The sequence below is a fragment of the Mustela nivalis genome (assembly GCF_964662115.1).
Source record: "Mustela nivalis genome assembly, chromosome: 17".
Classification (NCBI taxonomy): domain Eukaryota; kingdom Metazoa; phylum Chordata; class Mammalia; order Carnivora; family Mustelidae; genus Mustela; species Mustela nivalis.
The window spans coordinates 37,707,306-37,838,158 of record NC_139036.1 but is presented as its reverse complement, the minus strand read 5'-3'; the positions used below and the strand labels follow the sequence as shown (position 1 = coordinate 37,838,158).

The following is a 130,853-nucleotide window of genomic DNA, read 5'->3' as shown; positions in this document are numbered from 1 at the left end:
GGGGCGGGGGGAGTTGGGGGTCAGTCACCTCTTAAGGGAGGCGCCCCCCCACACTCCCACAGGACAACCCTCTCCCTTGACTCTCCTCCCCCCACTCACCTGAGAACGGCGGCGACAGCTGCTGGTCCCCGTCCCCCTGCGCTCGCTTCATACTGTCCGCAACATCCGGGACCTGCGGGACCGCCGATACACAAATACACACACACTCGGAACGCGCACACTCACACACACACACACACCGACACACACCGGCCGGGGCGTCATGGCGTCAGCACGTAGACGCAGCGAGCGCGTACCCGCCGGGCCCCACCCCGCGCGGCCTCCGCCCCTCTTCTCCCCTCCCTGAGTTCTCCTGCCCCTCCTCCCTCTTCCTCAAGACTCTGCCTACCTCCCTTACTGCGCGTGCGTCCCGCCGGCTCCACTGGACCGGGGGATTTGAGGGGAAGGAGGGGCTTGACTAGAAAGAGGCGGGAACACCGAGGGGGTTGCACGCCCGGCGCGGCAGGCTATGTGGAGGTGCGAGGACCAAAAGAGGCATACCAAGGGTGGGGGTCGGGGGGGGGAGTGGGGGGGGGGGTTAGAGGAGTCGGGGTGGGCAGCGTAACAATAAGGGCATTGAACAATAGCAGTTTATATTTGCAAGAAGTGTATGGATTACTGACACCTTTAAGTCGCATTCCCTCACTTTTTCTGAAAGCTTTGTGTCAGTAAACTATTTTTTGGATTTCATGATAATTCTAAAGACTTTTAAGTCACCTAGATTTTGGCATTTGAAAACAAAACCAAGGACCATCCTCTTGGGGGAAGGCGGGCATGTGGGTGGCTTAACTAAAAGGGACTTTATTCAGTGACAACTTGTTGTCTTGGACACCCAGGTCCCCAGCTGGCCTCACATCCCGGCTCCCAAGGGCCATCAGTGACTCCTGGGTTGAGTAAAAGAAAAAAAGCCTCCAGCATCTTGGCCCTTGGAGGGAAAAAAAAAAAAAAAAAAAAAAAAAAAGTCATCCCCATGTTAGAATGATAATATGTCAGTGGTGGGATATTTGTGTTTTTTTTAAAGATTTTATTTATTTATTTGACAGACAGAGATCACAAGTAGGCAGAGAGGCAGGCAGGGGGAGGGAGAGGCAGGCAGGGGGAAGAGGAAGTAGGCTCCCCACTGAGCAGAGAGCCCCATGCAGGGCTCTATCCCAGGACCCTGGGATCATGACCTGAGCCGAAGGCAAAGGCTTTCACCCACTGAGCCACCCAGGGGGTCCCAATGGGATACTTATTATTGCTATGATCCTTTCCTTTAGCTTAAACTTTCAAAAATTGTTCCTACAGAGTCAAGCCAAATAATCCAGAGTAGGTTTTGTCTCTTTTCCACACTGAGATAGTATCACTACACAGATACACGCACTCAAATGTCGGAGGCATTGGACCCAAAAGAGCAGCCAGGTGAACCTGCAGGTCATAGGGTGATGAAGGGTGGGTCCTGCCTTGGGAACAGCTTCCGGAAGCTTTGCTGTCATGGGACTGTCTCCAGGAGACTGTGCTCACTTGTCTCCTGCCACATGCGTCCTGGCGCCAGGTGGCTGGTGAATTTGTTCATTAGGGAAGGCTGAGAGCCCATGAGCAAAGCCACAGGGGTTTGGAAAGAAACCCCTGACGGAGCCAGGCTGCCTTCTACTTTCAAGTACACGGGCATGCCCTACAATCCCACAATTTAGAATGTCCTAGGAAAGCCCTCCATGCTCCTAGAGCTTGTTCCAACCGTATTTCAGACAACATAATCAAGAAATGGAGATCCTAACTTCCACCATGATGTGAGTGCTGGGCCTACCTTGATTAAAACAAAAAGAGCTTTCGTCACCTAGTAGGCTGATGCTTGAAACTTTCCAGTGAGGTTCCGCTCATCCTCATCCTCAGTAAACATGCATTCCTTTAGCTGAAGCCAGCAAGGTTTTCGGTTCTTATGAAAATTCAGAGTGCCCCGTGGGTAACCAGGTAACCCAGTTCAAGTAATTGACTCCTGGTGTCACTGAGGCTGTTCAGTTCCTGTTCTCTTCACTTCAGAGTTCACAGGTTGGCAAGGAAGAAAGAAAAAGGGTACCCCTTGGAGGGAGGAGCGTAGAGGAGGGGAAGGGGTGCAGAAAAAGGAAACTGGAGGCAGGAACAGCATAGTTTAGCCACCTTACTCTTGGGGCTAATCAATCTGGTGTAGTCAGATTCTGCCTGGCACCCGGGAAGGGACTCCTCGGGGCTAGTGAGTCTGTGCTAGCAGCTTGTCCATGCCAGCCCTGAACCTCCAGAGATCTGGAAGGACATGAGTACTACCCCATCTGTAGCCTGGTGAAATGAGGCTCCCGTTCTGCTGTGGGGACCATCCCGCCCACCCGAGATGTGATCCACCATCCTCTGTACAAAGGGCTTTGATTTGGTGTGGATCTGATTAAATGCCTGTAGATGTCCTTGGAAACACTGTGTGGAAGAATTTTAAACAGCTTCTCCTTTTTAATATGCACTTCCTCTTCGGTTTTAATTATTTTGTTCCTACATTTTCCCTTTCAATTTACTAAAATCTAGAAATGTAATTAGAGCAGAGGCTGGGCTCAGAGAAAGCTGCCAGGATTTCTACAGCATGATTAAATATACGAGGCATCCCTTTAGTGTGGGACTGAAAAATAGGATTCTCATTATTATCTTCCTCTTATCCAGGAAAGCATCAGCGCCACGTACAGATACAGATTTATTGAAAACGAAGCACTAATTAAAAACTCACCCAGCCTCTTCGCAAGGTTTGGGGGGGAAAGTGTGGTTACTTCATTATTTCCTCCATTTACTGTTTTGTTGTTGTAACTGCCGACAAGCAAGAAGGCCCCCACCCTTCAAAATAAAATTCTTTCTTTCTCTTGAGGGACTTAATGAGGGTTTTATCTATGCAACAACAATCAAGCTTACAATGGCACCAATTCAATTCACTGCTCCTGTGGTGGTAGGAAACGTGCCGAACTGCGTTTTCTTAATTCCAAAACACAAATGACAAAGTATTCATTGGCCAGTGTGAGCCAGGTCTGGGCAAGGGCTCCGTCTCAAAAGACCGCAGGACATCTGGTCTTTATGCTGCCAATGAAGATCTTCGACTCCACTGTACAGTCCAGTAAGCAAAGGCGTGATTTCCCTTGAAGCTGTAGGGGAGGTGGAGGCAGGCAGGGCTGAACAGAAGAGGAGTCCAGGCTCCCATCCAGTTGTAAGCACTGTAGCAAGATACAGTCCTCTCCTCTCTCTCAGTTGGCCAGGCAATGAACCCCAGCCCCAGGCCTGCCATGGTGGAGCCCTGCAGGGACATCAGAGATGTGTATGCAGGAAGGAATATTCTCAGTGGGGAGACCTGGTCCAGTGCTCTGGAGGTTCTCAGTCTAAAAGAACAGAGACAGGTGACATACTCTGGGACACAATTGTAAAACCATACGCAAGGAAGCATGCCAACAAGATCACATTGACGAGGTGGTACTGAGGCCACAAAGGGGTTAATGGAAAATTGGCAGTGGAGAACTATCGATCGATTGATTAAATTTCATAGCAAGGTAGCTATGACTTAATTAATGAATTCCAGCTTCTTCGTCAGGAGACCCAAGTTCAACATGAACACTTATTATAATATAAACTTGGACAAAACCTCTGCGAGCCTCAGTTTTCCCACCTGAACAATGGAGAAATTAATGTCCACCCGGTCATATTGTTGTGTGGGTCAACTGAGATGATATTTGAACGCAGCAGAGTCCCTGGCACAGAGGAGAACCCTCTTATTTAGGGTGTGTTACTGAATGTGGGTTTAGGGATAAGTGTTCATAGAGCTGCTAGTCTCCAAGCCCTGCCTTCATCTGTACACCATGCTCCCTCCTTTTCTCAAATTCGTTCAAGTTCTTTGGGAAGAAGGAAATCAAAGGAACTGCACAAGCTTCTCAGCCAGAACATAGCCACTTGCTAGCTGGGATCCATGAACAAGACTTGGAGTTTGTTTCCTCACAGATGGGTCAGGCTCTCTGGTCACGAGAACCACACCCGCTTCTAGCTCTCTCAACCCAAACTGGAATTTACTGAAGAAATACCTCTGGCCTCCAGAACTAACAGGACCTCAAGAATCAGATTCTGAAATCTGGCTGAAAATCAAAGGTTCATGGAGAAAGACCAGCCTTCTTCAGCAGGACACTGTGGCCGGGAGGTCCCACGGCTGGCCACTGCCACAGAGTGCCACCGCTGGACACGTGGCTTCTACTGCTACAGAGGCAAAAGATGTCTAAACTTCTTCCATCTTTGTGCCTCGTGCTGCAAACCCCAAACGCAGGCAGCAGCACCCAGTTGACCTGTCTTGGTCAACGTCCTGGGCCCTGACTGCCATGCTGCTACAGTACCCATGGTGAAATGTTTAGCACTCCTTCTTCCTGATGTTATCCACAGCAGAGGGCTTGCAGAGCAGATGCCCGAGACCAGTTCTCCCATCTTATCTGCGACGTGGGGGCATCCATCGTAGGGTAATAAGTGGCATCAAATGACATGTTTGTTCACAAGGGCTTGGCATTTGAAAGGCATTAGGATACTTTGCTTCCTTCTTTAATAACACGAAAGGATTATAATGGTGTGGTTATCTGAGGATCTGACCCATGTGCTTGCAGATCAATTGAAGTTCTGAGTTTGTTTTTAACCAGGAAAAATGGCTGGCAAACATGATGTCTGAGGAGTGGAGCACCAGGCAAAGAAGCAGCTGTGGGAAAGAGCAGAGAGGAAATGGCAACTTTGAGTCCTAACGTTCCTCTCTGATTTTTGCCTTGGACTGGCAAACCAGTTGTCTCGTGCATCTTTAACTGGGTCTAAAAGTACCTTGAAGTCATTGCTTCCAAATAAGTTTTAGAGGGCCGATAGTCATTTTCAGCAAAGAATGTATTGGATGGAGATTATCTAGAATGGACATTCTCCATAAGAATGGAGATTATATACCGTTATGAATTATTTTCAGTGGGGTTTTTTTGGTCCTATTCTGAATTGGATTGATCTACCACCTGTTGGCATTTGCCCTAAAATAACATATACCTAAATGTAGATCGTTAGGTTAGCAAAAACACATTTTTTTCCTCTGCCTCAACTCAAGTAGAAATTACTTTAGATTTTATAATTTTAGATTATTCTTGCCATGGCTCTCCTTTATCAAGGTGAATTGATTTCAACTGGAAGTTTACTCTATGTTAGAATCCTATTTTTTAAAAAAAGAATTTAATCTAAAATTCAATTATAGAAGGTCTGTGCCACAATGAACAGTCAACTAGCACTTACTGAATGCTCCCTGGGTACAGAGCTTTAGCAAGGTAACTACAGGAGAAGTTGAAAGAATAGAAATACTTCCCTCATTCAGATAGAGTTTTCAGTTTAGAATTTAAAGAACTCCCAAACTGGAAGGAACCATAAAGATTCGTCAACCCAGTGGTTTTCTAATGGCCCTTGCTTCTCAAGCTCTGAGCTTCTGAAGATTTGCTACAGGGGCTCCAACGAAAGGGGTAGAGGGATCAGTGAGGCTGGGAAAGGTCAAGTCAAGCCAGCCTGGTTCTCTTTCCACTCAGTGAAGCCAGGAATCAGGCATCATCCTTCAACTCCTTTTTCCCCCTGACACCTCACATCTGATCCATCAGAAGTTCCCAGAAGCTCTCATTTCAAAGTATCCCTTGAATCCATCCACTTCTTTTGATTTCCCAGTTCCATTTAAGTCCTAGCCACCATGCTCTTTTGCCTGAAACACAGTGAGGGGATTCTAAATAGTGTCCCTAGTATTTGGCTAGTCTCTCCATCCATTCTTCACTCAGCAACCTGGACAACCTAATTAAAACTTAAGTCAGATTATGCTGCACCCCTGCTCAAAACCTTTGAATGCTCATGGCACCAAGAATAAAATCCAAACTTTGTAACCCCTGCCTACAGGAGTCTTGGGTTCAACCACATCTCATGTTCCTTTTTCCTTGTCTTCAGCCATGCCAGGCGTGTGTCAATTCTTAGAACCAGTAAAGCCCATCAAGACCGTTCCCTCCATGGATGTTTTCAGTTACTGTTCCCTCTGCATGGAACACTTCCACCCTGACTTCTCACATGGCTCCTTCTTTCAGGTCTCAGTTTAATTTCACATCCACAGAAAGCCTCCTCTGACCACCTATGCTATCCCAGACAAGGACCTTCCATTATCTTCGATCATGGTACTCTGTTTACTTCTCTCACATTACTAACAACAATTTTTAATTTTTTGAGTCTTTACTGGTTTATTATCGGTCTCGCTTAATCAAGGTCAGTTCCATAGCAGTCTGTTCCACTCTCCAGAACGTCCCAGCATTGGGCACCGTGCGGACACGTGGACAGCTGGCACTTCATACACACTGAACAAATGAAGGAGGGAACAAATGAATGGCAGAGAGCCCTGGTCTTGTCTGGAATGTGAGGGAAGACTGGATTAGATGTTGGAAGCCTACCTAGAAGGTCGATGTGGAGAAGGAGAATGAGGAAGGAAAACACCCCAGAGCTGTGGAGATCCTCAGGCCAGGGGGAGAGTGGAGACTGCAAAACTCAAGGGAAATGAGTAGCTAGAGACAAAGAGCAAGGGGGGAAAGGGGGGTGCTGTGGGAGGTGGGGCAGAAGGGTTAGGCAGAGGGGGGCCTGGGTGGCTCAGTGGGTTAAAGCCTCTGCCTTCGGCTCAGGTCATGAGAGCCCACATCGGGCTCTCTGCTCAGCGGGGAGCCTGCTTTCCTCTCTCTCTGCCTGCCTCTTTGCCTACTTGTGATCTCTGTCTGTCAAATAAATAAATAAAATCTTAAAAAAGAAGAAGAAGAAGAAGAAGAGGAGAAGGAGAAGGAGAAGGAGAAGAAGGAGAAGAAGGAGAAGAAGAAGGAGAAGAAGGAGGAGAAGAAGGAGAAGAAGGAGGAGAAGAAGGAGAAGAAGGAGGAGAAGAAGGAGAAGAAGGAGGAGAAGAAGGAGAAGAAGGAGGAGAAGAAGGAGAAGAAGGAGGAGAAGAAGGAGAAGAAGGAGGAGAAGAAGGAGAAGAAGGAGGAGAAGAAGGAGAAGAAGGAGGAGAAGAAGGAGAAGAAGGAGGAGAAGAAGGAGAAGAAGGAGGAGAAGAAGGAGAAGAAGGAGGAGAAGAAGGAGAAGAAGGAGGAGAAGAAGGAGAAGAAGGAGGAGAAGAAGGAGAAGAAGGAGGAGAAGAAGGAGAAGAAGGAGGAGAAGAAGGAGAAGAAGGAGGAGAAGAAGGAGAAGAAGGAGGAGAAGAAGGAGAAGAAGGAGGAGAAGAAGGAGAAGAAGGAGGAGAAGAAGGAGGAGAAGGAGGAGAAGAAGGAGGAGAAGGAGGAGAAGAAGGAGGAGAAGGAGGAGGAGAAGGAGGAGAAGGAGGAGAAGAAGGAGAAGAAGGAGGAGAAGAAGGAGAAGAAGGAGAAGAAGAAGAAGAAGAAGAAGAAGAAGAAGAAGAAGAAGAAGAAGAAGAAGAAGAAGAAGAAGAAGAAGAAGAAGAAGAAGAAGAAGAAGAAGAAGAAGAAGAAGAAGAAGAAGAAGAAGAAGAAGAAGAAGAAGAAGAAGAAGAAGAAGAAGAAGAAGAAGAAGAAGAAGAAGAAGAAGAAGAAGAAGAAGAAGAAGAAGAAGAAGAAGAAGAAGAAGAAGAAGAAGAAGAAGAAGAAGAAGAAGAAGAAGAAGAAGAAGAAGAAGAAGAAGAAGAAGAAGAAGAAGAAGAAGAAGAAGAAGAAGAAGAAGAAGAAGAAGAAGAAGAAGAAGAAGAAGAAGAAGAAGGAGAAGAAGGAGAAGAAGGAGTTAGGCAGAGCCAGCAAGCCTATTTCCTCTAGGACCCAAACCCAGACCCAAACCCCAGGGCCCAGAAGATGGAGTTCCTGAAGGGATGTCAGGGCACTCTTGGCAGGAGAAGGATGACCCTTTGTCCTGGTTTTCCTTCTGCTTCTCCAGCTGCTCTTTCTCAGTCTCCTTTGGGGCTCTGCTTTTGGCCATCCTTTTTATATCCATTTTCCTTGGATTCTATTCGTTTCCTCTCCTCCTCACACTGCCCTCACTTGCCTCAAGATCGACCATTCACTTTCATGGCTCCATGACCACCCATCTGCTAAAGAATATTCCAAATCCATCTTGAGCCAGATCTTTCTTGAGCCTCCCACTTGACATACCCAACCAGCCTGGTTCACACTCATGATAGCCTCAGATGGAGGCTATCACCCAGGCACCTCAGAGCAGATCTAAAACGTGCTTCTCTATGTCACCCAGGCACCTCAGAGCAGATCTAAAACGTGCTTCTCTTCCAGGCTTCTCCGTCCCACCAAGCAGCTGAGTCTGGAAACTGGGAACAACCCCCAATTCCTCCAGCCCACTTCAGACACACCTCCATGTTCTGACAATTCCGTCCCTCAATTATGGCCCGGCTCCGCCTCCTTCCTTCCATCTTCATGGACACTTCCCCAATTCTTCCCTGAATGATGGCCACCTCCTCACTGGGCTCCCAGCTTCTGGTCTTCCCCTTCCAGTTCATTCTCTGCTCTGCAGCCAGAGTCAGCTTCCTTAAATGCCAATCCAATGAACTTACATCTTTGTGGGCAACACTTCCATGGGTATCCATGACCCTCAGGATTAAGTCCAAACTCCTTAATAGGGCGAAAGGCTCTTTACCAGGGACCATGCCTTTGTCTCCAGGGGGCTCCCCTACCCTCCCACCCTGCTTAGCAACACCGATTACCATCACACACAAAGCTACTTTCAATTCCCGAGAGTAAACCAAGTTCTCTCTTTTTGCTCGGGCTATTACTTCTTACTAGAATAGTCTTCCCCACACCTTTCCCTGGCCACCTTCGCCTGGCCAATTCTCTGATGCTTCTCCAGGCTTTGATTTTATCCATCTGTTCCTCCAGGCAACTGTGCAAGTAAGACCCCCCCCAACCCAGAGCTGGGGCTCCCCGCTGTTCCCCTCCCTGCACTTTCCCCCTAAGTCAAACTCATCCAGGCCCCATCTGTGTCCCTCATTAGGTGGAAAGCTCCATGGGGGTGGGATTTCTTTTTCTTTTCCTCTATCTCATTTCTAGCACCAAGCTGTGTTTCTAGCACGTAGTAGGTATTCAGGTAAAAGCTTGTGGGAAGCATAAACAGAAGAATGAGTGATATAAACATTCCTCTAAGGACCTTGGTTCCTGAGGTTTCAGGCACAAGAAGCCTCCAGCATCTTCCTCTTCCTGTCTCCACTGTTTGGCCACAGGCCGGTCAGCAGGCTGGTTTAGGCACTCTGAGCACCCACTCAGAGGCTCTTTGACTCACACCCTCTGCTTGGGAGCCCAGCCTTCCCTTAAAAGGCCACCATATCGGAAAGTGCCTGTGATGGCATTTATGAGCTCTATTTTTAATCTATGTTGGAAAAGTCTCAAAGTTAATTCCCAAGCCAAAGACATTAAACTCAGGAACGTGGATGAGCAAGGAAGCATCTATGTGACGCCTTTGAGTCACGGCTTCGTTTTCTGTGGCAAAGGCCTCCTGTCTTCCCTGTCGATGGGCCCTTGCTTTTAAGGGCTGGCTAAACGACTCTAACGAATGTGGATCCCACATTCGTTAAAACTAGATCCTGCAGCCCTTAATGCTCTGGGAAATGGTGTTCTCTTCCCGAAGATTCTCTTCTGGGGCCCTTGGAGTAGAAGGCAGAACGGATTGCCAAACGTCTCCCAGTTCATTCCAAGCAGTTTTCCACCCCCATCCCCAAATGGAAATGAATCGTGGGTGACAGCATTGCCAGCAGCAGGGCGGCTGGAGGAGAGGGCTCCCCACGAGCCTGGCCAGAGAGATAATTGGATAGAGGCTACAGAATGAGGAAAGTAACCCAGCAGGGCTGGCGAGCAAGTAGAGGGTCTGTGCCAGGGAAAGGATTTGCCATCAGAACCGCAGGGAGAGAGAGAGAGAGAGAGAAAGAGAGAGAGAAGGTAAGAATATGGACAGAGGAAAATGACAGCAAAGGATCCAGAGAGGGAGGACAGGGAAGAGGGAAGCAGAGGCGGAAGGGGTCAGGTAGTTCATGAAAAAGGTCAGGAGAGAGGGTGCATGAATCTCCCTTTAACCCAAGTAAGGTAGTCTGGGGAAGAGGATGTTGGAGAGTCAGAAAGATGGTCAGCCACACTGCCTTGACCCCCACAGGAGATTAGAAATGAGAGCCAGGGGAACATATCAAAGGTTGTTCTTATTCCCAAATGCAAAGTACTGAATTAACCACCATCCCTCCCTCCTGAAACATGGAAAAGCTAGATTTCATTAAAGGGTGCTAGAACCTAGAGGAGTCTGGCTACTGTTGAGTCCCCTTCCCCTTTCCCTTAGCAAAAACCTAAACGATCCAGGGTCCGTGCCCCCCATCCTCCCTTTCCTGGATGCTGAAACACAGCCCAGGAGCACAGCCCCCCTCTGTGCCTCTGGCTTCTCTGGGACAGGGACCAGACTTAAAGTTTGGAGTCTGGGCTGAGTCAGCACCGCCTGTGGGAGACATTGCTTCCTGGAAGTCTTGCTTCAAAGCTTCTGGCTGACCAAGTGCTGGTAGGGAACAAGAAGTGCCCTGCCTGGGAGCTAGAGGTGGCTCTGACTTTCAAGAGACCTCTCACCAGAAAGTCGTGGGGCAGAAATTTCCCTGGTCCAGCTTCCAGAGTGAATCCTATGTACTTCAGCCTGCCCCGACACACTCGCCACTCTCGGATTCAGAAAATAGCATTTTCCAGACCTCACAAGAGCTTTCATGGCCAATATGGAGGCTCTGATTCCCGAATGATCTAGTCACTTCTCCTGAAAATTAGACAAAATGTACTTTCTAAGCCTCAGATGTCTATCTTCCAAAGGTACGTTTTTATTCATCAGGGCAGTAAGAATGCATATGAGATGCTCTGTGTGGGCACAAGGCAGACTCCTCTCTTGATGAAAAAAAAAAAAAAAAAAAAAAAAGGACAGCATGCCATTCGTGGAAATCAGCAGACTGCTCCAGGGGTCAAACTCCTGCTCTGTTTCTGAGGGGCTGTGACGGGGAGTCTAAGTTTCCCCCCACCCCCACCGTCCTTCTCTTTAACTCGCATGTTTTGACTCCCCAATGCCAGGCAAAGGGTCATTTTGATTATCTCGCTCTGCTCAAGCGAGCCCCCCGCAACTGCTTGCTATGCAGTGGGCGCTCTAGCGGGGAGGCGGTGGGTGGCAGCAGCTGCCAGACACCTTCCCCTGAGGATGTATCAGTTGGTACCAAAAGCCTATATAAGCTCTTTCTGATCTCTGTGCCAGCGACTACAGGTCCTGGAAGGAAGCCAGGAGTCCACCACGAGCCCTGCCTTCTCCTCCCTCCCATCCTCTAAGAATGGGGAGGGAGGGCTTGGGAGCCCACCAAGAAAGGAGCTGATGGTTCTTAGACACATTTTCCAGCTGTCACACCTGCTAGCATGGGAACACACTCACACACACAGGCAGTCTCGGCAATAAACTGTCTCAGGCTTCCTTGGTCCATCTGTCCCATGCCCAGAGCAAAAGTAACGAGAACTTCCATCAACAACCTGTTGTTCGCCCATTTGTGTCTCTCCTACCTCCCTCCCTTAGGTCCTTCCACGAACATTGATTGATGTGTAACACCTACCGCGAGCCAGTCACTGTGTTAGGGGAGAAAGACACAAGGACTTGGTCCCCAGGGGAGGAAAAATATCCATAAATATTAATCAGGGGCAAGGCAGTAACATAGTGTTGCCATAGGGTAGGGGGTGAACCAGTGTGGCCCTGGGCCAAATCGACCCTATCTGCGTGTTTAGTTTAGGGGGCAAAGAATTTTAAAAACTGGGAGAGTTCACGTAAAAATCGGTATTTCCTTTTTTTTTTCTTTTTTTGAAATGACAGATTTGGCAACAATCGGGAAGAAGTGGTGAGCCACTGTCCCCTTTGGACAGAACAGAGTCTCAGTTAGTCAAAGCCACACCCCTCCACCTCTGCACCCCAGCCCTTCCCTATTAACTCCAACTGGCAGGCTTCATTCGTTCAGGCTTCCTGAAACAATTGTGCACAGGTGTTAGAATTCGGGACCCTTAAAATAAAAAGCAAAGCTGTCGGAGGACCAGAGGAGGCAACCATCAACTCTGCTGGAAGGGGTCAGATTGGTTAACCCCAGAACCAATTTAATTTTTTAAAGACTTTATTTACTTATTTTCTACTGAGCCACCCAGGCGCCCCACCCCAGAACCAATTTTAAGTGTCATGTTGATTTGATAACTTGCTGATTGTTCTTCCCCTCCCCACCCCCATCTATGGTGCACAAGGGAGGGGCCGTAGTTGGCCGCCTCGTGCACAGTATCTCCGCGCGACGCTGAGTGCCTGGTACCCGGCTTGTCTCGGAACATGCTGGTGCGACGTGTTGAATGAATGGAGACGCTGGAAGCACCAGGTGGGAAAGGGAATTCCAAGCAGAGGGAACTGTGGGCACAAAGGCATGGCAGTAAATAGTGTACAGGGAAACTGCAAATAGTTCGCGGTGAATGGGGATGCTGGAAGTGTGAGGTGGGTGGGATCACGGAGGGTAGAAGCAGCAGGAGTTGAAGCAGGGAAAAACAGAGTCTAGTGGGATCCCGAAGCCCTTTTCATGCCGCGCTCTGATGGTAACCATGGACCCTTCGAAGAGATTTAAGGAGTGAAGTAACAGGAGCAGATCTTGTTTCAGAGATAAGTCTGGCAAGGTGTGAGGTGGGGAGAAGGGAGCTCGGGAGGGAAGGCAGGAGCAGCAAATAGAATTCCATTCAATGCCCCACTTTCTCTTTCCCCCGGAAGCGCCATTGGGGATCTATTTTAAGAAAATGGTGCCCCCTGCCGACGAGGTCTAGGCTTGCACCTCCCCGGGGCCAAAAGGGGAATTCTACGGTTGGCCCTGAGCAAAAAAGTACCTGCAGGCTCTCCGCGCAGGATGGCAAGGGGTGATGTATCTGAGAGGAAAAGAAAGGCCAGCGAGAACATGTGTAATAATGACTAATGCCACAGGCTTGTCAGATAAATACGCAACACTGGCTAAACTTGAATTTCAGATACACAACACATGTAAGAATGCCTCAAATATTGCACACATAATTTGTGATATAAGAATTTAAGTATGTCAGGGGCACCTGAGTGGCTCAGTGGGTTAAAACCTCTACCTTCAGCTCAGGTCATGATCCCAGGGTCCTGGGATCGAGCCCCACATCGGACTCTCTGCTCAGCAGGGAGCCTGCTTCCCTTCCTCTCTCTCTCTCTCTCTCTGCCTGCCTCTCTGCCTACTTGTGATCTCCGTCTGTCAAATAAATAAATAATGTTTCTTTAAAAAAGAATATAAGTATGTCACAAGTATTAGATGAGACATACTTATACTTAAAAAAAAAAGTGTGGTTAATCTGCAATTCACACTTAGCTGGGCATCCTGTGTTTCTATTTGCTGAATGGGATAGTCCCAGATAAAGTGTGTGGAGGGGCCCGGAAAAAAACAGAAATGACCTTGAATGGATCACTCTATCTCTGCAACCTCACCCCCACCCCTCCTCTAAGCACAGCTGGGGATGGTGCTTTCTCACATTTTGTAGTGGTGCCCAGTTACACCACTGTATTTGGGAAATGGCTTTGGATTAAATGAGCCCCAGGATGATGGTGGATACTGTGTATGAACCCCTTTGAGAATCTGGAGAGCTGTGGACTCTTCACAGAAAAATGAAACCAACCAGCTTAACATATGTATTAGCGCTTATACCATTATGCACACACAGACACTTTTATTTTTTCATGCACAGACACTTTTTCTTAAAATTTCAGGGAGTTCCAAGCCTTCACATAAGAGTGACACATTCCTTCTAGGGCTGTGGTCTCGATGTGGCAGTTCTAGACCCTGAGTAGGAGGAAATGGTGTCCAGTCAGAACCTAAACGGAAACGTGGTGGTTCTGCTAGCTCTGGCCACCCACATACCAAGACACAGAAGTGGGCAGCAAGAAACATTCAGTCCCTCCCCTTCGTAAATGCCATGAACCTCTTTCCTCTTCCGCTTCTCCCAGAAAGAACAGAGAATCAGGCCTATTTGGACAGAAAACCCACCAGCCCTTGTGGACTCGTGCCTCAGCCAAGCGAAAGGCACTGGATGAAATCACTCCCTAGTCCAAGACCCTCTTTGTTCCCCTTCCCACCCTTTTTGCCATGGCAGGCATAGGCTGCTGGTTCTAAGGACTACGTGCGTCAGAAATTGCCTTTAATCAGTAGGTGAAAACCTTCCAGAGTTAATTCTGAGCTCTGAGCTGGGTGATCAAAGCCATGGCCGGAACATTTTGGGAGCAGATATTGGAGCAGGGTGTTCCAACTCTCCAAGTTTCCCTTCTACAGCAGTTACTGGAAAGTTCTCTGATCCCCACAGCCTGCTCTCCTCCTAACACTATAGAGGAAGGCAGAAGAGGCCCAGGTCAGGGGGATGTTGTTTTCAGACTCTCCGAATGCTCTAAATGATGTAAAATCGTTGTGGGCTGCTTCCATCTTTGTCAGCATGTTTGTGTGACGTTCCAGGGTCAGTGGACTGCATTGTGGAGTACAGCCCCCAAAATGACCACGTTGTATTGTGTGAAAAATCATAAAGATATATCCTACAATGTATTATCATAGAAGAGTATTTTATGTTGAACATTTTCTGTAACTAAAAAATTATTTCATCTACACCATCATGATTTCCAACTATAATTTCTTTGGAAGAAGGGTCCTTATCTTAGAGCGCTTCCTAAAATTTTTAGAGTTAAATGGCTTGTTTTAAGCCATATTGGTGATAGATTTGTTTTAATATCCTTACTTAAAAAAAAAAAAAAAAGTAGAAAACCAACCCCCCCCCCATATTATTTGGAAATTCTACTGGACCGGGAAATCCAAACGACTGGGAACCAGTGGCTTAGCTCTCTGACCTCGGACATGTGGGAAGTGCAGACTCACTTTCGGGCCCTGCCTTCCCACAGCCATGGGACTTCTGGCTGATGTACTCCAGCGGGTTTTGGGTTCCCTATCCCAAATGTGGGGAGACTTGTCCTGGCCTAAGCTCTCCCCAGGAGGGTTGCTGGGACAAATTCTCGGGAACTAAAGAGCTCTGGGAAAGGAGTTCAATAAATATGTGAGATTGTGGCTCCTGAAGACAGCTGGTGTGCTTTCAGTGGGAAGAGTTGAATGATCCCGCAGAGACCCAGGATAATTTCTCTGCCGCGGCATCTGGAGAAAGTGACCAGCACCACCACTCATAAAATGTGCAAACTGTTCCACTGACAAGCGGGATCAGACAGCACAGGCAATAGGCCTCCTGAGGAGCTCTGCCTCTCCCCCTCTGAGGGCACAGGTCCAAGATGCCACTAGGACTCAGGGAACCTCGCGTTCTAGTTCATCTCGTAAGCACATACCCAGGGACCTACCGCAGGTCAGCCAGCCTTCCCTAACCTGTTTTTCCATTTCTCTAAAGAACAGAGGGGCTTGCTTGGTCCTCTTCACAAGGGTGTCACAGGGCTGTGGAAAAACACATCATCTGTTCTTAAATGCCTCGTCTGAAAGATGGTCCACAGGGAATGTTTAATTTCTGTCCCTTTAAAAACAACACTCTTTCTTTCTTTTAATGTTTAATTCTGTAAGAGCTCCCCCCCCGCCCTGTTTTCACCCCAAATCACATTGGTGGGTCACTGCCCTCACATGAGATGGACAGACCACTTTTCTATACGCCTGAGCACCAAAAACTGAGGAGACTAACCTTAAGGTTTGACCAAAATAGGCATCAGGTATAGTACACCCCAAACTAAAAGTACAGTGTTTGGGGAACTGGTGCACTGGCTCCCCACCGCCCCCCGGCTTCTACACATAGCTGAGAATTAACTACAGATGAAAAGTCTTTTGATCTTGACAAACCTGAGGCATCGGGCCGCCCAGGGTTAGCGATCAACACCACTTTTGTTGGAACTTGCCTGGTATTTCACATTTATCAGCCCTTATGCCCCAACAGAGCGCTGCTGACTCTGGGCAAACCTGGCACACTGGGCTCCCGAGATCCTGTAGGTAAGCACGTCACCAAGCGCAGCGACAGCTCACGCCATGTCTTCACCTGCTCCCCTTTGGGCTGAACGACAGCCTTAGGGCACAGCCACTGCTCCCACTTGACCTGACTGAAGGCAGGAGCAAGCGAAGAGGCCAGGCAGTTGAAAACCCCATTTCCCACTTGGCTCTGCTTCCACCACCTTTCATCTTCCCACACGCTGCAGCTCAAGCCTCGCCTTGCCCAGACACTTGGTTGTTAGCTCTGCGTGTCTGAGATGCAATGGTTTACTTACCCATCTCTCTACCAGACTGTGAACCTCCCCAGAGGGTAAGCCCTGGTCCTACTCAGCTTTGAACTCCTAACAAGTTCACGGTGCGCAGCACACAGGAGTGATGGGTTAAGATGGGTGCTGAGTAGATAGACCAGCAGCGGGCTCTTGGCACATGGTAGGTGGGACGGACTTGCTCTAGTAGCAGGTGTAAGCCGCACTGGGCTGTGGAAGATTGTCTTGCTCTTTGTGCCTAGCATGAAGCGTCTGTGAGACAGCTAGTTGGGAAGGGCAGAGACTGGAGGTGGAAGGGATTGGTCCGATGGTCAGGACAGCAGGCCCTTAGGTCCCTGGCACTGGCCACACGCTCTGACCACCCATCCAAGCCGCAGAAGACAGCTTGGAAGAACTAATGATCCAGAAGGGAAGGGGCTAATTGATGCAATCTTTGGGATGTAAAAAATTCCCAAAAAAACAGAGAGGGGAAAGGGGGTGGAGAAGGAAGGAAGTTCAGCCAGATGTACTTTAAACCTCTTCTCTCAAGGAGCTCAGAATGAGAGGGGGCCTTTGGGGGCAGAGCTGCAGAGACACCGGCGCCCCTAGAGAGCGACAGGAGCTCAAGTGAGGCTGGCTTGAAAGGCTGGGGAAGGGTGGCAAGGCAGCCGCTCAGGAAGGAGGCTGGGCTCCCAGCTGGAGAGCCACGGGGCTGGGGCTGCGGAACAGATGGAGAGAAAGTTGCAGCTGGTGGAAATGCACTTTCATGTGTAAAGTTTGGTCCGTGGAGGATTGTGATTTCCAGCTCTGAAGGCGGCCGTGGGCAGGTGGCTCCGCTCCATGCTCCGCCTTCTCCCCCCATTGCCACCCAGGAAACTTGATGGGGGCTCTGTGCCAGCACCCTGCCACCAAGCTTTCCGCCAGCATCCCTTTCAACAGGCAGAAGTTGGCATGGGGACACGCTGGCAGGGCCACGACAGCAGAGGACTGCAACGCTTTAGCAGCCGAAAGGAACAGGGGAATAGGATTAATCCAGCCTCCCCAGGAGGAGACCAGGTGGACTGAGAACAGATTCGGGAGACAGGATGGAGGGAATCGACCTTCCCAAGCTGTTCATGATATATACATCGGCTCTCCACTCCTGGTGGAGCACAGACCACACCGGGTCTGCACTCCAGGCTTGAGCTCTGGCTGAAGAGGAGGCCGTGGGGAAATGTGAAGCACAGCAGACTCTAAGGCTCTGGGCTCATTTCCACCCCCGCCCCCAACCTCAAGGGAGGTTTCCTGAGGAAAAACTGTATCGGGAGTTCTTAAGGAAATATTTGCCCACCAGAGCTTGAACAGATAAAATGATTTTGACATTCTCTGGCTCTAACAGCCAGCCACCTGTCCTGGCAGATTCAGACCCTCACCTGCGGGAACAGAGGCCACAAGGCCAACTGCAAATCTATTCAAGGTCCTCCCTGCAACGCTTGGGCTCCCGGGGGAGTGAGCCACCCAGCCAGGTTTCCTGCACCTGAGTGGGAGTTTGGGCAAAGAGCACCAGCCTCTGCCTCTTCCTCCCCCTCCTCCCCTCGAGTTAGGCTGTGCTCCAGGTCGTCCAGAACAGAAACTGCCAACTCTGTCTTATTAAAATCCAAGTGCTTTTTACAGAATATGTGATTTTGCTTCCTTTTCTTAAAAAACAAAACAAAACAAAAAACCCCACAAAAACCAAAAGCAGACTGGAACCCAGTCCTTTATCCTTATTGTGTCCATTTGCCCAAGAGATGTCCGTATTTGAGATAATAACTTAAATACTCTCGAAGTGGAGGTAGTCTCTCTCTTCCTAGTGGGATGTCTTCTTGGCTCCTTTCCCAAACTTGGCATCAAGACCAAGACCTATGAAAAGGGAGAAGATGGGCTTAGCTTTATGACGAGAAATGAAACCTACCAATGATTTTGACAGTAGCACTGGGGGAGGGGAATGTCAGCTTGGTTCTCCAAAATTAGGGCCTTAAATAAAACTAACTCCAAACACTGGTTTTATAGAACTCCCTCAGAGAAAAAGTAAGGCATCAAATGAAAAAAATCCCCAAAATATAATTACATATGTATTTATATATATATATGTGTGTGTGTGTGTGTGTGTATGTATATATAGTTATATATATAATAAAATACAATAAAACTTAAAGAAAAAATGTCAGTACTTCTTAGCTAGTTCTTTCATCTCATCCATAGCAACACAGATTGGTAGGGAATAAGTACAACAATTTTATCTGCTCAGTGTCTGAGGAAACCCAAGTTGCTGGAGGAAGATCACTAAAATGAAATGCTCATTAGGAAGGGTGGATTATGGAAAAAAAAAAAAAAGGAAGGGTGGATTAGGAGCAATGCTTGCCTTTTTTTTTTTTTTTTTTTTTGCTTCCTCTCCTTTTTAAAAAACATCTTCTCTAAAATAACTAAATCAGGGATGCCTGGGTGGCTCAGTGGGTTAAAGCCTCTGCCTTCAACTCAGGTCATGATTCCAGAGTCCTGGGATCAAGCCCCGAATGGGCTCTCTGCTCGGCAGGGAGCCTGCTTCCTCCTCTCTCTCTCTGCCTACTTGTGATCTCTATCAAATAAATAAATAAAACATTTTAAAATAATAATAATAATAAATAAAATAAAATGAAAGAAATCAATTTCATAAATACATAATTCAGGAAAAAAAATATCTAAAGTTCTGTCGCAGGGCACCTGGGTGGCTCAGTGGGTTAAGCACCCAACTCTTGATTTTGATTCAGGTCATGATCTCAGGGACCTGAGATTGAACCCCAAGTTGGGCTCCATACTGAGCGAGGAGGCTCCTTGGGATTCTCTCTCCCTCTGCTCCTCCCTGCTCCCTCTCGCTCCCCACCCCCCGCAAAAAAAACTTAATTAAAACAAAAAAGGAAAAAGCAAGCTCTGTGACTGCCGTTCCATGTGCCCAGAGATGTGAGCTCCGCAGGGAACTTACCCAAGAACACGAGTATGGTGCCCACCCACTGCAGGGGGCTGATAGGGTTGGCAAAGAGGATCACAGAGGCCAAGATGGTGAAGAACTTTCGAGTTGTGGTGATGATGGAGCAGGTCAGAGGGCCAAAATACACAACTGTCATGAAGATGAAGCTCTAGAAAGACCGAGAAAATGGGGTCAGGCCGGCTCTTGGGGCTCTGCCCCAAGGTCAAAATCTGTGGCAGTACATCAGGGCTAGTCTTGCCGCCATCTTCCCGGGTTGGTCTTTCTCAGGGAACCCAGGCTACCTGGTCTTGAGGTACTCACCTGACCTAGAGCACTGGTCAGGCCAAAGAGCAGGATGTTATAGATGATGGTAGGGTATCTTTCGGCAAAGCTCAAGAACTCCCAGAGCTCCCCAGTGAACAGGATTCCTGGGGAGAAATGGTAAAGGATGAACGGAGCATGAAGCCTGTGTTGACACCCGTGTCTGTACAGCCTGGGAAAGGACCCCACAGAATGAGGTATGGACAAATGCAGGGACTGAGTTCACACTAGGTATCCTGCTCCTAGTTTCCCGACGAGAGAAACTAACCGAAGACTCTTCCCAGAAACGCTTGTGAGTCGATTAGCTACTTCTGCCAAAATCACTGGAAGCAGAGATCCTCAGGCATTGGGAAGACACTGACCCACGCATCCCCAGCTCAAGGCAGCCCCAAGTGCTGGCCACTTCCAGCCATCAGCAGCCTCCTCCATTAACCCCACTGTGCTGTACAAAAAATACTTCCTACACGTGCCCAGATTTGAAAAGAGGTTAGGAAGCACTGATTTAAAAGCACATGCAATCGTATTCAAAGTACAGTCCGTATACGCCAAGTACCGGTATCTCAACTCTCGCGGAAGGCGAGTTCCCGAGGCACCCCTGTGACCTGCTACCACATGTCCTCCCAGGGAAAATGTCACAGGTCTGCCTATGACAGTGCCAGTCAGGAGTAGGAAGCAGAGCCTGCCGGGAATGTTTCTCCAGGAAGGTTTTTCCAGGGGCTTGGACAGAAGGGTATCTTAGGGCCAAGACAGTCCTTTAGCCTGGGCAAAGTTTGCTACCGGTGTCTGAGCTAGGGATCCGCTGGAGGGTGACAGTCTGCCCTCTGGTGATGTGTGGAAAGAACAGCAGAGCTGCTCCTTACCGGCTCCCAGCAGCAATGTCGACCAAAGGTTGATATTCAGCATCATGTGGTTGGAGCCTGTTTGGTAATGAGCTCGCATGTGGTCCTGGGAAACGCCCGTCAGTCCATCCAGGGTCAGAGATAATAACTGGAAAAGAGAGGGTGCACCCTGCAGTGAGAAGGCCACCGGGGCCCCTCCCCAACCCAGGACACAGGACTCTCACTATTCTGAGACTCCTCACAAAGCTACTGTCTTAAGACAGAGTCCTCAGAACAAACTGCTACCATTCAGTCAGGAGAGACCGTGCTGGCTGCCCACTGCCCCACCCAGGCACTACAACTATCTGAGCCACAGAGTAAATATATCAGAGTGGGATGGGAGGCAGTGCCACGAAGCTTGGAACATGTGCTGAGCCACGTATTTTTCCCGGGAGAGTAGAGAACAGACACCTGGTACCGGCCTGGTAGCCTCCTGGCCTGGAGGAGTGCTCTGGACTAGATTCTCTGCGTCTACTGCCAGGGATTAGAAGCGTGGGCAAAGCGAGCCACTACTTCTGCCACTTCACAGCTGTGTGACCATGGCAAGTGACTTAACTTCTGTGTCTTCATACGGAAAATGGAACTAATAACTACATATACTATAAGGTTACTGTTGTAAAAATTAACCAACTAGGGGTGCCTTGGGTGGCTCAGTCGTTAAGCGTCTGCCTTCGGCTCAGGTCATGATCCTGGGGTCCTGGGATCGAGCCCTGCATAGGGCTCCTTGTTCTGCAGGAAGCCTGCTTCTCCCCCTCCCACTTACCCCTGCTTGTGCTCCCTCTCCCACTGTGTCTCTCTCTGCCAAATAAATAAATAAAATCTTTTAAAATAAAAAAATGAACTAATAGGTAAACCACTGGGAACAATGCCCAATACACAGCAAGCAAGAGCCACTCCAGTGTTATTTTTAAACTCTGGCTTCCAGGTTTCTCAGAAAGCAACAGTGAGAAACATGCCATTCCTTCCCTATTTGCTCTCAGGTCTCTCTGGCCTCACACCAGCACTTAAATGCAGGCCTCAGAGTTACCCCTCAGGAGAGCTGAGATGTTGTTCAAGATTTCAGTCTTCCCGCTGTGGCCTTAGCAGAGCCGGGGGCCATGCAGCAAGAGACAAAGACCCGAAATGGGGGGCAAGGAGCATCGCAATCTCTCTCTTGACACATAACCAGCCTTCTGGATGCCCAGGTGGGATGCTTCTTGGTTGTGATTACTGGAAAAGGCTGCCTTTCCCACCAGGATCACATACCAGAAGCAGCTCTCCGTAGCCAACTGTGTGTTCTTCCATCCCAACTACTTTCTTGGGTTTGTACATGAAAAGGGCCACTCCAGCCACAATTAGCAACACACACAGGTACTTGGCCATTGGGTACTTCTTCTTCAAGAGGGTAACTCCAAGGAGCATGACTACAGGGAAGAAACAGTGGAAAATTCAGATACCCACAGGCACTGATGAGCCCAACACTGTCCTCTTAGGAGAAGCCTGTGAGAAAAGAATGTCTGAGAAGGAAGGCCTACAGAAGCTATGAGGAAGGTGCAAGACTGGCACCTGGATAGACAGGGTTGAGCAATGGGGAGAACAAAGGGCAGAAGGCAGGGAAAAGGCAGAGAACAAAGGTGAACGGTCCAAGAAGAAACAAGGGAAAGGGTGGGGACAGTGGATGAGTGAGAGGTTGAAAGAAAGAAACTGATGATCAAAATGGGACCTAACTCTAATGACAATGTAAGCACACAGGACACCAAAATGACTGGCATGTGAAGCAGACTTGGTCAGCCTCTAGCTTCCAGCCCATGTATACCCAATACCACCAGAAGTGATACAGAGGACAGGATGGCAGGGGGAAGGGATGGAGGGCTGGCTTTGGAGATAGCTGTGATGGGATGACAATCGGAAGGGACACACAACTCTAGCAGACGAACAGAGAGCCTACTAGAGGAAGAATGATGATGGTAGATAGAGGGTGACCATCTGCTTCTGCTTACCTGGGATTGGCTTGCAGGATTTACCAAGGACCTGAAATGAAATTCAGCAAATAGTACGTGAGCCTCTGGGATATGCCAGGCACTGTGCTAGGCACTCTGTTAAGAAAAGTCACATGGGGTCTGCACCAGAAACCACAGCCTATCATGGCCAACCCACCACCACTAGACCTCAGATCTGTGGTTCTTTGGCCTCTGAAACTCTCCCAACACAATCTCTTTCATTTAAGTCACAGACCTGAGCGAAGAATTCTTAGTTCTTTTCAAACAACTTCTGAGCCAACCCTCATCACACCCTGAGGTTTCACCTGAGTCGGATAGTTGACAAACTGCAGTGCCGAGTTGCTGGAGACCATGGCACCCAGATAGGAGACAGAACAGGCGGCATAGAGCCAGCTCCGAGTGCGATCCACCCTGGCAGTGTCAAAAAACTGGATCACTGGGAAGAGACAAAAAACGTGTAAGAGAAACCTGGTGGGCCCGGAATGGGCCACTGAGCCAAAGCTGAAGCCAAGTGAAAGGAAATGTATCAAATAAGACGAGAAGCACAAATTATTTCTGTCTTCTTAGACTGGGAAATCTCTGAAGGTTATTCAACTCTCCAATCTCACCTATACCTAACACAAGACCACATGCAGAGCAGGAATGGGAGCTCATTCAGTTCAAGGGACGAGTTAGCTCTGCTGAAGCCCCTAGGGAACAAAGAGCAGCTCAAACCATGTTTGAAGCAGACACATAAAGGAAAATCAAAGAGAAAGAAAGAAAAAAAAATTAACTGTTCTCAACGGGGATCCAGCACACAGAATACCCATTCTCTGCACATTTCTGACTCAGAAGTTGGGTCTAATTTAAGGAAATAGGATTTCACCCCATTCCAAAGCCATTAGTTCTGAAGACTGAACAGAGAGACTTTGAAAGCACTGAAGAAGGTGAGAGTGTTGGAAGTTAAACCTTAAAGGTAGATAGGGATCACTAGATTACTAGAGAGGTACTCACAGATCTTGGCAAACACAGCATTGATCACACATTGAATGAAGACCAAAGTTAAGGCAAAAGTGAACGTCTCCTGCTTGGCTCCCTCCCCATACTTTCCTCTTGTTCTAAGAATGAAATTATGAGGGGGAAAAAAAAAAGAATTAGTGTATTTCACTCAGTGTCATCTAGTATGTCTAGAGTTACTGAAAGCTTTAAAATGATCTTGCTTCTCTGGATGTAAGGTTCACTGGCCTCATTCACAAAAGGGGCTGATTTTATTGGATCTAGAAGCCAGACATCCCAGCCTGCTGATCCGGTAGCCTAGGGAAAGAATATCCGTAAAGGATGGAGTTAGAGGAAACGTGGAAAATTGGACAGTAAAACGAGGTACCCCAAGCAGCAGATGAGGGGATGTGGGCAACACAAGCAAGGCCGAGGGCAAAAGAACCAGCTGTCTGCAAACATCTGGAAGTAGCAAAGAGGAGCTAGTAAGCAAGGAAACCTGTGTGGGAGGTAGACTTCTCAGCCTGTAAAACCCAAGCCCTTAGAACCAATAGGGAGAAAAACAAAGAAGAAAAATAACCAGGTCCCGAGAATCCGGAGACCAAAATCCGAGCAGGCTCAGCCGCAGCTGCAAAGTCGTCGGGGGGGGCTAGGAGGGCGGGCAAGAGGGAACACCCGGGTCAGGGGCCAGAGGCCCGCAAACCGGGCCACGGGGGCGGGGGGTGGGGTAGGCAAGTCTGCGCTCCCGCCCCGGGGATCTGCTCACATCTTTTCCTGCAGGATCCCATAGTAGAAATAGCAGACAAAGACGCCAAGGAAGCAGAGCGGCAGGCGCAGCCGGTCGGGCAGCAGGGAGCTGCTGGCGGCCATGAGACGCCCGGACGACCCGACCGGAGACCCGCTCACAGCCGGCAGCGGCAGCGGCGGCGGCGGCGGCGACAGCTCCAGCCGGACATCGCCGACCGGCGACAGGGGCCTCATAGGAGCTGCATGCGACCGCCGCTCAGTAGGCCCCGGCAGCCACCGCCAGAGCTGCCAGCTCAGAGCCTCCGAGAAGGAAAAGCTTCGAGACCCAAAAAACGTTCCCAAGGAAAGGACACCCTCCCTGGGACCTTGCCTTCGTTCCTGATGGCCGAAAGAGCCACTGTCCCGACATTAGTGCCGAGCCCTTGGGCTCTTCCGATCAGGCAACTCCGAGGACAACTGCGACTCGGAGCGAGGCGGGATGGCCTAGGAGCTATGCGGGCGAGGAGTGACAACGTATGTGGATGTGGAGGTCACCAATTGGTTGCGCTGTGCGAAGACAGACAGGTGAGCTGGAAGGAGGCCGGCCCGGCTAATCCGAGTCTCCTCGCTTGTCGGCAGTAAGGCTTCCGCTGGGTCCTAACGCCAGGGAGTCTAGTGGAACCTCAGCGCCCCCTAGCAGCTGCCCCGCGTCGGCGCCTCACCTTCTGCAAGAAGAGCATTCAAGGGCGGTGTTTGTTTGAGGGCGGTCCTCCTTCTCAGGGCCCTCACTAGGCTTCAAAGGGTTCACTTTGCCTGTCGCAGACAGTTTTCCCAGCCCGGAAACTTGGGATAGACAATTAGTAGCACCCTCCCTTGTCGCCTCTCGACTGTTCTGAGGATTAAATGAGCTGAGGTTTGTGAAAGTGTTCAAAAACTGTAAAGCGTGGGGCGCCTGGGTGGCTCAGTGGGTTAAGCCGCTGCCTTCGGCTCAGGTCATGATCTCAGGGTCCTGGGATCGAGTCCCACATCGGGCTCTCTGCTCAGAAGCAGGGAGCCTGCTTCCTCCTCTCTCTCTCTCTGCCTGCCTCTCTGCCTACTTGTGATCTCTCTCTGTCAAATAAATAAATAAAATCTAAAAAAAAACCACCAAAACTGTAAAGCGTGCTATGCAAGTTTAAGACATTATTAGTCATTACACGTTCTCAACTCTGATCCCACTTCCTCACATCCTAGAGGTGGACATGGATGCTTTACCGAAGCGGATTCCCTCCGGTTACACCTCACCAACAGTAGAACAAACCCTCATGCTGCCCTCCAGATTTTCCCGTTCGTGACCTCCTTTTGGAACCTCTCCCTCATCCAAGGGTTGGGCCTCCACCTGAGGGCCCCAAGAGCTAGGGCAAGACCCCAGGACGTTCCACTACAACCTCCAAGACCCACTTAGTCAGTGGACTCTGGGCTGCTATCTGGGTAGAGGCTCCTTCTCCCCTTCTGACAGCCCACTTCTTTGGCACAGCCTCAGGCAAAGGAAGGAAACTCCGGGCAGCACCACACCCATCACTCCGGGCCTGACTCACCAAGGCTTTGGGGGTAGGCCAAACGTCTTTCAGGGGGATGGGTAAGAAATAGAAAACAGGGTCTATCCTCAATACCCCATCTCAGTGGGGATAGGGCCCCCACATTTGTTCTCTCGCCCAGTGGATTATTCCACGGAATCAGCCTGTGATGCCAAGGCACCATACTGTAGCTGTAGCTGGGGGGAGAAACCTGGGTTCCAGACCCAGCTCTGCTGCTTCCCCAGCTGGGACTTCCAACAATTCTCTTAGCCTCTGAGTCTTTCCTCATCTGAAATTAATGGGAAAATAGTAACAAGTGGGAGAGCACTGTGGTTAGAAGCATGGGCACTGGACTCAAGTGTTCTGCTTCCCCATCTCAGCGCCCCCACTTTATATCTGCCTCTTGGGGGTAAAGTTATACAGTCTTTCTGTCCTCTCATCAGTCCAGTGGGATCTATCAATTTCTCTCATTGGGTTGCTGTGATATTTTGGTAACATTTTATGTCAAGCACTAATGCGGTATCTGATGCTTATTGAGCCAGTGAATGGTCTTCTGACATAGATTCGACTGTAGTTATTATGCCTGACCTTGGGGTAGTCCAACTTTTCACCCATACGGTGGGGATAATATGTCGTGAAAATGTCTGTAAATCATAATGCGCTATCAGAATGTCGGGATGGTTATTCTGAGTTCTCCCCAGAGCCTCTGAGCTCTTACAAGTGCAGCACTATAAAGCAGAGAGGCCGCAAATCCCTCTGTGTTCTGGGTCCTCATGAGATGGAATGACTACTCCAGAAGGGCTAAAGCTTCCCTAAAACTGGGCCAAGAGATTCAACCTGATGACCATTCCCTGGTCCTGATACCCTTGCCGGTGCAAGGAGCACCCACAATGTCAAACTTGGTCACCGTTGCTTCCTCTCTGAAACCCACTCTCCCTAGGGAGCGTTCACAGACTCATCCGAGAATTAGTGACATCCCCCACTGACTCCTTCACCCCACCAACACCATGCTCTTCATTTTGGACAGCCTTTCCGTGGACCTATTGCTTAGATGTCCATCTAAAGAATCCCAGCCCTGGTGACCTGAGGACAGGGACTCTGTGCATCCATGTAATACCCACATCCGCGTAAGGCCTACATCCACGTAACGCCCACATGCATACAACACCCACATCCACATCATCCCGTGCTAAGTAAAGACCACTCTTGAAGACAAGGATGCTCAATATAACACATTCAATCTCCATCCCATTCCCCTCCCCTAAAAATGTTTATCAGAACCTCAAGCTGCTGGGAATATTTATTTATTTGGTCTATTAACACAAAGATCTGCAAAAAAAAACCAACTTCTAAACACAGGATAAGAAAACTTGAACATTAACATTCTTCAATTTCGTGTAAGCTCTGCAGTACGGAAAATATACAAACTTCAAACAGCTGCAAAAATAGTGTCTTTGGGAGAAAATAGAGTTTCTACATCAATACAAGAAAAATAGGCATTTTTCTAAACCACCCCAGTCCCGGGGCAGGTGGGGGGATGTGTGGAGTTGCCGCTTGCCACCGGGAGGAACGCCAGCTCTCCCTCTCTGCCACCACCCACCTGGGGCTGGGCAAGCCGGGCTGCCGCTGAGGACAATCTTAGGGTGAAAGCGAGATGAAAATGCCACTTGGGAAAAACGCTTGGTTCCCCCCTCTGCCAGCAGCTGGATTGGTCAAGTGTTTTGGCCCCTTTAGGGCTACTTTGGTCAGCTCCTCCAGTGAGAGGGAGGCAAAGGGATGGGGGCTGAGAGGATGGGGCTGTCTCTTTAGATATCCTCTTCCACGTCTGTGGAGGAGAGGGAAGGAAATCTGTGGGGCTCCCTCTCCTTCCATCATGGTCAGCTTGCTCCATGACAAGGTCAAGGGCCCCACAGACAGTCCTTTGGACTCACACCCCAGGGTGGGGTGACACAAGACCTTCAGGTGAATTTTCCACCAAGTGAGAGAGGCGGCAGGAACACAGGTGTGACTTGTGAGCTGCCCAGCTGCTAGTGGAGAAGGCAGGTCCCCTCACATTCGGAGGGGCCAGTGTCCCTCAGGAGGACGACGCGGGGCTTTGACACGATCAATGAAAGTGCTTGAAGGCCGCGAGGGAAGGGCTCCCTCATCCCCCACCTCAGGGGAGCGAGTGAGGGGCCTGCCACCAAGGCACTGGTCTCCATGGCAAAGTGGTGGGGTTGGGGCCCTCAGACCACCAGGGAACTCTGGAAAAGCACGGGCTCTTCTGACGGCGGGGTGCGCTGCCACGGCTCGAACGGCAGCGAGGCGGCTTTGGGGGCCTCTGGATCCTTCCGAGGTGGTGGCCTGGGGCTGGCAGGGGGCAGGGGGGACCCCGGGCCTGAGGGGCAGTTACGGAAAATGAAGCCCATGCTGGGGAAGAGGGGCTTCATCAAGCTGACGGGGCAGAAGGCCGAGCCGGTCGGGTTGAAATGGACTTTGTTCTTGTCAGGACAGGAAGTCAGGAAGGCCAGGTCAGGGCCTGGGGACCTGGAGATTGGAGAGAGAAACACACACACACAGGGAGAGAAACAGCCAGTGAGAAGGGATGGGAGGTGCCATGGCGTCAGGGGAGCAGGGGAGCTGGGTGTCTGTTCAAGCAGGGTGCTTACTCAAAGTTACTCAAAGAACTCCAGGCCATGGAGCAACAACCAGTCTTTAGGCTCAGTAGTCCATTTATGAGAAATATGGCTGAACAACAGAAAATCTGGGCGCCTGGGTGGCTCAGTGGGTTAGGCCACTGCCTTCGGCTCAGGTCATGATCTCAGGGTCCTGGGATCGAGCCCCGCATCGGGCTCTCTGCTCAGCGGGGAGCCTGCTTCCCTCTCACTCTCTCTGCCTGCCTCTTTGCCTACCTGTGATCTCTGTCAAATAAATAAATCTTTAAAAAACAAAAACAAAACAACAGGAAATCTACTTCAGCTAGAAACAGGAGGGACTGAAGCTAGATGGGAAGGAGAACTTCCCGATGAGGTGATTTTAGAAGAGGAGACCATGGGATCTTTTAATTTGAGAGGTTTCATCACTACAGTGTTCTGAGGGCAGACTGCTTGTCTAAAAGCAGAGACACAGGCAAAATGATTTCCCAAGACACTGCATAGCCTGAAGCAGGGTCTCTCAGCATCAGCACTATTGACATTTTGAGCCTGTCATTGTGGGGAGCTGCCCTGGACACTATAGGATGCTTAACAGTGACCCTGGCACCTCCCCACTAGAAGCCGGGAGCACCTGTGCCTCTCTTAAGGTGTGACAACCCAAAATATTCCCTGACATTGCCAAATGTCTCCTAGGGGGGTGGGAGTGGGGAATGTGTCCTATTGAAATCTACTGACCTAAGGAATCTCATTCTTGAACACATTTGAAAAGTGTGATTTTCCAAAACCCTTGCTCAGACACAAGGATAACAACCTGGGTGAGAAGGCGGGTGGACCTTCGCAGGAGGTCTGGGCTCTAACTCAACAGGTTGTCTTGACCCACCCTCCCAACCCCACTCCTCTGATCATGTGGAAGAAACGGAAGGATAAAAGGAGGGAAGTCAGGGAGTTCTGGAGTAATGAATGCCTATGATAAGACGAGGAGCATCTGGCCGTACTTTAAGGGGGAAGCAGCTGAGAAGCCGCTGGTTGTGAGGGCTCCTAGGAAGGCCAAGGTGTGGTGCGATGGTGAAGCTCTGTTACCAGGAGATCCCTCAATCGCCTTCCTCTTCACGTATTATGCACTTAGCGTATAGCATAGTAAACTGATGACTGTTCTAACTGCAGAATTCTAGTAATTCCAAACCCAGGAAATAGAGGGAGACAGCAGAAGGGCAGGGGTGAGCCCAGGGCAAGAGTTGGAAGAAAAAGGTGAAGATCCCTGTGCTGGGGGTCTCTGGGAAGGCCTGGGGTCCCAGCGGAGTCCACAGCGGCCAGGTCTCCGCTGACCAAGAAGGGTTTACAAGAATCCCACCTTACGGACAGTGAGGAATGGGCAGGAGAGGTTAATGCTCTCAGTGTGTGCACGCCCACGTGGGGAAGGTGCCCCAGGAGGCCAAGCCCCACTCGAAGGACATGAGGGTAAATGGTTTGACCCTGAATAGCTTGACTCCCCTCCTGGGAAATCCAGACCATCTTACAGGATCAGCAGCTAAGAAAAGGAAAATGTGACAGAAGAACTGTGAAACACAAGAACTTTCCCAATGGGCAAGCTGATACACGAGAGAGGCCCCACTGAGCTGAGAATCTCTCTCCCAGGGTCTCTTGGAAAGCAATCTATAGGTCACCACCTCTTTTTTTGTTTGTTTTTGTTTTTGTTTTTGAGATCATGACCTGAGACAAAATCAAGAGTCAGATGCTTAACCGACTGAGCCACCCAGGGCCCCAAGAGTCACCATCTCTCTCAAAGGATTAACGCAGGGGCAGGAAGCCGGAGGAGATGGCCTGAAGACCCGTGTTGGCAGTCATGAGTGTAGAAGAGTCAGGGAAGGCACCAGCCTCATTTCCACAAGTAATCCCAGACTGTGGCTCCTCAAGTGTAACGTGGACTGGGGAGAGACACACAAGCCCAGTCTGCTTAAGGGGCAAGAGCTGGTCTTTTCCTCCACACCACTCCTGAGGACCCAGGGTTCTTGGACAGCGAAGCTGGGAGCAAATGGCCTGGGGGGCCATGCTTTCTAACTCCCACTCTGCCTTCGAGCTGTACCCTCTGTCGCTACCACACACTGTCCTCTCCCACACCTGTGATACGACTGGAGCTCTCAAGGCTCCAACTGTGTCCTAGCGACATCTCAGCTCACATGGCCAGGACCAAGTCTTCTTGACTGAGAATCTGTCCCGCTGACTGTGAAGCTGACTGGGGAGGGGAAGGAAATGAGCTCTTTGGGGTGCCTGCTATGGGGGACCGGGTAGGCGTCTGGAAAGGTTCAGCCCTTGATCCTCTCTGCTGATGGGAAGGCACTGTGGTAAAGTCAGTCAACATCAGAATGACTTCTGAATTGCCCCACCTGGCTTGGGAATATTCCACAGTCCTTCCTTGTAAGGACTGGAAATTTCTGTCTGGGAGTTCATGACATTTGAACTACTACAGCCCCAGGGTGAAGACTGGGAAGCAGGGAGGAAGCTGTTCAGACCCCCCCGCCACCACTCCACTGGGAGCAAGACACTTCCCCTCTTTGCCTGAAAAGAACTACTAGTATGTTCTCTCTCTTTCCGACTACCATCTAGCAAACTCCCACCTTCCCCAGGGATGGGGGGATAAAAAAAGAAAAGAAAAAAACAAAGGGTTTGGGTTTCAGATCTCTTTCCTTTCCAGCTCCCCTAGCACTTGTGGCTGGCATGTGGGCAGGGAGCAGGTTTCCATAGAGATCATGATTAAGCAAAGATTGAAGGGCTCCGAGTAGGTAATGTCAACAAGTTTGGTCGCGGAAAAAGTGCGATCCCGAGCATCTGAAGTTGACCATGGCCCCAGGCCGAGAGAGAGTCCAAGGCGGAAGAAGGGCCTGTCAGAGAGGACAGCGCAGGGGTGTCACCCCCATCCCGACCCCACCCTGTCCTGTCCACAGTGCAAGGTCCACAGGAGGTACTCACACGGCCTCTTCGAACACACGCACTCTCTCGCAGCCTTCCGGGGGCTCCCGTTTGAAGACGTAGCTATGATTGGGCCGAGGGGAGGCGGCAAAGGCAAGGACCGGAGACGGGCTGCTGTCTTCAAGGCAGGCTGGGCGGCCCGGAGAGGAGGCTGCAAAAGGAGTGAAGCTGAGGTCAGTGGAGCTGAAGGAAAGGAGGCTCTTTGCCTTCCTGGGCTCAGGCTTCAGTGTAAAGGGGTGAGACTAGGACATGGGGGGGTTGGCAGAGTTATGCTAATAATCCACATTGTCTGACCATGCTTTACCTGAAGACAGCTTTGAGGCAGCTTATGAAAGTCTATACCTCGTTATGCAGGATAAAAAATTATCGTTGAGGGGTGCCTGGGTGGCTGTCAGTTGGGCAACCGACTCTTGATTTCAGCTCAGGTCATGATCTCAGGGTCGTGAGATCGAGCCCCACGTCAGGCTCCATGTTGAATGGGAAGGTGCCTGGGATTCTCTCCCTCTGCCCCTCTGCCTCTGTGCTCTCTCTAATATATAAATAAATAAATCTTTTTTTAAAAAATATAGTTGTTTTGATGGAAAAATCAGGCCTAACAGCAATTCTGTATTCCCACGAGGCAGACTACAATTGGGACTCCAAGTCGTCATTAAAGGAATCCTAACTTCTGTCTCCCTGCTTTCTTTCAAGACCACACCGCCCTGCTACAACATATCACAGCTTCGTCCTCTCCACAGTGTTGTGAAGCTATCCCTTCCTCCAGGAAGAGCTCTTGTACAGTCTTTACTCAACCCCACTCATGGGATAAAATCCCTCTCCCTTTCCACTCAGTGAACATACTTGGTCTAGGCTGCCAATATTGACTTTATCTGTATTTATCTGTCATTTATTCCTTATTACTCTATGCTCTGTTTACCTCTGTGTAGTGTGAGACATGCCCTTGACCTGCCTACCTCACAAGCTGTGAGGATCCAGTTCAAGGAGGCAGGCCACACTGCTATAGGAGAGGAGGGTCATTATCGTGGGGAGGAAGGGCTTGGGTCTTTCCTCCCAGGAAGGAGCCAGAGCACAGGACAAAGTAGAGATTTGGAGTTGGAAAGGGTGGGTTTCAATCCGGGTCAAGTAGTGTGACCCCGGGGTGAGAGACCACATTTGCTCATTGTCTATCTTTCCCAACTGCCTTGAGACCTGTTGCTAGTAATGGGCACAGTGGACCAGCCAAACAGACCCACAGGCTTTCCACTCCGCATGCTAACTTTAGCCAAAACAGGAGGATGAGAGGTGCTGCTGCCTGGGTCCCACTGAGACTAGAAGTGCAGGTGCAGAGACTTTATATAAATTATAAATCAGAATCTGTGGAAAGCACCGTTTCTATGGCTAGTATGGCACACAGAATAAAGACGACCCATGAATATATTCTATTTGGTTAGTAAGGAGGATTCCCAGGCTTGAAATTGATTAGAGGGGGAAAGCAGAGGGAGGGCCCCCTGGACCTCAGGCAGGACCTGCCCAGCACCCCCTCTGCTTACCTTTGTCATGAGGGATGGATGCCTGCTCCTCGACTGTACCCCGGTGTTCCTCGCGGCTGGCCGGGCCCGAAGGCTGGGGGGATGCCAGGGGCATGGAGGGAGAGCTGGCAAGGTTGCCAGGCTCCAGAAGGAGGAGGGGGTAGTCACAGCTGCCACTCTGGGGGGGAGCTGGGGCGCGGTGCCCATCAGGGATATCAAGGATCTGCCAGGGAAAAGGGTGGAGAAGTACTCTCAGGCCCCTCTCTTCGGGGCCAGCAGAGCACCAATGTCCCTTAAGCTCCTCCCCTCGCTGTTCTGGCCACTATCCCTAACGCACAGCGACACTGGGACATGGCTTTCTCAAGTCACTGATTCAAGGGAAAGCCCCTCTTTATTTCTCCCCTGGCCCTTGCAACCCAATCTAGAATCACATGCTTATTTGTACAGTCTCATCAAGGTGACGCCATCAGCAGGCTGTAAGTCTTGAGGGTGGGGACATTCTCCAAGAACACAAAGATGAAGAACATGTGAGAAGCATGCTAAGGGGTGAACCACCAGGCCGCTGACCACGCGAGCCCCTGCAGGACAGGCACAAATGTCATTATCACGTAGGAAATACCCCCTCCTTGCTTCCTGGTATTAGTACTAGTACTAACTAACCCTAGTACCTAGTACTAGGTACTAGTATTAGTACTAACCATCCCTGGTACTAGTGCCCACAGCTCACCGAACTGTGTGCAGGTGTCTGGGTGGGTATCAAATCCTACACGGACATCGATTAAAAACCAACCAGCACGTAACTCATAAACTGAGGAGTGTGCCCCTTGGAATTATATTAATACTGCCCAACTGGCACTGTACAGTTGTACTGTGTCAGTATAAGAACGTGCCTGAGATGGCAGAAAACGCAGCACATGATTTGCCTGGAGTGGGGTGGGGTGGGGGAGGCTGCCCAGGGGTACCTGGACATGGATGAATGCTGAACATGGAGGGAGAGGTGAGAGACACAGGCAACTGGGGCATGGGCGGGGGACAGTGATGGTGACAGGGATGAGAAGGCGGGGAGCAGGGTTGGTAAGCTGAAGAGCACTGCCAAGACCCTTCCTCCTGGCTGTGGAGTCTCCCCTCCACTTGAGGCCGGCTCCCTCTCTTCCCACCCAGCACCACAAGCCTACCTCCGCTCCACTGCCTGGCTCTGCTGTCCTGCTGGCCAAGTCTATTCTAATCTAATGAACTCGATTTGTGTTCCTTGTGCAGGCTGGTATTTGCACTGTGTTCCCAACACGGCCACGGCCCGGAGGCCCCCAGAGAGCTGGAATCCTGCCGGCCTGCACCCACCCTCAGCAGGCCGCTGGCTGTCCCGCATTGAGGGTGCGCCCCACTCACCCGCAGCAGCTCCTCTTCACCCTGTTCCTTCACAAACACCTCCTCCAGCTCTTGATTGAGCCCTTCCAGGCTCCGGTGCAGGCAGGGGCTGAGTCGCAGGACAGGTGATCCTGAGGGGAAGCTGGGAGGGGATGCCTGAGGAAGAGGCAGACAGTGATCACAGACCACCCCCGCCCCCGGCCCTGACTGGGGAGGGTAAGGTCATGTCTACACAGCAGAACCAAGTGGGTCAAGAAGGATCTGGGGACAGGGCCGACTGCATTAGGAAAACTCAGGGGGGTTTTCTTCAGAAGTTAGTGCGTTGAGAGGTCTAGAGTGTGCTTCTAGAGTGTGCAGGCTCACCACTGGGTCAATGGTAAGGGGGCGTGGGGGTGGAGGGGAGAGCCATTGGCCCTCCCGGGTTCACTCAGTGAGCCCGAGTTGGCGCGTAAACCACCTAAGCACCGGGTGGCCACAGGGCAGGCAGTGTGACAGGCTCAATCAGCGACCATAAGACCTGTGAGGACCTGCCCACACGGGGCGATGACAAGGGGCGCAGGCCCAGGAAGGGGGCGGACATATACATACCCTCAGGGCTCCCCGCACGGCATGGTCCCCTGGCAGGGGGGAGCCCCGGTCCTTTTCCTTCCCGCTTCGGCTTAGCTTTGTCCTCTGCAGCTGGTGCTTCAACTTAGAAATCTGTCAGCCCAGAGATAGGAGGGGGGAGAGGAAAGTGAAGCAAAGCTAAAGGGCACGGAGGTCCCTCCTCCCTGGTGCGGCTGCTGCCCAAGGCCCATCAAAATGCCTAAGAGGAAGATGGAAAACTTCCCAGGAAAGCTCGGTGAGTTCAGAACCGATGATACGCTCATCGAGCAAGCCAGAGACCTTATGAACGAGGTATTTGCGGTTCCTGAATTTCATGTATTCCACGGATCAGTTGGAAAAATGAATCAGATGGATCAGTTTCCAAAAAATTCAAAATACGCAATGCCGAAACCATTTTTGTCTTTCACGGATTCCAAAGGCCTGGAATACCACGCTATTAATAGAAATGGGAAATGATGATTTTGAATTCACTCTTCAAAGTCCATTTACAGCTATCTCAGAGGCCCTGGGACCAGGAAGGTTGGAAGGATTTCCCCTCATTTTAAAGGAGACTGCACCGAGCAAGGAGCCCATGCTCAACAGGGAATCTCAGATTTTGTCCTAACTTCCATATCTTGTAACAATTACGCATTATTAGAAATGGTTTGGATTATTATCCCTGTCACATGTGTAATTCTCCACTCGCCCTCAGCTGGCGAAGGCTCAGGAAATGCAGATCTTTTTAAATATGGACCTAAATTGGGGCGCCTGGGTGGCTCAGACATTAAGCGTCTGTCTGCCTTTGGCTCAGGTCATGGGGGATCTAACCCCACATCGGGATTCCTGCTCGGCGGGAAGCCTGCTTCTCCCTCTCCCACTCCCCCTGCTTGTGTTCCCTCTCTTGCTGTGTCTCTGTCAAATAAATAAAATCTTTTAAAAAACCTGTCAAATAAAAATCTTTTTAAAAAATTTATAATAAAATAAATAAATACGGGCCCAAATTAAATAGGATCCAGAGAAGAGATCTGCCATACAAGTTATGACCACTGCCAAGAAGAAGTGGTTTTAGATCTCCTCTCAGGCACCATTCACACCGTGACCACGCTTAGTGTAAACACCTTGCTTACTGATCATTCCAAACTTCACATAGTCTGTATTTCCCACTAGCTTTTAACTTGTAGAGCATTCCCTTCACATTTTCTCTCTGGTCTTGCAACCAAGAGTGGCTGGAGGGGACTCCCAGAGGGTCGGCCCTCAGGCGCTGCCAGCTGGTGTGGCAGGTGGAAGTGGTTTGCAGCCCAGGATCCCCGTCTGTGCTGCTCTCTACGGCCTCAGTGACGGGCATCCTCCTGAGAGAGGGGGAGGGCCAGCGAAAAGTGGGAACACACAACTATTTTTCTCTTTTTCTAAAAATAAGGCTGGGGGCACCTGTGTGGCTCAGTGGGTTAAAGCCTCCGCCTTTGGCTCAGGTCATGAACCCAGGGTCCTGGGATTGAGCCCACCGCACTGGGCTCTCTGCTCAGCAGGGAGCCTGCTTCCTGCCCCCTCTCTGCCTTCCTCTGCCTACTTGTGATCTCTGTCCGTCAAATAAATAAATAAAATCTTAAAAAAAAAAAAAGGCTGGATGGGATGCCTGGGTGGCTCGATTGGTTAAGTATCTGCCTTTAGCTGAGGTCATAATCCCAAGGTCTTGGGAGCAAGCCCCGTGTTGGGCTCCCTGCTCAGTGGGGAGCCTGCTTCTCCCTCTGCCTGCCCCCACCCCGATTGTGCTGTCAAATAAATAAATAAAATCTAAAAAAAAAATAAAAAATTAAGGCTGGATGCATAGTTAAGTAGGTGGTGAGGTTGGAGGCTTCCAGTTCCCGGAAACTCACTCCCTGTCTTCCTCCAGCCTTGGAATGGGATTATCCAGATACAACCCCCAAGCACACGGAGAACAGTGGCAGCTCCCACCCTGCGCCTGGCTGCTGGAGGGCACCTGTAGTCCCTAGCAAAGCTCCTGCTGGTGGAAAGGTATGGACTCCTAAGCTGGGCCATGACACTGACAGGTTAGGAAAAGGCAAGTGAGACCGAAGATCTGAGGCTACTTTGGAGCAGACGCATCTACAACGCTGGGCCTAGGCAGGAGGCAGCTACAATGGGCACCGAGTCAAAGGAGTCAGTTACCTCTTTTCGGTGGTCTGTGCTGCCCCAGGATGCTGAGCGCTTGTGTGTACAGGAGCTGGCCCGCTCTCCTTCCAGCTCTTGCCAGCACAGGGGCGTCTGCAGGGAGAGAAACCCCATGAGACAGAGCGGCTTCTCAGGCTCCAGGGAAGCAGCCACTTCCTGGTCAGAAGTGGTGGCTCTCTGAAGGCTTCTCTGTTGTCTAGTCATCAGCCTTCCCAAACACTGCCGGCCTCTTTTATTCTTTGAGGCTTCTCCACCTGCACTGTCCCTCTCCCAGTCGACGTCCTCCAGGAAGCCCTCCCTGATAAGCCAACAAGGCCAAACTGCTTTTACTCTTGTGACCTTTACACATGGATTTTGGCCGCAGCTATTCCAGGTGCTCCCCAAGGGACAAGTCCTGCCCTCCCTATCCCAACCAGCCCCAGAAGAACACAGGCTCAGGGAACCACCGGCATCCTCATTCTTGGACCCTTTATGGGTCTGGCACAGGTCTGGGATCCTGGGAGCATTATGCAAAACAAGTTATTAGACGGGACTCCAGTAAGCAACCATTACTTGGTAAAAGAGGAAAAATGTCAGTAGGGGTCCCCAATCCTCCATCTTCAACCAAAGCAGGAGGCTTCCGTGTAGCACAGTGTCTCCAGCTGGCTTCATGATTTTTCCCTCCACATGGACTGAATGCTGGGGGCCCCAAAGTCCTCCTGAATAGTCATGGGAGGGGGCATTCTCAGCAAGGAGGAAGCCAGAATTCTGAACTCAGCCCTGACCCTGACCCTTCCTGGCTTTATCACAGCTCCTTCTCCTGGGCCCTGTGCTGCCCTTTGTGGGAAAAGACCTCTCAGTCGGCCATATCCCCCTCCCTGGCTGCATAGGAAGGCCAAGGGCACAAGATTGAGGCAGACCGGGTCGCCCCATTTCCTGGGCCCCAACCTGAGGGAGGAAGTGTTGGCTCAAGAAGGAAGCAAAGGAGGACTAGATCACTTCCCACCACCAACACCCCCTGCTTCCATTCCAAGGGAGGGGCCCAAGGGGGAATGTTCCAGGGGAACCAGCTCTAAGTTCTCTGCACGAGCTGCCAAACCATGAGGGCCTGGGAACCATCTCTTCCAGCAGATCTGCTGACCTCCCCCAAGAGGTTGTTGCAAACAGAAAAAGGGGGAGGATAAGAGCTGGGGAAAAAAAACCCAACCACTCACCACCCAACAGCTGTGAAGAAGAGCCGGGGAGGGGGTGGGGGGCAGACTGCCCTGTGCGACAGCTGGACAGAGGGGCAACAGGGAGCTGAGTCTCCCTGGCTCTTCCTTCTCCCAGCTGCTGACCAGGGCCTTTCCTGTGCGACACAGCCAGGGTAAGATGGCTACCCCACCCTCTTTCCCTGACCGCGCCACAAGGAAGACCAGCCGGGGCTCCAGAGTCCACAGCCCCCTCCTTCAGGAAGAGGGCAGGCAGCACATCCTTCAGGCCACAGCCCAGACCCTGGAGGCAGAGCTAGCTGTGATAGCATTCGGCATCCAAGCAGCTAGCTGGTCGACTTCCCAATGCTTGCTTCTCCCCGAACTGGGGTGCCAGTACACAGAGCCTCAGGAGAGCTGCTGCGCAGACTGCAAACGAGGAGGTCCCCCTCTCCCACAGTCTCCTCGGCCCGGCAGACACACAAACGCACCTCCCCGCCCTGGGATTCAAAGCCAGCCCTACAGATCGTTAGCTCTACTCATCCAAGCTGAGCTCGCATACAGGTCACAGAGGTGGGATGGCGATGGTTGATGATGCCCATTTCCCTTCCATCGGGGCTCACAACAGCCCCACCCATTAACATCTCCTACAGGTTCTTCAACTGTCTTCTTCCCTCAGAGAGGTGTGGGGGGGTGGAAGGAGACAAGTGGGTTGACAGTGGAGTCTAGAAAGGATGTGAAAATTCACGCCAAACAGGGATCATGTCTCTCGGACCATCTTACCTCACCTCTCTCTGCTCAGCCACATCTTCTAGCAACCAGGGCCACCCCTGTGTAAACCATGCTACAAGGTCACTGCTTTGCCGCAACACCTGGCTACGTCCTGGTCACAGATGTCGCTGCCTTACCTTCCATCCCATGGGCCCTCACCCTCGCTGTCTGTACCCAGGCAAACCTAGTTCTGCCTCCTTTCTCCCCTTACCCTGGACTTCTAAGCCTGCCCTCTCTAAGAGGGCCTGCCCTATCAAGTCTTCCTGGCCTGCCTCTTGGGGAGCCCATCTAACTTGTGTATCTCTTACTGACTACTCCTCTGCTCGTCTCCTCTGTACAGACAACTCAGAGTACACATCACCCACACACTGAACCTACAGTTACTGAACACACACCGCATGTCAGGTACTGCTCCAGGTGCTGGCAACACAGCCATGTGCAAAACAACAAAAATCCTTGTTCCCTTTGAGTTTATGTTCTAGCTGGGGACACAGTGATACGTACTAAGAGAAAAACACAGCAATGAAAGGAGATAGGAATGCTAGACAGGGGAACATGATTTTAAATGTCAGGGACATCCTCAATTAAAAAGTAACATCTGAAGGAAAAAGTGAAGGGGATGTGGGAGTGAGCCAGGCAGATATCTGAGGTACAAGAGATCCAGATGGCAGAAACAGCCAGTGCAAAGGCCCTAAGGCAGGAGTGAGCATGGTTTGTTTGAGAATGATAAGGAGGCAAGGCCAGTGTCACTGGAGCAGTGTGAGCAAGAGGCAAAGCAGGAAAAGGTGAGGTCAGTTGGTGTGACAGCCTGAAAAATGGCCCTACAAAGATACCAGATCCTGATTCCTGGAATCTATGTGTGTTACCTTATATGGTAAAGTTTTTACAAATGTGATTAAGTTATGGATCTTGAGATGCTAAGATTACCCTGGTTTATCCACACAACCTGGGTCATTACAAGTGTCCTTATAAGAGAGACAGAGAGGGCAATCAGACACACACGGAGGAAGATAAGGTGATGTGACCACAAAGACAGATTCCAGAGTGATGTGGCCACAAGCCAAAGACCGCTGGCAGCCACAGAAGCCGGAAGATGCAAGGAATGGCTCTCCCAGCAGCCAGCCCTGCCAACGCCTTGATCTTGGCCCAGTGAAACAGAATTCTAACTTCTGGCCTGTGGATGTGTGAGAGAATCAAGTTTTGTTGTTTTAAGCCACGGAGTTTGAGATCATTTGTCACACCAGCTCTGGGAACCTAAGACAGCAGGTCATCCTGTGCTTGAAGCCATGGGCATCTGAGCATCTGTAAAGCAAGCCCATGCACGAGTGTGGGCTTTGGCCCCTCCGACTGAATGGGGTGTGTCAAGAGTGGGACCCACACCCTGCTCCCTAGTTCCAGTGCATCTGGGCAGATGGGCGGCTTCACCTCTGGGTCTTCACGGCAGAGGTCTAAGCCAAGGTCTTCCTGGAGCACAGAAAAGACACAGCTAAGGAAGCCTACCTTTCGAAGAGTCCCCCTTTTATTGCACAATAAGGGTCAAGCCATGCAGCAGGACGGCTTCCAGATGACCCTCTGGAAGTGGAGCTTCAGCTCAGCAGGCCAAAGCATCATGTTCATCAAGGGGATTCAGGCACTGGAACAGATTTATTTTAACACCCTGGCCCACGGGGAGTAGCCGAGAGAAAAGCAGGACCACGTACTAGCCATAAGCAACATCACCAAACTGTACAGGACGCTGATCAGATTATGCCAGCCTGGATAGGGGTCAAAGCCAGGAAGCCTTGCCTGGGCATCTCAGCTGCCAGAGGATTAACTGGGGGTGGGCATGGAGGGCAGCTTTCCAAAGAACAGCCTGACAGAACAAGTAGGCAGGGGCGGGAGGGAGCCAAAACCCTCCGAATTGGAACCCGGTTCTCTGACGCCAACCCAACTCACTTTCCACCTGGACTTCCAGGCAAGAGTCCTGGCCATGCAGTTTCCAGGAACCCTGGCAGAGCCTGGCAAGCCCTGGGAACATAGCTCTGCATACCTGTGCAGGGACCAAGAACAGCGTGGTGCCTGGCCTGGTACAGATGCTCAGTGACTACGTGCGGAACATGACAGTCAGAAGGGACTCAGCCCCCGGGGGACTCTGGCGAAACACAGGCAGGAAAAGGCTCTCTGAGGGTGGTCCACCGGCCCAGGCCAGGAACTCCGGCTGGAGGTGGCCAAAGCCACTGGCCTCGGCCCTCCAGTGACTATGGAACCCTTGGATTTTTCAGCACGGACCCATTTTCAAATATTCTGTGCTGCTGTCAAGCCATCTGCTGAACAACTGGTCTTGCTTGCCAGTTTGGAAACCAGGCACCATGCCCAGGCCCCACACCCAGGGCTGGGATGAGCAGCATGGGGGGCCGAGCAGAGCGGGAACCCAGGGTCCCGTGTGTCTGCAGGATGAGACCAGCGGGGGAACTGTGCTCAAACAGTCATTCCAGCTGTGGTGAGACCACTTCCTCCCTGCAGAAGAGCACACAGAGACACGAGGGCTTTGCACGGCAAGAAGGGAGGTGGAGACAGCACCCAGCCCTGGCCCAGCCACTAGCTGGGCCGGCCCAGAGCACTTGGTGGCCGGCTTGGGTTTGTCAGCTAACCTGGGGACACGGTGGTCCAGAGAGGGGAAAACATCTTCATACTGGCCTGAAGAAAACTGAAGAAAGTCCTCTAACACACGAAGAACCTCCTCCTGATGATGGTGACTCCATCCAGGAGCCTTGCCAGTCCTCCCTGACTGGCCGCTCTGTGCCCTGCTCCCACCGTACCCAAGCCCTTCCTTGGGCTCACCCAGCTTGTCTCTGGGAGACCTGGGCAGCTCTCTCCCATGGCTCTTCCGAGCTCAGAACATGCAGAGCTTCACAGAACACCCTATTCCACCAAATAAGACTCATCCCCCTCTCTTCCTCCCCTGACCTAAATAATCTGAGTAACCATCTTGTGAGAAAAATTTGAGAATGCAGCATGCTTGGCTATCCAAATGACAGGTGCTCTATGTCTCCTGCCTAGGTCAGAAACTTGCTTGGAACGCGGAGCATTCTTGTTTCCTCTAGAACGTTCAGCCTAACAATGGCTACTGCCTTCACTACAAGGCATGTCCCCAGGAACACCAGGGCTGACGTGGTTTCCAAACACACACACTCTAGCTGCTGGCTCTGGGGTGGGGGGTAGGGGGCAAACTGTGTCTGCCAGACACAACAGGAGTCCTAACATTGGTGTGTCTGGAAGAGAAGGGGCAAAAGGCAGGGGTAGGGCTCAGAGGAAGGAGGGAAGGGTGCCGGCCTCAATTTATTATTTTTTTTAACAACATAAAAGCTTTCAAGGACTTTGGTAAATCCTGCCTCCTTACTTTCCCTCTACCTTTGTCCATGCTCCCTTGTAGCTCCCCAATAAAACCTCTCCCTTATCTCTAGTCTGTTCTGGGGATATGCCCGTTCTGCAGAGAGAAGGAACACCAATCACTTAGGGAGAGGGCAGGAGAGCCTCAGGGCTTCCCGGTATAATGTCAGTGTTGAAGGAGGTAGCCCGTGCCAGGCTGGGGTAGAGTGGGGGCCTCAAGCAAAAATGTGACTGGAGCCCCAAGTCTAGAAACCGAAAATTCCCAGAAGGCCAGGACTGAAAGATGGGCAGGATTGCATACTTTGGTTTGGATGCCTACGTTGATCAGAATTCTCCCACGTCTTGACTCCGGCCACAATATTGACAGGTTGCTAAGAGTTCCTCGAGGGCTGGAGCCCATCCCGGGAAAAGAGGAAAGCTGCACAGCCTGGCCTTGCCAGACCCACGGAGGCGCATCGCTGACCTCTGTCTCGCCGTGGCAAGAAGCCCAGACTTGTTATATAAAAGATCTGGCCTGCAGCTGGAGCCCGAGCAAAAACACACAGCCTAGAGCCCAGGCCTCTAAATCCCGTCAAGGAACATCTGAGACCAACCCTCCCTTGAGTTGACAAAGAGAACAGTCTCCAAGGAGTGGGGTAGAGGCTTCCTAGAAGGTCGGTAGCCGGAAGTGACAGGGGCAGGGAGAGGTGTGAAGCCCGCACCTGACAAAGGGGCATGTCACACTTGAGCTTGCACACTGGAAGGAGCCTCAGGTCCTGTCCTCCTAGAATCCCTGCTTGATTAGATACCTTCTTTGAATTAAACCCTCCTCTCCGAAGAGAAGGGAGTGTGTACTCCAGGCCTGTGAGGGCAAAGCAGAAGGTGTCTTACTCAGCCTTTCCCAAGGATACAGGGCACAGCAATGCCTGTGGCTCCAAGGAGGCAGGCCCCTGCTGTCCACCACTGGAGCATGTCCTCCCTTCACATTCTGTCCGTAGATCGAAAGAGAGCCACTGATCTCAGCTGCGGCCAATTCCTTCTGGTTCAAGGTGGGGCATTCCCATGAGAATTTCTCTCCTCTAAACCATGCCAAACATTTGGCCTCATCTCATCTCTTGGCTGTCTGTTCACTGGCCTTCATGGAACTGGCATCCAGTCTCACAGAGGCCAAATCTTGTTCTCATTTCCTTATCCTTCATTCCAACATGCCGAGAACAGTACTGGGCATTCAGACGTTCACTAGCAACCTTTGAAAGTGGAGCTTACTAAAAAAAATAATAAATAAAAGCAAGGGACCAACGGGATGTGCACAGAAGAGGCAGGGGGATGTGAGGGAACGAAACACTTTCACACTTGTCTGTCACCCCACCTGCGAGCAAGCCGAGCGGGTACACACTCCCGGCTTGCAAAGGAAGAGCTGACTTGCCCAGGACCCCCCAGGATGCAGGCCTGCTTCTGAGGCCCCACGCTACCCACCCTGTTTCCTCTTTCCTGAGAACAAGTCGTTTGTTCTGAAGTCAAAGAGCAATGGGTTTATGTATCAAAAGGGAAAAGATTGGACTCAACTGCTAAGAATGGTGAAGTCCTGAATCAGATTAAGAAGTATCTTTGTATGGGGTGCCTGGGTAGCTCAGTCAGTTAGCTCAGAGTCCAACTCTTGATTCTGCTCAGGTCGTGATCTCAGGGTCATGAGATCCAGCCCCGAGCTGGGCTCTGGGCTCAGCGGGAGTCTGCTTGGAATTCTCTCTCTCCCTCTGCTCCTCCCCAACCCTGCGTGTGCATTCCCCCCCCTCAAATAAATAAATAAATCTTTAAAAAAAAAAAAGAAAAGAAAGAAATATCTTTGTATAATTTTACATAGGAGATGACCCCTTGCTCAGGTGAACACTATCTTATTTGAAAACTGGCCAAGGGGCCAGGTGACCCGCGGAGTTTCCTTTGAAGTTCAGGATTCTTAGTGAAAAGACCACCAGGAAGAAAAATACTGACAGAGGACCTGGGCTCCAAAGGACTCAGACGGTCCCACTGGACTCCAATGGGCTGCTGGCTAGGGCTGGAGTCTTCACAATCTGAGAGCTTTCCACTCCTACTGCTCCAGGGAGATCTATCCCAGCTCAAGACACTTTCTGGCCCCCTCTCCCAGTTGTCTGGGGAATGTAAACTCGGTTGAATGTTGGCCTGCTTAATTTTAGAAAGGTAAATCTCATTTTTGAAAACCTAGAAGAGATTCCAAAGTCAACTCTTACTGACCCACACACAAATACTCAAAGCCAGACTGGGAAACCCAGACTGACTTCTCTCTTGCACCAGCCAGGTGGGATGCAAGCTCATTTTCATGGTAGGTTTACAGACAAAACTGAGCTGGTAAGTATCAGATGCTGAGAAGCCACATGGTGAAGACAGACGGCCAAAACCCAGGACAGATCATGTCAGTGACTGAGAGTTGGTAAGCAGACCAAAGGCCTCCTGAGCCAGCCCCCACCCCCCATCCCTATCCCCTTAGGAGAACGCGTCATTACCTGGGTGGCCTTGTCATTGGTACAGCAGGTGAAGGCCCCATCGGCATCTCGTGGCCACTGGCCCAGAAGGTAGGAGCTGAGGATGGTGTCCAGGGAGAATGTACGCCGGACCTGGGGCGGCTGAGGCCTACACACTGACTTTTCTGGGGCCACGGAGCATGGGACGCTGGCTGGAAGAAAGCACAGCCCGCACACCTTGACGTCAGCATGGAGGAAGGAGACAAGTAACCAATCCTGTCTCCTAGGAAAGCCTCACCTGACGGCCATGTCTTCACTTGTATCCACCTCCATCCTAAAAGATTATTTGAAGAGACCTATAAAAGCAAATACAGTCTGACCAGAGGTATCCTGACTTAACAGCTGGTCTTTATCACTGGAAACGATTTACATCATTTTACTTCAGACAAGGGGTGATTTTATTATACATGTCTTCTTTCTCCTGTTCCTAAAGGACCAGGAGCCCTGAACTCCTAAGTCTCTAAGTACCCGAGGGCAAGACTGTTTCCCATCATTAATGAGGGAACTCTAAGGGGCCCCCAAAACAAGCTTTTATCCTCTGCCCTGCCTCTCTCCGGCACCCACTGCAGGGCTCCTGAGGACTGCACAAATTCAACCCAATTAACTGAAGGACTCTTCACATTTCCTTCATGACTGGTTAGCTCAGGGAACCTAGGTGACTAAGACAAAGAGAACAATAGAACTCCTTTCAACCATCAGGGATGGAGGAATCTAGCTTAGGAAAATCATTCTTTTGGTTCCCTCCTCTGTCTCCCCTCTTCTGGCTAAATTGGACAAAAATAAAGCAATTATAAATCCATCCATTTAAATTTTACCTTGGTTAAAGCTTTTTGGGAGATGGTAAAAACTGAGGCTGCTGATAAAATCTAAGGGTTCCAGAATCATCTGTTAAGTTTCAATCAGCTGGGTTGACCCTGCTTTCCACAGCCACACTCAGAAAATTCTATCTTGGGGTGCCTGGGGGGCTCAGATGGTTAAGCGTGTGTCTGCCTTTGGCTCAGTCATGATTTCCAGGTCCTGAGATCAAGCCCCACGTTGGCAGGGGTGGGGGAGGGGTCCCAGCTCAGCTGGAAGTCTGCTTCTCCCTCTCCCCCTGCTTGAGCTCTCTCTGTCTCTGTATCTCTCTCAAATGAATAAATTTTTTTTAAAAACCTTAAAAAAAATTCTACTATCTTAAGATCTGTAAAGGCTCTTTCCTTTCAACAGAGCAAAACGTTTTCACATCTGTAGCAATCCCTTGATAGTTCGTGTGTGCATTAAGCAGAGCAAAAGGAACTAGGGATCGTAGGTATAAATAAACTTGAAGAGCTTTATATTAAAAACACACCAACAGGTTGGCAGTTCCTCAAAAAGTTAAACATCAAATTACCATATGATCCAGTGATTGCACTTCTAGGTAAACATACAAAAGAACTGAAAGCAGGGTCTTGGTCACTCATGTTCATAGCAGCGCCATTCTCGACAATCAAGAAGTAGAAGCTACCCGATGTTCATCAATGGGTGAATGGCTAAACCAACTGTGGGGTATACATGCGATGGGCCATTAGTCTCCAAGGGGGATGAAATTCGGACTCATTCTACAATACGACGAAGCTTCAAAACATTATACTAAGTGAAATAAGACAGACACAAAAGGACAAATACTGTATGATTCCACTTCTAGAAGGCAAACTCATAGGGGCAGAAAGTAGAATAGTGGTTACCAGGGACTTAGGGGGTGAAGGGAATGTGGAGTATTCATGGGCACAGAGTTTCTGCTTGGCATGATGATAATGTTCTGGAAATGGATGGTAGGGAGGTTTGCACAATATTGTGAACGTACTTAATGCCACTGAATAATGAACTTGAAGTGGTTAAATGGTAAAATTTATGTTAAGCATTTACCATGATAGAGAAGTAGATGCTAACCACACTGTATATTCTCTAAACCTGTTTACCTACTTATACACATTTTGACATAGTTGAAATCAACATGAAATATACATTACGTTCTGCTTTGTTCTACCCATTTCATATACCCACTTCCAAGTATCAACAATCTACTTATTTGCCATTTCCATAACATCCCACTAGGTTGGTATACAGTTGCCTGCTTAACCACTCCCACATTATTATCCCATATTTGAAGGGTCTTCCTGCCCACAATCTGGACATCACAAATGTTACCACCTGGATAACTTTCAGACTGTTTTTATCTAATTCCTGGCATATTTCTGAGACCTCTCCTTGAGCTATCATATGTATTCATTTAAAACAGAAGAAAATGGGGCACCTGGGTGGCTCAGTGGGTTAAAGCCTCTGCCTTCGGCTCAGGTCATGATCCCAGGGTCCTGGGATCAAGCCCCACATCGGGCTCTCTGCTCGGCAGGGAGCCTGCTTCCTCCTCTCTCTCTGCCTGCCTCTCTGCCTACTTGTGATCTCTCTCTGTCAAATAAATAAATAAAGTCTTAAAAAAAAGAAGAAGAAGAAAATGACACACTGCAATAGCAGTAAGTGTGAACTACAGAAAAGTCAGGAAATACACAAACAAAAAGAAAAACCTCGACTCTCAATACCCAGAGATAAGCCCCACAATGCTATGAGATACACCTTTGTCCGCCAGACTGCTGTGTGTGTGCTTTAAAATAAAAAATGGGATCATGCCGTACATATGATTTTGCAATATGTTTTCACCTTATACTACATAAACACTTTTCCAAATAGTATATACTGGCCTGCAAGATACCCTTTTAAAAGATCTTTAACATTTCTGTTAAAACTCTTCAAAAGTTCATTTTCGTTTTCGAAGACAGTAGCCAAAGGCCTTATGTCCTGGTCCCACTTACCTTTCCTGCACATTTCACTCCTCCTCAGGGTCTCTGTGTCCTGGACAAGCTGTAAAATGCACCATTTCCCACCATGTCCTATGCCTTCCTTCCTCTGACGTTTTGCACAGGTGCCCAGAGTCGGTATCTGCCCCATGTGCCCAGGCCAGCCTAATTTTCTCCACCTCCACAAAGCCTGCTGCATTCCCTGGAAGAATTTTCTGATTTCCCTTAGCACTTTGTACTCTTTTAGTACCTAGAATCCTCTCTCTTGGATTATGGATATTTTAACTCCTAGATAATAAACAACCTGTGGCCAAGGACTGTCTCTAATTTATCTTTGTACCCCACACAGTGCTGAGAACACAGGGCTAGTGATTGGCAGATGCCTAAGTTTTCATATAAAATTAAAAAACCATTAATACAAGGGAATCTACTCTAATCAGATCAGAGATTCGAAGTCTGTCTGCCTGGCGCATCCATGCTCAACCCCCTCCCCATGAGTAAAGCCCCCAAGGCTGCTTGTCTCTTTTTTTCTCTGGCTCAGGAAGGTCTGGCCTCTCTCTTCTCCTCCCTGGGCCTTATCACCCAGTCAGTCAGTGACAGGCATGCTGGCTTCAAGTCCCAACTTCACGTCCCCCATTTGCAGTCAGCCACTCTTTCTCCCATCCTAGGTTTAAGATTAAAAGGTGGCAATCCAGGGGCGCCTGGATGGCTCAGTGGGTTAAAGTTTCTGCCTTCAGCTCAGGTCATGATCCCAGGGGTCCTGGGATTGAGCCCCACATCGGGCTTTCTGCTGCTCGGCAGGGAGCCTGCTTCCCTTCCTCTCTCTCTTCCTGCCTCTCTGCCTACTTGTGATCTCTGTCTGTCAAATAAATAAAATCTTTAAAAATATATAAATAAATAAATGAATGAATGAATGAATAAAAGGTGGCAATCCAGATGTTTTGGGGAGGTTTTGATGCATGCTAGTCAAACACAACACCGCTGCCCCGTGGGCCTCCAAAACTGTCTTAGGAGAGCCTAGGGAATGAAGTGGGCGGCAGACCCTGAAAGTGAGTTTATGGGATCACATGACAGAGCCGTAGAGAGGCAGGTGGCAAGCCGATGAGGAAGAGGCTGGCATAAAGGCCAGAACGTGGTGATCCTGACAGCTGCTTCGTCGCTGTGCAAATGAGGGCCAGGACTCCTAGGCAGGGAAAACAGTGAGGAGGGAATCTCTGGGAACAGCCTCACCCAGTCTTCCCCCAGAAACTGCTGCAAAAGCCTCCTGGAGATTTTTCTTTCACGGAGACCACGAGGGCTCTCTGGTATCTACAGAGAACTTTTAAATTTCACCCCATCTGCAAAGTCCTTTCTGGGTCTTTACTCTCCCATCAGCCCCAAACGGGGCGGGGCGGGGTGTAAGGGAACCGAGGCCCAGAGTGGGCCAGTCTCATACTGGACTCGGTTGCCCATGAGGTCTGAGGCAGTCCTACACCTAAACCAAGTCTCCTTCCTCCTCAATCACCCCATTTGGGCTCCTGGCCCTTCGGCATCAGAAACACTCTCTGAGGTTGCAGGGGACACCTGCCTAGACACCTGCCAGAAGACACCTGCACCTTTTTGGGGAAGGGAGTCTTTTGATGGCAGGCATTATCCAGGTGTCTGTACTGACTTTCTGTTTTTCAGGTTGGTTGGGTTTTTCTTTTTCTTTTTTTTTTTTTTTTTGAAGTTTTTGAAACCTTGGCATTCTACGATCTCCCAGGGATAATTTAAAGTACACCCATTTGATAACTGTTCACATTACCCCTCATAATCCACCCTACTCATGAGCTACAGTAGGAACCCAAGCTTAAGGGTGTCAATCAGAGATGGGACCATACTCTCAGTACCCCTGGGGTAAGGCAGGACCCAGAATCCAAGAATATGTGGTGAGAATCCAACCACCCACTCTGGTCAACTCTACATGCTTTCTGGCTACCTTTGACCAAAGTGATTCACAAAGACTCTGAGGGGGTCATGGGTCCTGACTTGCTCTTCCATATACCAACACCCCCACCCACACACAAACACATGAACAAACACACACAAAAAAGGAAGAAAACAACATGGGGGTGGGAAATAGGAATGGAGAGAAACTGAGGACCCCAATCCAGGACCAGTGACCCCTGCTGCCCTTCTCTCTGCCAGACCTGCAAGGACCTCACTGCATCCAAGTCAAACCTGGAGGTCTTGCCTGTTTGTTTTCCTTCAAGGAGGCAGCTGGGCCTCAGCCTTATTTCTAGGGTGACCACATCCTACCACTGGCATAGCTCCTACCAGTCACAAGGTGACAGAATCACCTTCTGTCTGAAGACACCTCAGCAAGTCCCCACTTCCCCTCCCCAGCCCCCAATTCTTGGCAGTCCTGACACCTCTGAAGAGAGTTAAAATGCCATGTTTCCTTCATGCCCAGAAAATGAGAGGGGCACTTTTTGAAAAATTCAATTTTGATAGGAAACAAAAACTCACCACTTACTTCAGAAACCTCATCCTAAGTGGTTTGGCGAGCACCTGCTGATGTGGGCGCTGAAACCGATGAAGGGCTAAACCCATGTGTCAAGTTCCCCCCAAGTACAACACAAACCAAAGCTAGAATCTGACAGTGACGGGTCTTGTGCCATCCTCCAAGGGGCGACAGTGGAGTGTGAGCAGTGTGGTCCCCAAGAGGTCAGATGTGAGGGACCCACTTCTTACAGATTTTATTTATTTATTGGACAGACAGAGATCACAAGTAGGCAGAGAGGCAGGCAGAGAGACAGGAGGAAGCAGGCTCCCTACTGATCAGAGAGCCTGATGTAGGGCTCGATCCCAGGACCCTGGGATCATGACCTGAGCCAAAGGCAGAGCCCTTAACCCACTGAGCCACCCAGACACTTCGAGGGACCCACTTCTGACCAAGGCTCCAAAAGGACCCACTTCTGACCTTCCTCCTTATGGGACTGCAGCCACCACCACCCAACCTCCCAGGGCCTGCTCTCCCATCTAGCAAGTGGGAGCTCATGCCCAGTCTAGGGCACTTCCTAGCGATGCTCTCAAGAACAGAGGGTGAGAGGCAAAGCTGCTTGAAGTCTTCGCTAGAAAGCTTATGTCGAACCAGTTAACATCACTTAAACCCTCCCTCCTCCATAATTCTTTAGGATACAAAGTCAGGTAAAGGAACCTAGAAAAGGATTCAGCCCAGAAAAGATGCATAGAATGAATTCCAGCCACACTGTCCCTTGGGACACATGGACGGAGTGGCGCCTACCCCAGCATGGACACCGCCTTGAGGAACTGGTGGAGAGGCTGTCTGTGTGTGCCCATGCTGCCCACGGGGGCCCTAACTCTGTGGGGAATGTCCCCAAAGAAAACTCACAAGTGAGCGTAGTTCAAACAGGAGCTCGTGGGCTTCTCCCTCATGGAATATACCAGAAAGATCTGAGGACTGGGTTCTGCCCCACCGTTGTTGTGATTATGGTCAACGAAGAAGCGTTGAGAAGTCACAACGGCTGTTTGTGGTTGGAAGCTGAACTGGTTTCATTTCTGGAAAGTACCCCTCTCTCGGATTTGGGAAACGGGGGTGGGGGGGGAAGAGAACCATCGGCTCCCCTGTCTGAGCAGGGACGCCCAGATCGTGCCAGGCCATGACAAAGCAGCAGGCTGCAGGGGCCCCGGCTGGGTGCCTGCGGGAGGGTGGAGTGTCCTGTTTACGGCGCGGTGGGGTTTTATCGGCCCATCGCATGCAGCCGCCTCCACAGCCCAACCACCTGGCGAAGCACCCTGGCACTGGGCCAGGCCATTTCACCAGGCAGTGGAGCAGCGGCGGATGCTGGGGTTCTTGGGCAAAAGCAAATGGAAAAAACAAAACAAAACAGCACACACCAGAGATAAGATGCCTTGGGTGCTATCTTCCAGAGCCACCCGCTTCTGTTTCCCAACTGCTGCATGCGTAAGGCTGAGGGGACAGGGGCTCTGAATGCAGACAGCCAGCGGTCAGGTGTCTGTGCTTTGGGGGAGGAGTCCACGGGCACAAAGCAAAGAGCAGACCAGACACTGGACCGAAAGCGGCCAAGAGGGGCCCAGCGCACCACCAGGGACCAACCGATTCCAACGGCGGGACTCTGAGTGCCCACACCGAGCCCGTCTACAACCACTGCTGACACCAGAGGAGGAACACCAGAAGCGGCCAGCGAAGGTGAAGTGCTCGAGGCCGCTGCAATCCCTAGGATCCAGGCTACCAGACACAAAGCCTGGGGACCCCCCCCCCAGCAAATGACACTTCAGAAGGACCAGCAAACTCTCTCTGCACCTCCCTCCTGTCCCTGGCTCAGGCCGGGACCACGCCAGCAAGCCCAGGAACTGGAGGAGGAGGATAACAGCACTCAGAAGAAGGGCAGGAGGGGGTCAGGGGAAGGCAGCAGACGAGGCAGGAAGTGAGGCTTCTGGGGCTGCCTTTCTCAGCTTGGCCAGAGACAGAGCGTAGGGTGAAGGTTTGGCAGCTCACAGGGAGAAAGCGGCCTCTGGCCAAAGGGTCCCAGCTGGGGGGCGATGTCACTCCCATTACCACCTCTGAAGCAAAACAGAAACCTGGGAAATGAGACGAGGCTACTCTCCCCCACCCAAAATACCCAAGAAGGACAGCCAATGAGCTCATACGCGTGGCCCAAACACAACAGTTAACTGGTCTAACAAAGGAGGTACGAGTCACTTTCTCCCGCTGTGGGGGCTCTGAAGCACTATTAGCACCAGCCTTCCACCTCTCCTCTTAGAGATAGCTCGAGGTACCAGAAGCTGTACCTATGCTGGAGGAAATAAGAAAATGCAGATGAGCAAGAAGTGAAAAATAAAAACAGGGCCTGTCCCCTGGCCTGAGATCGCCGCCTGTCCACATCCTTCCTGGTCTCTCCCCATGCACACATGTACATGTGTCTTTTTAATAAAATGAGATCCTATTATATGTATTTTTCTGCCATCTGCTTATTTCCATCACAGATCTTCCTTTGGAAAAGAGGAGTAGGCAGGGGCAGGGCAGCCTAGGAAGCGGAGGCCGGGCACAAGGCTGGCCAACAAGGGAGCAGGCCCTGCCCTGTCCATCCCCCACCAACCCCAGCTATGATACAGTACTACTTCTGCTGGGGGCCCAGGAGGGAGGGGGTATATGTCAATCTGGAGAGGAACAAAGTAAACGAGGGCATCAGAATTTCTAAACATTCCCCCAGTTAACAGATTGGCAGTAAGTAGGGGAAGTTCCTTCCAGCAGCTTGACAGAGATTCTTTTTCCATTTCAGTCGTGTGTTGGGATTAAACACTGCGGGCAATCTTCTGAGCGATGTGTGATCCAGAGCCACTGAACCACTTAACTCAGGGACATGTGGGTTCGGGGGGGAAGTTGTGGTCAAACTGAAATCCCCACTTATGACGGTACAAGAGTAAGAAGCCCTCCTTGGAAAGCCCAAGGAGACCCCATCCATCCCAGCTGGGAAAATTACACCTGGGGCTCCGAGCACTCTCAACACCAAGCAGAGCGCTCACTTCAGCCACAGCAGGGAGAAGCAGCTACAGAAACGAGAGTTAAAAAGAAAGAAGGAAACAAGAGGGACATCGCATTTCCCTGACCAAGGAGGCTTCTCTAAAGAGAGAAGAGTGATGATAGTTGTATACGCATGGAAAACGAACTCAGCCGGGCCCTGAATTAATGACTAATTCCACGGTTAAGGGTGCAGCTCATGCGAAAGCCTTTCTGGGCTCTGTGTCTGACTTCCTAGCACGCAGGCACATCTATGGGAAGCCGAAGAGAAGGGCCAGTAGAAACCCATCTAGAGAGGTCACTGTGCAGAAAGAAAGAAAGAACACACAGTCTGTATCAACAGGGAGGGAAAAGGGCGATCCCAAGTGTGTGCGCACGTGCATGGATAAGGAACAGACAGCATTTCTGTAGACGGTTGTTCAATTCTCAAGAAGCTGCAGTTAGAAGAGAAGGAAGTGGTATGAACTCTTCACCTTTTATCTGAATTCTCTGAAGAGTTCTGTAGGATTTCAACATATTTAAAACAAAACAAAATACTAGCAGTTAGTGATTGGAGCAGGCTTTCCTTTGGGAGCCGTTCCTTGGCCTCTGCAAGAAGAACAGAAATAGCACATAGCCTGGCCCTCTTCATCTTAAAAAAAAAAAAAAAGTCCCCACTGATGGTTATTTGGGAGTGACCAATCTCTAAACTCAGAGGACAGGCATAAACCCTTGAGGATCTCCACTTCTCAAAACAGTCTGATTCCTATCAAGGCAAGAAGAAATCAAGACATCCTACTAGCCCTCAGGTAGTCTTGGAAGATAAGTAAGATAAGTGAGGGAGAGGCAGAAACAGAGATCAAGGAGGTTCATTAATAAACCCCGTGAGAGGGGCGCCTGGGTGGCTCAGTGGGTTAAGCCTCTGCCTTCAAGCTCAGGTCATGATCTCAGGGTCCTGGGATCGAGCCCTGCATTGGGTTCTCTGTTCAGCGGGGAGCCTGCTTCCCCCCCTGTCTCTCTGCCTGCCTCTCTGCCCACTTGTGATCTCTGTCAAATAAATAAATGAAATCTTAAAAAAATAAAAATAAAAAAATAAACCCCGTGAGAAGACAGCTGTGATTGAAACTTGCAGATTCCTACTCTAACAGCATGCACCCTATACACTCGTGAACTCATCTATGGAAGAGAAGGGAGAGCTTCCAAGGGGTCACAGGTGGGGGCCTGTGAAACAGATCTTTCTTCCTCAGAAGACTTGTGACAATCGGATCCCCACCCCTGTGTTCCACTGTCAGACTCAACTGTCATGACCCCTTGGCTGGCTGCTTTGGTTCAGGGACTAGTCCATGGGCTGGAAGGGTTCTAGTCCTTTCCCTTGCTAGGAACCAGGGTGATCATACCTGCCTCTCAGGAATCCTGTTTTACCCACTGGGCATCTTGGGTGAGTCAAGGGGGAGAAGACAATTAAAAAAACAAGAGATTCCTCTTCTAGTGAGGAGAGCGGAAACTGCATGAAAGAAAGAAAAGGAGAACAGAATTACAGCTAACTCCCAAATAGTCAAAAAATTTCTGCTTTGTGAACCAACTTATTTTTAGCTCCATCCAGCCTGCCTTCCCCTGACCTGAAGGAGACTGCCAGATAGAAATAGTTGTAAGCAACTATTTCTTAATTTAGTATCAATACCAAGTCATACAAAACACCTAGTCTTTGACAGAATTTGATGGAACCCATTTTGTTGCCTCCCCCCCAACCTATGATTTCCATAAAATAAAAAAATTTTTATTCCTCTTTTGAACTTCTCATGTCCATACGCATGTCCATTAGTGCTAATTCAGAACCAGCCTTACTGCAACTCTCAAAGTAATCTCTTAGCCAGGAAGAGCCACCAGTGGGTGCCAAGCCACTGGGAGAAACACTACAGGGAACAAAATGTTTAAATAAACGCCAAAGTATCAAAAGCCACTTATCAAAAGAAGAATGTATTTTTACAGTGGGAAATCTGCTGGTGGTCACCACCTCATATGATCAAGGTTAGCCATTACTCTTAAGGGATACTCTGACCTAATATACCTCCTCAAGTGATATAAAGTACCCAACTTCACCCATGAAATGTTCTTGCCAGGAGTGTTTTACCAGAACCAAATCAGGCCCCACACCTAACTTTCTAGTTACAGGAAATACAGGGGATAGAGGAACAAGCTAAATGCCACCATGAAAAAAACAGCCAGAAAAATCCAGAATGTGGGAGAGTTAGAAGGCAGAACTGGTTCATGCTTTTCAAAGTCCTTGAAAACCAAAAACCAAAAACACGAGTGGAAGGGGAATTCTTTTTTTTTTTTTTAAAGATTTTATTTATTTATTTGTCAGAGAGAGAGCGAGCGAGAGCAAGCACAGGCAGACAGAGTGGAAGGCAGAGTCAGAGGGAGAAGCAGGCTCCCTGCGGAGCAAGGAGCCCGATGTGGGACTCGATCCCAGGACACTGGGATCATGACCTGAGCCGAAGGCAGCTGCTTAACCAACTGAGCCACCCAGGCGTCCCTGGAAGGGGAATTCTTGATAAACTTTTTAAAAAGACATAACCGGGGCATCTGGGTGGCTCAACTGGTGAAGCGGTTACCTTCAGCTCAGGTCATGATCTAAGGGTCCTGGGATCCAGCCCCATGTGGGGCTCTCTGCTCGGCAGGGAACCTGTTTCCCCCTCTTCTTCTGCATGCAGCTCCCCCTGCTTGTGCTCTCTCACTCTCTCAAATAAGTAAAATCTTTAAAAAATAAATAAATAAAAATAAAAAGATATAACCAAACGAGAGTCTTTACTGGATTCTGGCTCAAAGGCAAAAACAAGGGGCACCTGACCGGCTCAATCAGTAGAGCATGCGACTCCTGATCTTGGGGTTGTATGCTCCAGCCCCACGTCGGATGTTGAGATTGCTTAAAAAAAAAAAAAAAAAACCTTAAAAAATAAACAACAAACAAACAAACAAAAGAGCAATCTGAGGGGCAATTTGAAAATGGACTGGATACTAGATGATACGGGATTACAGATAATTCCGTTAGGGTAATAATGTTATCATGATTATGTAGAAGAATGCCCTTACTCTCAGCGGATACCATTGTGGCTAAGGGCAAAAAGTGTCATGACATGTGCAATTTATTTTCAAACAATTCAAAACAAATAAACAAAACACACATACAGATGCATATGTAAGTCTAGACACACACATATGTAATCCCCAGAAGGAGAGAAAAGAGATTTGACAAATGCAGCAAAAAGTGATCAGTGAGTCTAGGTGAAAGATAAATGGGTATGCACCGTGCTTATAACTTTTCTGTAGGTTTGAATTTCTTCCAAAATAAAGTTGTGAGGGAGGGAAAAAAAAAAAAGGAACCGGCTTAATTTGGAAGGACGGAAATTCAGTTCACTCCTCAGCAGGATTTAAACCTTTTAGCGTTTCAATCTTGGCAGGTTGTAGTCATAGAATTTGTAGTCAAATTCAACTGAGTACTGCTCTGGACTTCTAATTTGGGGAAAGGGAAGGTAGGCAGGAAGAAACGAAACCCTGAATGAAGCTTAATCTGAGGCCAGGAATTGAAAGATGTAAATCAGGACAAGGTAGAATAAAGATACCGAACGAAGGAGGCGATGATAAATTAAGAAAGATAAATTAAGAAAGGTGACAAGATCCCGGTAGCAAGACCAAGACCACAAGACTGTGGGCAGAATGAAAGGGCTCTTGCAGGTCCAAAAGCACAGCTGAACTGGACAAGAGCTTGGCTCTGCCTGGCAAAGTTAGCACTGGGCATTCATTGGCCACAGGAATAGAGAAAGCAGTGAGATCTCATGGAAGATGGGTAAACATGGCTGACAGGAACGTAGGTAGGTAAGTCGCAGGGAACGAGGTGAAGGACTTAGAATTTATCAGTCTTCTGTATGGATGAAAAAATGAAGGGAAGATAAGAGACTTCAGTTAGGAGAGAATTCAGCTAGATGAAAGGAAGACCTTCTTGCTGATCCGAGTCAGATGAGGAAGGCGACTACGTAGAGTCTGCCCTGAACAGCTCTGGGGAGCGAAAATGACAAGCCCCCCCAGATGGCTCAGTAGTCCCCCCGGGAAGGCAGGGAAGTACAGCAGAGGCGTCTGAGTCTCCTCTAGTTCTTAGAATTCCCCAAGTCTCATTATAGGGTAAACAAGAGATGGCCAATTCTGCTTAATGGAAAGCTCAGGGCTATTATCTGGGGTGAGATAAGTTCAGTCGGAAGATGGGGGAGCCACAAATTCAAAAGGATATCTGCCTTACCTAGGCTGATCAGACAGCTGTGCCGTAGGCTCCCAGACCAAGCAGGAGGGTATAAACAGCACTCAATTTACCTGTGGCTAGCCACAGGCAGAAGGCTGATCACATGATTGGGCAAGCAGACATCAGAGCTTAGAGGGTGGGTTGGCTCACTGGCTACACCTCACTAGGTTGGAACCTGTCAGGCTCTCTGCTCTGAACACTGACTCAGGTTCATCTTGCTTGGGGCTGAGGGCTGGGGAGAGGAGTTCCATAAGAAGCAGTTGCTCAATTATTCAGGACCAGGAAGTTATAGTCACAGCATCTGCTTTGCCTTCAGGGTCTAAAATCCTATTAGGGTCACTCTGACCAGCCCTGGCCACCTTACAAAGCTGTGCGGACCATGCTGCCCCACTTGCATTAAGCCTTCTCTGGTTACCTCCATCTCCTTCCGCAGGTTCTACTGTGTCCCGGGCTGCAATGGGGAGAGACATCCAAGTCCGCTCCATCCCACCTGGCCTCCGACATCCCGTACCTGACCCAGCCTGACCTCAAATCCCAGGCAAATTCCTGAGCCGTCACCCCACCACTGGAAAAACCCCAAAGCATGCCAGGCAACATTCCGGGGCAGCCCCTTCGTGGCAGCCTTGGTCTTGCCAGTTGTTCCGATCTCTTAAGGTTATGCAGTGCCTCCAGGGTAAACCTCTTCTGAAAAGTACAATCAGATGGTCCCCCTCCAGAAACAGCCTAGAAAGACATGACATTGGGAAGGTTTTTCCTACCATCAGTGTACACCCAAGACCACGGAGGACTTCAGAGCAGAAGGACGCTGGTCAGGTCACCTCTCTCCATGTGCTTGCAGAGGCAGAGGCGGGCAGGACAACACCCATCACTAGAGGGTAAGTTACACTCCCTCCACAAAGTACATGAAGGGCTTTGTGTCTGCTCTTAATCAAGGGCTTAACAGTACCAGTCTCTTCTTTCTAAGTCAGGCAAAGAAAAGGCTGAGGCTCCTGAAACAAAGGAGAATTCGATCCAGGCAAACAGTGAGGGATGTTCATCACCAAGACATCCATCCTACCTATACGTCTAAGAACCAGAACGCAAAGCCGTCCCATCTTAAGATGGCTCTGTGGGGCACCTGGGTGGCTCAGTGGGTTAAAGCCTCTGCCTTTCAACTCAGGTCGTGATCCCAGGGGCTTAGAGATCAAGCCCCGCATGGGGCTCTCTGCTTGGCGGGGAGCTTGCTTCCCTTCCTCTCTCTCTGCCTGCCCCGCTGCCTACCTGTGATCTGTGTGTGTCAAATAAATAAATAAAATCTTAAAAAAAAAAAAAGATGGCTCTGGCCATCTGCACACCTCCATGCTGCACACGAGTCATCAGGAATCAGGCAGGCAGCCTTTCCTCATCCTGCTGCACCCTATTCAGCCCCTAGATACATCCACCCAGAACTTATGCTGGGGCAGAACAGAACCAGGAAGAATCAGGGAATAGAGGCGACAGCCTGAAACAGGATAACTGCCTAAAGACAAGTGATCTCAGTATAGGGGTAATAATACAGTAAATGCTCACGGGTCTCTTTCACGTAACTGGCTGGAGCCCATGGGGAAAAAAATCCTTTGAAGCCAACTTAACCACAGCCTCATGGCTCTAGGAAGGCACTGCAGATAAAGGACACTTGCTAAAACTAAGATTCCCAAAACTGTTTTATTAAGAAGCGGAGTCAGACTCTCACTCAACCCTAATTCTGGAAGCTGGAGGGAAGTATCAGTAAGCGAAACTGTCAGGAACGATTTAAGTGCCTTCCAGCACAGAAAGTTGGAGGCCATGTGGTTTGGTGTTAGAGAAAAGGGGCCAGGAAACAAGCAGCCGTGTTTGAACCTCTCCTTCCGCCGCCAGCATAGCAGGACCATCAGATCCCTCCCTGGGACCTGTGGTTAGCAGTTTTCCCTGACAGCGAGTCCTCCCTCTGTGGATGAAGCTGTAACTCCCAACCCCTTGGTAAGATCTGCCACAAGAAACCACATAAACGTCCTCCCTCGGGCTCCTGTACCTCCACAGACGGGATGGGTGCACGGTCGAGAAAGCTCTCCGGCCCGGGGTCCACACTCTGGCCTTGCTCTCCATGCCAAACCCGACTGCTTTTAACCCATCCATCTCGGACATAAAAGCTCAAACTAGAAGAACTCTGTGGTTCTGGCATAAGAGGGTTCTCATCTCGTGCTGTTGCAGAAGCGAAGAGAGTCAAGTGAACAGCAGAGTAAGAGTGTTTCTTAGGATAATGAAGCAGCTGTCCCCAGAAGGTACCGGGACATCCTGTGTGCGCTTGGCACACTTTGGCAGACTGGGGCACGCCTGCTGACCCCCTCCTGGGGGAGCACAGGCCATGCACAGGGCGTGCGCACACCGCAGCAGGTACCCAATTGTTCCTGGCACTGGACGCCCCCCACCCCCAGGTCCAGCTCAGGGAGTCCGGGCAAGCAGCAGTCTAGTCTCCTGAGGGGTGTCCTGCCACAGTGGTCAGTACCTGGGCCCACATCCCACCTCGGCCCCGGGGTGCTACATGAACTCGGTCACTTGACTTCTCTGGGCTTCAGTTTTGTTGTCTATTACATGGGGAGAATAAGAGATGTTATAAGAGGAAGAGAAGAGAACTCACACTCTCAAGAACTCCTGGCACCATCGAATTAGTCTAGCATGTACTTAAAAGTTTTTATTTGGAAGTAATTTCCAACTTCCAGATACGAGAACAAGAGCGGTACATGGGACACTCATAATAACCTTTACCCAGATTCACCGTCATGCAAACATTTGTCCCACCTGCTTTGTCACTGGCTTTCTTTCTCTTACATGCACTTTTTCACACACATGCTCACACTCAGCACCTACATGCTCACTCACGTTCAAGACTCACACTCACACACACTCACATTCAGATAAACACACGCTCTTACATCCTTTGTTGGGTTTTGTGTGGTGTTCCATTGGAAAACAAGGATGTACCAGACGGTGGGAGGTTTGAGATGAAATGCAAACAGAGGGGGGAACCTTGCTACTTGGTGATGGCTCCAATGCTCCTCTCCCTCCTCCCTGCCACCAAGGCAGATGGCTAGTGCTGGGGGCCCTGACTTAGGGATGGACATCACATGGACAGGGACCAGAGAAAGTACTTGATACAGAAGAAGTTAGTTCCTCTTCTCTTTAAACAACAAAAGCCACAAAACAAAACAAAACAAAACCAACAAAGCATTGATATGAACCATGGAAATAGCTTTATTATACAGAATTGTTTTTTTATAACGTTCGTTATAATGGGATTTTACCTGATGAAGTGGAGTGGTCACAGGCAAAGAAAGGATGTGCCTAAGCCTATGGTTACCAGGACATTCAAGAATTCTATACAGAGCCTGATTTTCTAAGAAAGGCAAGTGGGTAAGAGCTGCCTGGAATCCTCTCAGGAGGACTAGGTAATCTCTGTGAAGCAGGCCAAGCAATTCCCCATGATACCAAGTCCCTAGATGGAGCCTTCTCTCGAGTTCAAGTTCCCGCTAGTCCCCTCTACTGGGCACACGCTTGTCTCATAAAGGCATTACCACAGTGATTCTACTTCCACTTAACCTAAAGCTAGGAAAGGGGACATACTCAAAACAGAGCGTGGCAGGGAGGGTGGGGGTGGTTTGCACTACAGGTTCCCTACATGGAAGACTAAGCTGTCATCAAGATGACATGCCACCTGAACCTACCCCCGTCAGAGGAATGCACCACCCACATTTATACCCAGATGCTCTTTGGGGTTCCACATAGAAGAGAGACACCCCTTCCTATAAGCTCCATCTTGGCGTTATCTTCCTGACATGGCCCCGATCCCAGTAACCATGACCATGACTCCCCTCTTAAAAGCAGGAAAACCCTGCCTGCCTCCTTGGGTCTATCTGTCCCTGAGGTTAGCTTCTTGTTCCACCTGGAAACTGCGGATCTCAAATCTGGTGGGAGGTACTCAAGGGCCGCCACCGTGTCACACATTTAATGTAACAACCGTCACCTTCCAATTAGCCACACCAAGAGAACAGTCACTTAAAGGGCGCTGAGGAACGACAGACTTCGCTGCTGCCCATGTGCCTTTCCAATTTTCTTTTGGTCAACTGAACAGATGATTTTTTGCTCCTGGGATCCAGGCATGTGAGCAGAAGGGAAACACGGGCTGGGCATGTGCTGGGCCGGCACACAGATGATGCCAGCTCAGGAGCCCATTCACAACAGACTCGCCCCGCATGTGTGGGAAGAGCTCTGGGATTGGGAGCAAAAGGGCTCTAGAGTCATATGGTCTTGGGCAAGTCACTTCCTTCCTAGGCCTCATGTAACTTCTCTGCAAAAACAAGTCCATGCCACCTGCAGCTGCATGTCAGGAGGATAAATGAGAAACATTCCAGAGTTCCCACCAGGAGCCACAAAGAGCTAAATGAATGGAACACACTGTTAAAACGAAAGCTATCTATATGCTCAACTTCCCTGAAAAGTACAATTTGTTGTCATTCCCAAGCTTTTTCTTTCCACTGAAGCAGCTGTTTTTGCCTTTTCCCGTGAACGCACAGCTACCGAGGACTGTGGTCCCAGTAACAGAGAGCCCAGGCGCTACTCTGGGTGGTCAGGAGCGCACGTACCACTCAGACGGGACTCACACTGCCATCTTCCCAATCGCTGCCCCGGACCAAGTAATCCTGCGACAGCTCTCTGGCTGCATCCCCCTGGGCTCGCCAAATGGCATCCAGCCCCCACCCTCAGCCCTGGCACGTCCTATCTGATGGGTATGAGTTACAAAGACAATCCCTAAATGGAGGCCACGCCAGCTTGCAGGTGTGGGGCAGGGAGCGCACGTGTTATCAGCCGTGGTTCTCTCAAAGCGATGTGGGCGATCAAACAGATCAAACACACACCGAGCACAGAAAACTCGTTAAAGGGAAGGTAGTGTGTGGGGCAGGGAAGAGGAGAAGGGAGGGCAAGGTAAGAGAAGTGCTCTTTCCGTCTTCTCAATTGCAGTTTTACTCTGTTCCAGCTGGGCAGGTTCAGAAAACCACCTGACTAAGCTACCAGGTCCGTGGTTGGCAACCCAAACAACAGGACAACGTGAGCCCCATGGATGGTAGTGTATGTGTTCAGGGGGTGGGGAATGCTAATAAGCATCTCTTTCCAGCATTTCCCAACTTGCTGGGGGGGAGCGGGGGAGGCTGGGGGGGGGGCAGGTATGGGGAAAGAAGGTGAAACAGGATAGTGCCTGGCTTGGGAAAGGGGGCTTCCAGCCTGATCACACCTCTGGAGAAAGCCTGAAGCCTCCCCTAAGGCCCATAGACAGTTCTGTTCCCTAGCCTAGAAAAATCACTTACGCAGATTTCATTTTTCTGCTTCCCTTTCCTATACATTAGCCCTACTAGGAATTTGTTGTAAATCTACCTGGAGTGAAAGGAAACCCAGTATTCGTCTTGCTTTCCTTGGCCTGTCACCCATATCCACTTCTAAGCCTAAAGCCAGGGAGTCTGGCTTTTTTTTTTTTAAATAAAATCCTAACAAAATCCTAGGTGTTGGCTGTTTCCATGGATCAACCTGGTAACCAACTGCCCAAGCTCACCCCTCTGGCTTTAAGTGCGAGGGGAAGGGAACCTACAGGCCTAGCAATGACATCCATGGAAATGCCACATCTTTGCCACCAGCTGGGCTTCAGGCCCAATGACCAGGATGAATAGGAGACCAGTGATTTAAAGAGAGAGAGAACACTAACACTTCGGTGGGGGTGGGGGAAGGTTGCCTTGGAAGTAGCTGCAGAGAGGGGTATTATAAAGGGGGCACAGTGTGTGGGGACCAGAAGTGGGAAAAACCATCTCAAGGGAGACTGGGGGAAGTGTGGCTCGCTCTCCCCACCCCTGCTGCCTTTCCAGCAACTCAATCCAACAAGTATTTATTGAGCACGACACTCCCCATCTGCCCTGGCCCTCCCTCTGCAAAAACACTCAAATCTGTTCAAGCTGCAGCGTGAGTTCCATTGCACTTGAACTTGAAACATGAGGTGCCTACCTTTTAAAAAGGCAGGCACACAGTTTGCAGCACGGGCTGAAGAGACTAAAGAGTGCTGAAAAAGTGAAGAAACATGGTTGACTAGACAGGGCCACACCAATATGCCACTTTTGAAAGGGAAGGGAAGGGAATTAGTCAAAATTTCATTTAACCTTAGGGAGAAAAACACACTGGCCAATTAAAGAAAAAAAAAAAAAAGCTTACTGGAAATATCCCGGTTAATTCTCCAATTAACCCTACCTAACACAAGAATAATAAATATCCCTTTATTCTATGCCTCCTCCAGCTTGAATTAAATTTTATCCACTTGTGGATGTGTTAGTCATTTGCTTTTGGAGTCCTATGTTTATCCTCCTTTCTCTGTTAAGGAGGTGAGACCTCAGTGCTCCCCTGCATGTTTTCATTGAGGATCAGATGACAGGGGATTCAGGTAACAGAGCTAGGGAGGGACTAAACCTATGCATATTGGCATAGTTCTCTCCACCTCGAAAAGCCACACTCATTCCTAAGATGGGGAGCTCAGGGTCTGAGAAGAGGCATCCCAGACTTACAGCTCTGCCCCGCCAAATCAAATATTCTAAGAAGCCACATCCAGGCGGCCTCTGAGAAAACTCTACCATCCTTGATCACAGGCCTACTGCTTCAGAGCAACCAAAGCCCTAAGATGAATCTTCCCAGGCCTTCTCCAACCTCCACCCATTAAGGAGCTGGAAGCAGAAACTGCTTGTGCACAGGCACTGCTGAGCCCAAGGCTCTCCATCCATCCCCAACATCAGCCAGCTGGGGCGCACAAGCAGGGCATATGGGAGATGTCCAGAGCCCCAACTTCAATTCCAGGTTCCCCAAGGGCTGGTGCTAATAGATTCCCTATTATGAAATACTTCGATAGCCTTCTTTTAAGTTCATTAAAGCCACCCTTGGCTGGCTGTGGTTTTCTGACACAGTAGAAGTCCACTGAGGCTTATTTGGGCCTGAGGATAAACATTTAAATGGCTCTCAGCTGAGCATGCAACTTTGTAGTGACCCTGAGGAAAATGCGCGGAGGAGGAGAGCCAAGTGCCGGGAAGAGTCTTCCAAACCAGGAGGTTTGGTGAGGACCCTGAGCTGGAGGCCGGAGTGTGGGCAGCCAGCTGTAGAGAAACTCCCTCCATCCAGCTGTTCCCAAGAACAACGGCCCCTTCACAAGCTCCACACCGCTGGAGAGGAACTGGTGCACAGATAATTTAGAACTTCAAATAGAATCCAAAACTCTTTTCTCTCTGAGAGATCAGGATTTGTTTTTGACCTAACAATGTGAATAGATTCGGCTGGTGTTTGGTTAATTCATAACCCTGCAAAGCAAATAGTGCAGCCCTCTATGAAGACTCAACTCGGCCCTCAGCCGGGGCGCGGCGGGGATGAGGACGGGGTTTCTCACTCATCTTTCGTGTTTCCACTCTTCCCAGCCCCTCTTCTATCCCCTTAGAAGTGGGATTAAAACTTACTAACCCAGGGGGCGCCGGGGTGCCTCAGTTGGTTAAGCCACTGCCTTCGGCTCAGGTCGTGATCCTGGAATCCTGGGATCGAGTCCCATATGGGGCTTCCCCTGCTGAGCAGGGGAGGCTGCTTCTCCCTCTCCCTCTGCCTGCCTCTCCCCTAAACTTGTGCTCTCTCTCTCCCTAATTTAAAAAAAAAAAAAAATCTTAAAAAAAAAAACTTACTAACCCAAAACTTACTAACCCAGCAAGAGACTGTCCATTCCCACTTAGCGAACGTGCTGGTGGGCACCCATCTCCATCCTGAACTGGAAAGGAAACACAAGGTTTCCCCTTCCAGCCCCTTCAAAGGGCTCCAAACTGCCTACAGAGTGAGGGTAAGCCCAGGCAAGACTGGAGCTTGGTGTCACATAGCACTGATAAATGCGATAGTGTCAGTGAGGTTTCAAAACCAGACCTGCCTCCAGAACGTGTCACACCCTAAAGTGTGAATCCTTACGGCACAAAGGCTCTATGTGAGAGATATAAAAATCCAGAGGAGAATGCTTGATTTCTTTTCTTTCTTTCTTTCTTTTTTTTTTTTTAAAGTAATCTCTACTCCCAACGTGGGGCTCGAACTCACAACCTGGAGAATCAGTCGCACGTTCTACTGACTGAGCCAGCCAGGCGCCCCTGAGGACACTTGTTTTCTAACAGTTCCATGAAAATCGAGGGATACACTGAGTAATACAGAACTGGTAAGTCCTTATGCTGTACAACTGAAATTAACATAATACTGTAATTTAAAAAAGAACAAGATCAAAGAACAGTGTGGCGTGGGTGCCACATTCAGTATAAATTAGCCAAAAACTATGAGTAAAGTGTTCTCTGCCAATAAGCCCACCAACCACTTTGGCAACACTCACATGGCCACCATAACTGAAGTTTTGTAATCCTGCCCCAAATCTTCTGGAGATCCATCTATATTTGGAATCAGAGAGAATGATGTCCTCTTACCACCACACCCACTTTTGTTCTCACCCCTCCTCCACTGACCTCAAATGGTTTAAAATATGCCAGCTCTCTGTTACATGAGTGGAGAGCTTCCCATCTCTACAATCCTTTGCTATCCGAAACACCGAAGAACACACAGACTCATGCTCTTTTAGATATCAACGGGATAAAGCAGTTAGGCACTCTGGAACTCAAAAGGATGCCGTCCCTGGTGATAACCTTTAAGACAGATTTCAGCAGTACCTCCTGGGGACCACGTGTGTCTGGGGCAAGCGAAGCTGTCAAAAACCAGCTAGCAACATCAGGCTAAGCAATGTCCAGTGCTTCCCAGTCCACAGGCTGCCTCAATCACAGAGCATTCAAGGACGGTAGTAGCTCTTAAAGGCTTTTAAATGCATTCCCAGACTTCATCATAGCAAGATGGGTCCTTGGCATTGAGAAGTTGGACTACTTCTAGCTCCAGAGTCCAAGAGGACCATGACTTGAGGAGGGCTTTTTCTCAAAGTCCCTAATAAGGGCCCTCCTTTATGTGGTTCCAGACCTATCTAAACACCCACCCCCCAAGGACTAAGTTTTCAAAGCATTGCAAGGAAAGGAGTTTAATAATTACCAATAGCACTGCTAATAGCAATGCTGCCTTATATTCACTGAATTGGCCATCCTGGAGAACCGAATGCGTGTTTGAAATAAACCCATCCTACATCCCTGTGGGGAAGCCAGTATTTTAAGACTACTGCCGGCTGTCAGTGATCTGTTTGGAAAAATAAAAGGTAGTGAGAAAAATCCCAGAGAGGACATAAACCTAAAGCCATTTCCAACTGATCTGAAATGTGTTTGCTGCAGTTGTGGATGGTTTGGGAAGGGTTATGAGGGGAGAGGGTGCACATTTGCCTAACAGTCAAGCTTTTATGTAAATCCAAATTAGTTTATGTCTACTGAACACATGCCACCTGACATTGGGGGGGTGGGACGCAGGCAGGGAGGCAGCCTCCATTCACATGTGCTGATCCTCCACAAAGACTGAGAACTGACTGGAAGCTGATGACCCCCCCCTTCTCTTTTCACCTAAAACAGAAGTGGGGATACAGGCTTGTTACTTTTCTTTATCCCCTTAGAATATTCTGAGAAGGTGTACGCCACACGCACTGAAACTCATCTCTATATAGGAATAATGGGAAGGAACACTGTTTAAGACAAGGTAAGGCCAACTTTTCCTGTTAAGTGCCATGGTAGTCAATATTTTAAGCTTAATGGCCTTCTGGTCTCTTTCACAACCACTCAACTCTGTCACTGTCGTGCAAAAGCAGCCACAGACCATACTAAATTAAAGGACATGGCTGTGTTTCAACAGATCTTTATTTACAGGGTGCCTGGGTGGCTCAGTCGGTTTAGTGTCTGCCTTTGGCTCAGGTGATAATCCCAGGGTCCTGGGATAGGGCCCAGCATCAGGCTCTCTGCTCAGCAGGGAGCCTGCTTCCTCCTCTCCCTCTGCCTGCAGCTCCCCCTGCTTGTGTGCTCTGTCAAATAAATAAACAAAAATCTTTTTCAAAATTAAAAAAAATCTTAATTAAAAAAGCAGGCAGAGGCCTAGATTTGGCCTGCAGGCCATAATTTCCAACCCTGGGTCTAAGAAGGTTCTGGTGTGTAGAGGAGGTACAGAGGCAACATGGGGCTCCCCCAGGACCCAGCTGACCCCTGGGAGGCTGGTCCACTAGGGAGGAATTTGTAAAGCTCAATTAAACATTATCTTCTTTCTAGAGATATGGAGACAGAGACACTAGACAGGATAGCAAAAACCAGAACCCAGAACAATTTTCCCAGTCCCGTTTTGTCCATCAGTAATCCTAGAAAAACATAAAAGTTAGCAGCCTCCAACAGACATAAGACACAAACAAGAATTTAATTAAAGGGGGAACTGCCGTAATAAATGTATCCTGGGTTGCTACTCCCCACGGGGGGAATCTTATCTTTCTTAGACTTGACCTTCATTCTTCTAGCTGTTCTCTTTTGCCTTCCACACCCCTAGCCCAGGCTCAGAAAAATGAAGCCATTCCTCACTTTATAAAGACATCCTGCATGGATGAATGGCCACAGAAGGTAAATCCTGTTCTTTCCATCATCACTCTGTTTTTACAAGATCTAACATATCTTGTCAGGAACGTAACAGGGCATGTGGTACAGGTAAGTGCACGGCCCAGGGCACTTCGGCACTTTAGGATGGGAAAGAAACAGTGACAACACCTAACTGTCCCTGAAACCCAGTCCCAGCTCACATGCCTCTTTAAACAGTTGGGGTCTGGAGCCCTGATTAGAAAAGCTCATTTTAAAAGATGAGGGAATACAAGTGCAAGAGGAGGCCTTGAAATTCTGAAACCTGCAGTACTGGTTTCAGACCAATATGGGTTTGCTCTTTGAAGCCTGAAAGGCAATGGGTTTTGGCCAACAATGCTCTCTCACGTTGGCGGGGTGGAGAGAAGATGTAAGCAGCAGTGAACACGGATGACATCTTCTAGGTGCCTCGGTGCTTTATAACTGTTAACTCAGGATATAGTTATGATTCACATTCTAACAGATGAGGAAACAGAGACACACAAGTTAAGAAACTTCTTCCACGCCACACACCTAGTAAATGGCAGAGCCTGGAATTGAAATTCAGGAATCCTGGTCCCCAACGCCGGGAGGATTCTCTTAAGGGTTTATGAACGTAACCCGTTTCCTCCTATTAAGTACGCCCCTGACCTAGAGGAAACCACTTCTGCCACTTCTCAAGTGCAAGGAATGGAAACAATCTGAACACACAAGGAGTAAAGTTAACGCGCAGAAGACCCGATGTGCTCCCAAATCAAAGGCCAGGTACATTCCCTTAATGTGTGCTCAGGAGGAAGTCCACAGGCTCTGACCACTCTTTCCTTCTATCTTTCCTCTCCTGCCTCACTGAAAATCTATAGATAATCTACAGATAATAGATAATATACACCAGGTAAGTGCCTCATTAAGTCCTCTTGGATACTAAAAGGTGGAGGGATCACCCCTTGGCCCAATTCATACACAAGAGACCACTCAACCTGCCCTGAATCATCCAACAAGTTAGGTAGAACTCTAGCTTCTATGGTTTTTACTAGGATCTTCAGGACCCTGTCCCTATAAAAAGGAAGAGGCCATGTAAAGAACTCAGTTAGCCAAACCTACACTCTTCTCCATTCCACAGCATCCACCATTGTTTGTGCCTTTCATGTCGGTTCTATAGCAGATATAAAATAACTGCCCTTAAAATATGACTGCTAAGGGTACCTGGGTGGCTCAGTGGGTTCAAGCCTCTGCCTTTAGCTCAGGTCATGATCCCAGGGTCCTGGGATCGAGCCCCACATCGGGCTCTCTACTCAGCGGGGAGCCTGCTTCCTCCTCTCTCTCTGCCTGCTTGTGATCTCTGTCTGTCAAATAAATAAATAAAATTGTTAAAAATATATATATATGACTGCAAATAGATTTCCAGCTATCGCATAGGCAGGCTTTCTGTTGATTTCTACTAAAAGTGACTAAGGTTCTAGTGCTTGCTGTTACTACAAACTTCCCTGGACTCCAAGGAAATCCAAACAAAACCAACAGGTTTGTAATCTTGTGGTTTGCTTTATAGCTCATGATAGGCATAAGTCTGGGCATTGCTCTGCTCTCCACCACCAGAGTCTAGGCATACTTTGACTAATTGGTCACCACCTTGCTACCAGATTTGACCAAGTTTCTGCATTCCAATATGCAAGGTTAACATTTACAGTGAGGTCCAGATAGAGTTGGCCTTTCTACTTCAGAGACCCTCTTAACCCCATTCCTACCTAGAAAAGCACTGTAGCAGCTATACTTTCAGGAGGGAGTGAAGCCTAGTAATTACAAAAAGCTCAAGAAATTCTGGTGTGGAAAATGTCATTAACCATTAGAAGGTGGGGACCATGACTTTTGTACATTTGGTAGGCTCTGAGGCTTTGGAAGTGTGCAATGATCTTTTTCACATCTGGTGTGAATCAAATGCACGCCTCACTTTCAACTTACTGCCAACCTCCTCATGCAAGTAGGTTCCTTTTCCCATTCCTCACTGCCTGCCTTTGCGGGGGATCCATCGCAGCTTTGAGTGTGAAAGCAAGGTTAATCTTGCTCCTCCCTCGTTTCCCCACACCCAGCACGGCAAGCTGCTATTAAGAAGCCATTTCAGGGCTGTTCAGAAAAGTGGGGTTATTTGCCACAGTGTACTTGACTGTAGCCCTCACCCCACTGCCACGTTGGCTGGCAATGCCGAGGACTAAATAGCCCGGGTGGGGTAGGAGAGAAAGGCCGGGGGCAAACTGCCCAGGCCCTACACACACACACACACACACACACACACACACACACACGCACACGATGGCTGGAATGAAACAGCCATATTAAGCAGGTCAATGATCTGGGAACATACAACTTCTGGGCCAGCCAAGAGGAATGTAGGGAATCGGAGCAGAGCGTTTGTACCGTAGTAAAAGCCGTTAAACTAACTTATTCCAACGGCTCGGATGAAATCAGCTCCGGAAGGTGACAATATAGGGAAGTGCACGTGAAGCGGGTAGTGAGGGGGATGAACTCCAGAGCCGTAGAGCGGGATGTCGGGGCCAAACTCAAGTTGGAGAAGTAACACATGGCTCCACGGGGCTCTCCTCCATGCCCCTCCCCCTCTCCATGCAGACTTCCAGCGCCCACCAGCTCCTCGCTCCACAGCCAGCCGGCACAGGGCGCCCCCATCACGCGCCACTCACTCCTTCCTCACACCTCGCTGCCACCCCAGCATCTTCCACTCACCCCCACACGACACCTCTGCCTACTTTTCGGTTACGCCCCCAAAGCCAGCCTCCGTCTGCCATGTCCCTCCCCTCGGCTCCTGGCCCCCGACTCCCTGCACACTCTGTCCCAGCAGTAGACCCTGCGTTCACCGCTCCTGGCTCTCGCTCCCTCCGCCCTCGCAGATTCTGCGCGACCCCCTTTTTTCTTCCTTCGCTCCCATCCACTTTCCCCTCACGCTTCTCCCCGAACCCCTCCCCCCATCACGCGCCCCCCCTCCCCCAACGGCTCCTCCCCCCGGTACCCGCTCCAGGCCCGGCTCACCTGCGCGGCCACCCCCGTCCCGGCGCTGGTGCGGCTGCTGCAGCTGGAACGGGACCGTGGCCCTGAGCGGCTGCAACCCAGCCCGGGGGGAGCCGGCGGGGGCTGGGGGAGAGCAGCCCCGCCGGAGCCCCCCGGCCCCTCCGCGCCCCGGCCCCCAAGGACCTCCGCCTCTGCCGCCCGCTGCGGCCCCCGCCATCGCCCACCCGACAGCCTGCCTGCCCCGGCCCCACAGCGAGCCCCACACAGCCCCCCAACCCCCGCTGCTGCCGCTTATCTGCTCTGCAGGGCGGAGACCAGCCCCCTCAGCCCAGAACTCTCATTGGCCTACAGAGTCCAAGACCCCGCCCCCCAACCAATCCCTAGCTTGTTCTTCCCATTCCGGAGAATGACTGGCCGATATACCTAGTGATCCAACCCAAGACCCCACCCTCATCCCGCCCCCTCCCGCTTTCCTCAGTCCGAGGGGGCGCTGATTGGTCCGTCCGGAAGAGGGCTGGTTCTCCGGTGCCGCCAATGAGAAGACGCAGAAAAGGGGAGCGTCACACCCAGTCCCAGGTAGTATGCAAATACACTATCACGTGACGTCAGGCTAAGCGGGGGTGGGGCCGGCTGGAAGATGGAATCAAGCACTAGTGAAATCATCATGGGGAGTAGAGAAGAGTGTCAAACTTTGAGCAGTTGAGCCGGGCAAGCACCGAGAAAGCGGTAACTTCAAAAAGCATTACTTTTGATTTAACCTAAAAATATTAGCTGTGAGTCCTCATAGGCTCTCAGTGCTGCTCGCAAGCTCCAAAGTAAGATTCTACAAATTAATGCAAAGTTTGCATATATTTGCATGCGATTTGCATTATATTCATGCACTTAATGGCCACCGTGCCTCATGTGACACCCACATTTGTCTTTCTCCACGTTTCCAAGTCCTTAGCTGGTGTGGGTCCAACTCCCCCCGCCCCCAAAAAACACCCAGCGCTAGCCTGTAAATTATATTGAGACTGAAAAGGAGCAGGGAATTTCCCTTCAGAGCCGTCCGTTCCAAGTCTAGCTCAGCGGAGTGTTAGGAACAAAATGACTGAGAAACGTGCCCAAATTTGTACAGTGACTCCATTAACAAATCCTGGTCTTCCCAGTTCAGTGCTCTCTGACCTACAATGAGATGGTCCCCAAAGAGAATGCATGCAGTTGAAAAAATCACATGCTCTAATATATATGAGGACATTTGGGAAGGAAAACAACATTTTAGTTACTATTAAAAACTATTACTCTTCAAAAGAAAAAAAAGTATTACTCTTGGTATTTATTAACCATTTTGTTCTATATAAGGAAAAAGCAAAAGGCAATCAACCCTGGATCCTCTGCCATAAGGGACCATACAAATAATTGGATAATTCCCTCCAGATTTATATTTAGCTATGAATTCTATTTTTGGTCTTGCTACAGATTTATCTTTCTATTTCTGTTTTTGCCCACTTTAATGTTAAAATGAAGGTATTCCCTGAAGCCATCCTAACTAATCAGAAAAAGGAGGTAATCTGGGAGCATCCTGCAAGGCAAGGAGAGGTCACTCTGTGATTACCTATTGAAAACACTTAATACCCAAAGCAGAAATTCAAGCATTGGCTGAATATTAAAATCACCCTACATACGCACAACAAATGTGAGGCAATGGAACATCCTAAAGTATGATTTTCTTTGCGAACAAAGAGTGTATGTGCTCTAGCAGATTCAAAGGGTTTACGTCAAGATCTGACGTTTGAGGGGCGCCTGAGTGGCTCAGTGGGTTAAGCCTCTGCCTTAGGCTCAGGTCATGATCCCAGGGTCCTGGCATAGAGCCCTGCATTGGGTTCTCTGCTCAGCAGGGAGTCGGCTTCCTCCTCTCTCTCTGACTGCCTCTCTGCCTATTTGTGATCTCTCTCTGTCAAATAAATAAGTAAAATCTTAAAAAAAAAAATCTGGCATTTGAAATCTTTTTATTGTCTGGGAAATGCTGTATTCCTTTTCCATGAAGAGGATGACTTTAATACTGGCAGATAGGGATCAACTAAAACTGATGGATGATAAAGAGTAAAAGTCTTTATAAACTTAATTCAGTTCTTAAAAAAAAATCTTGCTATGGACATTGGGGAGGGTATGAGCTATGGGGAGTGCTATGAAGTGTGTAAACCAGGCGATTCACAGACCTTTACCCCTGGGGCTAATAAAACATTATATGTTAATTTTTAAAATAAAATAAATAAATAATAGAGCATTAAAAAAAATCTGGCAATTTATAATGTACTTCAAGTCCAATCAGTTCAAAGTCTTCAGATACTTCATATACTTTCGTATACCTTTTTCTTTTTTTTAAACTCTTATGACAATCTGGAAGAAGAAAATTGTAGCCTTTTATTACAGAGCAAGTAGGAAAACCGAGGCCCAAAAAAGTGAGTCCTTTTGATTTCTAGCTCAAAAGGATCAAAAGATCTCTATCAGATTTTATTGGACCACCCTGACCCATCTCTCCATGAATAAAATAAGCAATGGTAGCAGCTATAACATTCCCTGGTTTGTTTGTTTGTTTCTTTTTTTTTTTTTCAAAGATTTTATTTATTTGACAGAGATCACAAGCAGGAAGAGAGGCAGGCAGAGAGAGAGGAAGGGAAGCAGGCTCCCTGCTGAGCAGAGAGATGCAGAACTCAATCCCAGGAACCTGGGATCATGACCTGAGCCTAAGGCAGAGGCTTAACGCTTTGAGCCACCCAGGCGCCCCAACTGGCTTCTTTCTTTACACCAGGTATGTTCTCTCATTTAATGCTCATGACCACACCTATGAGATGGTATGGTCTTCAATGAGACTTCTTCAATGAGGTTTCAGAAAGAAATAACATGCCCAAGGTTATTCAGGCAGTCAGGCACCAGACCAGAACTCCTATTTTTGTAAAACTCTGTTATGAACACAGATGGATTACTATTTGTATTTTACATAGTCTCCAAAGATGCAAATTTGCCTGAGACGTTAAAATGAACATTTGCCTAGTACTTTACAACTTTCATATACATCATCTAATTTTCACAATGGATATGTAAAGTAAAAAAAAAAAAAATGCAGACATTATTATCCCTGTTTTATAGAAGGCTAACTCACAGATGTTAGGTGACTTCCTCCAAATCATCCACTCAGTAAATGGCAGACCCAGGATTTATATCCGAGGTCTTTTGACTCCAAATTGAAGTACTTTCCCAACCAATGCTCAACTTCTAGACCATTGGCCTACCTAAGAGCCAAAGGATGGCTAGTTGATCTCTTGAAATCTGTTCTTTCCTGAGATCCATTTTAGGACCCCTCAACATGTAAATTCTCAGGCACTCTTAGGAGATGATGGGTAATTTTTATTGGTTAAGCCATACAGTGTGTGTTAGAGGGCAAAACCCTGAATGATGAATCTTGAAATGCTTTGGGCAGGTGGCATCCTTTGTCTCTGCAAAAATCACCTCCATTAACCTCACAGAGTGGTTCTAAAGATAATATGGCACAGTAGTAGGCAGATGCATTCTTCTGTTGGAGAGAAGGCTAACGTGGATAGTCTCAAGGACATGGTGTTTAAATTTTGTTCTAAAGCCAAAACACCAGGAATTGAGGACCAGGACAGTGGAAGAAGAACCAGTGGAGATGGCACAGCTGAAGAATTGGATCTTCTGAGTCCAGAGAGTCATGGTCCTTCCAGATAAGTTGTTGGCAGGAGACACTCAAGTTGACCTAGCCGGAGTGAGAAGGCAAGCTTACATAGGAGATCCCCGTCTCCTCCTTACACAAGTATCATGCCCAAGCAGCTGTCTCTTATTCCCTTCTCTATCACCGATAGCTTCTCCTGCCATGAGCTTGATGGTGGGGATAAAGACCTCATCTGAAGATAAACCCTTGTCTTTTTCCTCCACTGAAGGAAAACCATGGCTTTGAGGAGGCTGTGTGCTGCTAAGGGAGATGCCTTGCCTTACAAAGCATCTTGTAGCTTGCAAAACAAACAAACAAACAAAACAACCCTTTGTTATCTTCCCCCTGTCATCCTTATCAATATGATAGTTATTAATTCACTCAGTACAAATTTATTCAAATGATCACTAGGTACTGGACACAGAGCTGGGCACTAAGGAATGACAATAATGTTCAGAAACATGGTCCCTATGCTGAAAGTCACAACCCAGCAGGCCTTGAAGCCTGTATGCAGAAATGGTACCCAGCTAGATGCTATCTGATTGAGACCTGACCTGGTTCCTGCCTTCAGAGAGTTTGGGTCAGAGGCAGGCACTCAAAAACAGCAAAAGTGGAGGACTACATACACGAAGTATGGCCATAACTTGCAGGAGTCTCAGAGAGTACCACGACCAAAGACTGGAGGGAATTCTAGCAGATCAGAGGATCAGCAAGGAGGTCTTATCCTGCTGTCTATTGAATTAAGAGAAGGCTGGGGTCCTCATAAGCAAGAGAAGGTTTCTAGTTCTGATGGTGCTGTCTGGCCCTATTTCCAGGGCACCCTGACCCTCACCCTATTCATCTGTGCCACAATTACAAACAAGCATGGGAATTCCAGACCACCATTTTTACCCTCCAAAACCTGACACTTCATAGCAATTGTTCAGAAAATAGAGAGCTCTTGATATTCCTGGGTACCTGGCGGACTGTCTCTGCACTTTCAGGTAAATGTCCAAGTGCTTACGTCTTTGGGCCTCAGGTTTCCAAATAATAAAACAGAACATAAGATGACGCAGACACACTGTGTCTCTTTCCGACCTACCTCCTTTCCTCAGCCTCTGTCTGAAATGTCAGGCCCGGCTCCTCAGGGAATGAGATCCTGAGGAAATGGGGTCAGAACTGAAGGAGCAGAGCAGCCGGAGAGGGATGGGGAAGGAGGGTTGAGGGAATGAATGAGGTTATGGGAACAGAGTAGGGAGGGGTCCCAGCCCTCAACACTTCTCCCACTGTGGTGGCCTCTCTCTCCCTCTCTCCCTTCCCTCTTACTCCCAAGGTAACTCGTTGGCCTGGATTTCGACCTTGGGGGCTGCCTCTGACACATATCATCCCCTGCTGTGGCCCACCACTTCCTGTCTTCTGGCTTACTTATCTCAAGTGCTCATTTTCTGTCTTTCAGACTGAATGACATTCACTCCTTCACTCTTCCTCTCAGTGGGAATCAAACTTTCCTGCTAAATGGCAAGCTATTTAAAATGAACTTTCCTAATCCTTAACCATATAGGATATGGTAGAAGTTCTAAAACAGGTAAAGGGTAAATGCAGGGTCAGAGACGTCAAAATTTTGGAATACTGGTCCTAGTGACACTCCATGAAAAATACAAAGTAGATTTTTTTCTTTTCCTTTTTTTTTTTTTTAAGAATTGAGGGCACGCCTGGGTGGCTCAGTCATTGAAGCATCTGCCTTCGGCTTGTGTCATGATCTTGGGGTCCTGGGATTGAACTTTGCATTAGGCTCTCTGCTCCATGGAGAGTCTGCTTCTCTCTCTCCCTCTGCCCCTCCACCTACTCATGCTCTCTCTCTCTTTCTCTTTCTCTCAAATACATGAATAAAATCTAAAAAAAAAAAAAAAGAAGAAGAAGAAGAAGAATTATTGAGAGAGATGTTAGGGACTCTTCCTGATCAGTCCTCTGATTTTACAGATGGAGAAATGGATGCCCAAACAAGAGAAGGGCTGGTCAGAGGGCACTCAGGATATCAGACACAGGGTCAGAGACCAGGGCTCCTGCATGCTGTTCAATGTTGTCTCAAAACAAAATTTAGGTGGAATACTATTCAGCAGCGAAAAGGAACAATTATTGCAATATGCGGTAGTATACACAGACCTCAGACACAGGATGGTAAGTGAAAGAAGCCAGATGCAAGAGACCATGTATTATAGGATTCCACTTATATGAAATGTCCAGAAAAGGCAAATTTATAGAGACAGAAAGGAGATCAGGACTTGCCTAGGGCTGGGATGGGGAACAAGGATTACCTGAACCGGCACAGTGAAACTTTTGGGGAGGACAGAAAGGACCCACAACTGGAATGTGGTGATGGTTGCACAAATCTAGAAACTTACTAAAGGAAATCCCATGGTTATAAATATATAATAAGTCAATTCTGTGGTATGTAATTTATACCTCAATCAAGCTGTTTCCTAAAAAAGAGGAGCTAGATATGTGTATGAATGAGGGATCTCGGATGTGCGGCAAGCCCTGCTCATCTTTTAAGGGAATGTCTCGGGAAACAAACAGAGCTACTCTCATTATTTCCCTTTTAAAAGATCACTGTGAGGGGTACCCGGGTTGCTCAGTCATTAAGCATCTGCCTTCGGCTCAGGCCAGGGTCATGGGATCAAGCCCCACATCGAGCCCCACATTGGGCTCCCTGCTCGGGGGGAAGCCTGCTTCTCCCTCTCCCACTCCCCTTACTGTGTTCACTCTCTTGCTATGTCTCTGTCAAATAAATAAATAAAATCTTTAAAAAAAATGAAAAATAAATAAAAGGTCACTGTGAAAGACATAAGATTTGGCTTTTTGGCCTATGGAACACTCAGGCTGGCATTTTTCATTTGTTACACATGTCCTCCTCTCTAACCTAGAGAAGTTTCCTAAGGAGAACAGGTGTGTCTTGGTCATCACTCTCATTACTCAGCAAGCGCTGGCCTGACATGCACGCAGGGTCTCACAAAAATGAACTTGGCTTCTGCCAGGTCATCTGATCACAGGTGCCTTGGAAAACCATTTGGTATCTAGAGCCGTGCCTTCCTAGGAACAGTTTGCGCCACCGCCCCCACCCCCACCGCCAGGCCTTCTCAGAGATCAGAGTCTTTGAAGAAGACAGGTTGGGGGGGGTGCCTGGGTGGCTCAGTGGGTAAAAGCCTCTGCCTTTGGCTCAGGTTGTGATCCCAGGGTAGGATCAGCAGGGAGCCTGCTTCCCTTCCTCTCTCTCTGCCTGCCTCTCTGCCTACCTGTGATCTCTGTCTGTCAAATAAATAAATAAAATCTTAAAAAAAAAAAAAAAAGGTTTGGTTATGCATACTTCCAGGAGACTGCAGAGTCTCAGCTCCCTTTATTTTTTTTAAAGATTTGTATTTTGGGGAGGGGGCACCTGGGGGGCTCAGTCAGTTGAGCATCCGACCTTCAGTTTTGGCTCAGGTCATGATCTCAAGGTTGTGAGATCGAGCCCCACATCAGGCTCCACGCTCAGCATAGAGTCTGCTGAAGATTCTCCCTCTCCCTCTGCTCCTCCCTTTCTCTAAAATAAATATATCTTTATAGATTTGTGTTTTTATAAGTCATCTCTATACCCACTGTGAGGCTCAAACTCACAACTCGGAGATCAAAAGTTACACACTCCACCCACCGAGCTGGCCAGGCGCCCCTCAGCCCCCTTGACTTCTCTCTTCCCTTCCCATTTACCTTAAATTGGCCTCAAAAATCTGGGAGCAAATAAACTACATCACCATAAACATTCTCTGTCTGATTCCACATCCAATCCCTCTCCCTTTGCCTCCCACCATGCGCCGAATCAGGCATCAAGTATCACGAGATCCAACTAAAAAAGACTGTAAATGTAACAGAAGGAAGAAGTTGATTAGAAAGTTGGTTTGCAGTCTGATTTCCTTTAGATCCAGGGCACAGGCTCCAGAGCTTATTTTCAGAGCTCAAAATATTATCTCTAAAGGGTTTTTGTAACAGATAAGTATGAATTATCACCAGACGGTTTTTTTTCACTTTTATTCTCTGGTATATGAGGTTTTTCACTTTTATTCTCTGGTATATGAGGTTTGCCCTTGACCCTACCCGCCTCCTGGCAATACTGTCTTCTTCACCATCTGCTTTAACCTCCAGGTAGACCTCACTTCCTCCAAACATTCCTCAGCCAACCTGGTCAGGCGCTAATGATTCCCTCAGCACTTAGGTAATTGACTTAGGCATTCAACTTGCTGCCTATTATTTTGTCTGAGCTTATGGGTAGCTTTCTTACGTCTGCTAAGTCATTTCATATATATTTGTCCCTTCTCCCCAGTTCGGAGGAAGGGGGACCATTTGCTGCCATATTTTTTGTAAATTTATTCATTCAAGGTTGTGGAGGGGGAGAGGGAGAGAACCCGAAGCGGACTCCACAGAGCAGAGAACCCAACACAGGGCTTGATCCACAACCAACTGGGAGATCATGACTTGAGCCAAAACCAAGAGTCAGATGCTTAAATGACTGAGCTAGCCAGGTGCCCCCGCTCTTGTATTTCGTGTCAGCCCCTAATGTGAGCACTGCTCTGGGCAGTGGTGAGTCAGTATTGGTTATTTAAGACTTATTGAATGTTCTTGAATGTTCAAGAACTCCTGAATATTCCTGATCACTCTTGGAAGTTGGGGTTAAAAGTCCTGCTGACCGAAAGGAGGGAAGGAAGTCTCCAGGTTTTCTGAGGACTCATGTTTATCATCTGGGGTTCCTCTTTAAGTTAAGGAGTAAAGAAGTTATAGAATTAGGTACAAGGCCCTAGAAGAGTTCTGTGCAAGGGAGGGGATCAGACTCTTAAAGTTTCATTAAGCTTCATGGTAAGCTTTGTTTCTGATTGGAAGAATGAAGTCTGGTTATATCCCTTCCAACTCTTGAGCCCTGACTAAATGAGGTGCCTATTCCTGGTTTTTCTATGGATATCCTATACCCAACACATGCATTCCACAAGATGGCTCTGGCTCAACAAAATGGCTTTGGCAGCCAAGTCTGTCTATCTCATGAGAAAGTCCCAAAGGGCTGGGTTGACGCTCTTCCCATTTAGTAATTTCATGACACTTAGAACCGTTCACCTTTCAGAGCAGGTGGTTTCTCCTGCTTGCATCATGGAGGGTATGAGCTTGTGCTCAATCCTAGAAGCCCCCAACGGCTCAGACTTGAGGAGTTGTGTTCCTGTACAGTGGAAGGGCCTGGAATGTTCCAATACATTCCACCAGTGGCCTTTGTGACCCCTGCTTCCAATCAACTTGGGCAAAGGCCTGGTAGTCTACAAAGTAGCCTGTATTCTGCTGGGGTAGGGAGCAGTTGGGCCTTGCTTCTTCCATGCCACTCTGATAATATCACACAAGTTGGCACTTTCCTTGGAAGTCCCACCCAGAAGCTCTATCCAATTCTTTGACCTCCTGGGTGTTTGCCCAGAATATCAAGCAAGGGTTTAGAAACTGCCCTGTCAACTTCTTGGCCCTATACACTCAACTCTGAATTCTTCCCAAGGCAGATTGGAAATTCTGGGATCCCTGAACCAGCGATGGGCCTGCATTCCTCAAAATGCCCCAGAAGTCTGTACCACCTGTGCAGACATTAACATCAGCCCCCCAGGAAGGAAGTAATATAATCAGGATGCCAAAGGCCATGTACCCCTGCTACATAGCATTAGAAGAAAACATCCACTTACTGGATGCTTACTATAGGCTATGCAATTTGCACACACAGTCTCATTTAATACTCATAGTTTATACCTTATACAGAAGGTATAATTACCCCATTTCACGGGTGAGAAAATCGAGGCTCAGAGAGGTTAGGAAATGGGTTTAAGGTTATATGGCTAGAAGTGACAGGTCCACCTGCTTTCAAAGACTGTGCGTATAACCACTATGGGGCAGGGGTTCACCACCCCTTACCCAGAGGTCGAAGGTTGGAGTAGGGAATACAGGCCAGACCAGTCACGCCACCCATCAGACCACCCACTCCCCTGCCTTCCTGCCACTTCCCCAGCCCTAAACTTACTAGAATTCTGACTTTGTTTATATTGCAGGAAGCAGTGCTCAGAAATGATGGAGGTAAGTCTAGCAGGTTCCAGCTGTTTCTGGTGTGGGAGTTGAACACTTTTTGGAACTTTTCCTTGGCAAAAGCATGTCTTTCCTTCAGTGGACTAGCTTAGTATCAAATCCATTTGCTTCCTCCAAGCTTCCTAGCTTGGGGGAAGAAAGAGAGATGGGGAAGCTGGGGGATTTCCATTAGGAGAAAGGAGAGAAAATAAAAGGAGGTGGAAGCATTAGTTAGTGCTGCTCTCTAAGCAGGGCCACCAGAGTTCTGGAGCCAAGACTCAAGAAATTTCTGCAGTATGGCAGGTAAAGTGAGAAAGCTCTTTGTGGGGGTCAAAAGAGAGGCAACAAGAGGAGGCCCTAGGGAACACTAGGCAGAGAAGGGTGGTAAGAAGGCAAGAGCTGATCCAGGACCGAAAGTGTGTTTTAATTCTGAAACCACCGTGATCACAAAAGGAAGGGCCTTACCCCTTGACTCTATCTCCCCCACTTCTGGGGCGGGGCAGTCAAATAAGGTGCTCTCCGAGGCCAGAAAACACCGGCCGCACTGCTGGTCCAGCCTGTCTGAGCATGTTGGGGACCAGTACCCGACTTGTAGTGTTTGGCAGATAAATAATGAGCACCCCTGCCTGTTGCCCATTCTCTCTTCTCTCTGCTTAGTTTGCTGCAAACTTCTGCCTGGCAGGGAGCTCCAGAAAGGGGTGGGGTAAAAAGGGTCCTCCAGACAGTATTTAATACTCTGTGATTTATAAGCTGCTGGAAGGGGAGGGCTGGGGGAGCTGAGAGGGGAAGCCCCTGGGACTAGTTTCCATGACGCATCAGTACACCACGGACAAGAGTCAAAGTATTTTCTTGATTCCTGTGCCTTCAGTTTCCAGAGACAGCCCACACCCCTCCTGGGGCCCAAGGCTTGGGTACCATCTAGGCTGAGACCCATGGAACTGGCTAGAATGAAACTAATGGATCCACACCCAAATCTGCAGACTCTTCTGTAAGCCTTGCACTGCCGGGGGAAGAAGAAATCTGTGAGGTCGAGCAGCTCAATAGCTGTTTGTGGAGGATTCCCTTTTTTCATGTACAAGAATTCTTTTGAACCCTCCATGGTTCCAAGAAAAACTATTTGAAACGTCCCTGCTTCAGGGGCCAGGGGGTTAAGTGCCAGGGATGGAAGGCTAAAAGCCAGAGATGCTGGTTGCAGGGATTCTTGGAATCGGGGCTAATGGCCTTCCTGCTGTGGGCTTGGGAATGCCAGGCCCAGGCTTTGGTTGCCCTGAGAGATGCAGCCATTTTTACTCCTGACTGAAGTGCACCACCTTCTGGGACTTTCCCTTCTCTGGTGAAAAACCAGAGCACAATATGCCCCAGGGACCCACAGGGCATGTGCCCAACAGTCTGGAGGGCATTGAAGGAGATAATGTGGGGTACGATGAGACAGGTGCTTTATATAGTTTACAGTTTGGTTCTGGCTGGTGGGAAGAAGACGCCTTCCGTGAGAGCGCCCGGTAATGTCCTTCATAAGTGTGATCTCAAAAGGTCAAGGGATGGGCCTTGAATAGCCCTAATGTCCCTGAAACAGTCTATTGTACGGCTATTGTCTCTACATGTAAAGGAACCCTTCTTGACCCTATTCTGTACTTTTCTCTTTTTCTTGCCTCTGGAGTTTCCCAAGTGAATAACTCCACGCTACCTTGTCCTGAGACCCGAGTCTACCGCCTTTAAGCTTTAACAACAAGAGAGTTCACCCATGTTTCTTGAATTCCTACTATGTGCCAGGCATCACACTCGGTGCTAGGGGGATGGAGGTGAACAACACACATAGTTCATTTCTTTGTTGAGTCCACAGTCTAGTTTTCAACGGATTTTCCTTTGTGCTTTGGGATTTGGTAATCCAGAAGGCAGGTAACTGCTTTCCATTTTCACATGTGGGGCTCAACTCCTCAGCCTCCCTCCTTCCGCAGTCTTTTAAAGTTTGCCTCATAGGGTGACTTTCCCACTTTTCCCTTGGCTAATAATTGACATGACCTTTCTCTGGACTCTGATGGGTCTTCCTTGGGAGGCAAGTGACAGGAATTAGGCACTATATTTTGTATACGAATGTGATATGCATGTATATACACGGGTAACACAACGTTTTCTAACTTCCTTCATTTAACTGTTGGCCATGCTTTCAAACACCCAAGAATGAAACAGGGTGAGCGCCTATCAAGCACGGTGCTTGGTACTGAGGATACTGTGGTCTGGGGTGTATGTTAGGGGATGGAAGATAAAGAATCCAGAAGTCACACAAGTCAATGTGTACCTATAAAGGGAGACGAGAGTTATGAAGAAACGTACAGGGTGCCTAAGGGTATAGAAATGGAACCTGAATCTAGTCTGGAAGCTTTAGGAAACAGTTCCCTCAGGAAGTGACATTTGGCCTGAGATCTGAATGATTAGTGGAAATAGGTGAAGAAGAGTATGAGGAAGAACATTCCAGGCAGAGTAAAGTGCGAAGGTCCTGAGGTAGAAGGAACCAGTGCCCTCCAGAAGAATTGCAGGGAGGCCAATGAGGCTACAAACCAGAGAATAAGGTTGTGTGAGATGAGGACTCCAGCTGCCAGGTAAGGATTCTAGTTTTTATTCTCCAGAAGTACATGAAACAAAAATCTACAAAAGAGCTAAGAGGTGCACCTGGGTGGCTCAGTGGGTTAAGCCTCAGGGTCCTGGGATCAAGCCCCACATCAGGCTCTCTGCTCAGTGGGGAGCCTGCTTCCCCCTCTCCCTCTGCCTGCCTCTCTGCCTTACTTGTGATCTCTCAAATAATAAATAAAATCTTAAAAAACAGAACTATTTAATTAAAAAAAAAAAGAGCTAAGAATGGCTGTTTTCCCCAGATTACTGATGCTGTTCGTACTTGTCTTAAAGGAGAATAGTAATAATGGCCTGAAGTGCTAGGAATTTTCCCAGTGTCCTGGCATGGTGTGGCTCTCTCTGCACTGGGGAGGCCCAGGACTCACCAGCCGGCCCCACAGCCCTGCAGCCCTCCAGGCAAGGGATGGCCCCTGCTCATGTGGACAGAGGAGCAGGGTGGAGGGTGGGTGGAGTGCTTTGCCTGAGGTATCAGCTCTGCAGTGACATCTGGAACATCCCCAAGACTTTTCACTCTTGTTCCTAGATAACTCTATCATGTACGGCCCCCCCTTTTAAAGGCCTGCTCATCCTGCCACCCTTCTTATACAGCTGTTCTTCCCACCCAATCTGGGGAAGGCCCCTGGATAAGAACTCTTGATTACCCAGAACCTGGGGTTCTGACCTGCTGAGTTCCAACCTCATGTCTAGAACCATGTATATTTACATACCCTTGATAGATTTGCACTGGTATTACTGGAAGTCCTGGGAGTAAAGGGTCATGATGGTTGGATGGTTAGCCTTTAGGAAGGCCTCTCCTTCTTTCTTGGACTATTTTTGGGAGAATGTGGTTTGGTGTAGTGACATCTACTGGCAAAGCAAGGCAGGTAAGCTGATGACCAGATAGATGTCCACTTATCCTCAAGTAATTTCTAGACTAGTAAAAACAAACAAACAAACAAACAAACACCCAATTATCTGAAGCCCTTGATATTGGTTAGAGCAAGGCTAAGAAGCCCACAGTTGTGGGTTTGGACCATATATGTGTGGGTTTGCCTTAAACAGAGAAATGTTTTTCCTAGTTGCAGCTTGCCTCCCTAACTTTGGCCAGTTGGTTCATGTTTGGCTACAGTTAGTCACAAGGGAGACTGGGTAAGCATGTGTATATGACTCAGAGGGACCCATTCCTAGCCCCCATTCCTGGGAAAGCATCTCCCAACAAAATAAAAAGACCCACAGTTTACAAATGGCAAAATTCGGGGTCATTTTTCATCTTCCCGAAGCTTGATTGGTTTGGGAATTTTTTTTTCCCCTTCCTGGGACTCGGTTTCTCCTAGGTCACTGGGAAAATGCTGTTCACATAACCATCTTCAATGTTCCTGTAATGGGCAAGACTAACTTTTATTTAGTTAGTTATTTTAAAGATTTTATTTATTTATTTGACAGAGAGGGATCACAAGTAGGCAGAGAGGCAGGCAGAGAGAGAGGAGGAAGCAGGCTCCCTGCCAAGCAGAGAGCCCGATGTGGGACTCGATCCCAGGACCCTGAGATCATGATCCAAGCTGAAGAGAGAGAGGCTTAACCCACTGAGCCACCCAGGTTCCTCAAGGCAAGAGTTCTTTTAAAGTGGCCCCTTGCCTCTTGCTGGGGTAAAAATGGAGACTGCCTCCTCACGGCTTTCATGCCTGTCACCTCCACACTCCATTCAAGGGGCCCTTCTCTCTCAGTAGCCTGCACACTTGACTAGGGACTTACCCCTAAAGGTCACAAGCAAGCCAGAGGGAAACAGGAGAAAACACTAGGGCAAGAATTACAAAGCAAAGGTTCTGCGTTCTTAATAACACTGACTCCGTAACCAACCGGGGCTCACACAAAGCATCTGCCTATCTCTTTATCCATCCATCCATCCATCTGACCCTTGTTCAGACTCAAAAAGAAAATCCTCAAGACCCCAGCAGAGAAAGGGGTAATGAGTAGGATTCCATGGAAGAGGAAACAGAACTAGTAAAGGAACACATGGGAGAGATGGAAGTAAATCCTTACCAGGAATCAAATCCAAAGTACATCAGAGGGAGGCACAGTTTTCATTTTGACTAAAATTGCAAGATCTTCTTCTTTTCTAAAATTTTATTTATTTACTTGACAGAGATACAGAGCACAAGTAGGCAGAGTGGCAGGCAGAGGGAGAGGGAGAAGCAGGCTCTCTGCTAGGCAGGGAGCCCAATGCGGGGCTCGAACCTAGGACCCTGGAATCATGACCTGAGCTGAAGGCAGAGGCTTAACCAACTGAGCCACCCAGGCGCCCAAGATCTTTTTTTTTTTTTTTTTTTTTTAAGATTTTTATTTTTAAGTAATCTCTACACCCAAGGTGGGGTTCGAACTCACAACCACAAGATCAAGAGTTGCACACTCTAGACTGAGCCAGCCAGGCACCCCAAACTGCAAGATTTTATGAAGTGGTAACACTCACTTCTGGGAATAATGTCTTAAAATTGGCACCTCACATGATGATGGTGACACTTCACATTTGGGCAAGTCTTTGGGGAAAGAGAAAAAGTGATACATACATAAGGGGTAGACATAAACACAAAAGAGAACTACAGAGGTGTGCAGATGCTCGAGGCAGCGTTACCTGATGTAAAAGATCCTCAGTAATCCCACACAGGGGACTAAGCACATATGTCACAGTACCATAAGGTGATGTCACACAATGATCATAATTACAATTATGAAGACCATAGAGAAACATGGCACATGTGGAGAATACGTAAATATGAAATTTCATGTAAACAATGGATGCATCTATACAAAAATATGCACGATAATAAAATGTGTTCATGTGGTGGAACACATTTGTGAAAGGTCATCTGTGAAAAAGAAAACTAGCTGTGTGACAGCGGCGAGATTAAGGTCTTATTCTCTCACAACTTATTTAGTGTTGGGGTGCCTGGGTGGCTCAGTCCGTTGGGCCTCTGTCTTCAGCTTAGTTCACGACCCCAGGGTCCTGGGATTGAGCCCCATGTCAGGCTCCCAGCTCAGCAGCTAGTCTGCTTCTTCCCCTCCCCCTCCTTTTGCCCCTCCCCCTTGCTCATGCTCTCTCTCACTCCCTCAGAAATAAATAAAATCTTTTTTTTTTTAAAGATTTTATTTATTTATTTGACAGAGAGAAATCACAAGTAGATAGAGAGGCAGGCAGAGAGAGAGAGAGGGAAGCAGGTTCTCCACTGAGCAGAGAGCCCGATGCGGGACTCGATCCCAGGACTCTGAGATCATGACCTGAGCTGAAGGCAGCGGCTTAACCCACTGAGCCACCCAGGCGCCCAGAAATAAATAAAATCTTAAAAAAAAAAAAATACCCAAGCACCTTATTTACTGTATTTCTGTTGTGTTAATGTTTGAAAAGGTGGAGGGGTTAGCGCAGGTGAAAGTCATACTCTCCCAGCCCCCTCTATACACACTTGTCCTACATCTTCTGCTCCAGGAGGGGAAGGACCACATCTGCTTATCCATGGTTGCACTCAGCTCCCAGCCCAATCCTAGCACTTATCAGAGGTTCAGTAAATATTTGTTGAATGAATAAATGAAAGTGCCTGCCGTCCAGAAAGTCTTAACCTGGGATCACTGGGCATGTTCCATTTGGGGAGTGAAGAAGAATTTGGTTTTGCTCAAAGAAAAAAAGGAATGCAGGGCACCTGGCTGGCTCAGTCAGTACAGCAAGTAGCTCTTGATCTCGGGGTCATGAGTTCAAGCCCCACACCAGGCTTAGAGCTTACTTAAAATAAAATAAATTTTAAAAAAATGAAGGCCCACCCATAAGAACAATTCCCCTGTCTTTCTGATAAGTGAATTTGGGCTTGGAGAACCCAGGGAGAGACAGTCTGCTAAAGCAAATCCAATTACCACCCAGGAACATATGTCGCCCTGAGGCCTTTGCTGCCATAACAACACTGTGTAACTATAACTACAGCCCTGGAGGGCTTTGGCCCTGTCAAATATGGAAAAGGATGTCTTTATCACCCGCAGCCTTTGTGCGCAGACTGACTTCCCTAGGGAGCTTAGATCAGGGAAGGGAGGTAGATAAGTGGAGGAAGCGGGGAGGTGAAGGTCAGGAGAGGGAGAATTGCTATTGAATCAGGATTAGGGTGGTTTTTTTTTTTTTTTTAAGCAAGTTTCAAAATGTAGTTATTTGACTGTTTAGTTTTGGTGGTTATTTATAACCCCAGCTGCAGAGGCGGGGAGCTGTGCCTGAGCCTGCTGGGATCTGTCCCATGTCTTCCCCCGGGGGTGGGGTTGGGGGTGGGTGGTAGATAAGGCTGATGGAGAAACCAAATTCACAAGGCGCCAAGAAGGTAAGAGAAGTTCCAGGCCACCTCCGAGACAGAAGTGACCCTTAGTGACTGTGCTGACTCCATGTTGAAGGCAGCTGTGAATGGAAAGATTTGAATATGAATTACGGTCCCATCAGCAACCTCCGAGGGTCTCCCAAAGGGCCAGAGACTAGGCCAACGCTTCTACTGAGAAGTCACAAGATTGGCCTGGCTATGCTAGCCACTCCCAAAGGCAAGGCAGTCTTCTCCACCTTATAGGTGGATGGCTAGATAGGATAGTGGTCTGCACACAAAGTAACTACCATCTCTAACCCCTCCGGGGCATATCCCTGGTCAAAAACAGGCTTCAAGGAGAGAGGGTGGCTGGTTCTGGGCAAGTCTTACCTAACCAGCCAACACCTGGCAGTGGCCACTGCATTTACTAAGCCCTTGAAGAGGTCAGGCAGCCAGGGCGAAGCTGGAGACGGGGTTGGGGGTTAGGGGAGGTGGGGGTAACTCAGCCAGGCAAGGCTCCCAACCTCCAGAAGCTCCCAGACATCTGAAGCAAACAACAAACAACACCACTTTGCATTTGAAATACCTAAGCAGGGAACCTGATGCGGGGCTCGATCCCAACACCCTGGGATCATGACCTGAGCCCAAGGCAGAGGCTTAATGACTGAGCCACCTGGGCACCCCAAGGGGAGCATTTTACAGGAAACTGAGGGATCCTTTAGGGATCTTACAAATGGGACTGAAGAGACAAGATATAGATACAAGAAAGACAAGACAGCAAGAATGCACAAAAGATCAGCCCTATGCCCCCTGCCCAGTTCAGTTCCTCAACTCTGGATATGGTTATTTTTTGTTACAGAGGGATTCTCACTGGTCTCCCTGCCCCTCTGATGAGTCCCCCTCACAGCTTGTAGAAAGAGATCTCTTAAGTGCTAGTGTGATCGTGGGACTACTTAAAGGCCTTCAGAGATGTCCCATCACCTCCAGTCCAGGCTCCTCAGCAGAGCTTTGCCAAAACCATTCCTGCCTCTTCTCTGGCAAACCCAACTCCACCCTGCCCTCAAGTCAGTCAGTCACCACCGCATACTGTGCTGCTCTGTTCCTCTGCACTTTCCTGCACACTGCTGGCTCCCTTTGCCCTGAAAGCCCCTCTTCTCCTTGCCTGCTGGCAAAGTTGTCTGTCCCATGAAACCCCATTCTTTCACCTATTCTAGAAACCCTTTCCTTTACCCTCCAGACAAAACACTCTAGTTCCTCCTCTGTACCAGGTCTGACCCTTGCTCATCCTTCTATTTTTCCACAGTATTTGGGGACCATGAGATTACTGGCTTGGGGACACATGGTGTTTTGCCCCTATTGGATGTGGCCCAAAACCTGAGACAGAATTCCCGGGCTTATCACTCCATGTTTCTTGAGCTGAGGTGAGGTTGAACAGACAAAGGCAAACAATCGCTAGACCCAGTAAAGATATATTCACTAACAGTAGGATGTTAGCCATGGCTATGGTGACTGAACTATAAATATCACTAACGACAGCCATTTACAAAGTATTTACTGCAGCAGGAACTGTGCTAAATGCTTTACGACAGCTGTCTCCTTGAATCCTTACAATAACCTAGGAAGCGGCTGTCAGTGTGTCCATTTCACAGATAGGAAAACTGAGGCACGAATTAAAAAACCTGTCAGAGAGCAATGCAGACAGAAAGTGGCAGAGCTGAAAGCCAGTTCCTGATCTGATACCAGAGCCCTGGACTGGGTACTAGTAGAGCTATGACTAAAATAAATAGGAGTTCCTATTATCTGTTTGGAAAGGAGAAAGGGGAACAGAACATCAACCAAACTGTATAAACTGTATAAATATAGCAGTAAATGTAAAATAATGTATCACTATGCCCTACTACCTTAGAATTAATACATCAGGAAATACTTTTTTTTTTTTTTAAATTAAGATTTACCTATCCATTTCAGAGAGACAGACAGAGCTGGAGAGGAGAGAGGCCAGTGGCGGGGGCGGGTGGGGGGGGCAGAAGGAGAAAATCTTCATGCAAACTCCCTGCTGAGCTCAGAGTTTGACGTGGTAGGCTCTATCCTGGGATCCACCAGATCCTGACCTGAACTGAAACTAAGAGTCAGACACAGCCTTCTAAGATGCCAAGGTGCCCCAATCAGGAAAAGCTTTCTGAAGAAAGTATATGTTCAAGAAAGACGTATCAAGGCAGGAAAAAAAAGCTTGTGTGAAGTGTAAAGGCAGGAGAAACAGTGGAGCTGAGCAGCCTGTGAAATCTGGTGGTGAGGCTGGGCCCGGGCAACTAGCCAAGAAACTTTGAAACCAACATCGGTTCCTGCTTCAGGAGCTAATTGCACCATGATGAAAATGTTCTTTAAAGTAAAGATTATATTTGATTCAAATAAAGAAAGGAAGGAAAAAAAAAAAAGCTTTTAGGGTTCCCTCTTCCCCATTCTAAATATAACTAGCTGTTCTACTTTCTCTTAAGTACACATTTTCCTTTTGATCATCTCTCTATCCTATTGATGTTAGTGTTTTTTCACCAGAGTGCACACTTTCCAAGGACAAGAACCATGTCTAAATGAAACTGTAAATTCTTCGGCATCAGCTGTAGTGTTTGAGAATTCAGTGTAAGCGATTAATGCTGAACATCTGTAATGCTGGTATTTGTATGATGAATGGTTAAGTTAGGATAGGATCTTTTTTTTTTTTTTTAAGATATTTATTTATTTATTTATTTGACAGAGAGGGAGAGAGATCACAAGCAGGCAGAGCGGTGGGCGGCATAGGTGGTGGGGGGAAGCAGGCTCCCCTCTGAGCAGAGAGCCCTATTCGGGGCCTGATCCCCAGACCCTGAGATCATGACCTGAGCCGGAGGCAGAGGCTCAATCCACTGAGCCACCCAGGTGCCCCAATAAGATCTTATTCTAAAATACTAATTTCCAGGAAGGGATATTTCATCATCTTTGAGTGCTATCCATTCAGATACTGTGGAACAGTAAACAGGTTCTGATTGACTGGCAAGCACTTAGTATGGGTGTAGCATGGTCTGGGCACACTATTAAGGATGACACACAAAACTGAGACAAGGTTTTAACACAAGATCTTCTTACCCTAGTCTGGGAGCCAGAGCATCCACGACTGACCTCAGGAACACACCAGGTAGTGCAAAATAACAGTAATAGTGGGAAATTAAATGCTGAAGAGATACAAGAGGAAGAAACGTGAGCCCTTTTCCAACAAGTTCTTATGTACAGTTCAAGCTTAGGTAGGTTATTCAGAGGTATTTATATGAAACACTTAAAGCTAAATACTAAATACTGAAAGCTGCGGGTCTTACCACTAACCCAGAATATCCCAGACAAGGGCAGTGCTAAGGGTCTGGAACTTGAACTCTTCAGAGTCCTCTGTTTTTCTCAACAATCAGATGTTGACTTTCTGCTGCTTTGTTCTTTAGCTTGGCTGGTGGGGGGAAAGTCAGGTGAAACTGGGGTCCAGGATTCTAACTTAATGACTCTGAAAGCATTTCCTCCAGCGAGGTTAAATCCTCAACGCCTGCTCTCCACTTCCCAGCTTTTCCTTCCTCTCACAACCGACCCCATTATTATTATTGTCGTTGTTATTATTTAAATACCCATTGCCTTTTTAAAAAGCCAGCTTCACTAAAAATATTCCTTCCTCTTCTTCCCTCCCCCAACTCCGGGCTCAAGCATTTTGATTTCCAGAGATCACTTGGGCTAAATGGAGTTCACTGCTTCTCCGACTCTGCTACCGCGCCGGCACCCACCCCACTCCCGCGGGCCACCCAGGGCTCTCAAACCCAGACAGAACGGGGGAAGGAGGTGGGCGCTCACCGTTGAGTGAAACTGGGGATTCTTTGGAGCTACAGCTTCTGGAGAATGGTTTTACCTCTTTCCGCGACGTGAACGGCTAACTTACTTGCTGTTCGCTAAGGGCAAGGACAATGTCTCCTCTACCAGACAAACGAACTTCCTGATGATGGACGCTACCCTTTAGTTCCTTTTACAAGCCCCATTCCCACCACTTTGAGATACAGAATGGCTTTCAAGATACAATTTCTTGTGCAAAATATCCCTTCCCAACTTGGAATTTATACGATAAACAGAAATGCCCTTTAGCCAATTAGGCAACGAAGGGGTTAAACCTCAGCCACCTGATGGATTCTGGGGGTTTCCTTCCTCGACTTCAGAAATTAAAACGACCGGGAAGGGAAATTTTGCCCAAGGTAAAAATGAGAACGGCTAACTTCAATTGTCAGGCTTCAGCCCCAAACAAGAATGGCTGCCCACGTCCACAAAAGGTGCCAATCCCCTAACTAAAAATGGCTGGCCCAGATTTCCACAACTGTGCTACTACCTGCCCAGTTCCAAAATGGCGCCCACTAGCCTCACCAGGAGGAGCGAACCTCCCAGCATCCTCTCTGGCCCTCAACGTCAGGTGACGCGAGCCCCAGCCGGAAGTGAAGGAAAAAGCGCCTCAGCCCGCGGCGCCTGCGCAGAAGGGTCTAGACGCTGTGAAGCAGGAGGCACTTGGGATCGTCCGCAGGATTGGGACTGCTACAGAGGCCGCCACGGAGCCCGCCGGAGCCACCGTTCCTACTGCTGCTGCTGCCGCTGCCCGAGTCGGAACTGTCGGGCCGCAGCCGCCGGCAATGCCGCGAAGGAAGGTGAGAGGAACGGGACAGAAGGGATGGCGGGTGTCTAAGGGCAGTCGATTGAGCAACGTGACGCAGTTGGCCACGCCTCACAGTGGTTGGGTTCCAACTTCCCGCTCCCCCGAACCTAGCTCAGCAGCCTTCTCTTCTGTCCATACCCAACAGAAAAATGTGGGCCCAATCCTGGCCTCGGCCTATGCTTGCAACTATTCCCGCCCTCTGCTTGCCTGGCTCGGAGGCGTTCTTCTCGTTAATTGGTCGCTGGAACACCTAGAAGCGTATTGATTGGCTGGTGGCACCGCCCATTTGGGTCCAACGGTCACCTCCCCGCGTGCGGGGGCGGTGTCGGGGCCGGGCCCTACGGCTCTGCGACTGGCTGTGGAGAACGATCCCTCCTCTCTTGATTGGCTAGGCTTGGCAGTCTGTCCCGTGGGGGCGCGGTGTAGCAGTAGCGCCATTGGGTGGCACGAATCCCCGCCCTTCCGGCCGGTGATGCTGATAGGTGCATAGGCGGGGTTTTGGAGCATCCTTCCTTTCCAGGCGGGGGGCACAACAAAGCAGAGGACTGGGTGGTTGGGAACCAGCGCCCACTCCCTAGGGATCCCACTCAGGCCTGTTGCATCTAAGCTGTAATTTTTCCTTATTTGCCCAATTGGACAGCGGACAGAAAATGCGTTCCAAAAGGCTAAAACTTTTCCAGAGCTAGATAGGATTTGTAAGGTCACCTAGGGACACCCCCATTCCTTTTCTTTGCAGCTGAACAAACAGAGATGTAATGGAGTGCCCCAAGCCATTCCCATTAGGCAATAATGGAGCCAGGACTGCAAAGCAAATCTAATTCGATTCAACACATGTTTATTAACTACTCGCTACTGTGCTAGTTGCTGGAGATTCACGAATTAATTAGACACGATCCCTGGCTTAAGAAGATCACAGTCAGATGGGGAACACAGACATATAAATAACTAGAAGGAGCTAGTAAATTCTCTACTCCGGGGTATATGCTAAGTATTGTGGGAGGGAAGTCAGGGAGCAATTAAGTCTGCTGTGGAGTAAGATGGGGAGTAGATGGTGAAAGCTAGAGAGGAGAGCTGAATTCCAGAGTCAGACCAGGAGGGAATGGAGAGGGATTCGAGTATCTGGGTAATGGACTAGACGACCTTTAAGACTCCCTCTTCATCCTGTGGAATTTCTATGACTGGAGCCTCTGCTCTTTTCTGGGCAGATTACGCTTGAAATATTTGGAAAGCTGTGTGGTATTCTTGCTCATTTCTGCAGAAATCTTTCTTTTCACAGAGGTGTTCAAACATTTGTACCTTTTGTTTTCTCCTAAAATGGCCTACACTCATAGGTAGTATTTAGGTTAAGGCTCACCAAATGCTGGAATAGTACTGGTGCCTTGGAATAGGTCCATAGTCCCTTTTCTGCAGTTCCCAAATACAAAGAGCTTTTGAAAATTTAAGTGTTTTTAGTAACTTATTTGGTTGGCAAAACCTGTCTTAAACTATCCTGAGCCTACTTACAGTTTCTGTGTGTCTTATTGGGTGATTGTTTATATATTCTGCTGTAGAAATATTAATGTGTTTGATGATGCGTGTTTCTTGCGGGATATATGCAAAATGTTCCCTTTCCAAAAAGTTATGAATTTCAGACACAACTAGCCCAAAGGGTTTTGAATAAAAAAAAAAAACGAGGGGGTTTCTAGCTTGAAGTTTTGTAGGGTTTTCTAAGCAAATACTTCCCTTTCTGGCTTAGGGAAGGGTATAGTGTTAATGTTCAATCGTTAAAAGTTGTCTGTATGACTAGTCATGCTTCAGGAAGCTAATAATTGACAAATAATTATTAATTGAAGAGATGATAAAAATCTCTGTTCTTAAAAATCTACAAGTCTTCATGTGCAAGCTACTTTTTTTTTTTTTTTAAAGCACATTTGGTACATGTGGAGAAACTTCATGGGTAGATAACATAAGAAAGAAGAATTTTAGTCTTCTTTAAGTTCTCTTGGGATCAGAGTTGTGGATCATGGTATTTAGAAATAGTATATGGTTTAAAAAAACATGATGGCCTTTCGTGGAGACTTTGAACAAAAACTACTCTAAAGTTAAAAGGAGACTAGCACTGATATTTTTCCTACCACCATGGACTTTAAGTGCCTAGTACTGTCGGCCAGACCATTTTGAATTGGTACTTTTATTTCCAGTTTGTAGTGCTGACCAATAAATGGCCTTGTGTCAGAATTAGTGTTAATGAAGTAAGAATGCTCTCTTTCATTCATTTAAGAAAAGTGCATTATTTGTAGGTTGTTCCGTTTAAATGCCTTAAGTAAAGGGAATTTGGCAATGGAATTCTTCCTTCGTGTTTTCGGGATCATGGTTCATTTTATTTCCAGTGTTAACACAAACCCACAGAATAATTGCTTCTGTGCTAATGTCTGGATCTATGGTGTTACAGAGGAATGCAGGCAGTAGTTCAGATGGAACCGAAGATTCCGATTTTTCTACAGATCTCGAGCACACAGACAGTTCAGAGAGTGATGGCACATCCCGGCGATCTGCCCGAGTTACTCGCTCTTCAGCCCGGCTGAGCCAGAGTTCCCAAGGTATAAGAATTCATTCTTCCTGACCATACCTCACAGCCTGCTCACTGGTCATCATATTATTGTGTTAATATGGAAACTGGTCCCTTGGCGTGGTGTAGGTGACAGAATCTGGTAAAATGCAGAGTGAATGACTGCAGAAGTATCATGTCTTTAAAAATTGGTTCTGTTGGGGGTATTGTCTAATCTGTAGACCCAAAGGAACTATGTCTGATGTAATGGCTATGTGACACATGGATGTCTTAAGTCGCTTCACTTTTTTTTGGACTACAGCTTTTCCATCAGTAAAATGGGAATGCCGTCTCTTCACTTCCTGTTGGAATGGTTTAGACTTAGGGCCTTAGAATAGTCTCTTGAACTTGTTTTTTGAGGAGGTTCAGTACTTCTCCATACTTCCAAAACTTACATTTAATTCTGTAATGTAGTCAGACACAATTATTAGATATATTTAGTTACACCCAACTGTCAGTTCTTAAATACCTAGAATTTCGCTTTGGTTGTACAGAATGGAAAATCTCTGTGTTGGAAGGTAGTTTGAAGGCTCTCTTGTGCAATTGAGTTGTCTCGGCTTAGATTTGGAGGGTACCCCTGAATCCCTCCTGGTTCTGCTCTGGGATTCTCTGGGGAGGGAAGAAGGTTGCAGTTAATGCACAAAGCTGGTAATCAATAGGTGATAACAGATTAAGGGGAAGGGGGGAAACTGTAATAGGCTTCAAGCACTTAAATAGTACCCATTTGGTCACTGCTTCATGAGCACATTGCAAAATAGAGAAAAAACGGTTTTTCAAGCAAGAAAACGGGAACATTCTCCACAGGTGTTCTTTATTTTATTTTTGAATTTAATGTTTCAGTTGAAGTCACGCTGTTGTCTCTTGAGTCTCAGTTTGTGTTTATTTTTTGAGCACAGTGGGAATAGCGATAAATGACTGCTGTAATTCAGATACTATGCTGTGTACTGGAATGCCGTGATAGAAAAATCAGAGTTCCTGCCTGTAAGGTGCTCACAGTTTAGTGCAAGATACAGAAATGTCAGTCGATCATGGTCGTGCATTGTGGTAAGGGCTCTGAGAGGTTGGCATAGCATATTTTGGAAGCTCAGAGATGGGGCCGGCAATTTGAGACAGGTCTCCAAGGTGTATCCTAAAAGATCTAATAGGACTTTACAAGTTGAAAGATGGGAAAATGTTATTCTAGGCAGAGGAAACTATATGCAAAAGAAGGGTTATAATATTCTTACAGAGTGTAATTGGTCATTGCCCCAGACACCTAAAAGTTGTAAATATTCAAAACAGCTAGGAAATACCTGGGCCCTGGGTCTCTTCCTAGTTGTTATACATCATAACTGGAGACTTGCACAACTCCCAGGGGCATTGTTCACAATGTAGTCTATGTAAGGTGGCCTTCTCAAAAGCAAAATGTAGGCTCTGTTATAAATTGAGCCTTCTCGAGGTATGCAAGCTGATAGCCTAGCTCTGTGTTGAATTCTTTTACTGAAAAGCTTGAGAATTTTAGTTTTGTTCTTAAGAGAACCTGTGAGATTTACATATTACCTTAAAGATCTTTTGTCATCTAAAATATGGTTTAATCTCAGCTTTGAATCTTTCTCTAGTTTTTTTTTTTTTTTAAGATTTTATTTATTTATCTTGACAGAGAAAGACACAGCGAGAGAGGGAACACAAGCAGTGGGAATGGTAGAGTGAGAAGCAGGCTCTCCACTGAGCAGGGAGCCTGACGCGGTGCTCAATCCCAGGACCCTGGGATCATGACCTGAGCTGAAGGCAGACGTTTAACAACTGAGCCACCCAGGCACCCCTCTCTAGTTCTTTTTAAAGTATCATCAAATTAGAGATGTAACGAGGCTGCCAGATGCTTCAGAATAGGTTTTGGTATCTTAAAAAATTCCAAAACCATGTTCTTGGCCTCACTTTTTGTAAACCTATTATAACTTTGCTTCAGAGTATCAGCATGATCAGGAAGAACACAAGAGATCCCTAAAGAAAGGAAATATTTGTATTGTTATACCTTTAGTAGTAAATAAAATATGTGTTTTTTGGTGGGTTGGACTAAGGGAAGAAAGAGAGGATGCAGCTAACATTTAGAAAGCACTAAACTAGTTACCAGGGATCATATTCAATGAAATTTATATGAAGTATCTCACTTCTTACAGTAAACATGAGGAACGTGCAGCTAGTGTTTTACCTTTTTTATAGATCAGGGAAAAGGCTTGAAGAGGTGAACTTGCCCAAGATGCTATAGCTAGGCGGTATGGTAGAGTGGCATGGGATGGGAGTCAGTCTTGATTCCAGAATCTAAACTGTTAATTCTATACTGTATTGCACCTCTACTTCTGATCTAGTTTCTTTAGCTTATACTTTATTTAATAGAATAGATATGTTAACTATTTGTTAGATTTTTGTGAAGTATGAAGAGGAGGGCATGCATGCTAATAAATCATATGGATAAGAAATAAAACAAATTTTCTTCTTTTCTCTTTAATATTATCTTTAATATTGGGGATCAGATTCCAGTCCCGTTCGAAATTTGCAATCTTTTGGCACTGAGGAGCCTGCTTATTCTACCAGAAGAGTGACCCGTAGTCAGCAGCAGCCTACCCCGGTGACTCCGAAAAAATACCCTCTTCGGCAGACTCGTTCGTCTGGCTCAGAAACTGAGCAAGTGGTTGACTTTTCAGATAGAGGTGAGTGAATATAGGATCATTTGGTCAATTACAGAGAGGATCTCATCAATTCCCTCTTAAGGAAGGCTTGAGGCCACTGCAGATAGATGCCCACGACTGACAATATTCAGCTAGGTAAATGATGTTTGCCTGATTCCTTTCTTGAATGTGTTGCTGAGGACAGTTCTGTACTAGAGTACTCTTAAAGTCTAGAGTAACACATAAATTAGATGGAACCCATAATAGGCAAAAGGGACTGGAGACCTTTTACCCATAGATGAAGAAAGCTTGCACCAGATTTTCCTATAGTCATGCTTGTCAGTCCACTTACCCCTAAATTTCTGAGGAGGAGTGACCTTGGAAATGGGGGTTGTGAGCTGTTGAGATTGTGATTCACCAGCCCAAATCAGATGCCTTAGAGCACGGGTTATAGACTGGGGCACCCAGCCTGCCAACATGCTCTTTTGGTTTGCTTGCATAGTGTTTACCTTTTTTTATTTTTATTTTTAAAGATTCATTTATTTATTTTATAGAGAGAGAGTGGGGAGGCAGAGGGGGAGGGAGAGCGATAAGCAGACTCGCCAGGCTTGATCTCAGGATTCCCAAGGTCACAACCTGTGTTGAAACTAAGAGACACTTAACTGACTGTGCCACTCAGGTGCCCCAGTGTTTACATGTTTAAAACTTTGTTGCCAGTATTTGGAAATACAGAATTTCATACAAAATGAAGAAAACCTGGGTTACTAGTTTCTTTTAAAAACTGGAAAGCTCTGGGATGCCTGGGTGGCTCAGTAGGTTAAAGCCTCTGCCTTCAGCTCAGGTCATGATCCCAGGGTCCTGGGATCGAGCCCCGCATCGGGCTCTCCGCTCAGCAGGGAAGCCTGCTTCCTCCTCTCTCTATACCTACTTGTTATCTTTGTCAAATAAATAAATAAAATCTTAAAAAACAAAACAAATAAATCCTGGAAAGCTCTGAGAACATGAGGTGGTCATTCACTCACTGTATTGACTGAATTGGAAGAGTAGTTGTTTTCTTCTTCTTCTTTTTTTTTTTTTAAGGTTTTATTTATTTATTTGACAGAGAGAGACACAGCGAGAGAGGGAACACAAGCAAGGGGAGTGGGAGAGAGAGAAGCAGGCTTCCCACTAAGCAGGGAGCCTGATGTGGGGCTCGATCTCAGGACCCTGGGATCATGACCTGAGCCAAAGGCAGACGCTTAATGACTGAGCCACCCAGGTGCCCCAGTAGTTGTCTTGAGGTGGACAGTCAGCTCTCGGTTTGGCCTTGCTCAGCCCTTGTACGCATTTGGCATACAACCCATGATTTATAATCTGAATTGTTAGATTACTAACAGGTTAGCTTGGGAGTCAAGTTCATTACACACTCACACCAAGTATATCATCCAGAAGGACACCCATTTTTATTAATCTTCCATCCTGTGTGTTTCCTGGAAGGAAAGTTAGATGGTCATTTTATTTTAAAGATTTTATTCATTTATTTGAGAGGGGGAGGGAGAGACCACACAAGTGGTAGTGAGGGGCAGAGGGAGAGGGGGAAGTGGACTCGTTCCTGAGCAGGGAGCCCGAAGTGGGGCTCAACCCCAGACCCCTGGGATCATGACCTGAACCAAAGGCAGACACTTAACCAACTGAGCCACCCAGGCACCCTATGGATGGTTATTTTATTTTATTCTATTATTATTATTTTTTAAAAGATTTTATTTATTTATTTGACAGACAGAGATCACAAGTTAGCAGAGGGACAGGCAGAGAGAGAGGAAGGGAAACAGGCTCCCAGCCAAGCAGAGAGCCCGATGCAGGCTCAGGATCCCAGGATCGAGGGATCATGACCTGAGCCAAAGGCAGAGGCTATGTTTAACCCACTGAGCCACCCAGGCACCCCTGGATGTTCATTTTATTTTATTATTATTATTTTTTAAAGATTTTATTTATTTGACAGAGATCACAAGTAGGCAGAGAAGCAGGCAGAGAGAGAGGAGGAAGCAGGCTCCCTGCTGAGCAGAGAGCCCCATTCAGGGCTCGATCCCAGGACCCTAAGATCATGACCTGAGCCAAAGGCAGAGGCTTAACCCACGGAGCCACCCAGGTGCCCCATGGATGGTCATTTTATTTTTTATATATATATATTTTAAGATTTTATATATTATTTGACAGATACAGATCACAAGTAGACAGAGAGGCAGGCAGAGAGGAGGAAGCAGGCTCCCTACTGAGCAGAGAGCTCAATGCGGAGCTGGATCCTAGGACCCTGGGATCATGACCTAAGCCGAAGGCAGAGGCTTTAACCCACTAAGCCACCCAGGCGCCCTGGATGGTCATTTTAAATAAAGATTTCTTCTGTCCAGTTTTGATTACCCATGATGGGGGGCTTATGAGAAACACAGATAAGTGAAATGTACTAGGATAAATCCCAAACTGAATTTTACTCAGAATGTAAAGTCACACAAAGTAATTGTTAGTTTCTTTTCATTTTCCTTGTAGCTTTACAGCAGATAAGTGACTAAAAGTCACTGGTTAAATGATAGAGGATCTGAGAAGCCCATAAACTCTTCCAAATAGTAAACCTCTAAATAAAAGAACCCCACTTATGAGCTTCTACCAATTGCTTTTGCTTTAGAAACTAAAAATACAGCTGATCATGATGAGTCTCCACCTCGAACTCCAACTGGAAATGCCCCTTCTTCTGAGTCTGATATAGACATCTCTAGCCCCAACGTGTCTCATGATGAGAGCATTGCCAAGGACATGTCCCTGAAGGACTCAGGCAGCGATCTCTCTCATCGCCCCAAGCGCCGTCGCTTCCACGAAAGCTACAATTTCAATATGAAGTGTCCTACTCCAGGCTGTAACTCTCTAGGTGAGTGTGACTGGCTTCATAACACCTGTGTTCCATGGTTCTCGCCCTCTGGAATTAGGATCATGAGGAGATGTTCTGTGTTCTCCTGTGATTTAGCTTCTTGGGTTCTTCGGTGGCGCTGAGAGCATCACTGAGTTGCCCACTCGAGTAGAGAGTATTTTTGCTTCTTGGTTGCAAGGACAAGAAGTGTGATGCACCAATCAGTTTCCTGCGAGTTTCTCCCTGCGATAAGATTCTTCCTTTTTCCTGCAGATACAAAACGGAAGACCGTTGTCTCTAAATGGCTCATTGTGTGGTGCACAGTTTGTGCTTCATGAGGAGTGTAACTAATGCAAAGTACTGCTTGTGTGGCCAGAGCTGCTAAGAAAATGAGAAAAACAGAGTTCTTATTGCGTGGTCGTGAACGTAAAAGGGCGCAGATAAAATGCTGGACTTTTGTGACTTCAGTGGTTTTAGGCTTTGTATACTTGATAAGTATAAACCGGACAAGTATCTCTTCTCAGATAGAAGAATATCTCAGTGTTTTCTTACGACCTTTACCTCTACTGGCAGATTCTTATAATTGTTTAAACCAGTGGTCCTTAAGGCGAGCTTCTGTGCAGATGTTGGGATTAAGCTTTCGTTTAGAGCTAGAAGGCGCTCATGGAGATTACAGACTTTTCTCCACTGGGTCTACCTCTCAAATTGGTGAACTTTTCAGCAGGGCTATCAGGTTCCAAAAAAAGGTAGAACAGAGTAAGCTGTTGCTTTACAGGCCCACAGTATGTTTTCCCTAGCATTTAATGTATTTGGAGCTTTTCCTGGTCTTAGGACCAGTATCTCTGATAATCTCAACTCCTCAGAATACCTAGAGCATAAGTTCCCCTGAACATCACACCAGTCATCACTTGAAGAAGCTAATCATTTTAGCCTAAATGAGTTTTCTTGGGTAAATGGTGGAAAAACTAAGCATAGACATCATCATGTAAACACTGGTATTTGAGTGCTAGCTAATGCTTCAAGAGGGTGAGGGGATCTACTCGCCAGATGGCAAAGAGACTCAGGCCCTACTTGTCACTCTCCCTGCTTCCCTAAATTGTCACTTTCATGTGCTCTGTTTGCCACATGCCAGACACTGTTTTAGGTTCTGGGGGTGTAGCTGGGAACATGTCCAAGTTTCTACCCTCTGGAGCTTATAGTCTTAACTGGGGAAGGCAAACCAGGTGGATATGTAATACGTCAACTAGAGATATTTCCTTGAAGGAAAATTAGGGAGTGCTGAGAGGGTAAGGTATTGTGCATATATACAACCACACAGACACACACACACACACACACAGACACACTCATTCACTCTCACACAGCCAAGTGCTAAGGCTGTGGGGCAAGAGAATGTTTAAGCAGTTTGAGACACACTTACAGGCCAGTATACCTAGGGCAGAGCAACCAGAATGGGCACAAGGAGACGAGGTCAGAGTCGGGCCTAACTGTATGTTATTTATGCTCAGTACTTAACCCCCCTTAGTGGGGTAGATGAGAGGATAAATGTAAATCTGTTGCATCAGAGGAAAGTTTACTTTGACATTTGGTGTTAATGTACTGGCAAAGTTTGAAAGGTACGAACCTGAGCTTCCAAAATTATTTTTGATAAGGGGGTACCTGGCTGGCTCAGTGGAGCCCGTGACTCTTCATCGTGGCATTGTAAGTTCGAGTCCCATGTTGGACATAGAGATTAGTTAAAAAAAAATTGCTGAAATTATTTTTGATCCTGTCCTACTCTTTTTCTGTTCAGCAAAATAACATCATTAATTTTTTAAAATAATTTTGGTATAAAAGTAGTCTGTGCTCGTGAAAACTTAAAACCCTGCAAGAGCCTTGAAATGCATAAAGGTTTCCTTCACTCATATCCCTGGATATAAAACTATTCTTGGTAGTTGTTTTTTTTTTTTTTTTTAAAGATTTTATTTATTTGACAGAGCGAGAGGTATCTCAAGTAGGCAGAGAGGCAGGCAGAGAGATAGCGGCGGAAGCAAGGCTCCCTGCTGAGCAGAGAACCCAATTCAGGGCTTGATCCCAGGACCCTGAGATCATGATCTGAGCCAAAGGCAGAGGCTTAACCCATTGAGCCACCCAGGTGCCCCTCTTGTAGCTTTTTATGAATGCTTTCAGTAAGTTTGTGTGTACATGCGAGCACATACACATGTATATACACATATATTTCTATTTTGTTATCCACAAAAGGGAAAGTACGATGGTTTGGCATCTTGGATATTTTACCTTTCTCAGAGTTTCATCTGTTTAAAGAATACAAAGAGGGGCGCCTGGGTAGCTCAGTGGGTTAAAGCCTCTGCCTTTGGCTCAGGTCATGATCCCAGGGTGCTGGGATCGAGCCCCATAATGGGCTCTCTGCTCCGTGGGGAGCCTGCTTCCTCCTCTCTCTCTGTTTACTTGTGATCTCTGTCTGTCAAATAAATAAATAAAATCTTTTTTAAAAAATATTAAAGAATACAGAGAATTTTATTATATTGATAGTTTATATAAATTTTTTACATTGTCCCATATGGATTGATCTTGAGATTATTTCTCATTTTATTTATTTTGAATAATACTGTGGTGGATAGCCTTGTATGTGTGTATTTTTGTATCTTCCTAAGAAAACCTGTAGGAATAAATTTGTAGCAGTAGAACTGCTAGATTAATAGACTGGTTATCCTTTTTAACACTTTTGATATAGACACATTAGATCGGTTTCAGTTTATATATTCCAGAATAAGACATGACTTGAATAATTTACCCAGAAGTTATAGATGCATAATATCTTAGAAATACTTATAGAAGTATTTTTTTTAAGAAATATCTATAGAAAGAAGGCTTTCTGTAGTTTTGATGCTTTACATTTTATACATGGTGTTTGATCACTGAGGGTAGTTTTTTCTGTGCCAGATAAATTGAATGGATCTCTAAAATCATATTTTTTAATAATACAGTCCTGGAGAAATGGCAGCCTGCATATCATATGTTAATTCCTCTCTCCCCCAGTACTTGGATTAATTTCATCCTGTAAAGCTTACTCCATAAATCATGTATGATTTTTTAAATGCCAATGTCTCCATTACCCAAAGGCTTTTTAAACCTTTTGGTTAAAGAGATGTGTAAAAAGGAAGTGACATTCAGTTCCCTGTGTGTTTCCCAAAGCCACATGAAAAATAGAAAAGTGAGATGACCCGTTAGATAAAATGATCTTTTTGTATTGTTATATACTAACATTGTCCACTCATAAGAGTGCCTTGTGCTAACTTCCCATTTATTTATTACAGTGTTAGATTAGTTTCAGGTATATAGTAGTGATTCGGCATTTCATATATGAACCAGTGCTCATCAACATAAGTGTACTCTTGATCCCCTCTATCTATTTTACCCCTTTCTCCCCTCCCTGCTTTGGCAGCTGCCAGTTTCCTATATTTAAGAGTTGGGTTTTGTTTTTTTCTTTGCTTTTTCCTTTGTTTTGTTTCTTACATTCCACATGTGAGTGACATAATATGATATTTGTCTTTCTCTGACTGACTTATTTCACTTAGCATAATACCCTCTAGGTCCATTCGTATCACAAATGGCAAGATCTCATTCTTTTTTGTGGCCAAATAATATTCCACTGTGTGTGTGTGTGTGTGTGTGTGTGTGTGTGTAGAGAACACCTTTTTCTTTATCCGTTTGTCTATGAATAGACACCCGAGTTGCTTTTATATCTTGGCTATTGAAAATACTAACTGCCTGTTTAAAAGTCTGATTACAGAAGAAGCCTGAATCTTTATAAAATTTTTTTTAAGATTATTTATTTATTTATTTGACAGAGATCACAAGTAGGCAGAGAGGCAGGCAGAGAGAGAGGAGGAAGCAGGCTCCCCGCTGAGCAGAGAGCCCGATGTGGGCCTTGATCCCAGGACCCTGGGATCATGATATGAGCCGAAGGCAGGGGCTTGAACCCACTGAGCCACCCAGGTGCCCAAGAAGCCTGAATCTTTAAACAAAATCAGGCCCCCGCCAAGAAAATAAATATATTTAACCTGGTTCATAATTATCAAAATATGCTTATTTGTAGATTAGAGGAGTCCATTTTCTTTATTTTCCATAAGTTTCTTTTGATTATTGAGAACTCAGTTCAGATTGGATAGCATTGCATAATAGAAAAGAAGGAACACTTAGTATACATATAACTTGAAAATTTAGCATAGGAAAGTTAGATTTCACTGAAAGGAAATGTTCATTTTTTTTGTTCCTTTATTATAAATGTATGGCTTTATGACTTTTTTGGAATTTGAGAAATACATTATCAGAAGAACAGAAGGAACTACAGTTGATACTGAACATATACAAGTATGTTCAAAGATTGTCAGATCCATCCTGTGGAAGAAAAGAATTTATTATGGGTGCAAGTTATGGCCCGTCATTTATCTCTTTGGTGGATTCAATCTGTGATCAGATACATATTGGATAAAAAAGATACATATTGGATAAAAAAAATAACCTGGTTGATGTACAGAAAACTATCATTTGATGAGCTTAAATCTTTTATCTTGCGATTGAGTTTTTCCCTCTTTTAACAGGACATCTTACAGGAAAACACGAGAGACATTTCTCCATCTCAGGATGCCCGCTCTATCATAACCTCTCAGCAGATGAATGCAAGGTAATTGTAGTCATTACTTGACGTGTACTTACCCAGTGAGTGCTGTCGTAAGGTTTGCCAGGCACTTGGCTAAACCCTGGGGATCCAGTGTGAACAAAATAGGCAAAGTCCTTTTTCTTATATTCTAGTGGAGGAAACATAATAAAAATACAGTTAAAAAAAAATAGTTAAATGTAAAAGAATTCTAGGAGGTAATGAATGCTTTGAAGGGAATTAATAGGGAGATTATATATGGAATATTTGGAGTATCATCTTCTAGTGCCTTGATACTTTGCTTTGAAAATTGACTTCAGCGACTACCAGGCACCTTTTCCATTAGGAACTAATTTGCATAAATATGTGATTTCAATATTTATGATTTAGGTTCTCTTCTCATGAATCTGTGAAGACATTGTGCTCTTTAAAGTTTTTCAGAATTATTTTCCTATTTCTCTGTTTCCGTGGAATATTTTCCCTTTTTGTTATTCTCAGTCATGCCTACTCTTGGCTAATTCTTGTTTTAAATTCTTGAGGACTATAGTCCTAAATAACCTTTGGGATTTGGGGTAATGGCTTTGGGGGAGAGCCCAGGATCCTCTTTTACATGTTCCTGTATGGGCTGCTGCTACCAAGGATGGAACTAATAATAGGGAAGCAAGAGTCGAAATGTTCTTAATTAAATTGTTTGCGTGGGTAGTATTTGGATAGGTTATCCAAGCTCATTGGATCAAAGTATTAACTGTCGTTCTTGTGGCTGTTATTTTCTGACAATGCCAAGGTCACAGATTTATTCCTGCCTGAGCCAGTTTCATCCTATGAAAAATTAGAATCCCTAGCCAACATTAGTTCTTTCTGAGTCAGGAATTTGGTTTCTTATTCACAACTAGACCACACTATGGGACATTTCTTGATGTGTTTACTCTTTCAGCAAAGTAGTGTACTTTGAATGCTTATATGGATTTTAAGGTTAATGAAAACATTCTTATTTTTCTTCATTCCAAATCTCTTGTGTAAGGAAGGTCATTTCTTTTGCTCCGTGTAGGAACGAGTGGTAGGTCTTCCCATTATCTTGCCATTTGCCTGAGACCTGATCAAGACAGGAACAGCTCGGCCAACATCTGCATCAGATGCCGACAAGGCACTAGGTCTTTCTTTCTCTGAAATGAACCATGATCTCTTTTTGAGAGTTGTCCTCTGCCTCTTGTCTTTAAGTATCATGATGGGATACTGTGGATGGTCTCACATAGAAGTCTTCCTGAAATACAACTTGTAAATTGTTGGCTTGTGGCAATGTGAACAAGTTAAGCAATTTATTTTTAAAAAAGAGGAAGAAAGAATTCAGTTTGGGGAAGAAAATTCTGAAAAAAAAGGAAAGCATTTCTTGAGTCTTTCCTTTGTTATGCTTTCTTCTTCACGGGAGCGGTGAGGCTCCACATAATCCATCTCTACTGCTGGAACCTGGTGGCTCTGGGGAATTTCTGAAAGATCTATATTTTTATTAACATTTAGAATCCCAAATGGAAAAATTAGACTAATTCCTGCATTTACTGAAAGTTCTGTAATTTTTAATTTACTTGCATATATGTGATTACCCTTGAGTTTCCTGGTAAATGTTTGCAGTCCAGGATATTGCCATTTTCATTCCGTTACAGATTGCCATGACTACATACCGTGACAGGTATCTGAGGATTCTCTGAATGAGATAAAAAGACTGCGTTCAATGAGCTGACTTTCTCATGGGGGGTGGCAGAGCACATACAGATGAATAAGTAGAGAAGAATTTCATGCAGTAATAAATGCTGTGAGAAACAACAACAAAAAAAGATACAGAGTGGCTGTTTTGGGGGTGATGGCTGTTTTGGGGGGGGGTGATGGGTACAGCACTGCTTTTGTGCAGGTCATTAAGGAAGACCTTCCAGAGGAGTTGGTGTTTGACCTGAGTCGTGGCTGAGGGCAAAGAGACTGTTGTGTCCGGATCTAGGAGAAGAGTTGTAGGTGGAAGGATGGGCAGTCACAAAGGCTGTGAGGTAGAGATCAGCTGCTGGGTTGGAGGGGCCAGAAGTAGGCCAGTGTGACTGGCGCATAATGGGAAATGAGGAAGGAGGATCCAGATCCCAAAAGACCTGTAGGCCTTGGCACAAGGAGTGTGTCTTTAATGTGATGATGGTGGGAAGCACTTGGAGGGCTTTTAGCAGAGGTGTAATATAATTTCTTAAATGCTTTTTAAAAATCACAACTGTTGTGTATGGAGAGTGGACTGGTTGGAGGCAAGAGTTTGATGCAGGCCAACTGGTTGGAAGGGTGCTCCAAGGCTCAGGCAGTGGCTGGTGGCCCTGACTAGCGTCATATCCTCGGAGATAGTAGGAGTTGATCGGATTCAGGATGTATCTCGGAAGCAGCCTGATCGACTTGCTGATGGATGTCATGAGGAGAGAGAAAGAAAAGCGGCAAGGACGACCTTCAAGTTTTTGACCTGATGAGTTGTTTAGAAAGTGTTACTGTCTGTCGACAGAGGGAATGCTTGGGAGTTGCAGATCTGTGGGAGAATACCAGTCATCGTGTTTTGGCCGTGCTGAGTTTTGGTGTGAAGCGGAACAGGCGGTTAGATGTGAGCCCTCACTTCCAGAAGGTGAAGCGGAAACTGTTGGAGAGCTGATGTTGGCCTTAAGAACGCATAACTGCGGAGTTCAGTTTCCCTGGAGACTTGACCCCCCAGCTATCCACCTTTGCCTGTGCACATCTTCACCCTGTTCTTGCACTAGCTCACGGGTTTTTGTTTCTTACCCATTGTGCGGCGGGAAGGGTCCAGTCTCCGAGTCCCCAGACTTCATTAAAATCTTTGCCTTGTCACCACGTAGCCCCGAGGAGTGCACTTCTCTGATTCTCAGTTAGTGGCCGAGAAAGCAGACGGTGAAGCCTGCCTTCTTCATTCTTGGAGAGATGGTGATAATAAACGTGAAGACTCTTTGAAAGTAAAACCGCAGTGTGAATTCAGGGGATTTCCATGATATTCTTATTCTTTTACATAAACCTAGTCTTAGAAGCAGGTGGATTTATTGACGTTGTTGATGGTTGCAGGTGAGAGCACAGAGCCGGGATAAGCAGATAGAAGAGAGAACGCTGTCCCACAGGCAAGATGACAACAGGCACGCAACCAGGCACCAGGTACGGGCCTCGCTCAAGCTCCGGCCGCTCGCAGCCTGGGGGCCAAGTCTTGGCTCTCCTCGGCCCAGGAGCGGGCGTTAGGTCTCTTCAAGTCTCTTGTTCCCCGTGGTATTTCTGAGTAACTCGTCTTAACTCGCCTTCAGTTGTACACTCAGGAGCATATTTGCTTTCCAGATAGTAAAATTTCATGAAACGAGCACTTTTGCCTCATAAATGAAGAAATCGTGGTGTTTATGAAAATACTGGTTATCTATCGCACGCAATCCTGATGATTTCTGAGATGGCACTTGCTGCTCCATGTCGCATCTCCTTTTTAACCTTTTGTTACTTTCAAACCCCCTCGCTGTGCTGGCATGGTTCCAAGGTCGCCAGTGACTTGTGCTATTAGCATTTGACACAGGGATGGTGTCGTTTTTCTTCTACTTCTCTCTTGCCTTGGATTCCAAGATGCTGCTTGGCCCTAATCTTTCTGCTTCTCTGAATATTCCTGCTCATTGATGACGCTTAATTTCTTGTTCCTTCGTGACTGCCTTGGGTCTTTGCTCTTGCCGTTTTTCTGCCTAACTCTGTGCCAAGAAGGGATTGTATTTCTCCTTCAAGGCCTTCAATCCCTGTACTTCTCAGCTGTTGTAGAAATTCTTCTCAGACCTCCTACCATTGAGGCAGTTCTTCTATAGGTGTTCTGTTGTAATGTTCTCAGGATGCTGGTTTAGCCCTTGTCTTCATCTTATATATACGTAGCTCATCATGCGGTGTCTGTTTTTGTGGTTAGATTATAGGTAGCTAGCAGAGGAAGCCTGGTGAGGAGGGAGAGGTTGGGATTTGGAGCGAAACAGATCTGGATTTGAATACTGTGATTCTGTGATACTAGCTGTGTGGTCTAGGACAGGTCAGCTGCCCTCCTTTAACTTTATTTCCTTGTTCATAACAAGGAGTGAATAATAACTACGTAGTATGGTAGTCACCCACAAAATCCCCTTCCCTGGTACTTGGCAGGTAATAAGCTTGCCGTAAGTTGTAGCTGCTCTTATTTTCATGGTCTATCTGGGCTTCTAGTCTGACTCAGTTTAAAAGTCTTATTCATTCTTGTATCAGTGCTTGGAAAACAGTAAACATTCAAGAAATGCTTATTGAATTGACACACCTTTATTTTATTCCTGCCGCTTTGGTGGAGACATCCCTCCTTAATTTATGTTCTGTTTGGTTTAATACTAAAATAAGTACATTCCTGAAGCCATATTAACTGACTGTAACCGTGGTGGTCCGGGAACCCAGTTTGGGATTTTAAAATCGCCATAGTACACGGGGTGGCTGTCACACATTGGGCATGTTTTCCTTCCCTGACCAGGTTGTGGTTTGTCTTGTGTTGTTACTTTTCATCTTGAAACTGAATGACATAATGCATTTTCCAGCTAGCTTTTCAGTGTCCTCTTCTTGCCTTTCAGGCACCAACAGAGAGGCAGCTGCGATATAAGGAAAAGGTGGCTGAACTCAGGAAGAAAAGGAATTCTGGGCTGAGCAAAGAGCAGAAAGAGAAATACATGGTGAGAAAAAGTTAAATAGTTAAGACGAATTCTTGCATTCGCATTTGATTGCTTTTGGTTTCTAAGCCCTGCCTTTGAGAATACCCTGGAAGGGCCCACCTCTGGCCCTTAGAGTTTGCCATAATCACCCCTCACCCCCAGATTGGGTTGTTAAGAGTGGAAACAGGAGGCTTCGAAAGACAAAATGCCATTAGAATTTAGATGAAAAACAATTCAGTCCTGTACTTGTTTGTAAACCTCACTTATAGTTGTAAAGGGTTAAATTTAGCCACTCGAACAAATAGCAGGATGTCGGAGATGTCTGTGTAAGGGAAAGTATTCAAACTAAGTGATGGTTTGTATATTTTAATGGGAAAACAAAATTTCTGCATAGTATAAAGTATTGGGTGATATATTCTATAGGAAGATTTTTTGGGTAGTATTTTAACTTTTTTTCTAGTTTTAAAAATAATGATTTTTTTTTTTTTTTTAAGATTTTATTTATTTGAGAGAGCTCATGAGCTAGGGGAGAAGGAGAGGGAGAAGCAGAATCCTCCCATTCCCACCCCCAAGCAGGAAGCCCAGCGATGCTGGGCTTGATCCCAGGACCTGAGCCGAAGTCAGATGCTTAACTGACTGAGCCACCCAGGTATCCCCAAAAGTAGGAAATGCAGAACACAAAGAGAAATATACAGAAATAAGCATCAGTCCTACTACCTAAAAAGTAGCCATGTTAGCATTTGGGGATATTTCTTCTTAGCTTTTTACAAATGCCTAATTTATGTAATTTGGATTTTACTGTAAGCACAGCTTTGGATTCTGTGTTTTCACTTAAATAACTTGAATTGTAATTTCCTCATTTCATAAAAATTCAAGAAATTTTTGCATAAAATTTAACTGTTAAGTAAAGATTTATTGTAAACATGATTTATAAATATGTGTGACTCATATTTATAAATGTGTTAAATGCTTCCTAATGAAAATACCAAAAATATTAGAGAAGAAAAATTCCAATAAAAATCACCCTCTGAGATAAGAAGCCCCTTCCCGTGCCGCGTGTTTTGCTGTGAGATCTCTCAGGCTTTTCCTGATGCATATTTTTATCCTTTCAAGGAATTGGAATATTGGCTTATTTAGGTGTTAAGTTATTTAATGTATGGCTTGTGGATATTTAGCACAACTGCACTAAGGCAAGAATATACCAAACCATGTATTTACTTTTTTGGTCATCCTCACTGCCTTGAAAATGATAATATTATGAATGAGATGGATATGGCCCAGCAGGAAACGGGTGGTGGGCAGATCGGTAGCTAACCGCCTACACCAGACTGTTGGGTTTGTAGAGGGGAGGGTTCTAGTAGTGGATTGCCAGGTGCAAAGTTGTATGCCTCCCTGTGCCTTGTTCAGTGTTTCTATCTACAAATTAGGTAGATGTGGAAGGAGTAAACATGATAGTGGCATTTACTGAATGCTTATGTGCGTAGGCACTAGGCATGGTTATGTTGTTCCCATCATTTTTCTGACAACTCTTTGTGATGGGCGGTGTCTTAACTATTTCATAGATAAGAAGACGGAGGTTTCGAGAAGTAACTTGCCCAGAAATCATATGGGGGTTAGAAAGAATGTCTGAAGTAAAAGCTCCTGAAATTGAGTCTACAAACATCTGCTTTCCAAAATTGGAGCTAGGTTATTTGGACCCAACCTTCCTGTTAAAAATGCTGGCTAGGATATTTTTTATAAGCTTAAAAAAATGATTATGAAACTAGAAGAAAAAACTTCATATTTAAGAACCTGAATCTTAGATGCAAAAGGTACAAGTCAGATGGGCCCAGAGGAACCGGAAGAGATTGTAATAGGGGTTGAGGTACTGGTGAATAGTTTTTTCATATGATAATATACATGCGAATTCTGTAATGTTCTCCCGGGGATGAGCCATCCACTCCACTTAACAACCATTATCTTCTATTCTCTGGGTGGGAGGTGGAGTCTGGGATGGAGTGGGAAGGGCTAAAATCAGAGGTTTTAAAAGGGAAGTTTCCCTTGTGGCCTTCCTTTCCGGTGCCAGGATATTTGTTAAGACTGCCATGGTAAGATTTGATACTTACTGAGAACTGGCTTACTTTTATGCTTCTGATTTTCTGAGTATTGTCTCCTCCTCCTTGCTTAATATTTAGCACAGTGTTTTTTAAAGGGGCCAGCCTGTGTTTCCCATGCGCCAGGGCTGGAGATCCCAGGTGGCAGCTTCAGGCCTTGGGCTGAAGAGCGTCATGGGCGCAGCGACTTCAGGGAAGGAACTTAGCAAGGACCACTCAGTGTGGATACCCCTTCCTCGTTGAGACTTTTCCTTTCCATCTAAAATGTGAGACTCTATAAGTCTCAAGAGATTTTGTGTATTTTGTTCTGCTTTGTTTTGCTTTTAAACACGGGAGTATCCACCGAGGTTCCTTCCAGATTTCAAGATTCTAGGAATTTGTAGTGCCTTTGGCTTTGTTACATTTTATTTATTTGTATTGTCATGCACATTTTCAGATGAAGAAATGGAGTCATAGAATTCTGACCCTCGAGGAGCTCATTTAGAGAGAGAAGAATGAAACTCCCTTTTGAAGGTGTAGGAGCATTTTCTTTTCAGATTCACTAGGGTGGATAATGGTTGTTTTGGCATTAACCTGGTAATAGTGTGTCTTATGCTCAGTCCCCAGTGCCTAGTATAATGCCTGGCATATAGTAGGCACTAAATAAATAGCTTATAGTTGTGTTTGGCCCTCTGGTTGGCATTGACTGAAATAAAATAGATTAAGTTCTTAGAAGCAGTAAGACTCAGGTTCTGATTATTTTCCTAGGAACACAGACAGACCTATGGGAACACTCGGGAACCTCTCTTGGAAAACCTGACTAGCGAGTATGACTTGGATCTTTTCCGAAGAGCACAAGCCCGGGCTTCAGAGGATTTGGTGAGTATTAAGATCTTCAAGCTTATGGACTGCTTGTGAAAGTCTTGTAAACTTCCCAGAAAAGTGATAGTGATCGATCAGTTGATGGGAAATAATGAAAATCTCTTTCCCTTCCCACAGCTACCCTTTATCAGAATGATCTTGCTTCCCATTCATATTTAAACATAATTTCCCCTCCTCCCTTTCTTTTCCCTGACCACTTTTCCTTCCATCTCCTCTCCCAGAAGGACTTGTTTGGTGGGAGTGTTGAGGCCTGGGTTAGACAATAGGTGCCCCTCGGTCTCAGTCGGGCAATTTGCAATTCTGAGAGCCTCTTATTGGTGGCTAAGCCCCCTCCCAGGAGCTAGCCTTTGCAGGCTTTGCTTGCCCCTCCATTCTAACTTCAAAAGAATTAAGAGAAAAGCATAGAGGAGTAATGGAAAAGGCTGTGGTCAGACGTTTTATAAAGGAAATTAATCTTTGACTTAGACATGTTTTGTCTATGAAGGTGATTTACTATTCTGATTTTTATTTACAGTTCGTTTCACTCGGTTTTCATACCCTAGGCAGAATTTTTAACAAGATTGCTTTAAAAAAATTGTGGTACCTGTGATTTAACAGACGAAATGTGTTGAAGGAAACTTAGCTTGTAGAGTGAATATCCTCTTTACCTTTTTTTTTAAATTATGTCAAATACTTGATTTACAAATCCTCAGAGAGACTTGTTGGAACCTTGGAGGGGGCAGGGTTTGGTAGTTGCTTTTCTCCTTCCTGTTCTGTAGCAGAGTATTTCCTGTCACAGCTCTCTACCTGGTTAGGCTTGAAAAATTGTCCTATAGTCAGGTCCTAACCACTGGGGAGTGATATCCAGAGATATTTTCTGCCTCATCTGGAGTAGAGTCCAGTACTACAGCACTGTCCATGTTTCAAAAATGTTTTCAGGGACCTGCTTTGACAGGCTGGCCCCGTATACCTGTGGATTTACGTCACACAGATCCATACAGCTTTAGAAGCAGATAGTAAAGCACATTCTAGATCATCTTTCCTGGTTGGTTTTACAATGTCTGGTAAGGGTGGGGCATTTTTCTTTGTGGTAGATTGCCTTTATCAAGTGGTTTGGTGCCAGCTGATGAGAAACAAAATTTTACCAAGGACTTGGTACTGAAGTTCTGGAGGTGAGGCCCACCCACAGCATGGTAGGGAGCAGAGGAAAGCTGCGGTCTGTTGAGACCTACACTTCCAGGCAGTGTCGATTGTGAGTTTTCTAGAAGCCATCCTGACTATCTGTGTCCAGGTGGGCAGCCCGTTTCAGTGCAAGTTTTTCATGCATTAAAAGTCGGTTCTTTTTCTTTTTTTTTTTTTTTTAAGATTTTATTTATTTACTTGACAGAGATCACAAGAAGGCAGAGAGAGAGAGAAGCAGGCTCCCTGCTGAGCAGAGAGCTGGATGCAGGGCTCAATCCCAGACCCTGAGATCATAACCTGAGCCAAAGGCAGAGGCCTTAATCCAGTGAGCCACCCAGGCGTCCCTAGAGTCAGTCAGTTCTGTTTTTTTCTTCTAGCCTAGCATGGTGACAATGCGAACAAGCATACTAGAGACTTTGAAAATAAAGATGATCAGTCTTAATCCTCTGACTTTCTGATTTCTTCTCTACAATAGGAGAAGCTAAGGCTGCAAGGCCAAATCACAGAGGGGAGCAACATGATTAAAACAATTGCTTTTGGTCGTTATGAGCTCGATACGTGGTACCACTCTCCCTATCCCGAAGAATACGCGCGCCTGGGACGGCTCTACATGTGTGAATTCTGTTTGAAGTACATGAAGAGCCAAACAATACTCCGCCGACACATGGTATGCCATCTTGGGGTTCTGCGATCGTTACGGTGGAACTCTGGATGTTGACCTCTACCTGGATGTCCTCCACCTCTAAGCCTCTCTCAGTGGTCCATAGGAATGGCACAGAGGCATAGGAAAGGGCAAGCCCATTTCAAGGTGGGGCCTGGCGGTGGGGGGCAGGTGGCAGCTGATGTCCTGGAACCACATCCTGTCACACACACTGCCTTGTCTTTTTTTCTTACTGCCTGGTACCGTTTCTCCCTGGGATACGAATTACCTCTGCCCACAGTTTTTATGTGTCCCCAACTCGAAAAAAAAAAGTGGACTTCATTAGACAGGGCAAGGACGTGACTCACTTCATATTCCTAGCAACCAGTGGGGGCAGGAAGTGCCCTGTAACTGCTGAATGAATGCGTATTTAAAGGAGACAAAATACTGAATTAACAAAATGGCTCCTTTGGTGCTTTCTCCCAAGTTTAGTGTTTTCTGGTTCCTGAATGTTGTCCTTCTTGTTCAGATAGGAAGAAAGACTTATTTTATTGTTCATATATATGCTCACTAGGTATTTTGTAGTTTTAAGCCATTTTTTTGTTGCCTAGCTGTAGAGTGAAAAATCTCATCCTAAATAAGAGAATTTCTGGGAGCAGGGATGGGGTAGAGGAAGGAGCGTTTCAGGCAGGCACCTTCATTTTCCTATTTCTGTCGTCCCAGCGTAATTGACTCTAAGACCTTTTAGGGTGTACCTCCTTCCATCCCCTTCCACTTTTATTTCCCAGGTTTTCTGTGTGCTGAGCTTCTGCGGCCCAGGCTTTCCCAGTGTTCCCATCCTCCCCCCCCCCCTTTTTTTTTCTTAAAGATTTTATTTATTTGACAGACACAGTGAGAAGAGGGAGCACAAGCAGGGGGAGTAGGAGAGGGAAAAGCAGGCTTCCCACCGAGCAAGGAGCCCAATGCGGGCTTGATCATGACCTGAGCTGAAGGCAGATGCTTAATGACTGAGCCACCCGGGCGCCCCATGTCCTTCTCCTCTTGTCCCCAGTTGGTTTGGAGGATAACTGCATTTTGTGTTCTCTGGAACACACACAATGTAGTGTTGCAGCCTAGAACTCGCCACTGAGTTCAGCCTTCCAGACTCCTGCACACTTGCCTGGGGGCAAGGCACGCAAATGGATGAACGGATGGAGGACTGGCGGGGCCACAGGGGTGAGGGTAGCAGAGGACTGGTCTCCGTGATGGTAAACCATGGAGATAAACTAAAATCTAGTTCTCCTATGTGAAAGATATTTTGACTGATGTGAACTGCTGACCATTTATTTAGGTTTTACTTCTTTTTGTTTTGGGTTACTTAGTGGCACTAACCAATGTAATAGCCCAAAAGGGCAAGGCATAGTAGTAGGTGGGGAAACAGAGGGTTTGGATAAATCTGAGGGTCAAGTAAACATTTTGAATATTGGAGGATCTGTATTAGGGGGAGGTACAAAAATCGATTTTCAGGTAATGGTAACCCGTTTTTTCGTCTACACTTCTGATTCCCATTGCTCATGAGTAATCGCTGAAATGGGCCATTTTTGGCTTCTGTTTCTTTTTAAGATTTATTTATATATTTATTTGACAGAGAGAGCGGGATCACAAGTAGATGGAGAGGCAGGCAGAGAGAGAGAGGGAAGAGGGCTCCCTGCTCAGCAGAGAGCCTGATGCGGGACCCTGAGATCATGACCTGAGCTCAACCCACTGAGACACTCAAGCGCCCCTTGGCTTCTGTTTCTAAACAATTGTTGCATTAGTTGGGTTGTTGTTGGAAAGAGCCAGCATGAGTAAGCAGGTGGATCCAGCCACAAACTGGGGGCAGAGCGATTCCAGTTAGCGTTTTGATTTACAGGTGGCAATGGGGCCTTTCTTGAGTTGACCAGAAGTCAGAATAAAACTTAGTAGAAAATGTTCCATATACATATGCTTCTTAAATGATGTTTTTTAATGTGTTTGCATAAAACCTTAAAAGAATTCACATATTTACAGCAAGGGCTGACTGGCTGCATTAAATCCTTTCGCAAATGAGGGTGAAGAAAGGGGGAATTTGTGCCCCCTTGTGGCCAGCTGTCCACCCACCTCCACAGTTTCTTGCTCCGGAACCAGGCTACTTTGCCTGTTTTTTAAGCCACGGAAGGACGTCCTCATCTTCCTTATATAACAAAGGGATAACTTAGGTGTGGGGGTTAGTCTTTATTGTCGTGGGTGTCTTTTCTAATCGGAAGAAAAGATTGACGGTGAGGCGGGCGCAAAGTTTACTAGTAAAGGCGAACATGAAGTGTTCCTGCCTTTCCTTAGCAATTCTTAAGCTGCTGGAAATAAGCTGCTCAAGAATTTCCTCTTGGCACAGAGCGTTTTAGAATCGAGGGTATTTTTTATTTATCTGGCTTTTACTTAGTAGATGATTTTAATCTCCTGGGTTGAAACAGGGCCAGAGTATGATCTAGAAAACTTGTTCTAAACTGCTATAAAAATACTGTAAACACATTCCTATGACTTTAGAAGCTGTTAATTGTTTTACCAAAAAAAAAAAAAAAAAAACTCTTGCGTACGTTCTCAAGTGTGTCCAGTTGTCTGTCATCTCTGCTAACTAAATTTGACCTTTGATTCATTTTTCCATTTAAGCAGCAGTCTTGTTGGGGAAGGCTTTTTCCCCTGATACGAATTCCATTCTCTTGCAGGCTAAATGTGTGTGGAAACACCCACCTGGCGATGAGATCTATCGGAAAGGCTCCATCTCCGTGTTTGAAGTGGACGGCAAGAAAAACAAGGTAAGCAGGTGCGGTGGTGAAGGGTGTATATTCACAGGTCCCAGCAGCAGTTTGTTCCACCTCGCATCTCCCCCTTGTAGAGGTGATAAGACTCTGCTGTTGACCAAAGCACACTTTCTGCCTCATCAACAACAATGATAGGATCTTTAGGTTTAGGCCTTTATCTGCTAAGTTGAGGAATCACTGGCCCATGCATGAATTCTCTTTCTCTGCTTCCAGATCTACTGCCAAAACCTGTGCCTGTTGGCCAAGCTTTTTCTGGACCACAAGACATTATATTATGATGTGGAACCCTTCCTGTTTTATGTTATGACAGAAGCGGACAACACCGGCTGTCACCTGATTGGATATTTTTCCAAGGTCAGCAGGATCTGGAGATTAAGAAGCTACTGGCCCCAGAAGGGTGATTGATGTTGGCATTTGGGGACACAGATCACTGACAGGAAGAGGCCGGACCCTGGGCAATGATGACAGCCCTCTCTTAAGGACTGGGTGGGAAGGTGTCACAGAAATCTATGTATCAAAGATTGTTTAATGGAAGTATGCGATTCTTTATTAAAAGCTTCTGGTTTATTCCTTTCTGGACTTGTGGCTTAGAACTGCCTATTAATTACCAGCCAAGGCCCTGCCTACTAACCCCGAAGCCCACATTTTGTAGTCAGGCCAATGCTCCTGGCTTTGCTCTCTGTTATTAGCCTAAAACCAGGAATATATTCCTTTTGCCTGGTTTTCTAGCTGGGCTTATTCTGTGATAACACCACTCTGCTTTTGAAAGCTGAAGGCCAGGTTTTGCTTTTGACTTTTTAGTAGGAACTTTGTTGAAATCTGATTCACATGCCACACACTTCACTCATTTAAAGCCTGTACCTCAGTGGCTTTTGTATTGCCAGAATAGCGCAGCAACAACGCAGGGCCCCCTGCTCTGTTTTCTTTACCCAATCAAGCAGGCCTGCCCATTGCCCCTCAGCCGCTGCCAGCCCCCGCCAGCCCCCTGGCTCTAGGAGTTTGCCTGTCATGAACATTTTCCATAAACGGAACTGGACAGTATGTGATGGGAGTGTTTGTTCACTCTCTTGCAAACTGGAGGCTTCCTGGTGGGGATCCCTCTCTTTATCACTAGCCAGTCCCCTTTTGAAAAATTACATTTACGGAGGGTTGCCCTGACCGACTCCACAGTCAGCCCCTCCTGGCCTTGCTCTGACTAGAAAGAACTCCGTCAGCCCCCCTTAAATTGATACTGGTCTCTGAGCAAGGGGGAGCCTGGCATGGCTGGCTTTGGCCATTGTTGTAACCAGTGTGGGTGGAACAGCTGTGAGTGTGACAGCCACTTCCCCAGTTTCCTTGACCAGAGAGTTTGCCAGCAGTCTTATTTTCTATTTGTGGGACTCCTGACAACTTGGGTTCCAAGCTCTCCTAACGTTCTCTCCTCTGTTTTGCTCTTGACTGTAGGAAAAGAATTCATTCCTCAACTACAACGTGTCGTGTATCCTCACCATGCCTCAGTACATGAGACAGGGCTATGGCAAGATGCTCATCGATTTCAGTAAGTTCGACTGCTGCGGCCTGAGCTCCACAAGCCACGGGAGTGATGAGAGCAATTGGGTCTCTGGTTCCTGGCACGTAGCAAGAGGACAAATGTGTGGACAGAATCTGAAGGTCCCGGGTCAGCTGGTATACCTGGAACCTTCAGTGAATGCAGGCCTCAGTCGCTACCTGATGGTGGGGCATGTAGGGGATAGGACAGAAGGTTGTCCCCATTTGAGACAAGGAGCAGCACATGTATGCTGAAGGCTTCAAATCTGTTCCTGGATTAGGGATTTCAGTTTTGTAAGGACTAGTCCAGTGGCAATCCATGGACCTGATAAAGGCCTTGGGCCTCTTTAGTAGTGTATTCTGTATTTGGGAATTTGCCTACTTGAATTTATTTTTAATCCCCAAATCTGTATTCTTGGCACTTCTACAGTCACTTGTGGACGTGCATACAGCTGCAAAAAGGAAGTCACCACATTTTCTCTGCAAATGTCAAACAAGCAGGTGCCTTGTTTTGGCTCTCCATGTAAACACATGTTTTTTTTTCAGTGTGTTAGTGCCATGCTTTTCATATTTTTGTCCATTTTTTTGCTGATTTTATTTTATTTTTTTTTTAAAGATCTTATTTTTTTGTCACAGAGAGAGATCACAAGTAGGCAGAGAGGCAGGCAGAGAGAGGGGGAAACAGGCTCCCTGCTGAGCAAAGAATCTGATTCGGGGCTCGATCCCAGGACCCTGAGATCATGACCTGAGCCAAAGGCAGAAGCTTAACCCACTGAGCTGTGGAGGTGCCCCTTTAATTTTTAAAGGATTTTATTTATTTGAGATAGAAACAGCATGAGGCAGGGTGGGGGAGGGAGGAGGGAGGGGGAGAAGCAGACTCCCCACTGAGCAGGGAAGTGTGGGACTTGAGCCCAGTGTGGGACTTGATCCTACAACCCTGGGACCATGATCTGAGCTGAGGGCAGACACTTAACACTTAACTTGATTTTAATTATTATTTATTTATTTACTTACTTACTTAAATAATTTTTAAAGATTTTATTTATTTGTCAGAGAGAGAGCACAAAGCAGGGGGAAACATCAGGCAGAGAGGGAGAAGCAGACTGCGTGCCGAGCAGGGAGCCCGAAGTGGGACTCCATCCCAGGACCCTGGGATCATGACCTGAGCTGAAGGCAGATGCTTAACCGATTGAGCCACCCAGGAGTCCCTTGTTGCTAATTTTAAATGGCCTCTAGGTGTAGTGCCAGAACGACAGGTTGTTGTGCTGTTGGTTGGGAGTTCGATGCTAATGAGTCAACCGTGTATATTTTAAAAGGTATTGTTAAACAGAAACACCTAAGACAAGGTAACCATAATGACGGGTTGATGAAAATATGACCAGAGGCTTACAGAAACCTAACCCAGGTTCCCTTAGGAGCAGTGGTTCAGTGTTCGCTAACTCAGTGCTTGCCATGACTTTGCAGAACGTAACACCTATATAAATGATGCGAGTCAACTGTATTTTGTTCAGTGTTCCCTGTCCTACAACACTCTAGTCAGAATTATAATTCTTAGAGTTAGTCTTCCAGTCCATTGCCTTCCAGCTGCGAGAAGTGATGAAATCAGGAAGTGACACAGCCTACGGAGGAGGGGGGCCCTATTTTAGGAGGAGGTGACGCCTATTTTATAAACCTGATTTTATGTAGATTTTCAAACATATATAAAAGTGTGGAATAGGGGCACCTGGGTGGCTCAGTGGGTTAAAGCCTCTGCCTTCGGCTCAGGTCATGATCACAGGGTCCTAGGATCGAGCCCTGCATTGGGCTCTCTGCTCAACAGGGAGCCTGCTGCTTCCTCTGCCCACCTCTCTGCCTACTTGTGATCTCTGTCTGTCAAATAAATAAATAAAAATCTTTAAAAAAAATGTGGAATAGTTAGATAATAAAAGCCCTTGTAACGTATGATTAACGTTTCATGGTCAGTCTTGTTTTACCTCTATTCTCAACCTGTTACTTTCACATCTCTAAAAGATAAGTTCTATTTCATGTTAAAAAAAAAAAATCCAAACCTCCCCAAGTTACTTAATAGCCGAAGTTACAGTGTTCAAATTACCCCAATTTTGTGATTTTTCCTTTTAAAGAAAACGCACATGTAATTATTTTTACTAAGCTCCAAGTAGAGTTGATACATTGGGATTGATAGATGTAGCTTGTAAATCCCTTTTAATCTGAAAAGTTCCCACTCCCATCTCTTGTATTTCTTTCCTATTTATTTATCAAAAGCCCATTAGTTTTCCACGAGCATTTTGCAGAGCATGCATTTTGCGGACTGCGTCTCCATAATATGTAATGTTAGACGTTCAGATGTTAGAGCCAGAGGCTGCAGGATACTCAGTACTGAGATAATCTATTCTTAAAATTGAAAAATTTCAAAATACATAAAAAGTGACTTAATGAAATGGCTCCCCATCTCTGTTCCAGCGCACACCTACCTATTACTGTTGTTATTAACATTTTTATCTTGTGAAGCCTTCCAGAGTTTTCTTAATGTCTATTACAGCTAAATGCAAACACACCATTCTTCCCTTTTGGCTTAGCCCAAGGCAGTAGTCTGTTACGTCACTGTCCCAGCTTGAATGTCTGACCCCTAGTTGGTACCATGAAGCAGCGTGTCCTTAAGCTTTCTGTGTTGGCATAGCAGTGTTTGCCATTAGGATGAAATACAGTGTCTGCATTTTGTTCCTCGGTAGGTTACTTGCTTTCCAAAGTGGAAGAAAAAGTTGGCTCCCCGGAACGTCCCCTCTCCGACCTGGGGCTCATAAGTTATCGCAGTTACTGGAAAGAAGTGCTTCTCCGTTACCTGCATAATTTCCAAGGCAAAGAGATTTCTATCAAAGGTTGGTTTTTGGCTCTTGAGGATCGTTGGTACCCAAGATGTTAATGGCACTGGACATTCCAGCTTTTTTCCTTGGCCCTGGTCGGCTTGGTCACCTGCAAAGAGAAAGCTTCCCCTCAGTGCTTCATCTGAACAGGAGAACAGATGACCCCTGGATGCAGGCCACTGCAGAGACCCTCCCAAAAGTGCCAAAGGATTCCAGAGCATTTGGCCCTTGGGAATGGCCATATGATTTTGGTTTCACAAACCTGGAGTGGTTAACACTAGTTCTTAAACGAAAGTCCAGAAGGAAGAAGAATGAATTTTTTTTTCCCAATTCTTTGGGAAATGTAGGACCTGATAAGATATGCCTGTATTATTTATGTAAGGGTGGACGAAAGTAGGTCTGTTTTTGACCTTGATTTCTGTACGGGTCAGAGTGATTTCTTGCTGTTGGGTTTCTCTTTCATAGTTCTTAGGATCCATCAAATAAGTGCTTTGTAAGCTTTTTCTGAGCAGGTTGGGTTAAGTATATGACTCCAATCATCTGGATTTCCTCTAAGCGGGGTGAGGGGCTTGGGTTGGTGGGGGTCAGTGGAGGTGTGGGTCTGTACTTTGGCCTGGTTCTCAGTAGCACTTCTGTTTCAGAAATTAGCCAGGAGACAGCTGTGAATCCTGTGGACATTGTCAGCACTCTGCAAGCCCTTCAGATGCTCAAGTACTGGAAAGGAAAACACCTAGTTTTAAAGAGACAGGTAAAGTTTTTTTGTCAGCTGCTGGCTCAGTGCTAAATGTCTCTTGAGACGTAGCAGAGCAAAATGGGGCCTTAATACCCTAAAAGTAGCCTTCTCTCTCTCTCTCTCTCTTTTTTTTGTTTGTTTGTTTTAAGGTTTTATTTAGTTATTTGTCAGAGAGAACAAGCAAGGGGAGCAGCAGGCAAAGGGAGAAGCAGGCTTCCCGCTGAGCAGGAAGCCAGAAGCAGGACTCGATCCCAGGACCCTGGGACCGTGACCTGAGCTGAAGGCACTTTACCAGCTGAGCCACCCAGGTGTCCCTAGCCTTCTCTTAATGGAATTTGCCTACATGTACCTTTTATAGGGTCTCTCTCTCTCTTTTTTTTTTTTTTTTTTTTTTTTGAGCATGCAGTGATGCCTGTTGGGCTTACTTCTTATCTTACCCTTTATCTGAAGCTTTGAGTAAGCTCCTGTCTCCGATTTGGATGACACAAGCAAAGCAGCTCAGTTAAGCAGCTTTGTGTCACACAGCACTTTTGTCCTAAAGATTTTCTTAGATTGGAGCAAATTCCCCACCTGTTTGAAGGGAATCCTCACAAACTCCAGGGCTTGTGCACTTTAAAATATTTTAAAATATCTTTGTGGAAGTGCACTTGAAATATATATATATAAAATATATATATATAATCTGAGCATGAAGCCTGATGCTGGGCTTGATCTCACAGCCCTGAGGTCACCACCTGAGCCGAAACTAAAAGTCAGCTGCCCAGCCTCCTGAGCCTCCCCGGTGTCCCTCATGTAAGTGCTTTTAATTTGTTTTAGTTGACAAACCTATAAGGAAAGGTGAATAATTTCAGTTTTTTCTGAGGACAGAGTTGGCAGCAATGGGTATTTATTTGTAGGAAAGCATTTTCTAAATCAAAAGATAATTTTTTATACCTGTTTCCCTCCATAGTGTATCGTTAAGCCTTTGGAGATTCCTCCTTCACTAACAGGCATTTTGGAATCCGTATATAAAGACATTTTCGTTGAATGTGTAAAGTCATTTTTCCTGTTCTCCCACAGGACCTGATTGACGAGTGGATAGCCAAAGAGGCCAAAAGATCCAACTCCAATAAAACCATGGATCCAAGCTGCTTAAAATGGACCCCTCCCAAGGGCACTTAAAGTGACCTGTTACTCTGAGCCAGCGAACCCCAGCAGTAGGAATCCGTACCCTAGGGATCTGTCTGTCATTTCTGTTGCTCTTGTGATTGGCAAGTACAGTATCCTTTGGGAAGGCCATCCCCCTCAGGACTGTCCTGGCTCCGACCCTCGTGTTCACTGCAGACGCTGGTTCTGAGGAACTGCTGTTTCGGCCTCAGTGAGGTTGCCTGGATGGGATCTCTGTTAGACTTGAGAGCAGATCCCTCGTAGCACTGACCCAAGGTGTTCTGTTTGGTACTGTACCTGTCCAGTCACTGGTTCTCCTCATGTCCTCTAGCCCCACGAGGTTGTGTTGTGTCTTCTAAACTTTGTACTAGTGCTTCTTGCTGCCGGGTCACCAGACTTCCAGACCATGGTTTGCCACCACCAGGACCTTTCCAGTTCCTCCTTACATGTGGTTTTTTGGGGGGTGGGGGGAGAGCAGGGAAGAGATAACATTTCTGACTCTGTGTACTGGGAGGGGTCCATTCCCTTCGGAGTTTAGCTCACTTTAAATTTTTTTTTCCACCATTTTTATTGAAAGAGGCCGGGTTTTGATCAGTGTCAAGCTTACAAGAGACCAGTATTTTTTTAGCCTCTCCCAGGGACTCGTCTTGGCAACTGCACATAATTTATCCGAATGAAATGGAGAGGAGAATTGACAGGTGGTGATTCTGTACTTTGATTTGAGTTTACCGGTGGGCTGCGTGTTGGTGGAAGGGAACGAGTCCTTTTTTGCCTCACCAGAAAGTGCCCAGCCCTAAGTGTTTTCCTCTCTTGTGATCCCCTGCCCCTTTTGTCATTTGCAGGGGCCAAACAGTGTCCGGTTCTCCCTCATGCTGCATGCTAACCGGTTCATTAGACTGCAGAAACTGCCCCTCCCCGCACCACCCCCCATACCTGTCGCTTGGATCTGGCACACCTGTATTTCTGCCTCAGTTGCATTGATTTTTGCCCGAACCTCCTCAGAGAAGTAGGAAATGATTGCACCTGACTTCCGGCTCTCCTCTCAGCCCTTGACTCCGCAAGGCAGAGTGCCACGGCCACCCCCCACCCCCACCCAGCATTTGCTTCTCCCACCGCGCCTCACCCTCCCTTGAACCAAAGTGCTCCTGCCCTTCCAAGAACTCCATTTCCTTTTTGGGATTTGACACCGTTCCCCGCCCGGGTCTCTGCTCTCCTATTTTTGGTCTCAAGCAAAGGAAGAGCTGCTCCCTCTAATTTCTCCAGCTCATTATAACCCGCTATCTTGGGGCAGCTCTGGATGTAGGACATGTGCTCCCCTTCCCGACTTGGTCTCCTCCAACACTGCTGTCCGAGTGTGGAGCCCTCCCCACGGTCCCGACTCTGGTCATTTGTGCCTTTCTCTTGTCCTCTCTGTACACTACTTATACTCACTGTGGGTTGCGGGGAGCTCCTTTTAAGCATGTTCGGTGGCAGCTCCCCGCCAGTTTCAGTGTCACTGTTAACGTTTATCCAAAAGCAACTTCACTGCGGGTTTTCTTAAGGGGTAAAGGTCTTTGACCGAAGCTAACCCTTCCCCACATGTGGTAGAATGTGCTGTTCTCTATCTACTCCTCAATAAAGCATGTTCTCTGCTCAAGCCTGTTGCACTCGGGAGCTCTTCCTTAAGTCTGGAAATGGGGCAGCTGACGTGCTGCTGATGGCAAGCATGCTTGGCGTTTATCTTCCCCAGCAGTGAGCTGGCTGTTGACGGATGTGGTTTGTGGCTGTGGAATTTTGCTCTGATGCAGGCTATAGAGAGCAATACTCTTAACTTGTCTAGTTGGTGGGATGAATTCTCTCTGCCTTGCTTGGTTGCAGCTAAGAGGTACACATAGCATTGACAAGACCATATTCCTTTTTTTTTTTTTTTTTTTAATCTTTATGCCCAACGTGGGACTTGAACTCACAACCCCAAGATCGAGTCGCATGTGCCTCCGACTGAGCCAGCCTCACACCTCTGTGTTTGTTACTCAATCTTGAGCTCATTTTCATGTGATTTCAAGGGCATAGGCACAGCAGGAAGTTAGGATAGACGGAGTACAGTGGATACTTGGGATGGGGTGCAGGCTGTTTTATCCCTGTCTCCGAGTTCATTTGCCATTAGGTGAGCATTGTCCCCTCCAGTCATGGATTCTTTGCTTGAGAGGACTTCTGAAAGACCCCTTGTCTTGTGGCACTTACCCAGGGCAGGCAGTCGGGGCCAGCACTTATATGGACACTGGAAGTTGGATTTGCCGGGGTGGTTTTTGCTCACCATGGAAGGGTTGAGAACCCATCCCAGTGAATAAAGTTTCTCTTTTGTAAGTTTAGAGTCCTGTATGCCATGTACTAGGGGCAGAGACCAGGTTGAAGAGAAGCGTGAGGTTACAAAAAGACCCTTTTTACACTGTGAGGTTGATGTATGCCCAGATCTCCCTCTTCTGCATACTTGTATCAAAGGGAAATTCTGCCTCATGTTTCAAAAACATCGGGCTAGGTGATCTGAACCATGCGACTGGGTGCTGAGAGGTCAGGGCACCTGAAGTTTTGTGCATCGGGCCTCCAAGACCCCCTGTTGCCATCCGACTTTACTTACCGAAAAATAAAAGGAAGGTTTCTCTGGTTTAAATCCCTCAGGTATGGGAACAGAGTGTTTACTTCCGTAGCAGTGTTGTGTAAGACTGGCCCCTCTGACTACCTGCAGGAGAGCAGCCCTCCTTCCTTAGAGCAGGTCCAGAGCTATTCCTGGTGGAGCTTCTGAAACCCTTGAAGTAGAAATGCCTACTCTGTATTTGGAGGAAGAAGGGGACCCTGGCATGTGCTGGTCACTTCCTGTATGCTTGGCATGCTGGGTGCCTTCCCACTGCCTCTGACCCTCATGTCAGCCCCGGCGCGGTGGAAACGCACTGGAGTGGCACGGGGAGGCCGGGAGCCTAAGGTGACAGCAGTGAGGGCCGAGAACTCCCTTTGGTCTGTCCTCCCTGAGCACTTCACCGTCCTCTCTGTTCTTCGCTTTCTCTACTTTAGTTCTGTAGTGATGAATCATCCTTTCCTTTTTAGTTAGATTTCCTGGTTTCAGCCACGGGCCCCTGTGCTTTTAGAGGCTTCCATTACCAGGGGAATGATGAAACTGGTGGAAGCTTTCAAATGAAAGATTTTAGTCCATCCTGTAAGTAGCACTGGGGGGACCAGAGACCCAGGAAGCAGCCACTGTTCCCCATTCTGACACTGCCGCTGATTCAGGAATAAGCAGTTCAGTAAGCCCTGTCGCTTGACTGGTTCCTCTCCTCACCACACCTCTGTAAGGTGGGTATTCTCTGCGTCTTCGTCATGGAAAAGCTGGAGGCCCAGAGGTCTTGCCTCTGGGTTATGGAAAGCCAGCCCTGACTCAGGTTCCAAACCCATTCATGATGCTGTCATGAGGCCTCTGACGCTGCTGTGTGTTCCATGTCTCTCGAGGCAGAATAGGGAGGCAAGGAATTATTTAACAAGATGGTTTGCCCTTTATGGAGCAGGAGGACGCTTTTGACTTGGTTTTGTTTTGTCCCTGCAGTTCTGGGCAGATTGCTTGCCTCCAGTTAGGAATGGCATCGATGTGAAGGCAGTTGGTTCAGATCAAGGTTGGGGCTCCATGTGAAAGGCTAGTAGAAAAGACCACAGCTTGCTTCTAGTACACGTTCCTTCTGGAAGACGGAGTGGAGTGGAGCGCATCTTAGAGGTATATTAGTAACTTCAAGGGAAGTTTTAAACCTGTCTGTATTTGAAGAGCAATCGATAAGCCGAAAGGCATTCCAAAAGCAGGGTTTGTGTGAGCGGTGCCCAGATCAAGCAGTGTAGCTCTCGGCAGTGATCCTTTCTACCTTTTTTTTCTTCTGAACTTATGAGAAGAGCCCTAGCATTGGATCCTCTTGAACACACATGAGGCAAATAGGCACAGATTTGTTCAGAAAATTGAGCCTTTGAAGTCCATTCCTACACTGGGGTCATATAAGAAACCTTGGTTTGGGGTACCTGGGTGGCTCGGTTAAGTGACTTCTTTGGCTCAGGTCATGATCCCAGGGTCCCTGCTCAGTGAGGAGTCTGCTGTCGCTCTCTCTAAAATGAATACATAAAATCTTTTAAAAAAAAAAAAAGAAACTTTGGTTTGAAACAGAAAGTGATCATGAGCAGGTATGAACCCTGCCTTAGCTCACCCCAAGGCCCTGCATGGGCTTATATGTGCAGGCTGAAATGACAGGTCCCCGCTAGTGAAGCCGAGTGACCACCAGGGGAGCAGGCCTGACTCCCTGGCTCTCCACTTCCTCCCACGGCCTGACAAGTGTGTGTATATACAAAATGCAGCCCAGGGTTCTGCATGTTATTAGAATAAAGTGAAACCTCCTTTGCTGAATGTATGGTGTGTGCTAGGAATCCTAGAAACTATCTTGCTCTTTACGGGGATCCTGGAATGCTAGTACTAGACCCGTGGGTTTTACCCCAGAACTGTCTGCTACAGACTTTTCTGACCGCCTCTTCCAGACTGTTTCCTGCTGCTGGGGGCAGTGTAATTGCCCACTTCCTTTGTGGCATCTTCCAACAAAATGCCAATGAATGTCACCGAGAAGGAGACAAAGGACTCCCTGGTGGTGACAAATGTCCCAGGTGCTGGTTGTCTCTCCTGCCTTATGCAGTCCCTGTCCATGTAGGTCCTGCTGCTACCCTTTGGGGGCTGGGGGGTTTGTTTATTTGTGCCCAGAAGTGGAGAAAATAACGTGCCTCTTGCGCAACATTAGCTTAGGCGCCCCTCCCATATCCTCTCCGTGAGATGTAAACACCTTTATCCTCTACAAGTCCGGTTCAGTCCAAGAAGCTACTTTTAACCGGGTGCTGGTTTCTGGGAACAGCACTGTGTGTGTATTCCAGAGTTATTAGAAAGCTACACACTCACTCACACAAACTTGGTGTGGTAGGTCCTCTCCAGAGCAGGCCACCAGCAATTTCTCCCGTTTCTGGGTATGTGTTCTGCTCCTCCCAGTAAGACTTTTTTCCTTCTTGAGGGTGAGCTGGACTTTTCACTTGTTTTGATTAATCGAGTGATTAATAGAATGTGATACTCTGGCAAGCTTCCACTTTGGCTGTTGGAAACCAGAAATGTTTTCGAAAGCAGAAGTTTGAGCTATTGTGAACAGTGAGGGCTGTGTAAGAAAGACCACGAGGGAGAGGACCAAGAAGCTGCAGACGATAGCACCCGAATCCCAGACCTCTCCCCACTGAGTGCGGCCTCAGCGGTGACCCCTGCTGACCCCACAGTTAGCTAAAGAAATGCAGCTGAGTCCTGCCAACCTCGCAATTGTGAGAAAGACTGTTGTAAGCCGTTCATTGTTTGGGGATGGCTCCATGCACAGCAATGGGGAAATGCAGGAGGAGAACTTTTGAAACGAAAGAGCTGGAATTCAGTTTGGCCCCAGAGGTTCTGTCAGCTGATTGCGTGTGACTGGGAACCAAATGGGTGGGCGAGGGCCACTACCTTGTGTAACTCCAGGGGGCGCTCTTTCTACTCCATACAATGGGAGCCTGGGAACCCCTTCCAGCCCTGTTTGGCCATTCAGCTTGTCTCACTGTCACTCAGATTGCTTCTAAAGTCCCTGCCTGGCCTGGGAATCTTAGCTACTTACAGAAGTGGATCAGAAAAGAGAAGCCCGCTAGACCTGGCTCATCACCCCTGCTCAACCACACAGCTTCCCAGTGCTGCCTTTTTTTTTTTTTTTTTTTTAAGATTTTATTTGACAGAGATCACAAGTAGGCAGAGCAGCAGGCAGAGAGAGGGAGAAGCAGGCTCCCAGCCAAGCAGAGAGCCCAATGAGGGGCTCGATCCCAGGACACTCAGAGCACGACCAGAGCCCAAGGCAGAGGCTTAACGCACTGAGACACCCAGGCACCCTGCCCCCCTAGTGCTTCTTGCATTAAGGTCCCAGATCCTGGCTTTCAAGTCTGTCCATAAGTGGACTCCGCCTACCTAGCTTTCATCACTCCACGATACCTAGTCTCAAAGTACAGCTGCCTTCATCTGTCCCCTTTCCTGTTTTTGCTGGGAAATCCAACACTTCCAACAGCACCCCTACCCCCAAGTGTGCTGCATTGAACACAATAGTATGGGCAAAAAGGATACTGTAGTCCTAGAACTTGGAAGACACTAAGTTAAAAAGTATCAGTATGTTTCTTGACCTCAGAGCTTCTCAAAACATCCTCCCTGTGGGAGTTTTCCTAGAGGAAGATACAGTAACATTTCCTAAAATGATCTCTGGAAGGAGCCTCCCAGACGACTGGTACAATGGAGGCAGGTTCTCGGAAATTTCCTTCCTACCAACTCATTTGGCCCCACTAAAAAGGAATTCCTTGTGAAGTTTTTTCTTTTTATTTTTTAAGATTTTATTTACTCAACAGAGATAGCACAAGTAGGCTGAGCGGCAGGCAGAGGGAGAATTGGGCTTCCCATTGAGTAGGGAGCCCGATGTAGGGCTCCATCGAAGAACACTGGGATCATGACCTCAGTAGAAGGCAGAGGCTTAACTGACTGAGCCACCCATGCGCCCCTTGGAATTCCTTGTGAAGTCTTAATTCTGCCTGAGACTTGTCTGTGTGATCATGGTGTAGACCAAGTAAAGCACGGAGAGGTTGGGTGTTGGCATGAAGGCACCTGGGCTCAGATCCTGGCTCTGCCATTTCCTGTATAACTTTGAGCACATGGCTTATCATCGCAGGGGGTGGATAATAATTGTGGAAGGAAATCTGCCTTGCAGAATGCCTGATTTGTGTACCCAATGCTTATTTGTACAAAAAAGATGTGGACCTTGCATTCTGGAGGAGACAGATACCAATACATGTGATTTCTAATTGTGATCAGTGCCACGAAGGGAAAAGGACAAGTTGTGTGAGCAGAACTAGAGGGGACCCTGCCTGAGGAAGGGCCTGTATTTTAGGACTTGAACAATGAGGAATGGGGCGCCTGGGTGGCTCAGTGGGTTAAAGCCTCTGCCTTTAGCCCAGGTCATGATCTCAGGGTCATGGGATCGAGCCCCGCGTCTGGCTCTCTGCTCAGCAGGGAGCCTGTTTCCTCCCCTCTCTGCCTGCCTCTGCCTGCTTGTGA

The 130,853-nt window shown here is 47.4% G+C and overlaps 4 protein-coding genes across 14 annotated transcripts in view; 1 reads left to right on the top strand and 3 right to left on the bottom strand.

The window, feature by feature from the left end:
• The window catches only part of SPOP (speckle type BTB/POZ protein), a 58,426-nt gene extending 58,028 nt beyond the window's left edge, over window positions 1-398 (bottom strand). The window contains exon 1 of one of the 2 annotated variants that reach the window (XM_082704717.1): window positions 100-398. The gene's annotated coding sequence lies outside the window, so the exon portion shown is untranslated. The remainder of the gene's footprint in view (window positions 1-99) is intronic. The other variant, XM_082704716.1, reaches the window with a different exon arrangement.
• A 17,539-nt stretch (window positions 399-17,937) lies between these two features.
• SLC35B1 (solute carrier family 35 member B1) lies at window positions 17,938-24,745 on the bottom strand. 2 transcript variants are annotated; one of them, XM_082704719.1, is made up of 9 exons: window positions 24,544-24,745; window positions 23,445-23,548; window positions 22,757-22,887; window positions 22,452-22,482; window positions 21,718-21,875; window positions 20,455-20,581; window positions 19,595-19,701; window positions 19,289-19,442; window positions 17,938-18,189 (listed from the first exon to the last, which is right to left on the bottom strand). In XM_082704719.1, exons 3-9 carry the CDS (start codon window positions 22,802-22,804, stop codon window positions 18,137-18,139), a joined length of 678 nt encoding a protein of 225 aa, XP_082560845.1. In that variant the 5' UTR covers window positions 22,805-22,887; window positions 23,445-23,548; window positions 24,544-24,745; the 3' UTR covers window positions 17,938-18,136. The 2 variants fall into 2 exon arrangements, with proteins under 2 accessions (XP_082560845.1, XP_082560844.1); XM_082704718.1 differs by having other exon boundaries at window positions 24,193-24,678.
• Window positions 24,746-26,996: 2,251 nt separating this feature from the next.
• On the bottom strand, window positions 26,997-91,709 carry FAM117A (family with sequence similarity 117 member A). 7 transcript variants are annotated; one of them, XM_082704712.1, is made up of 9 exons: window positions 91,567-91,709; window positions 90,826-90,911; window positions 44,743-44,912; window positions 36,933-37,028; window positions 34,770-34,880; window positions 34,203-34,337; window positions 32,838-33,039; window positions 31,309-31,459; window positions 26,997-28,234 (listed from the first exon to the last, which is right to left on the bottom strand). In XM_082704712.1, the coding sequence occupies exons 7-9, from the start codon at window positions 32,929-32,931 to the stop codon at window positions 27,934-27,936; spliced, it is 546 nt and encodes a 181-aa protein (XP_082560838.1). In that variant the 5' UTR covers window positions 32,932-33,039; window positions 34,203-34,337; window positions 34,770-34,880; window positions 36,933-37,028; window positions 44,743-44,912; window positions 90,826-90,911; window positions 91,567-91,709; the 3' UTR covers window positions 26,997-27,933. The 7 variants fall into 7 exon arrangements, with proteins under 7 accessions (XP_082560838.1, XP_082560841.1, XP_082560836.1 ...); XM_082704715.1 differs by having other exon boundaries at window positions 90,826-90,853; window positions 91,567-91,657; XM_082704710.1 differs by lacking the exons at window positions 90,826-90,911; window positions 91,567-91,709 and adding exons at window positions 44,999-45,056; window positions 46,130-46,147.
• A 380-nt stretch (window positions 91,710-92,089) lies between these two features.
• Window positions 92,090-125,345, top strand: KAT7 (lysine acetyltransferase 7). Of its 3 annotated transcripts, none has more exons than XM_082704708.1 (15): window positions 92,090-92,399; window positions 94,711-94,986; window positions 97,505-97,681; window positions 100,299-100,538; window positions 105,122-105,204; window positions 108,262-108,348; window positions 109,794-109,892; window positions 112,712-112,822; window positions 114,462-114,653; window positions 117,347-117,436; window positions 117,656-117,796; window positions 118,886-118,979; window positions 121,699-121,845; window positions 122,472-122,578; window positions 123,623-125,345. In XM_082704708.1, exons 1-15 carry the CDS (start codon window positions 92,105-92,107, stop codon window positions 123,722-123,724), a joined length of 2,241 nt encoding a protein of 746 aa, XP_082560834.1. In that variant the 5' UTR covers window positions 92,090-92,104; the 3' UTR covers window positions 123,725-125,345. The 3 variants fall into 3 exon arrangements, with proteins under 3 accessions (XP_082560834.1, XP_082560832.1, XP_082560833.1); XM_082704706.1 differs by having other exon boundaries at window positions 92,179-92,399; window positions 94,839-94,986; XM_082704707.1 differs by lacking the exon at window positions 108,262-108,348 and having other exon boundaries at window positions 92,182-92,399; window positions 94,839-94,986.
• Window positions 125,346-130,853: the final 5,508 nt, after the last annotated feature.

Bases quoted from the DNA above. Each gene is read 5' to 3' on its own strand.
- SLC35B1 (XM_082704718.1), bottom strand. From the start codon at position 24,407: ATGAGGCCCCTGTCGCCGGTCGGCGATGTCCGGCTGGAGCTGTCGCCG. The intron at 22,888-23,444 runs GTGAGTACCTCT...GTCTCTTCCCAG, and splicing joins TGCTGTGTTTGCCAAGATCT to TGATCCAGTTTTTTGACACT. The intron at 19,443-19,594 runs GTGAGTACCTCA...CGGTCTTTCTAG, and splicing joins TGACCAGTGCTCTAGGTCAG to AGCTTCATCTTCATGACAGT.
- FAM117A (XM_082704709.1), bottom strand. From the start codon at position 71,197: ATGGCGGGGGCCGCAGCGGGCGGCAGAGGCGGAGGTCCTTGGGGGCCG. The intron at 37,029-44,742 runs GTAATGACGCGT...CTCTCCCTGCAG, and splicing joins CCAATGACAAGGCCACCCAG to ACGCCCCTGTGCTGGCAAGA. The intron at 33,040-34,202 runs GTGAGTGGGGCG...TTTCCCTGGCAG, and splicing joins GTGAAGAGGAGCTGCTGCGG to ATCCTTGATATCCCTGATGG.
- KAT7 (XM_082704708.1), top strand. From the start codon at position 92,105: ATGGCGCCCACTAGCCTCACCAGGAGGAGCGAACCTCCCAGCATCCTC. The intron at 97,682-100,298 runs GTGAGTGAATAT...CTTTTGCTTTAG, and splicing joins GGTTGACTTTTCAGATAGAG to AAACTAAAAATACAGCTGAT. The intron at 122,579-123,622 runs GTAAAGTTTTTT...GTTCTCCCACAG, and splicing joins ACCTAGTTTTAAAGAGACAG to GACCTGATTGACGAGTGGAT.